Source organism: Phalacrocorax aristotelis, chromosome 15 (assembly GCF_949628215.1).
Source record: "Phalacrocorax aristotelis chromosome 15, bGulAri2.1, whole genome shotgun sequence".
NCBI classification, from domain to species: Eukaryota; Metazoa; Chordata; class Aves; order Suliformes; family Phalacrocoracidae; genus Phalacrocorax; species Phalacrocorax aristotelis.
This window is the reverse complement of record NC_134290.1, coordinates 16,690,630-16,834,808: the sequence shown is the minus strand read 5'-3', so window position 1 is coordinate 16,834,808 and position 144,179 is coordinate 16,690,630. Positions and strand designations below refer to the sequence as shown.

General features: G+C 44.9%; 1 protein-coding gene across 10 annotated transcripts; it reads right to left on the bottom strand.

Annotated features, from left to right (window-relative positions):
* Positions 1–28,335: 28,335 nt before the first annotated feature.
* HIC2 (HIC ZBTB transcriptional repressor 2) lies at positions 28,336–103,015 on the bottom strand. 10 transcript variants are annotated; one of them, XM_075110857.1, is made up of 7 exons: positions 102,638–103,015; positions 73,677–74,141; positions 73,072–73,193; positions 61,544–61,613; positions 37,055–37,198; positions 35,478–35,610; positions 28,336–30,854 (listed from the first exon to the last, which is right to left on the bottom strand). In XM_075110857.1, exon 7 carries the CDS (start codon positions 30,816–30,818, stop codon positions 29,106–29,108), a length of 1,713 nt encoding a protein of 570 aa, XP_074966958.1. In that variant the 5' UTR covers positions 30,819–30,854; positions 35,478–35,610; positions 37,055–37,198; positions 61,544–61,613; positions 73,072–73,193; positions 73,677–74,141; positions 102,638–103,015; the 3' UTR covers positions 28,336–29,105. The 10 variants fall into 10 exon arrangements, with proteins under 10 accessions (XP_074966958.1, XP_074966957.1, XP_074966956.1 ...); XM_075110856.1 differs by lacking the exons at positions 73,072–73,193; positions 73,677–74,141 and having other exon boundaries at positions 102,638–102,740; XM_075110855.1 differs by lacking the exons at positions 61,544–61,613; positions 73,072–73,193; positions 73,677–74,141 and having other exon boundaries at positions 102,638–102,807.
* Positions 103,016–144,179: the final 41,164 nt, after the last annotated feature.

Genomic DNA, 144,179 nt, shown 5'->3' with positions numbered 1-144,179 from the left:
GGGGGCAAAGACTCCCCCAGGTACACAGCACCTGCCGATGGGTGCCGGTATGGAGGGTGGTAGGGGAAGGGAACCCCAGTCATGGCTGCAAGCATGGAAGCAGGGAAGGGCTTGTGCCCCACTAGAGCGGGGCAGTGGGCCACCTCTCCGCCCACATGAGCAGAGCTATTGCATTGCTACAGCGAAGCTCCCGGGCACCCTCCAGGCTGGGGGAAGGAAGGGGGTTCACCTCATCCTTCCAGTGGCTGCGGGCTGCTGCATGCCGGAGCAGAGGTGGGTGACGGCCAGGAGCTGGGCTGGGGGGCAGGCCGCCTTAGGAGGCAGGGGTGGTGTGGTGGGGCTGCTGTGAGCTCTTCCAGCAAGGCAGTGCCCGTGTTGGTCTGGGGGGAGGCCTGTGGGCGAGGAGGAGAGGCGGGGGGTGCCTAAGGCAAGTGGCTGTCTGCTTGTCTTGTATGTCAGACGTGATTAGATTTGGCTGGGGCGAAGGCCTCCACGCTGCGAGGGGTGGGGTCTGGCTGGAGGGGCAGAGCCAGGCCCTCCTTCTTTTATGTGCTGCTGAAAAGTGGCCTTTGTTGTGGGGTTTGCAGGCTTTGTCCCCTCCTGGAAGCAGTGCCCCTTTCTCTGGGCTTCAGCCCCCCAGAGAGGTGAGCAACCGTGCCTTTCTGTGTCAGATCTGAGCTCTGGCTTGCGCCTGTGCTTTGGTCTTGCACTGACCCCCCAGGGGTCGAGAGAAACATTTTTCCTGCTAGTTTGGAGTTGTTAACTTGAAACTGCATCTGGCGAGGATCCAGCAAGGTGTTAAGCTACTTTCAGACAGGATTTCCCCCCCAAGTCGTCATCCCTCCCCCCATCCCATTTCTTCAACCCTTTATGAAAGCGTTAGAAGAACAACTGGAGATAGAAACTCTTCTGCAAACATGTCCCCTTCAGCCTGAGTGATCAGCAGTCAGCAACTTCCCATAGGGCTTTCCATCTTAAGGTTTTGTCTTGATAGTATTAATTTTCAGCAGCATAACTGACTGGGAGTAAGCAGCCCTTAGCTGACTTTATGGACCCCAGAGCTCAGGGATGGGTGACTGTTCAGGCCCTACAAACTGCATACCAAAATCCTCCTGTGTCAGAGAGCCCCAAGATGTATATCCCCCAAACCAGAGAGCTCGGTGGGTGGGAAGGCAAAAGGTGGGTGCTCTAGAGAGCGATTTTCAGACCTTGGGTCCCAGGGGTCTTGCCTCTCTACTGTGGGCTTGAGCTGGACTGATGTCCAAGGACGGCGCAGTGGTATTGCTGCACTGCTTCCTGGTGCTGAAGGCTTGGGCTGCCCAGCGGTCCTTGTACCACCATGGGCCCCTTGTTGTAAGTAATCTGAGCTACGTTAACTGCTTTTGGGGTATGTGCTGCTCAGAAGTGCCACAGTTTATCTGCTTATGCTCCAGTGTATGTGCTGCTGTATACACTAGGTGCTTTATTTTCAAAGTTGTGTAGAAGAGATGCCCCTTCAGGTCACTTTCTGAACATAACCTAACCAAACACTGGGTCTCAGGGCTGAAGCAGGGAACCCTTCCTAAGGCTCCCCATGCTGGCCATCCACTCTCACCAGGGCAATACCAGAAGAGCTACTCTGGAGAGGGGTGGGTAGGTTGCCATCTTCTTGCCCATTGCACCCGCAACACATTGGTCCCTATGCTGTGCTCTTCACAGGCTTTTCATTTTAGCTTGTCCAAGGCCAGGTAAGCACAAGGGCAAGGAAACCATTTTCAGATGACAATTAGTTTTATGGTATTTACTATGTGTTTTCATTTCTTTGGCTAAAATTAATTTCAGAATACAGTAGCTGGAGCTCTGGCTATCTGTCTGTAGGCAATGGATCTTTAATATGACCTGTCCCTCCTGTGGTGCCTTTGGGAATGATGATTGACCTAAAGATTTCTTCTATGCAGACTAATGCTCTCATTGCCCTGGGCATGCATAAAGGTTTGGCACTGCAGGGGTTAAATAGCTTGAGAAGGGTGGAGGATTCTTCAGCCAAACCCAAACTGATTGCACCTGGTTTGCTCAACCTGTGTGTAAATGACACCATGGTCTTCCCACCCCCACCCCAGCAAATGCCACAGGGGCTGCCAAGGTATACGTGCAGGCAGGGCTGTGCGAGCAGGTGTGGGGCCTGCAGCAGTAGGAGGCTCCTCGCCCTGGCCGGGGGAGCAGCCGTGCCAGTCACACACACGCAGGAGCCTTGTAAGCTGTAATCGCCATAAGCCACTGAAATGACAGGGAGACAAAGTAAAAAGTCTCCTTTGTTAAAATTTGCAGCCTCCTGCAAAACCTACTTGGTGGTTACCGGCAGGGCGTAGTAGGGTCTGCTCCTCTTGAGCGGAAAAAGTGCAAATTTTGGTAAGCATGGGTCGGGCAGCCTGCTCAGCCCGTGGGTGCTCTGACTGCTCTGCATGCAGTGCGCGTGGCTCTGAGCTCGCAGCCGGGCTGGTCTATGGCAAGCCCTGCTCCTGTCTTTGCTCAGCTGTCCCTCTGGGACAGTGCTAGCTGAACGTGTAGAAGAATTGGAAGTGAGGAGGTTGCTCACGCATGCAAGCATTGCTCTGCTGTCCTGGGGAGGTGATGAATGGTTTGGCACCATAGACTTGGGACTTGGAATTTAGTCTTTGGGAATTTAGAGTCTTAGGGAATTGCTAAGGAGGCAATGAATTCCTTACAGGAAACTAGTCTGCAAGTGTGTTCTGGGAACTGTGCTTCTTTTAGTGTGGGTGCCTTGTGCAGCTCTGAAAATGATCACTATCGTGTAGTAGAGAGGATGAAATTATTCACATTTATTCTCTCTTCCCCCACCCTGACTCCAGGCAGAGCCAGTCCTTCCTTTTCCAGTCCACAAAGGTAATTGTCACTGCATCATCCCGCTCTGCAGTATCCCATACTTTTTTACATATCAACCGAGATACTGTTAATTTCTTGCATCTGTGTCCACCATTAAGACATAGCATACATCTGTGGGAGTAAATGATGCTATTCTGCTGATTTCAGTAAAGTTTTACCCAGCTCCAGTGCAGGGAATTTGGCCCAGAGCTCCTGAAGGCTGACCTGCATATGGGTTTTCTTTGGCGTTGTATGAAGGCTCTGAGGTGAGTGGTAAGGGCTGGGGAGGTTCCATGTTGTGGCCCAGCTGGCGTGTGCAGCCACAAATAATAATTAATTGGCTCTTTAAGAAGTCTTGCAAACTCTTTTTTTTTTTTTGTCTGTCTGTCTTAAGCTCCTTTTAATTAACTTCAGTCATGTCCCAACACATCATCTTGGCTGAATCATAGACCTCACTGTGCCAGTTTTTTGCATTCCTGAAATACACAGGCCGCCAGTGTTGCGAATGCAGCTTGGAGGCAGCAGCTCAGAGGAAGTCAAGCAGCTCTCCTGGAACTCAGAAATTTTCAGGAACTGTTGTGAAATCGAGAGGCTAAGCAGACCAGCCTCTGCTTCACACTGCTGTGCTGACCAATTCCCAGCAGTGTTGCTGTCTTGCACTTTACCCGCTGACTCGAGGAGCAGCAATTGTAGCAGGCACCTGTGTACAAGCATCTTTGTTCCTTTAGAAAGCACCTTTATTCGGGTTACAGTGCTTGGGGCATACAGCCTTTTTTTTTCCGCATTCAAGAGCTTGTTTCTTTGTCACACTTCTTATTGCAAAGGGTCAGCTTTCAAGATGGCAGGGCATGTTAACAAGATACTCAGGCATACTTAGTCACCAAACAAAGTCTGTATGGCAACAGGACAAACTTTTGTGTCTCTTCACTAGAAAGCTTCAAGCCTGGTCTAAGGACCATTTCCTTTAGAGGAATTTGGGGTTCCAGGGTTCACTTTATTGCATTATAACCTGGCTACACTCTCACCAGCGCTGGTGGAAATAATCCCAATGTTTCCCTTGACTCAAAGCTGTATCAACACTTGTCCCTTGGTCTATGGGTTTTGAGCTGGAGACGTCTGCATTTGATAATTCAGAATCAATTTTAGCACCCCATTTAACAATATGTTTAATTTACTGAAAAAAAAGGGTCTTACTGTAATCTCTTGGTACCTGTTTAGAGAGTACAGCTTTGATAATGGAGTTGTCCAATTAGGGCAAAAAAAAAGGTGTTAGTATTCAGTGGTTAAAAGCTGAAACTCAGTAGATTTAGGTGAGAAAGAGGGTGTAGCATTACAGTTGTGATGATCTTCATCCATTTGAATAATGTACCGCTGTAATCTTAATTCCTAACCATTTTTTAAATCAAGTTTGGAAGTAGTCTCCAAAAGAAATGAGCATTTTTTTAAAAAAAAATAATTGATTCAGGATACTTCTGTGCTCCATGCTGAGGAATAAAGGATTGTAATTTACCTTCTGCCCTAAATAAGGTAGGAAACAGGGCATCATGATAGCAGCTTCAGGTGGTGTGCCCCCAGGCTGCAGGTGAGGAGCCATGAGTTGCCCAGAAAACTCCTTCAGCAATGCTCGTGTTTCCATAGCAGCTCCAGGAACGGCTGCTCTGAGGTTGTTGCTGTGACACACACAGCGGTGGCATGTTGGACTGTTATGGTTGTGAATTTTGAATAGGTGTGAGGAAAACACATATGGTAGCTGAGAAAAAGCAGAGAGGAAAAAGTGCTTCAGCCTTTTGGGAAAAGGATAGGAAAAACAGGAAAGGTAAATAAATACAGACAAGCACCAGGATGGAGCATGGGGCAATGCCTGGATTGCTGGGGTCTGTACAGAAGCTCTAAAGACATAAGCACATTGCAAATGGGTAAGAAGCCGGAGCAGTATTCGATAATGAGCGAGAAAGTAAAGCAAAACTGCCACTGATCAAGAATGCCTCATCATTCACGTGGAACGCAAGCCAATTCCTTCTGCATCTGGTATATGACACTTAGCTGTGTGTACAGACTCTGACCTAGCTGCACCAGGCACTAATATGATGTAGGAGTTGCTTATGTCGGGGAGAAAACTTCTTAGAAGTCAAATAGCAAAATATACTGACAGTGAAAAAGAGACAGAGAGAACTTCAGGAGCTGTTAGGGGAGACACTCAGCTCTGTTGCCGGATCAGGAATTAGGTGTCTGCTGAGACATGAAGGATTTGGGTCTTTCTGGTTCCAGCCTTAAGGAAAGACCAGGTAATCTACAGTGGGTCAGTTAAGGAGTATATTTCGTCTGACATACTTTAGTTCTAACTACTTGGCTTTAAGGAGCCTTAAACACTGCTTCCCAGTGCCCCAGGGAGAGCACTGCCTCGGATCTGGATGCTGCCAGACCTGAGGCAATGGTCACTCCAGGTGCACAGAAAATTGCAACCCAGAGTGGGTTGGACCCCAAAAGAGGCACATTTCAGAAGGCTGGCATGCTGTAAGTGCATGGCTGTAACAAGAGTGATAAAAAGCCCCATCATGGATGTTATGATGGTATTTTTCCTGAAATTCTTCCCCTTGTGAATAGTAAACACTGGTTTCTAAAGCACTTACTGGGCACCTGTCCCGGAAGAAGTGCTTGAACAGCAAAATGAAAGTATGCTGTCAGAGTGAGAGGGCCAGACTTGGCCTTGAGCCATTGACAGCCTGTTTAATTCATTGAGTGAGGTGTGGGAGGGAAAAAGGAAAACTGAGTCACTGGTTGTTAGAAATGATGAAAACAACTATCAGGACCTGTTCAAAAAGTTCCATTGGTAGTTAGCATGCCTTTTCTCTGAGTAGCGGCAAGGCTGCAGAGGATCGCTGAGGATCATAAGGTGATGTAATATTTTCAGCTATGAATTTCTTTCAACAGACCACCTTTGCCTAGGCAATCTATGAATCTTCAAGTGTTGATAGTAAGGCTCTGTCCTGAGGATCGGGTGTCGTACATATGTTTATAAGCAAAAATACATGCATCTTTGTAGCAGCTTTTACGCTATCCATCACTGCTGCTTCTAAGTGACACTGCTTTTTGTTAGTGAAGGAGTTCATATAGCTCTCTTTCACACCAGGTGAAGACCCCATGCCTCCCACTGATGCAGGAAGAGAAAAAGGTCCTTGTACAAAAGTCTGGGATTACATAATGTGAAAAGTAAGTAGCAGTGGGGAAAAAAGAAAACAGCTCAGATAGCAGCACTCAGAACTCTGCTCTGCTGACTAGCCACTGGTTGCCTTCAGAGAGCTGACAGGGCAGCTACAGGCTTGCTGACCTCTTCCAGCTACTCAAATAAATATATAAAATAGTTATTAGCTTTGCTTCCCTGTGTTCCCCATGGCTGTAGCTCCCACAGGGATTCCCCAGCACCATGTGTAGATGTTGTTGTGACTCACAGTACAGAAAAGGCTGGGAAGCTCTGCTTTGCAATGTTAGTCTGTCTGCCTCCATCTCGGAAGGGTGGTTCTCAGATGTTCTGCATGGTTGTGTACCAGGCATTTTCAGCCTACGTTTCCAGATCCAACGGACTTCAAAAGAGGAAGATACTCCCATTAATGTTTTGCATGATAACGAGTTAGACAAGCATTGGTTTTGGATGCAGTTGATGGAAGACTGGTTACTGCCAGTGCCAAGTGGGCGTCTTAGTTGAGACTATCAAATGATGTCTGTTGTATTAAACGCTTTGTTGGATTTCCTGCTTGGAAAGTGATGCATGTGCCAGACAGACAGAGTTTTCTATTTTGGCATTAAAGCAATCTTGGCACTCAGTGCAAACAGTTTACTTTAAAAGCTTAATTTTAAATATAGTTTTGGAACACACTTGGAAATGTCTGCAAATCAACAGCAACAGAGAGGAGACTAGAGCATCATTTCCTTAACTCCTGTGTCCTTCTGAAGTACCTTAATCTGCTCTGCTTTATGCGAGCTGCTTCTGGTTTGTGCATGGTTTATTCACGCATTGTCTCTTGCTGAATTGGACAGTAGAGAATGCGTAGCTGAAAGACAGGTAAAAATTGAAAGCACAAAAGAACATAATGGACAGCAACGTTTAAAGCCCTTTCAGTATTGTTTAACCCTTTCTTGTGATATACTACTGGTGGAATAATATATTCCGTCTTGCTGAGCAGTCAACAGAAATAGCCTGGGTTAGGATCTTGAAGGGCACTTTCCAGCCTGCTGCAAAGCCAGTGGACATGCTGACATGCAGTGCCATTAATTTCCACCTAGCAGAAAGGTTCTTTGGAGTGCCAACAGTGACGCCAGAATACAAAACACTTCATTCATCAAAGCCATAAGTAAGAAACTCTGTGTTTTTGGTTTTTAGAAGTAACTTTTGTACATTTATGACTTTTTCCACATTAAACATCATTTATGGTTTGGAAATTGTTCAGGCAAGAGGCATGTGGTTTCTGCTCCCGAATATCGGCAGCAGTTTTGCTAGGTTCCGTCTCTATTTTATGTTGACATTTTTTTGGCTTTTCATTTATCTTTTGAGTGGACCTCTTTGGAGCAAGCTGCCTCAGGGAGAACCCATAGCCTGCTTTCTAACTGAGGACCAAGTGATCTGCTTAAGGTGAAGAAGATGACATGGGTGTAGGGAATTTGGGTTTGGAAGCCAGACTTCTGCAAAGTACCTGGTGAAGAAATACCTTTTCTGGGATGTTCCCTCACCAGAGCAATTGCTGGAACAAACTGAGAACTAGGAATTTCACACCTGGACTTTGAGACATGAGTTGATAGTTTTTTCCATAGGCAATGTGAGAAGTTATGGAGTAGCTGTTGAATTTTCAGTTAATTCTGTTTGTGCTGAATGAGTGGTAAAGGGCTGATGCAGTATCTTGGTTTATAATCTAGGAAATAATCATGTTTCTAGCAATGTTTCTTTCCTCTCTCTAAATGCTCTGCAAGGGCCCAGTTCTGTTCCTTGCTGAGTCCACTGACTTACTCATGACAAATAAATGCTGTGGGGTGTCCGAATGCAGTGAGAGGTACTGCAGTGCACAAATTCTGAGAGCTGCTAAAAGCTCTCAGTCAATGCCTTTGTGATTCTGGGGTTTGTAAGAATGTAAAAATTGCCCTGCTGGACCACACCAGAGGGCTGGTTCCATCCACCCAGGGGTTTTGTCTCTGGCAGTGGGAGGAAGCGGTGCTGTTCAGAGGCAGCTTTCAAGCCTGGCCACTGTCAGGGCTACGTTCACCTTCAGCTTCCCAGATGCTGACTCATGTCTGTCCTGTGGAGCGCCTGTTGCCCTCTCCCCACAGTCCCTGCTCTGGAGCCCTGTGCTCCCCCTGCCTCCAAGGAAACCAGTGCCATCGCATGGGATTCATCCTGCAGAGCTAGCAGTGCAGAGGGAATCCCTGCTGTCTTTCCTTAGGTGTGCTACCAAGAAGAATAGCACTGAACAGAGGTCTTATTTTATTTCCCTGCTCCTGCCTGAGTAAGGAATGAATAAGACATGTCCTGTTATGTGTTAGGGGAGGTTCTTTCACTCTTTGGCCCTTTGCTTCATGGCCCAGCCACTTCTGGTGCTGGGTGCCTCTGTCTGTCTCTTCTCTGGTGCGATGATGTTTGAAACTGAAGTGTGCAGAAGTTCCCTCCAGCAATAGCCCATATAGACTTGTGTGGAGCACAGCAAAAGATGCCTAGTGCCTCTCTAATTTGGGATGGAAACCGCTTGGAGGGGAAGGGTGTTGCAGCTATATTTTTACATTTGTTTCCTTTTTAATGTTTGATTGTATTTGTCCATTACCTGACCATGTTTGTCCATCTGTCTCTGTTGAGCAAACAGCAGTGCTAAGTTTCAAGGAGAGAAAACTTTTTTTGCTTTGTTTCCCTCACTTGCCTAAACTTTTTGTGTGTGCTTGCTTTGTATCCCAGCTGCTTCTGCAAGTCTAATACGCCTCTATATCTAATCCCAGTTTCTCCTTCCTGGTGCCCTGGGCTAGGGGCTTGTAGCGTTTATCTCTGGCCTCCCATAGCAGAACAGCCTGTATCAGTGGGGTTTCATTCCTGTCCTCCCCGGTTTAGGACCACAAGCCTACGCTTGGTGGTGCAAGCTCTCCTAGCTCAACCTGCAGCTTGATTTGTGATGGTTTCCCAATAATGGGAAGAGATGAGGAAAGCAAAGAAAGACACACAGATGGGGAGAGATATATCAGGGCTGCCAGGGCAGCTGTTTGAGATCTCTGAATCAGATGGAGACAGAACTCCACCACCCTCAGCTTCCCCACCCCATGTGCAAAGCAAAACCAGCCCCGCCCCAGCTGTGCCATTTTAGCTAATGGCCTAGTTAATAAACGGCAAATTCCAAGGGTAATCCTGTCAAAGTATTCCTGACATCCCCATTGATAGTATTAACCACAAAGTGCTCCCCTGCTCATCTGATTAATACCAGAAGAATTCTACTTGATTAGATCATTACTGAGGGGAAATATCAGAAAGACAAATATTCCAGGGAAAAGTCAGGCTTTAGACAAGGGGGAAGGTTGCAAGTGCCCATGGTTTGGAAAGTTTTTCACCTGATGGAGAGGGAAGGGTTTGTGATCGTCTTCTGCTCTCCGTCGACCCTCGCAAGAGCATGAATGTCACAGCCTTTCTTCTTTGCCTGTAACTTATTCATATAACGTTGATATAAGCAGCTATAAGCCAAGCAAGCGCATGCATCTTTGAAGGGTGGGAGACTTTGAATGTAAAGTCCCAAGAGCAGAGACCCATGTAATTGTTTCCTTGGAAAGTCTGGCAAGGTCAAATTAGTGCAATTTGGGATCTTGGCACACCAGTGAGAGCAGAGGGAGGAGCACAGTTTCTTTCTCTATCTCCACCCTACCATACTCCTTCCATGGAAAAGCTGGGATAGTAGTTTGGAGGCTGGGTAAGAAATCTGGTATTTGGGAAAGATACTGGGCTGGTGTTCTCTTATCCTTTCCTACCCTTTCCAGAACTGTGGTTCTTAGTTATCTTATGTTGAGATAAGTAACAGCTACTTGTGCTTCTCAGGCCGCCTGCAGATTCAGGCAGGCATCGCAGGATTCCGTACACATTGGGTTTTAAGTATTTATCACCCTGCAGGCTTCTAGACATGAGGTGGTGGTGGTGGGCTTTTTTTAATGAATGTCAAGATTGTGATACAGATGATGAGTGGAGCAGTTCTTCATCCCTGCCTCTGATGCTGGTTTTGATACTGAAGGCACCTGCATCCTTGTTTCTTCGTCACTGTGAAGCATAACAAGGTTTGGTCATGTAGATGTGATCAGGACAGGAGCAAACAAACGCTTGGGCACACCTGAGCAGTTGTTGGCTGTGTGCATCACCCTGGCAGCTCCCTAAAACTAGAATCTGCTTTACTGACCAGAGCAAGTATTAATGGGAAAAAGATGTGTGGATGAGAGAAAATAGCAGGTTTTTGGAGTTGGATATGATCAGCTGATGCATGTAAATACTTGATGGGAGGGAATAAAGAGGATGGAACCAGGCTCTTCTTAGTGATTTCTACTGTAAGGGTGTTTGAACATAGGAACAGGTTGCCCAGAGAGGCTGTGGAGTCTCCATCCTCAGAGATAATACAAAACCCAACTGGACCTGTTCTGGGCAACTGGCTATAGCTGACTCTGCCTTGAGCAAGGGGGTTGGACTAGATGATCTCCAGAGGTGCCTCCAACCTCAGCGATTCTGTGATTCTGTAACTACACTTGCAAAATACCTGTTAGAGGGTAGTTGTGATAAACTGGCTTGGGAGGTGAAACTAGCTTCAGAAGTTCTCATAGATCCCTGGAAATATCCCAGTTAAAAACAGCTCTCCCTATTTTTCTTTTTTTGAAGTTGTTTTTTTTCCAGGCTGTGCTGGAACATAGCCTGCAGACTAATTGATAATCACAACTGGGGAAAAGGGTGAACTGTAGTATCACAGTGAAGCCAGTGGAAAGAAGACAGTTTTGAGCTGGCTCAATTATTAGAGACATTCTGGCATGTAGCTACACTTCAGTCCCTGCCCCCAAAGTGTGGGGGCTATGCCATTCTCTGCTAAGATAGCAAGCTTGGCGTTTGCCTTAAGGTACGAGAAGAGGATCTAGGAGGTCTAGAAGAGGAGAGCTGAGAGAGCCTGAGGCCCTTAAACAAGAAGAATGAAGGAGAAATGTGATAACATCACGAAGTAGTGAAGGGTCGGAGGGACAATACAAGTAATACAAGGAGAATGGGTATAATTTGTTCTCCATATCCAGGGCATATAGGACAAAATGTCAAGGTTTTTAACTACAGTGAGACATTAGGAAAAAATCTTTATAGCAGTGATGCTAATGAAGCCCTGGAATAAAGTGCAAAGGTAGCTGTGGGGTCTATGAAGGAAATATTTAAAACGCAGTATAAAAATTTCAGTCAAGGATGGCAGGCGGAGCTGACCTGCCTTGGAGCAAGCAGATGGATGGACCAGAAGGCCCCTTTCTGTCCTCAGTTCCTGTGGCTCCCTGGACAGTGGGAGTTAATATGCAGCTGAGGGCTTGCCTGTAGGAAGAGGCTCCTCTTAGTTTCCCTCACTTAGATTCTAACTCATAGGGGAAAGCAACCGAGATCCATTTTACCCTGTGGTTTTCTTACCCTTGGACCTTCTCAGAACGTGAGATGCACCATCTTGTGTGGCTTTTCACATCTGGTGATGTCACCAAGGTCAGACATAGTCCTGGGTCCAGCTCCCCTCTTTGCAGAGAAGCTCAATACCAGAATTGGCCTTTTTGTTGTGCGGAATGCTGGTTGTTCTCCTTCCCAGCCAGTAGCCTTTCTAGAAGACTTGTGTGCTGAGTAGTTTAAAGCTTAGCAACCATACAACTGGCTGCCAATGTCCGTGTGTAAAAATGTTGTTATACACTGTAGTGGCTCCTACCATGGGACAATTCCTTAGGAGAGGGAGTGTGGTGGAAAGGCAGGCAATCTGCTTGGAGTGAGGGAGGCGACCACTACCTGTTAACTGATCTTGTTGGAGGAGGGGAAATAAGTTGATAAAAATAATAAAAGGTTGTAACACAGAGCAATTTGGGCATCAGTTCCTTTGCAAGAAAATCTCTAATCCAGTGAAGGACTTTCAATCCTGATCTGTTGTATCCACAGGGAATTCCCCACTAAATATGGCTTATTCCCCTCCTATTTGCTCCCTCCCACACCCCGTCCCAGACCACAGATAGCCTTTTTAGGCATACTCTGAGTAAGCATGAGGGACTGGATGCTACTGGTAAAGCAGGCGGTTGGGGAGACGAAGTTGCTTGCTTTGAAACACCTTCTCCAGAACCTTTCTGGCTTCAGAATCAGCGTTGGGAATTCACTGGCAGCTGAGCAGGGATTTTCAGGCTTTCTTTGGGTTCTAAGTGGGGAAACTGAGATCCCTGAGGAAAAGAAGTGTCCAAGTCCCTCTGAGACTCCAGGTCACAGTACCTTTTCAGACTGTCTCCCATTTGTCCCTTCAGTGGAAGGCACTGGCCTCAGCTGTCTTCTGCTTTTTGCAGCCTGTGCTTTAGAGGGAGCTTCTCAAGTGTGGGTTAGCGTCACGCTGCCCTGAAGAGTCAAAACCCTGTCACGTGCTGAGAGAGCAGACTCTCCAGTCCTGGCATTTCTTTATATTCCAGCCCACAACCATTCCCTTTCTGAGAAACCTAACCACTTTGTCTCCTTTATTCTCTCCCTCTCAGCTCCCTGGACACGTCTACTGCCATAAGAGGTCTCAGCCAAGAATTTTGAGCCAAGATATGAGGGAAATGGTTTAACCAGATGTGTGCCTATGCCTGTGACACTGAACTTTTGAGATGCTGGTATTTAAAGATCTTGCCATCTCCCTGCCTCCCAGCAGCAAGGTGAGTAATGGGTGGGACAGCAGCATGTCCAGAAAAACACCTCTTTTTCAAGGGGAAGGAGAGGAGGTTATAATTCGACTGTAAAAATTTGCTCCAGGCTGAAAACTTGGCAAACAAAAGCTTAGTTTAGGAGTGATTTAAAAGGAAACAACAAAAAAGCATAAAGTAAATCAGGGCAGTCATTTTGGGTGGAGATGAGGGTCGAGAGCTTAAAGATCGTTCTTGAGTGGGGGAGGAGAGGGAATGGCTCAAGACAGAGTTGTATTTGGCTGTCAGCCGTACTATAACTAAGCCTTTCAAAGCCAGGAGAATAAACTGAATACATGCCCAGTCCCTGGTCCCTCCCTTCACCCATTTGTCAGAGGAAAGCAAGGCCCTATCTACTCTTCAAAGCAGAGTGGATGCAGGTAGGGTGGCATTAGCTCCTATTGCCACTTTCTAAATATAGACTTCCCTGTGCCTTAAATTGTAAAAGCATATAAAGTCAGAGGCTCAGCTTGCCTAAGAGACAGAGGGGCATCCGTTGCTTTCAGCATTATGGATCTTCTCAGGCCCTCTCTCGTTCTGTGCCGTACCACACCTGCTGCTCAGGATCTGTGCCCTGCTTCTGCCTCCAGCATTGCACAGTGCCACTCCTTAACAAGCTGAAGAGCTGAACAAGAGGATGGCTGCTCTTTGCAGCCCTTCGGTGGGCTGACTCCTCCACAGCCCCAGGCTCACAAAGCTATGGAAGAGGAAGGAGAGCTGGCTGGCCGCATAGCAGCAAAGACCACGAACACAGGACATGCCTCCAGAGGGAAGGCTTTTCCAGACCATTACCTAATGTGCACAGCACACATGGGTGGCAGCGCAGTAGGCACAGGCCTTGAGAAACAAAGACAAGGACCAGCCAGTTACCATGTCTTTTGTCATCTTCACATCCCTGGGCCCCTCCAGCCTGTGTGCCCATGCATAATCACATTGCAGGCTCCCTTTGTAGTGCTGTCACTGTGCAATTTTCCTGATGGCCTGGAGCCTCCACACATCAAGTTAGGGAGGAGGGTATAATGCCGGCATTTTCGGCAAACCCCTCAGTCTACTGAATTACCTATGCGAGTGGATATACAGAAAAAGATTTCACAGTGAGAGTGGCTTAAGTGCTGGAAAAGGTAGCCCAGCACGTGTATGAAAGCTCCATCTTTGGAGATTTTCAGAACTCAACTGGATAAGGCCTAGAGCAACCTGACACAGCTTTGCACTCTTCTAAAACAGCCATCCCCTTGGCTGTCTGATGGAGTGCTTCGGCTGTAGCAGGTACCAAGGAACAAAAGGCTAAATGAATGATCAAGGCTTCTAGATGTAAAGAATCCTTTCTGAAATATTCCCTCCCACTGCATGATTAATATATGTTCAATTCCATCAGCTTTAGTGACATGGGCAGTTGTGGTTTAGATGGGATGTTACCTAATTCTGCTCAGAACAGACCTCCTTTGAAGGGCAGCACAGCTTAAACCTCTCTGGCTTTTGTAACAGACTTCATAGTTTGCTCGCACATATTTTTGTGTGTGTTCAGAGATCCTCCCTTCAAGCACCTCAAGGCTGTCTGAAGAACTTAGCGCTCTCCAGCAGCAGACAGTGCCAGGCTTTGCTTCATATAAAAGAAATGCACTTGAATTCTATCCTTTCTGCAGGCTTAACGAGGCAGGTGGAAGCAGCCAATACAGAAACTTTTAGGACTGGGTCTGTTTGTTAAGAAGGCTTGGAGAAGCTTTGCTTTGTGGTTCTGGCACTGTTGTTCTTGCAGTATTGAAAGATCTGTTACCTATACTGGTATACTGCATAATTTGAAATCAGGTTTTCAAAGCATCACCTTTCTGAATATCTCAGTAGAGTCAACTCTTCCAGGATGTTGAGGAAGGCTGTTCAAGAGATCTTGTTAAAGGAAAAGCCTCATCTTTTAGTCTGCTCTTATGTTTCAGTGCTGATGCTTTTGTGTATTGTCATTTCTAGGGAAGACTGAAACCACTGAGCATGGAATCGAGCCCATCTTCTAGCTCCCCATGTGCAGCAAAACTTCTACAGATTGATCGTCTACAGCACTTCTCAAGCACTGGAATTTCCAGGTGCATATGTTTTCAGGGCACAAGCAACCCCAGGGAGCTGCTTTTCAAAAGGTATGCCATCTCTTGTTTAGACTAAAAAAAAACTGAAAAGAAAAGGGAAAAAAAAGAAATTTTAAAAAACTACCTTTGGCATCAAAACAAAGCAAGTCTTTCTCTGCCTTAAGGTTCTTTAACTGTGTCTCGTGCAAAAGAAAATGAAATGTAAAAATGGCAACAAACTGGGGATGAAGGTAAAGGGGAAGGTACTGGCATTGGAGATAAGGTTAAATCAGAGCCCATCAGAAAGAACATGGCAGTGGAAGAGGTTTAACAAGTTCACTTTATGTGCCACTGTGTCATGCTTCCCTTTGTTGCTCAAGAATGTTGCTTCACTGGTTCCTAGGGTGCGAAAGGGCCATGCTGCTGGGAGGATGTGCCCCACAGACCAGGCACAGACCAGGCTCAGCCACTGTTGGGCTACCTGACGCCGACAGAAAGGGTGATCCATCTGAAAATTGTTGTTTTACTTGTATTAGAGTTTTGCTATGGACGGGGAACTGGTCTGGACTTTGTGGTCAGAGGTCTTCTGTAGTATGATAGTTTGCAGAACAATACTGTGCAGGGCAAAACTGTAATGAGAGATGGCAGGCACTCCAACCAAACCAAGGGAAGTAATACGGCTCTGTAGAAAGTGTTCACAGTGGTCGGGGGGTTTGAAAGATACCCACCTTGTAAGGAGTTCAGGAGATTAAGCTAAATGCTGTTTAAAATAATGGAGATCCCTCTCACCTTTGCTGCCTTCAAAGGAAAGCAGCAGGACAAAGTGCTCATAGACTGCGTCGTGTGTACATATAGAAAGCAAAGCACAGGAGGAGCCTGACAGACCTTGTTGGGAAGGGTAGAGTGCACTTGCAGCGTGTGACAAGCCCTGGCATATATACACCTCACCACTGTGATCAGTGGCTTGAAGCCAGGCTAGGTCAGAGTTTACACCAAGGACTGACATCTCTCACTCCTGCCAGTGTTTGTACACATCCTGAACTGCTATTGCACAATCTGGTGTGAGTGGCATGCTCTGCTCAGGAGACCGACACTGGAAGAGCAGGCTACATCTGTCTGCTGGGCAGGACTGCAATGCTCTGCTGGAGACATCCGAGCCTGCTTACTTTCCTTCCCCTCCTCCAGTTCCCACCTGCACCCCAGTCCCGGAACAAAGACTCCCACTAAAAGCAAAGAAGTGGCTATAAGCAGAAGACTCCCTAGTTGCTGCCCTCATGTCAACTGCTGCTAGTGCAGGCTGTGGCTTGTATGATGACAGTAATGATTCAATTAAGCGATTTTTGAATCCTTCCTCTTATGGTAGTAAGTCCTTTGTGTGGACACCCTTAAACCAGTTAGAGTGGCCAGGAACTGATCAAGTGTGAATCTGTAAAAGAAAAGGCAGCAGAACTCTGCCTCTCTTCTGTTTTTCTATCTGTTGCTTCTACCTAGATGCCCAGCCAGGCAGTCTGATGATGGTGCCCAGATAGTTTTTAGCTTTGCCCCTTTGGGAAAAAAAAGAGAAGCAGTGATCAGGTTCCTCCACCATTTGTTCTGTCCTTGGTGATCTCAAAGCCTGCTTGGGAGCACATCTTTGTGAGCTCTTAGGCTGTCCATCGTAACTGCCCCTTCTACCTACCTTCTACCCTTCTACCTCCAGCCTAAAAGACACTTCATAGGCCTTTGCTCTAAAGGACCACACTTCACATGTAAAGGACTCGAAAAAGCCAAGGTATGACTCCTGTAACAGCTGTAACTCAGACTTTTTTTGCACACGTATTATTTTTAGTTAATATAGATGGTGTTAACATTAATGCCTTAACCCTTAAGGAAGCTAGCTAATTTCCAGGTCGATATGACCAGGGAGTTGGCTAATTTCCAGTGTTTTGGGGAGAGAGCCAAGAAGTGCAGTGCAAGGGTGTTTCTGGCTGCTGGTGTTCCCGAGTGGAGCACATCTGGATCTGCGCTTCATCCTGGGCTTCCGCTCGCTGTCTGCCACCCCACCATCCTCTGCTTGTGCCGTGGGCTGAGCGTCTTTAATGGCAGGGCTACAAGCTGCCAAGACACAGCTGTGGGTCGTGGTACCGTCAACCAAAATGTCTGGAAGGGGGCAAACTGGCAGCTTATTAACCTAGCTGTATAAGGCTGGTGGTTTACGAGAGCGCCACCTTGGTCTAGGGGTTTTGTATGAGTAAGATGTAGCAAAAAAGTGATACCATCACCCATGCACCCACCATTGTTACTGAAATGTGGATCTAACCAGGAAAAGGCTGTGGCAAGTGGGCAGGAGAGGAAAAGGGAGGGGGGATTTCAAACACCACGGCCCAGAGAAAGCAAGCCCTGCGTTCGTGCTTGCGTCAGTAGGCTGTCTGTGTGCTGACCCCAGGCTCACCTGAGCCTTGGCAAAGCTCCCCTTTGTTCTGTGCTGGCATTCAGAATCCAGAGTTATCCCACAGCCACTTTGTGACCCGTTCCACCCAGACAGCCTGCCCATGATTGCTTCATAAAGCAAGACCCAGGAATCAAAAACAGGGCATGTTTCCTGAGCAGAGATGGAAAACAGCTGTGCTGGAAAAAAGGAGGGGTTTTGCTGGCTGAGCAGTGGAAAATACAGATCAAGGCCTGGTTGTGCAATCTTCCCTGGCTGGCCTTTGGCTGCTATTGTGGCAAGGGGACCAGCTGGAGTGGGCGGGAGGCTACTGCCAGGCGACGGGGGTAGCAAGAGCCTCCAGTGACAAGGCTAGAAAGCCAGAGCTTAGCTCTCCACATTTAACAGATGCCTGGGAGGCTGATAAGTGACACCCGGTGATGCTGCCCTCTCCACTGTCCTGTGGTCCGATCTGTCTGGCCACTCCCAGGTGGTGTTTGGATGGCCAGGCCCATTACTGTAAAGGCACAGAGAGCCGTAGGGCTACAGAGAAGCAGCATCCGCCCAGGTGTGGAGCTCGATTCCTGCCTAGTGCTCATAAAGCGCTCGCTGTGCGGCCACAGCCAGGGGATGTGGTTATGTAGTCTGGCCAGGTTCCTGCATCTGAACCCTCAGCGCCCGTACTGGGGAGTAGGTGCACACCAAACAACTAGACAATGCACACACATGCTGTGCAGGGAGGCTGACCAAAAAACCTTAGAGCTAGTGTCTGCTCTGCCACTGCCGTCCTCTGAAATCGAAGGAAGGCTGTGTCATATGTTTTACGAGCCTTAAGTGCTGCTTGCTTCAAGTCAGGCTTCCGGAAGAGTTCTTGATTGTTATAAAATTAAAAATGTCTAACCAAAAGCAAATGAAACAGCTGAGTCTGAATCGAGAGGCAAGGGGTGCAGGTTTCTGTCTGTTTTTTTTAAACCTAATTATTGTGTACAAGAAGGAGAGATGGACAAGAACAGAGAGAATTAGGCCTTTGCTTCAGAGCCAAATTACAAAACAAGTTACCCTCTCCTGCTGAGAGACCCACAAGGCCTCTCCTCTCCCAGTGCTCTCTGTAAGCAAGAAACTAAGGTAAGGGGCAAAATGGTGAGAAGGCAGAAAGCAAAGGAAGTAGGTAGGACCATCAACCCCCTCCTAGGCTGATACGTACCCGCTACATTGGCCTCTCTTCTTAGCACCTGGAACAGCAGAACACAACATGAGGAACATTTTTCACTCTGTAGTATTGGAGCTATGGATGCACTGTAATTGCAGGGAGATGGCGCTTTCTTACAACTGGCTCAACCTGCTGAGCTGGAACACGGATTCAGGCCTTGCTCTGCAGCAGTTTCCAATAGTGTTCAACACTAAGACAGCACAACTGTAGAGGAAAAAACCCACCCAAAACCAATCGCTGCTACAGAGCTCATAAAGGGAAAGAAGGAAGATGTGGCGTGGTGACCTGTAGGAGGGAGGTAACCGCAGAACTGAGGCAAGAGCAGCGCCCAGAGGAGCTGTAGAGGGAAGTAATTTGGTCCAAATAGAAAACTTTGTATTATTTTTGGCTCTTTATGCCAGGTTTTGTAATCCAGGTACCTCAAGGTGTGGGATAGGATGGGTGTTGGCTTCAGATGCTGGAAGAATACAGTCTTACTGAAATAAACAGCAAGAAACAGTAGTGTCACCAGAAGCACGCTGTGACCTGAGGCAAACAGTAATGTGCAGGGATGGATGAAAGCGGCATTACCTTTGCAGTCTAGGGGCTAGGCTCCCAGCTGGATGCAAGCATTACATTGCTTGCATTTTAGGTAGTTTGCTTTCTGCCATAAAGAATCCCATAGTCCTGAGCTGGGAGCTGAAGACTGAGTATACACCTCATGGAAGGGGTGAGGGACTTAATGCTCTGCTGACAGCAACCAGCCTCTCCGGTGGGAACCCCTTTGCTTGGATTCTCAAGGTGCAGCTTATGGGGGGCTGCAGGAGGTGGTTCCCGCTGTGCAAGGAAAGAAGAAGAACAGAACAATGAGTTTTGCTAAGGCAAATGCACTAGCTTTAGCTATTACTGATGTAAGCCAGGTCACGCTCAGCTTGGTACACAGCAGGCTTTGCACAAGTGCACACAAAATAAATTTGTTTAAACTTGGGCAACTTTGTAGTGCACCCAGACAAAGAAAATACAGAGAGATACACAAAATTAATAGTTGGTAACAGCTTCAGCATTATTAGAGCTGTCGAAAATTTGGCATTACTTGCAGATAAAACTTCAGTGCTTTGAAGTTTATTTTCAATACAAAACAAGATGAAGGCGTATTTTAGAAATAATTTGCAAAGTGAATGGCTAGTCTTTTGGCTTTTACTGACCTGAAATTATTCTTTTTAAAAAAACTGTCCTTCCCTTTTTAAATTCTTCATGTGATATCGGTTGTCAGATTTCTCATGAAACAAACATTCTGCATCTGTACCTACACAGCAGGGTCCAAATGGGACCTCAACAGTGGCTGAAATGAAATTTCATTTAAAAAAAATAATAAGTTTTGTTCCCTAGAAAAGTTCCAATGTTGATGAAATTATATTTCCTGCAGAAAAGCAAAAACCAAACCTATCATTCAAAGGTTTGACCCGATGTCTGTTTGCTCTTCAAGAGGGAGAAGGGTAGTGGAGAGAAAGCAAGCGTGGGTTTGGGAGAAAAGAAGTCCTACCGATAAATGGGGGCAATGAAAGCAGAGGGAAGAAAGTACAAATTCCCAGGCATTCCAGGCATATCTGGTATCCTTTACATCCTGCGCTCTGCACTTCAGTTGCACATATTTCAGTGTTCCACCGCAGAGGCAGCTGCTTTTCAGTTGTGAGTTATTATATGAAGAGTTTTGTATAGTTGTCACAGGATCTTATGAGATGAAAAGGAACTGACCACGGCAAAGAAAGTAAAATAGAACATGCAATCTATTAACTATGCTGGAAACCACTCTGCCACAGAGAAATGGGAGCCAGGAAGCAAAAACTTCCAGAAGAAATTAGAAAAAAGGGGGAAAAAAAGGAAAAGTCAAGTCTCTGGTAGCCGGGAGAAGAGTACTGGCTCATTACCACATCTGAGCTGTTGAAAAACAGCTGCTGGTTTTCTGTAGCTCTTCATGTGTTTTTCTGTTCATTTTTGTCCTTCTCTTTAACCTTGCTGGGTAAAACACATCTCCAAGGACAAATAAAAATGATTTTCTTACCAGTGCTGCTGACTTTGCAACCTGTCAGAAAACTGACTAAACTTGAAACTCCTTCAGTCACTCACTTTAAAATATAGTCAGCATTGAGTTAAAAAAAAAAAAAAGGAAGAAATAAAATGAAATATATTAATTCAGTGCCAGAGTTACTCTGCTGCATATTAAGGCAATCCAACAGGCTCTGAGAGAAACAGCAAAACTGTGGTGATGAGTAGCGTGACAAAGTGGAACGTTGCAAAATACTAGGCTTGGCTCTTGTGCTATGGTAAAGATGCTTCATTTGCCTCCATTAAATAGGTATTTTATTGAAGGATCCTTAGATTCAAAGAGCTGGCCTGGGAACCAGAAAACACCGTTAAGAACCCAGGCCGAGAAAATGTTAATTAATTTTGTGAGGGTCACACTTAACCTGCCCAAGGAAAGATGTCTGCATCTTAACGTTTGAGGTTGAAATCTGCAGTGGGTGCTTTTGCCATCATAGCTATCTTCCCTGGAAGCATTTCCCCTTTTTACCTGCACCACAGGTGGATGGAGAACCGTAACTTATTTTAGGAAACTTCTGTCTCAGCTGCTTCTCTGCTCCTCAGAGATGGGCCCAGGGAGTTAAGACTTAAGCCCAAATAGACTGAGGGGATTTATGGATCGGCAGGTCCATCTACTGCCTCTGGCAAACACTGCTTTCAAACTGCGGTTAGGACAAAGCAAGGGCAACTTTTCAAAACTTGCTCAGGGTCACAACAAAAAAGGTGAAATTATGATTCCTCCGTTATCCATCGCCTGCACATTTACTGTATGCCAGCCTGGCCCGTGCGATTCATCCTTTCTTGTGTTCTAACCGACGTCAGATTTTGGCTTATGGGCAAAGTGCATCGGTGCATGAAATGCGGAGTTGGGTGCAGCTCTTCAGCTGTATTGGGGGGGTGGGGGGTGTCTGCTTTGTGAAGTAGTTGGTTCGGACCCCTCAGCAAGAACGAATGAGGGGGGAGAAAACATGGAGGGAGTCAGCTAGAGGAACAAGGTGAACTCTAGAGCAAAAGATGTAATTTTTCAATCAAGCTTTTAATGAAAAGATCATAAAATAACAGTTTCTCATCACTGTACATTAAGACTGCAAATTTCTGAATGCTGAGATCATATTATACTTTCTGTATCTTTTTATATGACACTTGAGTTGGAGCCACAACTATGTGTGGCTCTGACCTGAATTCAAGCTCTTGAAGGAAATGAACAGAACATTGCAGCAGGAATGTCGGCCTTTCCCTTGCCCTCCCCTCCTCTCCCCCTCCCCAGGAAACATCCAGGGCTCCTAGACTGACTGATAGTTAAGGCTTAAAATTAAAAAATAAAAAAAAGAGAGATGCAACATCCCTCGTTCAGCTGTATATAAAATATTAAAATAAAACGGAGAAAAATATCCAGCTAGCCAGAACAAGATCCTCTCCTCATAGAAACGTTATCCCCAGCCAGTCAAAACTCCTGTGGAAGTCAAAGCAAGAGTTATGTGAGGTGCTTCGATTGATAACTTGTGAATGAGCAAGTTTAAAAAATGTCCCACTCCTCAGGGAAAGCAAGTGCTGTGAAGTGTGTCCCCTAACTGCCAAGCAACGTTGCATGCAGCGTGCTGGTGTAGATCTTCCCCGCTGCATCCCACAGGGTCTGCTCTGTTCAAAAGACACTGACCCATTGATCCCTGTGTGTTCAACACTGGGCTTCAAAATACTTAGGAAAATTGGGGGAGGAGGGGAGGAGGAGAATGGTGGTAGGAGACAACTGAGCAAAAAAATGCATTTCTAGCTCTAAACTTATGTCTCGGTATTTTTGAGTCCAGTCAGTTAAAACAAGGAAAGTGGAATAAATAGCAATTCTCTTGTGGCACAGAGATGAACTAGGGCTGAAACAAAGAAGCCTTCCTGAGTAGGAGGTCCAGCTAGGAGCCTTAGAGCAGAGCTGGAACTGCCTCACAAGGATCCCAAATCTTTTCCTTTTACAAGGAAAGCTGCAAATTTAGTGAGTCTAATGAGAAATCATCAAAGGTGAAATGTCTTAGCCTACTCTGAAAAAATACTAGGAATGGAAAGGGGCTGAGAATCAGCTACTGCTTGCTCGCTTGTCTCCTGCACTAAAATAAGGACAATAAATACCACGGGACTTAAAACATTGCAACAAGCTACTTTCAGCTATGGAAAGGAATCCCCAAATTTTCTTTTTTAAGAATATGGCCAGTTCTGGAATGCAAGAGTAAGCTTATGAAAAGGAAGGGTTTTACAATAAATTGAGCGACCTTGCTGACATTGAGCAAATCATTAGGTTTAAACAAAAACTAAGAAAAAATGCTAGAAGTCTATTTAATTATTCCAGAATTACAGACCAGAGCTCATTTAAATGTTAAACTCTTGCTTAAGCAAATGTTTATTTAAACATTCCATCTCAATGATGAGCATTTCTGCTGTCTGGAGAGAGCTAGATGTTTACTATCTAGAGCCTCTCAAACCCATCTAAAATGCAGGGAGGTTTTGTCTCTGTTGTTTATTTGCTTTTCCCTTAACTCCAGAACAGCTGATTGGACAGGTTTCTGAATTTGGCAAATATCCAGAAATCAACACACATCCTTTCTTCATGCTATTTTTCAAGGCTGTAGCAGGTCCATTACTCCGCCAACACTGGAACAAGAGGCTTTGCAAAGTACACCTTTTCCCAGGGACTCTAACGCCTGACGCTACAGGGAAGCTGACGCTTCCGTATAGTTTGCAAGGCCCATCGCAGGATGGCACGGGGGCTGTTGGGTTTGGCACAAAGCTTCCTCTCGCTGTCTTAGGCATCGACTCCCCACTTTCGAGATCCTTACTGCTACCACAGTAGAGAGTAAGTGCGGGGTGAGGGGGACTTTAGTAAAAGAGCTGCATCCTGTCCTTCAGGCGGGACGGTAGACTTGTCTCAGGCACCAGCTGCAATCGGAAGCACACAACCATTCCTCTGATGACTTTCACCTTCTCTGGATTTTGCCAACAGTCACCTCACAATTCATTCTGTTTCACTGGGCGTGCTGGATGTTTCCCCGGTCAAGACCCATACTCCTGCTTTTCAGAACTGAAGCGACACGGTAAAATACTGCTAACCCAGACTTTGAACCTGCACTGCTTTTGAAAACAATGCTTTCCACACACACGAGAGAGAGGAAAAAAAAAAACAAAAACCAAAACAGGAATCTTAAAAGAGTGACACTGTAAATGGAAACATTTAAATACAGCAAAACATAAATTCCTCTTCTATGCAAAGCTACAAAAGTCCAGTCTTTGTATTGTCTTCACAGGTTATGGTTTATGGCTATGCTGAGAGTCTCTGAGATTCTTTTTTTTTTAATATATTTTTTTCATTTTTTTGAAATCCTGTAGAGAAGACCCTGCGGACACATCTTTGTGTTTGCAACTTTCTGAATTACATTGCAAAACTGTGCATACAGAATCTGAGAAATAAATACATTCATTACTGCACATACATATTGATACAAAAACAACACTGTCAAATAGTGTTTGCACCATCTTTGTTAGATATTAAGACCAGGCAAAATTAATATTTCATTTTCCATCAGCCCCCCCTCAAATGTTTGAGGTGGCTTTGGTGTAGAAGGTAAAAGCTACAAAGGGTCAAGACTAACAATGGGGAGCTTTTTTTAAAACCTTTTTTTTTTTGGCTTCAGCGGTATTTTAGCAAACCATCTTCATTGGTCATCCTTAGACTGTTCTAACATGCAAATCAAGCTTAGGTTTCCACCTAGAAAGCCTTAGGAGTTTTGGTTGGGCTCTTTGCGTGTGACTGTAAGGTCTGGAGTGAATCAGTCCAGCTGTTTAATTAGAAGGTGGCTCAGATGGTCCGAACAGTACGGCTCAGGCCCCGGCACAGCTCTGAACAGGAGGCAGCTTGGCACCCGTGCTCTCGCCCTCATGCCAGACCGTTAAAGCTACCCAAGTCACCGCAGGGAGATCAGCCGCCTCTGCCGCAGCCCCTGCCCGGCGCAGAGGGGCGGTTCAGAGTTGTGCGTACTCTTCCAAGTCAGCAGCCACAAAGCCTCACAGAAGCTGCGTGTCAATAGCTCTTTGGTGTCTTCTGTGGTCTTTGTGGCTCCTGCTAACTCCCCCAGATGCACGGAGCTGGGCTTTGGGGTTTTTTGCCAGGAATTTGTTTTTGGAGGTTTTGCAAGTAAAGGACTGGAAAACAGCTCAGCCCAGCTCCCCATGGCTAACATTAAGGAGATGTGCTGGGTACAGCAGCTCCCACCATCTTCTGCCAACATCCTTCTCTATCTCTAGAGCTTCTCACATTTCTCTTTACCCTCTCGGTACTCAGGCTCCTCTGAGGAAGAGGTAGTCTGGAATGCCTCCACAACAGTGCCTGGGTCTCACTCCCAGCAACATCTCTCATGGGTTGAAGACAAAAAAAAAAAAATCTACGTGCCATACTTGTAGTCGCCCTCCCTCTCCCCGCCCTTCCCGAGCAGTGCTGGAATGCAGGCTGGGCCACAGATCTCCCCTCCCAGGCTGGGGAACACTGCGCAGCCTTCAGAGACAAACCAATGGAAAAAGCAAAGATTAATTTTGACTGGCCGCTAGATCTGTTGAGGTCTGAAACTGTAAAAGTTTATGTAAACAATGAGATAAATATATTAGTACTTTTCTGAGCCAAGTGAGGTTCCATACTCATTCAAATGTGCTTTGGTTTAAAAAATAGTTTTGTGAATTTGGGTATGAGCTTCTTTATTCTTTTATACAACTTTTGCTATTTTATCTTTTTTTTTTTCCTGTTATTCCGAAAACATTCTGGAACTAAGTGACTAAAGCATATACTTAAGCTGCCTGGCCTCTTTTTTTTTTTTTTCTTTTTGTTTTTTTGTTTGTTTTTAAATTGTTTTATTCCTCTTGAGGCTCTTTGTGTATTTCAAAAAAAATTAAAATAAAATTAAAAAAAACCAAAACAAAACAAAAATGCAACTCCCTCCCCCCCACCCTAAAACTCTTAAAATCTTAAATATGAAACTAGTGTTTTGCTTTCTCATTAAAATACAGAAAAATGTTTGATACAATACTATGTCGTACAAATGCAGTTGAGTGTTTAGGCCCCAAGCAGGCCTGAAACAGTCCCTGAAGTTTTGAGTATTATTAGTTATTCATTATTACTGTCACAATTTGGAAAATTTTGTTTATACTCAATCTATGGAACACAACTTTACACAGCTACTTGAAAAAAGAACAAAATTTCCTTTTGTACAATACTCTTGCTGTACACAGACTTTATGTCATATTGTTTAAGTGCTGGGGAGGGGATAAAGTAAAAAAAAAAGACACTCTGAAAAAAATTTTTTAAAAACAGCATTGGGTCCTGAAATTTCAAGATGATTCTCAAGGCTTAAGAAGCAAGGGAAGAGGGGGCCTGGGGGCAGGGGGAGAGGCTACATCGCCCACGCACACGCTTGTAATAATGGAATTAAGTGAGGGGGAGCAGGTTATTTGCCCGCTGAGGAGCTCGCTGCTTCTTCTCACCTTGGGCTGCTCCGTGGCCCGGCTCCGTCGGTCACAGCTTGAGCTGCTGTCCCGAGGGTGCCCTCTGCGCAGCACCCGCCTGCTGCCCCCTCGCTGGCCGTGTGCCGCCGCGGTGGTGGACCCGTCCCGGCAAACCGCAGGGCCACAGCCAACGGGGCAAACCCGCGGCGGGGGACGGGGCTCATCCCAGCCATGCCCTTTTCACTAAGGGAGCTAAAAATTGTTTTGAAAATCTGGACTTGATGGGTCCTTAGCCAGCCGGCAGCATGGGGAGCCAGATCTGCTGCAGCCTAAGCCAGCGTGGGATCCAGCTCAGGTTTAGGGTGGTTGGCGGGAAGGTAAAGGCAGGGTGAAAGTGCCTAGGAACTAATCTTGCACGGCTGTCCCTGGGCCCTGCCGAGACTTGCTCTGAGAAAAAGGTAGACGGCAAGGCCTTCCCTGTCCTCCCCAAAGGCTATTTTGGGGACATTCTTGGGGTGGGGGGGGAGTTGGCAAGGAATCAAGGAGAAAAGAATTCAATATATATTCAAAATGTGGAAGTGCTAAAGACACTAAAAACCCAGTTAACCCCCGAAAAGAAAACAGCGCATCTCAGCACAATTAGAAAAAACAAAAGTCCATGCTCCCCTCTTGCGCTCCGCAGCTCGCAGGCGTCGGGGAGCAAGCAGACAATGGCACTGGGAGAAGCACCCTGGAGCGCAGCGGGCGAGAGGGGCGAGCGTGTTCCCTGTAACGTGACACCAGGCCAAGGCTCAGCGCCTCTGGGTTGTCTATTGCTTGGAGCCTGGATTCCAGTTTCCTCGGTTCATTCAATTGACCCAAAAACTTCTTATGGACTAGTCTACCTTAACAAAACAAACAAAAAAAAAAAAAAAAAAAAAAAAGGAAAAAAAAAGGCAAACAAAAACCAAACAAAAAAACCCAATAGAAAATGAAGCTTATATTTCTTTGTTTTAGTCAAACATGCTCACTTTTTTCTTTTTTTTTCCTTTTTCTTTTTTGGTCGAAACTTAAAAAATTGGTTCTGTTTTTTTAAAAAAGACAAAACGTGAGGTTTGGTAAACCTTACGCATAGAGACTATACTGGTTTGAGTGGAGAAAAAAAAAAAAACGAAACAAAAAAACAAATGAAAAAACACAAGTGTAAACCTTACTCAATTCAGAAGGGATGATTCTACTGGCTGCGAATTTTTACCACCACAGTCACGGGAGGCTTGAAATAAGCCATAGCTTTCCACAAGGTCACGCCAACAAAGTCAAGAGGGCCAAGAATCGGTGGGCTAAGTTCTCTGTCTTCTCTCCTAAACCAATAGCAGCTGTTGGCTGTGATGTCTTATGCAGATGTTGCAAGAACATTTTGTTTCTTTTTCGTTTCATTTTTCTTTCTTTTTTTTTTTTGTGTGCGTGTGTTAAATTGTCTAAAAGGGAGGATATGAAACACTTTGGTTTGCTTTTTCCTCCTCTCCCCCACCTTATTGCACTCTGGATTCTAGTAAATTATAGGCTGCTATGCCCTCACCCTCTGTCCTGCCAGGTGTTTACAGACTGACCCAGATGTGCTGGGGGAGTGGAAGATGAGGGGGACATTTTCCCCTCCCCATAGTATCCAGATTCAATAAACAAAGCTGGAAAGGGCCCAGAAAGCTCAGAGAAGTTTTCTTCTTTTATCTAAAAGTGACTACAAACAGCCAAGAGACTGCGAATGAGCCAGTCCAAGCAGCCAGCACAGCCTCTGGCTCAACGTATTTTTTGCTTTGTCTTTGGCCGAGCTTTACTTTAACATTTCTCTAGCTGACTTGTGATGGAAGGACGGGGTGGTAAAAATCCCTTAACTTTAATTTAGCTTCTACTTTTATACATTTAATTACTTACAATAAGAGAAAAAAAATGCCTAATCTTTCACTAACCATCTTATTGTTCTCATGAATTCAAGAGGTAGCAAAGGTAACAAGTCTGCCCACACAGACTCGCTCTTTAGTGAGGGAGGAAAGCTAAAAACATACACACACACAAAAAATAAAATAAAAAATAATAAAAAAGTACCTAAGGAACTTGTAGCAAGTCCAGCCTACATCAAACCCCCTCCCCGCCCACCCACCCTAGAATTAACCTCAGACCTTCCAGTTCAAACATTCACATAAACGTTACAATGGTTTTTCCTTTAATAAAACAAGTACCTCTAAGCAAAGAATATTCATACGAAACTACTAGAAAAGTAAAGACGACCCCCTGCTCACTGAAAGAAATTCCCAGGGCATCCAGTCCCTGTTCAGTCATGGGTAAGGCAGAAGAGGTTTGTGTATTTTGTGGGAAAAGGTGGCGTGTGGTTACGTGTGCCAAGGATAAAGATCAAAACCAAAAAAGGGAGGGATGTTGGGCAGGCATCGCCATTTCTTTAAGTGAAGCACTCTGGCTGGTGAACGCCTAGGTAGACTGCTCTCCCCACCATTGCCAGCCCAGGGGAAGGGTGGTGGGTTCCACTACAGCTGTGGCTTTCCCACAGCATCCGAAGGGGCTGCCAGCCCTCTGAGATGGTCCACAGACACAGCTTCCGCGCTTGTGAATGCAATGCTACGTTATTTCACAGCTACTTAGGCCACTGAAAAGGTGGACTTAATTTTCTTTTTAACAGCAAGAAATGCCCCGAGTTTGGTTTTAAAAGAGGAGGCGAGTAGGGTGACAGTAACACTAAGGAAAGAGAGAGGGAGGGGGCAGCCAGCAGGGGCAAAAGTTCCCCGTGGTCCCCCTACCTGCTCCAGATAATCAATATGGCAATGAAGTTGATGTGCGCAAAAGGAAGTGGCATTTCTTGCCAGATCACCAAGATTTGGAGGGAGAGTTCGACTAAAGGCATCAGCTTGGCTGTGGACCTTTCTTTTTTTAAAAAAAGGGAAAAAAGGAACTTTTTTTTTAAATGTTAAAGCTACATTTGTTTAGGCCTCCCATGACTGAACAGAGTATGGGGAGTTGCCCCCTTTGTTGTTTATTTTTTTTCTTTTTTCTTTTTTTTTTTTTAAGCAGCAAGTCTACAGAAAGGTAAATCACTGCGGATGGGCTCGAAGCTCATTCTGGAGTCTTTGGCTTATGTGGGAGAGGTATGCATTCGCAGGTGGCTGATCAGATTGCGCTGCTGGGTGAATTTCCCACCACACAGTTGACATTCGTAAGGTTTTTCTCCTGAGTGGACACGCATATGCTCTGTCAGTCGGTACTGCCGGGTAAAGCGCATCCCGCATTCCTCGCAAGCAAAGGGCTTGAGCCCTAAGTGGCTGCGCATGTGCCGTGTCATGGTGCCCCGCTGTGTGAACATCTTGCCGCAGATGTTGCAAGGGAAGGGCCGCGTCAGCCAGTGAGTCTTCTCATGCTGCCGCAGCGTGGCTGGATCCTTGTAGCTCTTCTCGCACACTGAACACTTGAAGGGACGGGACTCCGCGGCGTAGGACTGGTTGGGGTTGGACAAATCCTCAGCTTCGTCCTTGCCGCCGTATGTGCCTTCCTCCTTGATGTAAAGGTCTTCCTCGGTGTGTGTCTCCACATGGGCGTTGAGCTGCTCGGAGCTGGGGAAGCCTTTGCCACAGGGGATACAGACATACAGGTTGTCACCATAGGCCACTGGCTCAAACCCCTCCTGCCGGTAGACGTAGTTGGCACTAGTATGCCCGCCGCTCTCGCTCTCACTCTGGCCGCTGTCATCGCTGTTCTCCTTACCATTTTCCACCTCCTCCTTACACGGGTAGGGTAGGTCTGTGCCATAGGCCCCGGCCAGACTCCGCTCCACGGACTTGGACAAGGTCCCCAGCAGGATACCGTTGGGCAGCACTTCGCCCTCATCCCTGTCTTTGCCCCCCTCCTTTCGGTCAAAGGCGTTGTCTTTCTTGATCCACTCCTTCTTGCGGGACGAGTGCCGGAGGCCCTTGCGCTGGCTGCTCTCCGACAAAGAGTGGTGGCACTCTTCGCTCAGATCCATCTCCATGGGGTCACTGCTGTCCGCCATGCTGTGAGGGGCTCCGACTCCAGACTCGTCAAATGATGAGGCACTGTTGGCTGCGGGGGCTGAGGCAGATTGGGGAGAGCCATGCTGGCTTTCGCTGTGCTGCGTGTCATCGTGGGAAGCTGCAACAGGGAGCGACGGGCTTTTTTTGGACAGGTCAAGGCCTAGCTCCTGATCCCCAGTGCTCCCATTCGCGCTGCTGCCCCCACCGCCGTTCTTACTGGCTCCCCTGCTTAAGGAGTGACAGTTCTCTTGGTTGGAGCTGCTGATGAAGACCTCGTCATCGGAGAGCTTTCCCTTTGACAGCTCCTTTGAGTGCGAGCCCTTCAACCCCTCATTTGACCCTGAATAGCGAGCTTGGATGACCGAAGCAGTGGAAAGTCTCTGACTCCTGGCAGATCTCCCAACACCAAGGCCGCCGGCCTTGCCAGCAAAGGACTTGCCGTTCCGCTTCAGCTTCTTTCTGCAGAGAGCTGCCAGGTCGTGCAGTTGGAGGTAGCTTGCTGCGGTGAGGAGAGCATTAAAGTTCTGTTCACCGGGCTGGTCAGTCGTTAAGAGCTTACCAGTATAAATAAAGTCCAAGATCTGCCGGAACACGGTGGGGTTCACCATGTCCGTGTCTAAGTTAATCAGGTTGTCATGCAGGACGAGGGATTTGAAATACATGCTGCTGGCTGCCAGGATATTCTTATGGGCACGAAACAGGGCATTTTCTACCACAATGATCACATCACAGAGGAAACCTTTGGCTCGTTGCTGGTTCAGCTGCAGTAGCAGTTGTTTGGCATGATTTGGCAGTTCCATCTCCACCTTCTCTTCCTTTCACTTTCACTTTACCACCTGCAAAACAGGAGGATGAGAGGTGTGAACCTGCTGTTTCCACTCAAACAAGTCTACATTTAATAGACTGGCTTAACATGGTGCAGTCTATGTTAGGCTTGACACTGACTAAGGAGCTCTGGGTACGTTCAGCCCTGCAAGCTGTGATCCTGCTTGGAATACAGAGAGAAGTATTTTTCATACTTAGGTTTGATTCAAGTCTTTCAAAAATCAGATTCGTAAATATCTTTTTACAAAAGCAATCATCGTTGGCTGGAATCACTATTCAAAAGATACCAGCAGGAAAACAATAGCTAGGTACAGGGGAAAGCTGTTTCCCTCTCCTGACACAAACCTGAAGGGAAGATGAGGAGCAAGAAAAAAAGGAAGAAAAAGGAAGCATCTACTTCACTTCTACTTACATATCTGAGCATGTAAAAAAATTAGCATAAGCTGCAGCTTCCCTGCTTTAACATAGTTTGTTTCTTGGCTCTTATATGTTGAAATCTTACAACACCCAGCTGCTCTGGGGTTGAGAAAATGACATGTAGCAACTAAATCCAAATTAATTACACCGAGGTGTGAATGGGAAATCTCCTTAAGAGTATGAAAGGCTGCTTTAAAAAACACCCCCAGCAATGTCCATATCCCAATCCACTGACAGGAAGGGCTAGAATCAACCCTGAACTGGCTGAAATTCAGGATGCTGAGTTAGCTAAATGCCACGAAATGTCTTCAACAATCTGAAACTGGTTTTGTAAATTAATTCTGCCCTGCCTTTAGTTTTGAAGGAATTTTGTTTAAACTGATAGAGTCAAGTAATATATCTCAAGTCACAGTCTCTCTACCCTGAAGTACTGGGAAGAGAGGAAAATTGTGGCTACCTCTGTGTAGTTCATGTATTTCACAAATGGTATTCACTATGTTCTTTAGTTTAGATATTTCTGTTGGCTTTCCCAGCAGTAGGGACTGTATGGAGTATCTAGTTTGAGGTGTTTCAGAACTAATGCATTGCACGTTTGGTAGATACTACAATACATAAAACTAGACTTTCTACTGGGGGCTGCATGCCGGAATCCGAGATCAATTTTTAAACTTTTTTCCTTGACTTTTTATTGTTTGAAAGTGTCAACTACTACTTGTAATGGGCACTGATCCATTAAAATGGATTTAATTTCTGATTTAATTTAGTTTCTGACATTCAAATATAGGAATTAAATACCAAACATTCAACAGCCACCTTTAGCCTTTCACTTCCTTCCTTCCTTTCCCAGTTCGTATTATTATTGAAACATATTTCTCTTATTGGAGGAGGAGTAGGGTATAAGTCCATAAAAATTAAGAGCTTAAATTTTCTCTTAAAATCATCATCAGTTAATGTTTTTATTTCTTGTGAGTCTCATTACCACATTCTGTCCCATCAGATTTCAAATGATGAAGCACTAGACAGCATTATCTTCCCTCTGTGTTAGGTATGTACACTGGAGTGATACTGTCAGTATTAAAAACAACCCTACTCAAACCTGATTCTCACTAACTGGTCATAAATGGAAAGATTTAATTTGGCAGAAAGGTGGTAAATTTACATCATCCATTTCTGCACAATGAAAAGATTTTGCTTTATGAAAAAAGCTACCAAAAAGTAAACAAGTACAATTTTTCCTCCAACTTTGCTGCCTGACTAGCCTGGTACTTACACTTTTACCAACAGATCTGCCAAGCAGGTGCCTCCCTTCTTCCACAGGACACATTTCTTCACTTGGTTAGCTGGTCAGCCTGGTACTTGGTTACACATTCGGTAGAGTTTTGTGGCCCCTGTTCAGTGCACTAGCGCCTAACTCAGCATCCACACTGATCTCAGTGGCTCGTCACCTCGACCCACTGCTAAAATGGCTGCTCTGCTTTTCTTTTCTCTATTGTTTCAGCAATGCATGGCAACCCAAGAAGATGGTGGATTCACCACTGTGCCTCTGTGTATGTTAATGTTCCCAGAGGTAGCTGGCTTTAGAAAGGGTGGCAGCCAAAAGGAGGAAACACAGGCTGGCCATGGTGCTAGCCAGTTATTTCTTCTCCATCTATAGTGTTTCTGGCAGAGAAACTCACCCTGCAGCATCACAAAAACATGATAGACAGGGATTACCACCACTGAACAGTGTTGAGCACTTTAAAAACAAGTTTTGCTGTAATTAGTTACATCAGAGTTGCAGAACGCAGGCAATGTGTCTGGTTCTAGTGGCTTGCTTCCAGAATTGCTGATTAAGAGGAAGAAGCAACAACACAGAGGCACCAAATACCCACTTTTATCTAGCCAGACCAGTAAAAGCACTTACTTCTGGGTCACCGAGATACATTGATAGGGAAGGACAAAAACATGGCTTGCAACACAACACAGCATCTATATATATAAATGCATCCTGCCTAAGAATAGAAAGAGACAGCCTACTACTATGCTTTTTGCTGCGAGCATAACAGTGCTTCTCCATGCAAATAACACAAAATCCCTGGATATGATTTTTAAGTGTTCCATAAAGGACAAATACAGGAAAGGAAAGAGCAATATTTTTTGCCTAAGCAGACTGACTTAAAAAATGTATGTTACTGAAGTAAAAGTGAGCTTATTTCCCATTCATGTGGCGCTTGAAGCAGAGGTCTAGCAATCTCTGTATACGTGTTTGTCAAAGCCTTTGCAAAGAGCCAAGGCTTGCTGCAGCTACTAATTGGAATTATTTTTCGATTTTTACTTCTGGTTTTTTTTTCCCCTGCCTTAAATGATATTGAAACCAGGTAAAGACCCTTTAGGGAAAGCCCTGGAAATGGGTAGAACTATGGTTCTGCTTTTTACTGACCTTCATGAGGAAGGTAATGTTATTATTAAACCTCAATATGTTCTGCAGCATAAAAATTAGCATAGTACAAGTTGCTTAAATTACCTCTATTTATCACACATGTCAAATTTTACAGAAGTGTTCATGTTCAGTAGGACATAAGTATGAGGTGTGTTATTACCTTTAGTAGATTTTAAAAGCAGTGGTCAGGTTTAAGCACTATAACACTGCATATCAAATTTGAATTTGTTAGCTGAAGTCTAACATGGATTTATCCACCCCAACAAAATGAGTGTAACACTGCAAGGCAGCAAAACCTTCAGCCAGGTTTAGACCCCCATGTTTAAGATTTTGCCAGACTTGCCCACCGAGACCTTTTACCAGGACACCAACATGGGTCAGAGAACACACCTTTGACTGACGTACCTTTGTTGACAAAAGCTTTATAGCATCAACTTGGCTTCTGTGTATTGTGCAGTCCTGAACAAAAATAAATCTGTTCCAGATATTCTCCAGAGCTGACCAGTTACAAACCCTTCTTTAGCAATGATGCGTTTCAGAGGTGGGGGAAGAGGGGTGTGTTGGAAAACTTGTTAGCGAAAGAGAAGCAGGCATTATTCCTTAATCTGTGGCATTCCTAAAATCTCACTTCTAGCTGAAAGCATGGGACCAAAGACAACCACGAGGTTAAGTCCAGTATGAAAGTTAGCAGATCTTCCCAAACAAATGGCAGGTGCTGCCTTACAAAGGCCTTGCTGCCCATCAGTTTGCAGAGACTGGCACTTAACAAAACCTGAACGTTTGGATAACACCACCACCACCAATAACGACAACGAAAGCCCCAAAAAGCCCTGAAAAATCACAGTGGTATATTTCTTGTATCTCAGTATCATTTTTAAGAATGCTTCCTTTTCTGTTTTCTGCAAAAAGATAGAAAAAACGTACTTCCAGTTCGGAGGACCCCTGGCTCAGAAAAGGGTTAACTGTATCTCTAGTTTAAAAAACCAAACCCCAGACCTCAGGAATATGTAGATGTCTCACTGGGGCCACAGTCTTTTATCACTGAATTTGGTGTGCTGAATTTCAGTCCTTTGCACTTAAAACAGGATCACAGAAGGCTTTGGACAAACAGCATTAGAGATGGTCTTTTTTCAGATTCAGTTTGCTCCCTAGCCATCCAAGACACATAGTTTTCAGAGCAATGAACCTGCTCAATTATTCTTGTGCAAGTAGGGAATGAAGCGAGACTGAGGCTCTCCACTACCTCTACCATATCCATGACACTGAGACACAGCACATGCAAAGACATGAAAACACAGGGCACAAATCACAGAATACAGTAATGCTGCAAGCAGATGCCACACATCAAACAAAGCTTCGCAAGCTAAGAGCTGATAGGGTCTTCATAAAGCAATATTGCCCAAGGAGCTGGGTTACTGCGAGCTGCTGTGCCCAGCCTGGGGGCACACTGCGGTCCTGTGGGCATGACCACTGTGCAGAAGACACAGGCTGCTCCAGGAGCTGTGCTGGTCTCACTACAAAGCAGGAAAAACTTAATTTTCTCTCAATTTCCACGGGCTCTGGACATCACAGAAAATTAAATTGCCAAAGTACAGGAGAAGAGGAATCCCTTCACCCCTTTGAATAGTATAAAATATACATATTCACTACAGATTTGATTCTCTTTAATATTACTAAATCTCTTCCTAAAAGTAATTGCTGAACGAATGCTAGATGTGTTAGCTTAGCAACCTCTGGCAGGAGATGCTATTTGATTTCATCTCTGAGTTATAGATTGCAGCATATGAATATTGTTTACCTTTTAAGAAGCAACACCAGTGAAGCAAAGAATCAATCAAAAACAGATCTAAGGAATCACTCATTTCACGTAGAGGATTTGTGGATGGATGAGAAGGCTAGACACCGAGCACCTGAACAGTGAACTAACAGTACTGCAGATAAAAACCAACAAACAGATTAGATGTGATGTATCACATTAGATGCCATTAAAGCATTAGCCTACTGTGCATGTTATAGTATACCTAGGAAAAGATAGGGGCCTGCTTACTTATTTCTCCACCTTCCCAAGCAGTTGTGCTGCACTGAGCAGACACTGCGGCAGCGAGCATGGGGAAGAGCAAGACAAAATTAAATCAGTTTCCTACATTGCTCTTTCCCACCAGTTTACTTCTGGCATTAAAAATGCTGTGTCCAGCTGCTACTGGATCTGGGTGAAACCGAAACAGATGACTTCTGCACGCTTCAGTTTCAGATGAACTAACTTTTTCAAAACACTTGAAGCCCCCACTGGGAAGAGAGCTTTCCTGTTGCTCACTGGCTCATCTGATCTTCCTTTCCCCACATCCCAACCTATTTCCAGGACTCTCCCGAGGTATCCCTGAGAAGGTCTTTCGTGGCCACTAACCTTCCCGCCAGGAGCTTCAGTTGGCAGGTCATTAGCCCATGCCTTGTAAAGGTATTCACATTCCATTCCAGAGCAGCAGAGGCATAGGGAGGAATGCGGGAGCTGTGTGTTAGCCCAGATGGTTCCCTATCCTGGTCCCTGTGAGCAGGCAGGCAGCAGAACTCAGAAGGAGAGAAAAGAACATGCATTTTCATCATTGGCAGTGGAGCAGCAAAAGCTCTGTGAGGCTGGCTCAAGCAGAAAACAGGATGCGGCACCCTTGTTATTCCTCACAGGAATCTCTCACTTCAAAATAGGTAAGATCAACATGTCAAGTTACTCGGGGAGAGGTCTGCAAAGCTGGGAAGGGAGAGAAAGCAACATGCAGGACAGAGCAGGATGGGCAGCTGATGTTGCAGGTGTGGACATGGGAAGGAGAGGGAGAATGGAGGATCATTTAGCAGAGGATACCACATCAGCAAACTTAAAGTGGCCCTCACTTAGTTTGTTACATGCCAATTAGTGCCAGGCAGAACTGCCCTCCCGGCTCCCTGAAGCAGCTCTTTCACAACTCCCACAGAAACAGAATAGCTTTGCTTATGGACACAAGCACCTGTTTGGTACCTCTGTGCGGCAACGTTTGGATAATAGGTACGTGGGCAATACATGCTCAACTGCTACCAGCTCCTGGCCCAAAAAGGAGAGAAGAAAAAGAGTCAGATGATTTCCCCAGCCCCTTCTCTTTCCTGTTCTAGAATAACAAGGAGAGCCTGACTTAGCTAGGCCCTTCTCTACTGCATGGCAGACTGTCCAGGGAGGGGGAATCTCCGTGGGTGAAAAGGGTAGGGGCCCTGTGTGCATGAAAGCACTAACGTCAGGAGAGCAAAGTGATTTCCAGTCAGTGCAAGGCTGCAGCAAAGCAGGAACACCTTGCTATACAGGCTGAGACTACGAGCAGTAGAATGCAGATTAACCACTTGGTTGCCGCTTACCATGCCAGGTACATTGGGCTAAAGGCACCTCCATCCAGTGCTGCCCGACGTGCCAGGTACATCCCATGATGTTCCATTGAAATCACAACAGGCCATCAATAGAACGTGGCTGCACGGATGCAGAATGGAGAACCAGCAGGGACGCTGTTAAATGCAATTAAAAAACTGCAATCAAAATTGAAACGTACATTTTAAAATGGCCACCTGCCTTAAATATGTAACTACTAGAACAACCTCCCCTCCACCCCGTCTCCCCAGAAGTGCTGAACTGCGACGGAAAGAGCGGGAGGCCTCTGCAAGTTTCTTGGTGGCTCTCTCTGGCCACCTCCATTCAGGAGTCTCAACGGCACTGACCTTCAGGGGCACCAGTCCATATATATCCAAGAACAGCAGATCCCCGGATGCCTGTACCAACTTCCTTCTGCCCAGAAACTCAGGCAACTGAATATCACCATTTAGAAATGCCTCTACAATAAGAAAAGCCTGGCGCCAGAGCTTCATGGTCTCGTTCCCCGCACAGTACAGGCAATGGAAGAAACAAACGCTGATCCTCTGTGTTGTCCCCATTTCCCTGTCGCCCTTCCCAAGCCTTTGAAATCCTGCTCTTCCAGAGATGTTATGGCATTGGGCCAGGCTGGGTCCTTCGGCATTTGTTACATCTGTGGTGCCGGACGGGAGGAGAAAGTACTGTACACCCTCTCCTATTTACAATGATGCTCCGCTGATAATTTAATCTATGTTCATGGAGACTGGAGACCAAGTGGATCCACACTGAACTACAGCTGGTACAAGAGTCGCAAAATCGAAGATCTCTAATTCCATCCTTCCCTGCCCAAAGGAAAAGGCAACAATCTCTTTTCCATGTCAGGGAAAGGCACATTCCACAGATACACAGCTCCTCAAGCCTAGGGTATCCTCTGCAGCGCCCATCCTCCTTCCCCCAGAGGCCCTGTGTCAGCTCCGGCAGGGTTATCAAGGAGGATAGTCTCAGGGCAGATGCCAAGCACAGGTCCCTCTCTACAAGTGGCGATGCTGCCTCAGTGAAAACAAAACAAAACCAAACAAAAAACCGAACAAAAAAAAGAAAACAAACCGAAAAAACAGAACAGAAATAAGCCTGCAGCCTCACAGGGAATTAAAATAGGTTTTTAGACCCTCATGGCGAACTGAAATTTCTGCAGAGCTCTTGTCACATTGATGGCTGCATGTCTCCAGCTGTGCTGCTGGAGATAGAAATCTAATATTTAAAAAATTAGAAGAATATTGATTATCATTTCAACCTTCAAAGATAAAAGGCCAAATGAAAAAGACTTACAGTAATTAATGTAGTTGGATGAGAGAACGTAAAGAATGATCTGGCCTGGCAAACAGAAAGTGTCTTCATGAAAAGGACACTGAATGGAAGGAGATAGTTCTTAGTTCTTCCTGGACATCTGCTGGGCTCAAGCCCAGGACAGCGTTCCCATCATTCCCACCTGCATTCTTATCCCCACAATTCTGTAACTAAATCCCTTTCACACTGAACTAATAGGTCTTTTGTATTCAGTTCGCCTTGTTTTGACTGCTATGGACTGAATATTTTTAAATCTTGTCAATACAATGAAGAAGTGAAATGTAAGCGTTTGCTTACTGAACTGGGCTATGCTGAGCCAAGAGCATTTGCTGAACTAGTCTGAACGGACCACTGCCAGCATGAACAGGCCAGCCCACATTTAAGAAGCATGCAACTGTAAGCATAACGGGGCAGAGCCTTAGGGATCTGGAGCTCCCCTGTCTCCAAGAGATCACCCACTCTAGGCTGCATACGAGCAGCACATTACTGGCTGCATCTGCCAGCATCAGGACTCTGCAAAACACTCAGCAATACCAGCAATACTCAGCTTAAGAGAGGCTGAAGGCTGCGTAAAGGTATTTCTTGGACAGCTTTTGAGACAGGAGCTCAAATGCAGATTTACACCCAGATTACAGCAATTTGCATCTTGCTACTGTGAAACAAGCTCTTCTCCCCTCTAGGGCAGAGATTAGCAGAGGACTGCTTAAAACAAAGATGTTTCCTACTGTTAGAACATCACACTGCAGTCAGAAATGAAGCTTCCTGCCAATTCCTAAACAGAGCCCTCGCATATTATACGTTTATTTTCACTGCTGACATGAAGAAGCCTAAGACTACCCAAACCCCTTAGTGGGAGGAGAAGAGAAGAGGCATGGACATTGCAGATCTTGTCAAGCTGAGCCAGGCACTAAAAATTCCTGCATCTCTGCAGAGCAGAGCTGATCTCAGGAACACAGCAGTGGCACAAAACAAATAAAGCCTCAGCAGCTCGTGAGCAGCAATAGATGTTGGGCTCTTCCGCAGCCCTGCAACAACTGAGCAAGCTCAGCTCCAACTGTACCTGCACTGCAAGTGGTAAAGGCAGCTCTGATGTCCCGTGCTAACCTGAAGACTCCTTGTTGCACTGAAGTACCGACATATTCAGTGGAGTAACCCAGCTCACACAGAAGGAAGGATACCCTCCACCCATCCACCAGTTAAGACCCCTTTGGTATGCAAAATTCTTCTGTTTCCCAGCTACCTTTAAGCCTTGATGTATAGAATCCTCCATTTACAATGCAAGAATTTAGGACATGACTAAAGGGTTGTTGCTACCTCCCAGCTAATCCTAGAGAGTGTTAGGCAGGATCAACAGCCCTATGAATTACATGGAGTGAGAAGATGCTTGTGGTCCTAAAAGCTTGGGACGTGTCCTTCAGTGCGGTAGGCCAGAGTTGGCAGGGGGTGCACAGGGTGGCAGCTCCATGCTGGGCAGTGCTCTGGGGGCAAAAGCACACAGCACTGTGGAGAAGAAGGAACATCGTGACCCTTTTCCAACTTCTCCCAAGTGTCTTACAGCACCCTCCCAGCTGCAGCACAGATTTAGGGCTCTGAGTCACCACAAGTACAAGCTGATAGCTGGGTTATGAAATGCAGCAATACTGGAGCTGTCCCTGCAACTGGGGAGGGATTTCCAGGACAGGGATGAGGCAGGCAGCTGGGAGTGTTAAATGCACTAGCGATTGTGACTCAGAGCCCTTAGTTACAAGGTTTGTTAGAGCAAACAAGGCCTCAGAGTACTGGGAGAAATGGGAGAAGGTTTGATAAAGATCCTCCCAATTGGCCTGCTTATTTTTATTTCTTGTGTGGACTCAGCAAACTTTTCTGCAGAGAGAAGCAGACTGCACAGGAGTATCTACATACGGATACTGCTAATATCACGAACTTGTTGCAATAGTTAACACTGGGTTTCATGCTGAGGGTTGCAGGAAGGACATGGGTAGCAACAGCCTTGGACCAAAACGTCATCTCTCTCACCACATGATAGATACCAGTGAGCACAGAAACAAACTTTGCTGTCTCATTTTCTTCTACAAGACCAAATCTCGTTCCGGTATCTCATGTATACCTGCAAAAGCAGAAGCAGTTCTCCTTAACACAAATAAACAATGCCTTAAATGCAGCCCCTTTTGCACTTTATCTACCATATTTTCTTTTTTTGCCAAGAACTGACCACGTACTCAGCCCTGCACCTCCCAGAGAAATCTTTGTCTCTAAGCTCCACTCCTGTGAAGCCTTTCAAGCGAACCACTGTTTAAGAATCGGTCCTGGCAGTATCACGACTGCACTGCCTGCCAAACGTCCCTCCCAATCAGATGCTTAACTGATCATCCTGAACCCTCCCTCGTACGTTTGGTTCTCTGCAACCACCAAAAAATGTTTCTGCAACTCTGAGCCTGGCAAACGAGAGGATGCCAGCAAGCCACTATTGCTTGTAAAAGCAGAGGGACTAACAGACACAAAGTTTTGCAAACTCTGCATTGCATCCAAATCTGTCCAAGCTGAAGATAACCTAAGGGGAAAGCAGGGTTTACTCATCTTCCAAATTCTTAATTTCTTTGGCTGCCTCTCCTCAAACACTACTTCTCATTTTGACTGTTTTATTCCTCTGTCTTCTTCACTTGAGTCTTCAGACTTTCTTTAAACTCATCTCACAAGCTGCAAGGAGGTCACTGTACATATGCTTCCAAAATCTGCCTCTTCCCAGCAAGGCTCCCATCCTGCCACCCTTATCCTGCAGCACTGCACAGGGCCCAGGGCTGCATGTACCTCACGCGCGTTTGGCCAGCCTTCTCTGTCAGACAGTTTCTCAGCTTTGGGGATTACAGCCCCAGGAACGTTATGAAAGGCAGCCCAGCAAGGTCATGGGGTGTTGAAAACTTTGCTACAGTCCAAAGCAAAGGATCTTCCTCCTTTCCTTCCCTATACACTATTCCTGTCAAACTGAAGGGGTTTCTGGCAGTCCTTAAAACACACAAATTATAGGCTCTTGTCATGAATCAAGACTTAAAACATCCCTCCATTTAAAAAAAGTGGAAGGGGAGGAGCAAGGCAGAGGGGAAGGTACTTTTGCCCCAGATTTGGTTTTGAAAAGGGGATTGGCAGCCGATGCATGTGCTTTTACCCTGTAATCTGGAAGCTCCTCAGGACAGGACCCCAGAAGCATTTTACACTGAACTATATACACACCCCACAGCAAAAGAACCAGCAGCTCCCGCATCCGTTCCAGTCTGCTCAGCTTCTAAATCAACACTGCCAGAAGGCAAGACAGCACTATAACAAATTAGCACCACTCACAATTTGTTGAAGTTGCTGTTCCATTGTTTGTTTATTTAAAACACGAGCGCGCGCGCGCACACACACACACACACACACACACACGCGCACACACACAAACCTCCCAAGCTTGCTCTCTGCTGCCATCACCCAAACTCCACGTTTGTAGTCTCAGAGAGAGGCAAGCAAAGGCGGTGGATTAAACCCATGCAGAGCAACAGCCACTGCGCCGGGACTCTGCCTGGGTTTGCTCTTTCACTACAAGCAAAACAAAAGAGTGCCCACACTGTTCCAGCCTGGAAGATCAAGGTGTCAAAATCCTTATTTCGGCATTTGACAAGACAAGTGCTGTTAAGAAAAAAAGGGCCACAGGCTTGAAAGGACCCAGCACTAATAAAACTCTTAGGGCTAATGCTATTTATGAACATCCAAGGGATCATCTGAACCCCTTATCAACCCACAAGATTATAAGATCTTTAAAATAGGAAACGTCTTACTTCATAAAGCACCGTATAAGTTTACAAAGCACAATATTAGTGGTTATAAATAATTGTCAGAGTAGAGCAAAGAGGTGGCTGTAAAACCCGAAAAAGTACTTCTGTTCCTATTTCATTCCAAGCTCTGCGCAGTAATACTGTAGGTTGGCTGTTCTGACTTGGTTTTCTCACGCACCAGTCTGTTTTTAGAGATTATTTGGGAAACGTGCTATGCTTTGAATTACACTGGAGAGATTAACGTTTATCACGAGGTGATCATGACACAGGTGATTTAAAAAACCTGTCATAGATTTTTATTCTTCCCCCAAACACAGTCCAATTCGCCAGCATGTGTCCGTGTGCCAGCAGTGATTCCTTTACCCAGCATTTCTGCCTGTAGGCACTCGCTCCATGCAGAGCACCCTGCTATCTGAGCAATTGCTCACCAGTTGCGTCACGTAGCCTACAGAGGCAGCTTCTCTTTCATTTCTCTTGGTTTATACGACACTAAGCTCCGGGCTGCTGCAGGCATAGTTTAAAGGACAGTGAAGTCAGCGCCATCACCTCAAATCCTTACATGCTTTCATGTAGTTATTTTTTTCATTTTAGAGACATTTTTCTGGTTTATGAATGTTCTAAGTGTTTGCGTCTTCTGGCTGCTGTATCACGTGCTGACAGATAGCGGGATCACCCAAAGCATCTCTGCTAGCCTGGGTTGAGCACAGTTTTGGTTTCTGGACAGGGGTACACGAGATACCACAGTTACCTCTACCAGTCTAACAACAGTTAAGGAAATTACTAGATTTTATACTCAAATTGAGACCTTTGCATGGAATTCTGTGGGCACCAAAACAATTACAATTTTATTCTCCAGATAAGCCATGGTTTGTCAAATGTTTAAATACTCAAGCTTAAGTATTTCAAAAGCTACTCGCTTTATATTTGTCACGTAGGGAAATTGCTAAGCAATTTGTGCATTTATTTCCTGTCAGAAAAAAGCCTCAAAGAGCACAGCAGAATGGATCACCCTCCTTCTTTCAGCACTATTAAAACCATCTCATTGGTAATTATTCTCCTCAAGATGGGTGTGGGGGAATGAAAAGCTGGAGCAAATTCTATTTATAGAAGATAACCTTGGGAAAAACAGGAGGTACCAGAGAAACAGGCATGAGGGGTGAAGTTGTGACAGTACTGAAACTAGCAGGAGACACAGGTGTACCAGGTGTCTGTGCCAGAGAGCTCTGGGAACACAAATGTGGCCGCACCTCCTACAAGATTTAGGCTTGACTGGCATGTTTCATAGGCACTCAGATGAGAATTTACAGAGACAATTCACATATTTAAAAGCTTGAGCAAGAGTTAAAAAAAAAAACCTAAAACAAACCCACACTAAAAGGCTATTTTAAAAGTTTGCTGGATCACTTCCCATAGAGCTCTCCCCTCTCAGCAAGGAAAGCCGTTAAAGAAGAAACAAAAAACCAAGCAGAACCAAAACAGAAAAACCAAAACAGCCAGAGGGACTGAAACCGCTCTTACACAGATGAAACAACTCAGCAGTTTTATACCTACACAAATAGGATCAGGATCTGGCCCAAGGAGTGATACATGTACAAACTACTGCTACCAGCCACAACAAACATGGATACTACACCTTGGAATGGAAGAAAAAAAAATAAATGGTTGTATCCTTACCACTTCCAGCAGAGCCCACTAATATAACAGCGTCAGGAGACTCCCAGAGGACGCAAAACGTATGTTTAGCGAGGATATGTTTGGCCTAAAATCTCTCTCTTGGCATTGTGCATTCCCAAACACCTGTATCTAGTATGTAGCTGCTTTCAGTCCCTGGCCCTTGGCTGCACATGACTCAGCCACACATGGTTCTGTCACAGAGAAGGGCTGAATAAACTGTAGCACCATTATGGCACAGTGCCGGTGCTCCACAACACGTACGTCCTGAGGCTCGTGAACCTGAGAAGAGATAAGCCTCAGCAGCCATAGGGATGTTCCGATGCCATCCAGCTTTCTCTGACCCATCAAGTCAGCCCATCTAGGGTTAATGTATTCCCTTCCCCAGGCATTCTCTTGGCAGACACTTTAGTCAGAGAAAACATTTTAACAGGAGGAAAAACACCCTAAAATCCAAAACCAAACAACAGTCAACTAAGTGGCAGAGGTGGCATCCTCCTTATCAGAGAATATCCTCCATCGCAGATGCCAGCACAGCTTTCACAGACCTTCTTTCTCTGCTACCTCAGTGTAAGAAGCCTGACAATAATCCCAAATCCCCAGACCATTCCAGGACCAGTCTTTGCACACGCAGACCCATTCCAGACAATTAAAGTCTTATAACAGGGTATGTAATGTAAGAGCCCTTTTAATCTTGTGCAGGCAAGAAATAGCAGGGACCTGCCTGTAGAAAGATTTAAAAGTATATAGTAATTCATCAAATTGATTTAATACAGCCAGCTGCATGTGAGAATGCTGGCCCAAGCAGACATAGTCCCAGTAGAATGCCTTTGCTTACAAATAGGCAAGGTGCTTTGGCGCAGCTACTGCATCCTTTGAAAAAGTTGGTTGTGACATGTTGGGAAAAGACTTGGATTTTCCGGCTGCTCTCTAAGCAGGAGGCAATTCAGTGAGCGCACCCAAGACCTGCAGCAGACACCACGCCAAGATTTGTCTTCATTATGTTCCGATTTTCACACAACTTTCTATTATTTGCAATAGCCAGAAAAAAGTGCTGATTAAATTTTTCATGTTTCTAAAAACAGAGGAAAGGTCAGGAAAGCACTGTTACGCATAATTTTTTCTTTCTCTAGCAGCAGCCACTGAGTGTGCTGGGCTGGGTTTTACTGCTCGCATTTTCCCTGTTATTGAATCAACAAATTAAATATGAGTGTCAGGTTCAGTGGGTTTCAAAAAAAAAAAGTGCATTGGAAGATAAATTTTTGTGGGTTTTTTAAAAGACAATTATTTTTAACAAATAGTGAAATTGCTGAGAAAATAATATTTGCAAGATGGCAAAGCAGAATTTACTTCACCCCTAGAAGAGACTGGGTCACTGGGAGATACGCAGAGCCTCAGCCAGGACTAACAACTGTGCTGAAATTTACTGAGGTGCCCAAAAATGACCGATGGGTGGCATGGTAGAAAATCTTAGTCATGCTAGCTTTTATTCGTATGTATTTATTATTTTTCATATAAAGCTTTCATTATAAGAGAAAAACATATCATTATTAGAAGACATGTAAAGCACACCAGAACTTCAGAAAGAAGCCCCAACCCTGACCATCCCTCACATGAAAGAAAGGACGATTATTACAATCCACTTTTTTCTTTCACTTGATTTTTATTTTCCTGGGAGGTGTGAAAAAACTTTTTTTGTTCACTTCGGTTTTTAATTGATCATATTATTTAAAGGACTTGGTGAGGAATCTAAAAATCTGCAGAAGGGTTTTGTTGGGGGGGATTAGAAAGAGAAAAGCCTCATAAGAACAACCCCACCCCCTCTAAACACAGAGTTTGTTCCTCTGCTGCACACACACACTAGTGCCCTTTTGCCTCCCCATGAGAGAAACAAATCCAGCAGATCTGGCATAAAAGGCCTGGAAGACACTGCGCTCAGTTGGACACATGGTGGGGTGGTGCTGGGAAGCAAAGGAACAGCTGAAATTATATGGGAATAACAACAACATTCACAGAAGTTCCCCTTGGATACATATCAGCATGTGGGAATGATGGATTAAGATTGAGTATTTGCATTTCCCAGTCAGATGCCAAGATATCAAAGCTGGCATGCTAAGGTGTTCTGGCGTTCCTTGAAGGGAGTCTCCAGCTGTCAACACTGCATGTGTACAGAGCTCTTCTGCTTGCAAGTATCTCTGTCTAACAGCGCATGCGTTCTTAACTTTTTAAAATATGTGATCTAGGTTAGTGCTCATAAAAGTGAAGGATTAACATCTACAGCGTAACACAGGCAGCTGGGCAAGCTCTGCTGACAGATCCCTGCCAACACAATCAAGCCCAAATTAATCCCGCACTGTGCTCCCACCCACGCACAGCAATCAGGTAGTGCCACGGTGCCAACTTCTTCAGTCAACATGTGGGAGCAAAGAAGTGCCATGTTATTACCTCTTCTTCTGACGGCCACATAGAGCATTTTGGTCTTCGCATACAATAGGCCCGTAGACATCTGACTGACTGAGAGTGCAGGACAGAGTCCTCTGTCACACTTGGTTTTTAAAATAAGATGTAGCACTTGTGCATCGTTGCCCTCTACAGCAGACCTCAGTGCTTTGTTTTTGAAGCCAGCATTAACATTGCCAGTGGTACATTATTTCCCATTATTTTCCCAGCTGGGAAAAAAAAGAAACCCACCAACCAACCAACCAACCGAACCACAGAGAAATAGATCCATCATCAGAGAGGACGAGGCATGGTGATCTGTTTTAGCCCGTCCAAGTCAGGGCCGCCACTGGGAAGGTTAGGTCTTGCCATCTTCCTGCACCAGTCCTGGTCCGGCTCAGCCTTGCAGCCTTGCGGTATTCAGGGTAGTGCAACAGAGCAGGCAGGAGAGCACAGCGAGGAGCAGGAACACCCCACAGCAAAGCTGGCTGTAAAGCCAAATCCCACATGTCAGAGGCCACAGCAGTAACTGAGGATTGTGCTGCAAACTCCAAAACATCCTCCACTACCCAGGAAGGCTGCCGGCAATAGGTGGAAGATGGTGGTGAGAGAGAGGAGCAATGAAGAGAATAAAGTTCGTGCGAATTAGTGCTGGCGCTGCATGGTGCACGTGCAATGAGAAGATGGAGCAGAGCAGCGCTCAGACCAGGCTGGGCTTCTGTCCCACAGACATCGGGGCAGAGGGCAATGCTCCGCCTGCCTTTGGGCCTGAAATTCTCCGACACCCCTGTTTGCACAGTCAGAACTGAGATCAATGCCTAACTACGTGAGATGCTTCTGTTTTGTTATGATCTTCATTTCTAGATCTAGATGCTTAATAATTGTTGACTTCCTCCCCTGGAATTTTGTAACAGCCTAGCAAGAATGAAAGTTTAAAGGTTTTCCCAAAAGTCCCCAAGATGCATCAGAAACTGGAGCCTGCTGCAGGGCTGCAGTACGTTGTCTCAGCAGATTCAGTGGGTAACGAGGTCTTCTGAAACAAGGTGTAATAAGTGTTTCTGCCTGGACTTGCCAAAAGACCTTAATGCAAATACAACTCCAGGAAAATTAGGGTGGACTCTAGTGGCTGCCTCCCCCTCAGGGTGGTGGTTTTTTTTTTTTCCTTCAATCCTGATGAAATTCATTACAGTTGCATTTAAACCAAGGTTGTGATTTAAATTTTCCAAAGCAGGCAAGGCAGGTTTGAAAGCCTGATATATCAGAGCTTATGCACTTCCTGAAGAGCTAGGGTAGCTGCAGAGCCTTCCCCAAGGGCTGCCTGGTTGGTCCTCTCACCCCCTTGACAAGTTTGCTGTCACACAGGCCACTGGATTCCTGGCAAGTCGAGCAGGCTTGCTCCTTGCAACCAAGCAGCCGTACATTCAAGCATGCCAGTACTTTCCTTGAAGGTATTTACAGTTTACTTTTTAGTGCTACTTTAAGTTCAAAGGGGCTAGTAAAGCCCCATTAAGCCATTTACATCAAACTGGTTAGTTAATTATCCTGTTGCAGGCTTTAAATTAGCAATTTATAACCCCTTCCCTAGAGATGCCAGTATTTGGAAACAACTCAGCCAGGTCATTTTGCAGGGTGCAGTTAAGGAACAAAAAAATCCCACTAAACCCAGCCACCCCCCCCAAAAAAAAACCCCAGAATAAATCTCTTCAGTTTTTCATCAGAAATAATTAACTCTGGGAGAATCCAGCAGGGACAGGGGCAGGAGAGAGCCCACCATTACCAGCTAGCAAGGACAGTGAGGCCGTGTCTACCTTAGGCTGTGTCTGAGCAGCAAAATGTGGCGATGTGCAGGGGTACAAAGCTAGCCTGGGAGGCACCACAGCTAGGTGAGGGCGATGCTTCCCTTACAATGAGACATCCTGCTCCTTAGTGTCATAATCAAAGGTGGTGTTCACATTTGTACGTACAAAAATGTGTCTGCCCACACAAGGAAGGAAGACAATTTGAGGCTTTGGGGCCGGTCAAACTGTGAATGCCAGCATACAGGGACTAAAGAGGACTGTGGTTCTTGGTCAGCACCCCTGCTTACCCGTGCAGGCGAGGAAGCTCTTGCCACGCTGCAGCCATCTTTCAGGTTAGGATTAACAAGATTCAGGCTTATATCCCTTTGCCATAAGGGTCAGTGACCTGCTCGCAGGGAGCGTACCCCATGGGCCAGGTGAGGCTGGAGCCGAGGAGGCTCCATTCCCAGGATCTTCTCCCTGCCAACAACATTTCATTTCTGAGAAGGAAAATCTGTGGTCCCATAGGGTCTGGTTATTCCAGTCCACCCCACTCAGAATTCAGAGCTGTTACAGAAGGGAATAATAACCACCTTCCCCCCTAAATACCTAACTGCCCAAGCTAACCAGGTCCTAGAGTAAAACATCTCTCACCTTCTCTTCCTTATTTCCACCAGCCATTATTACTTCTACAAACAATTGGCAAACTGAATGTTTATTGGCAAATTCTATTTAAAATAAGGATGGGAGGGAAAGACTGTCCACTTGCTACTGTTTTCACAGAACAATCTATCAGGCACGGAGAAATCCTGGCCCCAATCCTGGTAGCGGTCCCAAACCAACAAGCACTTAAAACCTCACCAAGAACAGGAATCCATGGAAAGAAGACGCTTGTGGAGTGAGACCAAGGCAAACTAGGAGATTCCACATTAACATTAAAAAAAGGCACATAAAGAAGTTTGAGAGAAAATTTCCATTCCACTCGAAAGACAAGACAGACAGATGGAGTCGAGCCATATGACAGACCCTGTGATTTTTTTCCTCCATCTTAATACAACCCCTTTTCATTGGCAAAAAAATTTATATTATCTTCTGTCAAACAAGCATCAGATTACCTTAAAAAAGAGAGATAAAAATCTAAGCAACCCTTAGATTTCTTTATACCATGCAACCCTGAGATATATTTTGCATTTGCCTGTTTTTTCTTCTGTATGGAAAGTAGCCCTTTCACACAATTTTGGGGATGGGGGAGCAGACAGGAAGAAGAGAAGGAAAGATATGCAGAGATTTCAAACCAAAGGGACAAAATATTTTTGTACAAAATTTGGTAAGATGATATCACTTTTATGTGATTTACTGCTCCAAATTGCAAGACAGAGGCCTTATAATAAAAATACAGGTAAACATAACAAAACCTAAATTATCTAAAGGACTGAAAAACCCAACCCCGCACATAGATGACATTCTCCGAATTCTCTGCCCTTTCTTGGGAGCAGTTACACCCAAACCATCACTCAGCCCAGAAGCTGTTCTCTCCTGCTAATCACTCTGGAATCACACACTAAGGTAAAAAAAGTTCAAATGCAAACACTAGCCTGGCCTTTGAAACAGCCTGGTGCTAACAGGCCACAGGATTGCATAATATTAGGGAATGATAAAATAATGTGAAACTGGGGAGAAAGAAGAAAGCAAAGCCCTCCTGTGGATGAAATGGGAGTCTTTCCTGCTCCGCCAAAACCTTCCATTTCCAAGGCATGCAATACCCGGGCCTGTGCCTAAAACAGGTGTGTCTCCTTAAATACCTCGCATGTCACACTTGTGTCTCATGGATACAGTCCTGCGGGATTATATTAGTACCAGTGCAGACCAGCTGTAGCTACCCCCAGCGGTATCCTGTAACTCCTTGGAGGGGGGAGCTGCTCTCCAGAGCAGGCAGAGCCCCTTGCCACATGACTTTCTGGAGACAGACAGTGACCCTGTGACTGCAGCTTCCGAGCATTTGTGCTCTGGTGGCTGAATCAATTCAGGGACAAGCAAAAGACCTCCTCCAAGAGCAGGAATGAGGCACTGCCAAGAGAAAGTGAACAGAAGGCTCCAAGTATTCTTTTCTTTCCCTCCTCTGCGCTTATTACCAGCAAATTCTCAACTGATTCATGCCAAATAGAGACTCTGAAGACCTCCTGTAAATAAAAAAAGATGCACAGCTAACAGAGCAAAGTCCACTCAGCTGTCCCCAAGCAGAAAATGGGCACAAGGCAGATTCAGCTTGTGCAGGATGAGGAAAGGACAAAGGGGAGTGAGCCTCATACATCCCTAAGTCAGTGCTGGAAGAGACACCCCTTGGCAATTTCAACATAATTCTTCACTAAGCCTTGGAGGATCCTAGCTGCTGGCCTAAGCAGCTGAAAGAGCCAGTAAGAAAATTTTTAAGGCAGCAAACACACTGATGGCGTCTTCCGTGTCACATCTTCATGAGTGGCACAGATAAGAAGAGAAGAGCTACTTTGTAGGGCTGTAGCTTTGCGTCACAATACAAGGGTATTCTTCAGCATGAATAAGAACTGCCCCCATGCCACCTATCTCATGAAAAGCATCTTGCAGTACTTAACAGGGAGCCAGAGTACCCACGGATGCGAGAAGCTGCTGACCAGCACACATGGACCACAGGGCCCTGTAGGGTCCTCCTTTCTTACTCCTCCCTAACAGCACAAGTGCCTTCATTTTCCAGCGGGCGATTCTTGCATTCAGGCAACAGCTTTTAGGAGAGAGAGTGCACGAGCAAGAATGCACGCACCAATCCTGCTGAAAAGTCTAATTTACGAGGAATCTACCACATCCATAAGTTATTCCACTGGTTAATTAATTCAGATTTCCAGGTTTGAGCACACAGCAGGTTTGTCTGCTCATCCCTACGATAAATGACCCCAGGCATCGTGAGCAGCCGTCAGGGATGAAGGCAGTGCCAAGCTAAATGTTCTTCTCAAGTGGCATAGGTACAACTTTTTCAGTCCACCTCTGCTTTATAATCCCTCGAGGGCCGGGTGATGGAGTGGGTTCAATGAACCCAAGTCATCAGTCCAACACAGGTCAGAAGCAAAGGGAAATGCTTACATACTCTGCATCCCAGTCATCTGTTCATCTCACTAGCCGTCTCTGTTGAAATGAATCCAGAACAAGGCCATTCCATGGTACCTCATTCTCAAACAAATGAGCAGGACCCCAAAAATCCACCCCCCCTTAGAAACACGTACACTTCTTACTACTGGCATTTCTCATTTTCAGGAGGTCTTAAGTCCATAGCCATAAAAATCAGCATTAACTGCCAGGTAAACTCTTACTCTTTAACCAACTATTTATTACACGGGTCTTTGATTACCGGCAAAACATCTGTTGCAAATGCCACCCCATGCTCTCAGACACCAGGAGTTCAAATGTTGAGCCATTTCCCATAACCAAGATTTACCATCTTTACATTTTCTTTATTCTTTGCCAGCCGCAGTGTTAGTGACTTCCTGGCCAGTTAACAGTCAGCCTAGTAAGAGCACTTAACTTCACACATTTGTCATGAGATCTTAGAATATACACTGTCACGTCTTTCTCGAGCAACTTGAAACCAAATCACAAGAGCAGGTCTGTGTCCCCAACAGACAAATGGAGGCCCAGCTGTATTTTCCGACTGTGAACATGCACTTCCAGAAACCTTCATACTTAGTGACGCATCTAATACGGAAACAATTATTTAAGAAGCTATTAAAGCAAATCCCCACATTTAGTATAGAAGCACAAGTATTCACTTCATTTTTCCCCCTCAAAAACATTTCAGACTCTGGGAAAACCAGGTCTTCTTATGAGCAACCTCTGCGTACGCCCAGATGGAGCTGTGTGTTCCCACGGAGAGACAGCAGCATGCGCATTTTCTTTGAAGACTCAAAGTCTAATTTTTTTGGTGACAGCAAAACAAACTCATTTCAAGTAGGAGTAGCTGAGAACAGAGCTGTCCATGAGCCTCTGTACAGGCCTCCATCCAAATGCTCAACTCCCACTCTTGTCAGTACTTGCAAGCATTTAATCCGACAGAGGTTCTTCACCAACCTACAGCTATTTTGTGAAATGCCTGTTTCAGGGCATAAAATCCTAGAGAGCATCCCCTTAAACCAAATGCATTCATTATATAATTGAAGAGGTTTTATGGGGGAAAATGGCAAAAATCCTACCGTCATTAAGGAGAAAATTAGTGATCTAGTGCATAGCAACGATTAACCAGAGAGCTATCCTTTTTTACTGTGGAACCAGATTCATTATTAAGGTATTTTTTTCTTAAAATAATATATAAACAAATTATTGGAAAGTTTTACACAATTTTAACCAGTGGGATTTCAGAGTTGAAATAAATTACAAGCTATTTCACTGTCGGGCTATCTGCCTCTAAGGTCATAATTAATTTTAATTTTTGGAAGTTACAGTACCAAACATGTGACCAGGAGTAAAATAAGAAAAACCTCTTTAGGGGTCTCTTTCAGTTTGTATAAACAGAGAGAAGACAGGAAAATAGGAGGCCAGGTGCACTTATCTTCAGGGGCAGCTGACACACCTTGAGAAGTATGTAAAACATGGCAAATTCAAAATTCACTGGCCCATTTAAATTTTGGGGGAGGGTAACAGAGGCAGAGGAAGGGGAGGGGAAAAAAGGGACCAAGTGTTGCATTAGTGACTTAATATTTGAACGTACAGAGGGAGTTTCCTTTATCCCCTATCACATCATAGCGAATACAGGAAAAGTCATGGCAATGCCATGCCAGCAGCTAAATGTGGTTTTACTTACTTATTTTTTCAGATAGCATCCTATGGTAGAGGAAGGGTAGATTTAAATCAGAGTGATTTAAAGCTACCAATTTTAATCTTGTTTTACGTTTACACTCTAGTTATTTTCATAGAGGATGATCAGCAGCTGGTAGCTGCTAAGCCATATTGATTTGCAACTAAATATAGTCTGCTCTCAATTTGGTATTATTTTTTGCTAACCAGAGAGCTGCACCATCTCCAGTTGAAACATCTATTCTATTTTACAGGTATATACCCAGCTGACACTTTTCTCCTTTTATTATTTTAATAAACAGCCAATGACTTTTATTAGACATTTTATTTTTCTCATTTGAATCCTACCGCCTGAAAATTTAAAAAGTAACCGTCCATTGAGAATTTTGTGACTTGATTTTCTTATCAAGCATACTAAACATTTAAGTCCAAACATGTTTAACATTTAAAACAAACTCTTTATTAAAGATAAGTGAACTGTAGCTGATGATTTAAAATTGAATTCTCATTGCCTTGCCCTTCAAGATCTAGAGCTACCAGATATTTGCCTCCCATTATATCTAGTTCTTATTGGACCAGCTTAGAACACGAAAACAAGCATCCTAAGTTTCTTAAACTTGCATTGTTTTCTCAACTGAAATCCTTTACTGCATTAAATGAACCCAAATAAAAAAAAATATTCAGCAAAACCAGCTTCAAAGTTTCCCTGCAAAAGCAGCTACATCTGTCAAAAGCCCAGTAGTTTCTTACAAATGTTCGTACCTTGTGCTTAGGAACCGACTTTCTGCAGTTGAGCATTCTCTCTTTCCTTAAACCTTTGGCAGAAGACAAGCAGTGCCTGAATTAAGACAGACCTGAACTCACTAAGATCTATGAAAATTGTTTAAGGCAGCTATGTAATTCAAGCAAGTATTTTTTCCTAGGTATTAAAAAGATTGTTCAATTCAGCAGCTTTTAGCCATGACACCGATGATGCACTTGACTTTTGCTCAATATCCCACAAACTCCTAGCATAATGACTGCTAAAACACAAATTGAAAAACAGTGGGGAAAGAGAAACGCTCGCACACCATGAAAGCAAGAGGTGTGTATCAATTTCCTACGATATGCATTCTGCTTCCCTTCCTGTGGCACACGTACGGAGAGGCTGCGATTGCATCTGTCCACATTGTGTTTAGCAATTTGCATTAGAGATAAACCTTTTATCCCCCAAAAATCCTAATACACATGCCAAATGTAAAAAGATAAAGCTTAATTTGCTACCAGGAAGATGGCAGAGGAACGAAGACGGGCCTTCACCTGGTCAGACATAACATTATGTGAACGGTGCAGAAGCAACAGGTGCTCATGCAACCCGTCCACGCGACTTCCAAATTCATGTTTGTCTTCACAATCCATGACAGTTCTCAAACCATTTCTGCACTAAATTCCTTATTTGTTTACTCCTCCCCAAGGTAGCAGTTCCATTTATAAAATTCAGCCTTAATTGCTAGCACAGACCTGGCTGCCTGTCAAGCTTAGGAAACCTGAAATGAAGTCTTTCCTTTTGCCTGCTGGGGCTCTGACCTGGGCAGCCTCGCTACTGCTTCTACAGCCTCCACAGAAGGTCTCTGTCATTGCTTTAAAGCAAGCACTTCAGTAAGCGATGCGGCACAGCTATGAGCTCACATGCTGCTTTCTTGCAATAATGCGTGTACACATACATGAAAGAGTAGAAAGGAATAAAAAGTCAAAACACTTGCTGCGGCTCTGTGGCTGCTTGAATGTCCAAGCAAAACGAACCACTTGTTCTTAAAGTCAGGGGACACTCATCCTGTGAGGAGGTCTGCCTAATAGTTTTTCGTATGTAAAATAAATGCAAATTTCACCTGGCTATCCGATGGTTGCCAGTAGGCTAAGGGGGACTCACACAGCCGCTGACAGAACACACCTCAGTTACGTTTTGAGCGAGACCTGTTGCGCTTCAGCCAATCTAACAACAGCCTTAACCCAGTGAGGTATATCATGCGCATAGCTACTGGTTTCTGAATGGTGGGGGATCCTGTTCAAGCTCATCCATGACCACAGGTTAACCATCCGGTAATCTGACCGATGTGATTACAACAGGAAAAGTAGTAGTGCATTAGACACAGGGCCTTGGTCCTGCAGCATGCTGGCAACCCTTGTGTCTGTAGCTTGGACACTGAGAGAATCTCCCTGTATAATTTACCACTACTGCTGGATTTCAAGTTGTGGCCGGATAGCATACATGCAGAATGAATCGTTGTATTCCTACAGGTTTTTCGAAGAGAAAGTCTGGATGTGTTGAAGGGATAAATCCAATCAAACCTCTTTGCTCCTTGCTACAAACATCAGTTGTTTTTCTGGTGTAGTGGGAGAAGCAAACAGGAGCAGCACAACTGCACATCCCACTTTAAAAGGAAGGTGACTTGGTACCTCAGAAATAGCCTAGTAAGAACACTATTTCCCTTACCTAATAAGGCTCCTTGTCCAATATTAAAGGAAAGTAATCTTTCAGTAGCATTTCAGCCACCTCAAAGGGCAATTTAAAAAATAATGTAGGGTTTTGATGTTTAAACAAGCTTTTCCAGCAATTACTTGTTAATAGCATCCAGAGGCTCCAAGTAAGAAGCAGGACCCATCATCCTAAGCCATTTATAGTAGCAATACATAGAGTGAGGCAGAGGATTTGAAGAGAAGGAAAATGCTGGGGGCAGGGGGAGGGGGAGGGTTAAAAACCACAAGTAAGATTGCTAAGTACATCCAACATCTGAAAACTGGAATAAAAGCCAATGCCATGCACCAAAGCCCTCTGGAAATACACACTGTTAAAAAAACCCAGTCATTCCTTCCTTGCTTGTTTGCCCAATCAGATCAGCCCCAGCAGCCTTCCCGCAGCCTGCACTTCGGAGAGCTCCGGCTACCCTTCTGGCAGCCTTGTGCCCTTGAGGACTCAGGTGTGCCAGGCAATGACAGCTGACAGCCACAAACTCATTTGCCCCAGGGCTGCCTGGCATGTGAACTCAGAAGGGCTCTGTGGGCTGGAAGAGAAATCTTCCAAGAGAAGAAGGAAACTCTCACTAATTTGCCTAGAAAAGCCTCTTGTAGCCCTCCTCCAGAGAGCTGAGCTGCATTGTTTGTAAGGTGCATTATTCACGCTTGTGCTGCAGTCCGTACTCCTCCTCGGGGCAGGGGAATGCCACACTGCAGCGAGCTCGCTTGCTCCCAGGTTCACGTGGAAGCATTCCAAGCTACTCAGCTTCTGACAGCTCTTCAACTGCTCTTCCACGCTGTATTGCTTTACATTACATTGCTTTCCCTGCCAGGAGGCAGTGCTGTATTACAGTACAACCGTCTAGCAAAATGTAAAGCTGATTTTTTCACCTCCCAAATACCAACTGACTGTTGCCACTGCAGTCACAACTATAAACCCTGCTCTGTATTAGACTTCCCTGCTTTTATGCACGTACAAGAGATTTTAGTGTCTCGTCTCATCTTCAGCCTCCTTCCCGACTTGCTCCTTCTTCCCCTTGTGTTGTGCTCCCCAGTCCTTTCTGCGGAGGGCAGCCACCCTCGGCTTCCAGCCCAAGGTGTCACTACTACTCAAGTTAAAATGCCTAAGCCGGCTCATTAGGTGCATTATCAGGCAACCCAACTGACTGTACCACCAAACGCAGGAAGTGAGAAAAATAACTAGAAACACTGTAGTGACTCACAGCTTCATTAACAAGCTCAGCTTTTTGTTAAGTCAGAATTTTAACAAAGTAAGCAGGCTACAGAGGCATTTTGTAACACAAACATTTTTAAGGTATTAGGAGGCATTTGCCTCCTAATTCTCTTCTTTCAGTGTGCTTTACCTTACTTGTGGGCCACAAGGCAAAACTAGTTTTGTGCACTGCAGTGTTGCTAGTTTCCTTTCTAGTTTTGAACTATAAAAATCGCCATATTATAAGAACAAAGGTCTAGCATGCTCTCTGTTCTTCAGAAGTAGCCAAAATAGGGGCAAAATAAAAAGGGGGGGGGGGGCTGGGGGGGGCGGCAAGCAGTGAAATAGAGTACAGGCAGTCTTTTCCCTTCTTATACCCTGTGCAGTTGTTAAAGATCTGATTCAGAGGTTGCATCCAGGCCATCACTTTTAATAAGAACTTATCTGTCCTTCATCGATTTTTCAATCTGTTTAGACTTCTGCTATCCATAACACCCTTTGGCAACGAGTTTCACATGGTAGCTGCTGCTTGACAGAGTGCTCCCTCTTTGCCTGCTTTGAATCAGTTTAGTTAACAGAAGAACCATGAAGAATGGTTCTCCCTACTCCCCTTCCCCACCCCATTCATAACAGTGTAAAACATCTGCAATTTCTGTAATAAGTCATCTCTTCTCTGTGGCAAAGAGAGAAATCACGTTGACTGACTTGAGACCCATCTTTGATGGTCTTCTCTGGCCCTTCCCTAGTTCTCCGCTGCCTCAGAGAGGTGGCGATCAGACCTGCATAGTGTTTAAGATACTGGCACAGCATGAATTTACATAGCAGCGTACTGGTGGTTTCTGTTTGGCTCACCAGCTTGGGTAAACATCCAGAGAGCTTGCTCATTCTTCAGGAGGTGTAGCATTTTCTCCCCCTTGGTCTCTCTGCAAGAACTTTTTGGGGACTCACTTCAGATAGTGCTCTTAAGTAGTCTGCTGAGGTGACAGGTGAATTTTTTCATCTCCCAACAACTGCTGCCACACATCTCTCTTTTTTACCCCATTCAAGCCAGTGAGACACAGCTTTCAAATCCCTGCCATTTCCCCCTGCTCAGAGTCTTCCCAAAAGCATGGCAGTTCGCAGCCGCTCACAGCTCACAGGTACTTACTTTGACCTGCACACCCAGTGAGAAGTTCCACAAGCCAGAGAAGCAGAAAGTATGTGGTTCTCCCCAACAAGCTGGCAGAAGCATTGTTGCATTAAAATCTATATGGACCAACCAGCAAAACTTTCTTAAGCTTATCCCAGTGAATATCCCAGTCTTAAGAAATATCCCTGGCATCCCCATGTAATAATTGACTGTCCTGAAGGATCAGTCAGAATTGGCACTGTGATGCACAATTCACTACCCTGCCTCATGAGCCCCTGCTAATCCCAAGAGATGTGCTTCACCAAATATAGCTGCTCTGTATAATTGCTTGGCTTATCTCCCCTCTCTGAGCTGAACTACCATGGTTCCAAAAGCCCTTAAAATTAATGATAGATATGCTTGCAGATTAAAATCCACCTACCTGTGTAATGCTATGTGCATCACTTGTTCATAACAGCACTGTCAGTCACAATGATCAGCTGCAGTTTCTCTATGCTTCTTAGCAGCAGCTCAAATGCTGCCAAATGAGTGAGTGCTGGGAGAAACATCAGAGCAGTTTGTTTGACCCCAATTTCAGAATTTCTGGGAAGCAGTTGTAACGGACCATGAGAAAGATAACACAAAACGAAGTTATGAGCTGAAACACTGCATCTCAGCATACCTGACCAGAAAACTGAGCAGGTAATTTGAGCAAGCGCAGACTCCTGTGAACATGCGCTTAACAAAAGTAGCTCAAGACAGCTTAACAAAATAACAGCCCAGACACATTTTACTTCGATAGTTACAAACCTCTGAATCTGAATGACTAAACTATAGGAATAACAACCTTTGTAAATCAACAAAGCTCTACTACTACCCACAAGCGTAAAATAGCATGCGAAAGGTAGGCAAATAATGTAGGTCAGTTCAGCATATCGAAATCTAAACCTTCCTTCTGGATATCTCATTTTCTGAACATTTTGCATATTGTGCCTGCAAAAATAACGTAACATGTTAAGTACTGGGGAGAAGAGTCCCTTTCCTTCTGTTTCCTAAGGAAACTAATGTGGGATAGAACATCACTTTTACTCAATAGGATGAGAAAGTCCATCAAATCCCTTGCTGGAGCTCTGATGTAAAGGCAAGTCAGAAAGTCAGCCGGAGACCTGCCCACACCCGTCACCATTACTTTCCAAGACTGGAATTAGAAAAAGTTGCATTAAGTTTTGCACTCAGCCTCAAATGTTAGTCACCTCAATTTTCTTTTGAAATATATACAAATACATACACACACCCCCGCATATTTATACACACACATATGTAAATCACTTCTGGTATTTCTTCTGAAATCCCTAGTCTGACTGTTCTTGAAGTGCTGAATCTAACAGATGGCTTCCCCAGTTAATTTACCACCTGTATTATAAAATGCTGCCATCCAACAAGGAATCAGAACCAGCCAGGAGCTTGAATACAGAAAACACAACGGTCTGCTCACAATGAGCACAAAAATCATAATTGTAAAGCAGTTTACAAAAAGTATCTTAAACACTATTGCAAGAAAGTGACAGTCTGTTCAGAGCTGCACCAGGCAGGAAAAAATGTTTGAGTCCTGGGGCTAGTTACTTGCTGCTGTCCGTGAAGGTGTGCACAGGCGGGTGAGGAAACAGAACCTGCTGCCTCACACTGGACTCCTATCCAGGCCCTGAGCTGCAAAAAGTCAGCACGTACTGTTTGCTCACATCCCCTTTCTCTGGTAACCAACTGAGAACATGTTACTTATCTTTAGCGTGAGCCAAGAAAAATGCATTTCTTCGTAGTCTGAAAACATCTAGTTCCAGCTCAGCTGGTTTCAGAGAAGCTTTAGCTGAGAAGAATGAGGATGCCCTCCTTGAGATGGATGTTTTGGCCTCTTGCGGGCATAACTCTCCCAGCAGAGCTTGACAATTGACAATATTATTGCAGAAAATGCATTTAACCTCAGTTCTGTTAATACGGTCCTCTCCCAGGTGAGACTAGAGGATCTCTGTTCACCTGGTATCTTCTGCATTTATCCTGCCATTGTTCCAGCAGTGGAACTGTTATTGGTGAGGAAAAGTTATCCCTAGTAAGGGAATGGGCTCTTCTTCTAACGCACAGAAAGAGGACAATGGGTGAATTTACTCTGCAATTTGAGATGAGACTTCTTATCATCTAGGACGTTTGCATAACACAGCTTCCTCAGCTCTTGGTTTAATCAATAAAGAATCAGATTTTTCAACGTGTATTGCAAATAACCACAAAGATTTGCCATCTGAAACAGCTATACATGGCTCCCTCTCCATACCCACTGTCTACAAGTAAACATTTCCAAAATGATCATCTGGGAGAGCTGAAAGTGGGCAGAGCTCAGTGCCTAGCCAAGCTGATTCTTCAAGGAAGAATTTGGACAACAATGCTGAAAGGCTCGGAGGTACTTTGCAGAGGCTTTGCTATGTTCAGTTTTTCCTCAACCAAACGTTCTTAAGGTTTTCTAGCAAACTGGTAATTTTCCTGCTGTATTAAATTTCTTGATACCTACTGGGAGAAAATTTAGCTGACACATTCACATTTGCATGGCATATTTCTTCATGCTGTGAAAAAAGTCAAGTGAAGGAAGAGGTAAAGAAACTTGCCCCAAAGTCACAATGGCAGCTGCAGAGCTGAGGGGGGAACCCCCATCCTCACTCCCTTAACTCCTTGTCATTTTGCAACTAAAGAAAAGCATAGCCAACAGGCACTTGGATGAACGACAAACCTGCTCAGTGATCTGGCTTCAACCACTTGAGCTACAGCTGCTTCCTACAGTCAGTAGCAGAATCACATCCATCTCTCAGGGGAAAGGCCTGAGAGCCGCCTAGCAGGCGTGCGCTGGTGATACACTGCACCCAATGACCTATCCATGGGGTTAGGCAGAAAGTAGTATCCAAGGTACCTATCACGGCAACATCTAAATGCAAGTATCAGAGCAGTTTACAGACAAAAAGGTCTTTCCCCAGGCTGTTTAAAATTTGCATGTTCCTGTGTAGCACTGAAGATAGCAGCAATGGTGATTCATTAAGATAATGATTTAAGTAGGAGGCTTAAGAAAGTCAGGGTGGATTAACATCCACAGGGCTGCAGTTGGAGCTTGTCCACCCCAGGCTGCCACCTTCCCTTTTAAGGGAAGGGACGAATTCCAAAAGTCAGGAGAACTATGAATTAACAGCAGATGTATCACAACTACAATGCGTTAAAGCACAAGAGCACCATCTCTACTCCAGCCCATCCTCCTTGGCAAGGTCCAGCACAAAATGTTACGCTGCAGGAAAGTTTTCATGGCATTATAAATTATTGGCTTTTCCTTCATTTGGTTAGTTTGTTAGTGTAGGTTCTCCTCAAAAAAAGATTGTGCAAATTTCTTTTAAACTAATTTTCTGTCCACCTTAGAAACAATACAGGTTTTCCTCCAACCAGTTGTCTTTCCCCACTATTGAATAATCGGGTATTTTTGATAAATTGATTGCTCCCCACATAATAATGTAAATATATACATTGAAAAAAGCACACAAGTCCTTTCACACCCCAACATTTTATCAAATCGTAATCAGTTACGAGTTGAAACACGCATTCTGTCCATAACAGGGGGTTAATGCTCAGACAGTAACAGGCAGCTCATACCTCATCCCTGCTAAGAGAGAGGCCTTTGTACAGTGCTTTTGATATAATACTTTCTGTTGCCTTCTAGAGTGATGCACAGGCAACCAATTCCGCTATTCTTCTGCTCACTCACAATAGTTGCAATAGGGCATCCCAGTGTATATTGCCCCACTCACCGCTAGCTGCGCTTGGTCTGAACGTCGTCTAGGCACTCTATCCCATGCTGATTCAGTACAGAATAGCTTCCTAGAATGCAATTACAGAAAGAGTAAGGCTTTGTCTTGAAAAGAGATTATTCCAGAACAGCTATTCCTTATTAACTATTCCCAATCACCTCTTCATTATGCCAATGAAGTTAATTGGGCATGTATCTTCGGCTCAGATTTGTAACTTACCTTGGTCTGAATCAATGACCCTGTTTAGACGAGCCCTTAGTACAGCGTCATGCAATCATAGCAATGGCTTCATCAATAAAAATAGCCTCATAGTTGCAATGGAAGTAGAGCTGCTGTGTGGACACATCTCAGCTGAGTTTGTTGTAAGTTGGGCAGAGAAAGGCATCGGGAAATATGTAAAAAAAATAGTTGTTCCTGTAATGTTAGATCTCAGCAGTACTGCATGTGACATTTTGTACTTCACAAGTCTCTGGATCTGCTTTGTTCAAATGGGGATTGTTCCTTAGATATATGGAGACCTTAACAGCAGGGAAATTTTGAGTTCTGTAGCTTCTTTGTTTATTAAGTTCTTAGCTTGCAAGATTTCTAATCCAAAAAAGGCTGAGAAAGTACCTGGCACATCTTGGATGCTTATTGAATACATTAAATAAATCAAACGTTTTATGATAAAATTCCACTCCCCCACACCAAACAGATGTAGGTGCAAGTCAAAGAGGCTTGAAAAATTGCACTAAAATTGATTTTGCTCCAATTTTCCCCAAAGGAAAAAATTTGTGTGTGGGTTGAGACAAAAACATGGAAAATTTCAGCTATCATGAACAACGGAAAAGAGAAACGGAGGAAAGACAGAAGCCAAAACTGAACTTCACATTCGGAGTGCATAATTTATATTCTCTACAGTGTTCTGTATTACAGGCATTCCTGGACTTAAACGTAAAGTGAAAGTCTTTTCCTTGGGCTTATCAAACTTATAGAGAAAAATGCCAGATAGCTTAATGCTGGAGCCTTGCAGCTACTCAGGGGAAATCACAGGCTATAGAGAAGGTTCTTTGGTTGATTTCAGATTCTGAGAGGCCAGAAAAGGTAGGACCTGACATAGCTGAGGGTGTCTCTCACAAAACAGGGGGAGAGTTACCTACAAATATTTGTCAAGTCCTGCAGCACAATAACCTGAGAAAAATTTTGAACACCTACAGCTTAAAATATATACAAAGCCATCTCATGTTGCATGTGTTATAGGGAGGGAACGGAATCAAAACATACTCTGTTAAGGTTGCTTCTAGGCTGTTAGAGTCTGACTTGATTTGGATACCTGACTGTTAAACATCACTGCATGATTTTCCATGCCTGAGCTCTGTGCCCAGGCAGTGGGGTTCTGGTGGGGGCATAGGGCAGAAAGCTTCCATCGACATAGTCCAGGCATTTCCAAGGACGATACTGGGATCTCAGAGGAGCTCTCTGACAAAGACAGACACAGAACTCGATATTTCAGGGCAACGTCCAACTGCCAGACCTGCAAGACCATTTCTCGTGTCCCTGCAACTCCTCGTTCATACCACACCTCCCACGTTCACACTGACAAAGCTGGTCCATCCCGTACACGGAGTGAGTCCGGGATCCTGTGTCAAAAAATAGCAGGTGATCCAGCCTGCCATTACTTGGTCGCAGTATCTGTGTATCTATCAGTCTGCCTTTGCATATAGGCCATCTTAGTCCGTGTATGTAATATGTTATAAGTGACTTTTGTGGGTTCTTTTCCCCATCGGAAAGAAGGTTGAGAGAGACATGATAGAAAGGGGAAAGGGCAATTATAAATATATGCAAGTCAAATCAGGGAGGGGGGGTGGGAAGAAACTGAAACCACTTCCAGTCTCATGGTCTCTGGCACCACTTCACAGTAACCCCAAAAGATGTTCACCTGCTCCCACAGCACTGAAAACAAACAGTGAAACAGGAACAGAGAAGCTCCCACCTAGGATGACCAACGTAATCCCCCGGCCGCGCATCACAGAGGGAAAACCGTATCATTAAAGCAGAAGAAAAACAAACACACACACACGCACAGAGCTCTACTGCTGTGTGCTATTAGCATCCTCCCCGTTTTCTATACGCATCTAATGTCAGGAGATTTATATTCAGGCCAAAAGCTCACGCTGGCAGGAGAGGAAAGTACTTTGGAGAAGAGAGGGGAAGGAAAAAAAAAAGCCTACAGTTTCTTGGCTTGCGATCAGCAGGCTGGATGCATTCTGTGGAACTAGGCCAAAGCGTTAGTTATTATATTCAAGAGAACATCTGAATCCCAGCTCAAGGGAGCCGAGTTTGCGGCTCTCATTTATGCTGTATATCAATTGAATATCAAACCACATTTTCCGCCTTCTGAATAATAAAGCTTAATAGTTTGGGACTCCCATATGGTCTATTGTTAAAATATTTCCAAACACTGGCTGCTGTTTTATTTCTGAAGGAAAGATTTCTCTTTCCTCTTCAAGCATTACTTGTTTAAAAGATGCTCGTAGCAAAAGCTAAGTATATTCATCTTCTAAATATTTCCAGAGTTTTAAGAAGGGCTGAAAAATGAGGGGATAAGGAAAAGCAAATACATTTTTAAATTGGCTTTTTTTTTTTATTATGTCACATGCAAATGTTTGTTCCAGGCAGAAGCAGCTGGTGCCACCAGGCTCTGCTGTTCAGAACAGGGGGTGCAGAAGCTTTCAGAAGCCATGAGCTGCTCTAACAAAGGAGGACCACACAGACTCAAACCATTCACAAAAGGACCCAGGCCGATTATTTGACTATTACTTACAAGGAAGCTTGGCCAGTAACTTAGGCAATAAATACTGGAGAAACCTGTTCTGTGCATAACCCGGGTTTGTCTTTTCACAAGTCCTGCTCTCTAATTAGCTACTCATTCCTGGAGGGCATCGCTGATGGATGGAGTGTATCAATTTGGTACATTTAAAAAAAAAAAAAGTTAAGAAACTTGTTAAATAAGAATAGCAACAGCATAATAACCACTCTGCAGTGTGTTAGGAACAGTCACTAGTGCTCCTTCCCAGTCACACCAGAAAAGAGTTCCTGTTCTTTCTACTTTGCAGAAAAAGGCTTAAGGGCTGCAGCACCCCGCTCAGAGCCTGGATGGGAACTGACAAACGCTCATCTTTGGCCCTGCATTCACCCCCATCTGATTAGCACGGAAGGACTCAACTGCTCAGTGAGCAGAAGTGAAACCACGCAGCACTGCCTGGCTGTGCACTGGTGTGAACCTCCAGCTCCACCTCAGCCAGCTCTTGCCCTCTGTGAAGCTCTTCAGGCTCCCTCTGACAGGAGCTCTTGGTGCGGCACCAGCTTGCCAGTCACTCAGCAAAACAGAAGGTGCTGAGCTAGGCACGGCCAGCAGCATAACACAGCACAAAAATGTACCAGTTCCTACAGCCCAGGGAGCCAAGCAGGAACTTCTGCTCTCCTCTCCTTACTCTTCTGTTCTAGCCCTCATTGCTGCCTCTCATTCCTGTCTCCCACTTCCCTGCTTCTGCCTGTCTGTTCCCCTCCCCTCCATCCCCTATCTGCCCCACCATCACCTGCTCTGCTCCAGTGTACAGGTCTTCAGAGTCAGCTGTCCTAACCCTGAAACTGGTTGCTCATACTCACCAGCTGCCTCCTCCCCAGAAAGGAAGAAATTCCAGTATTTCAGCATTCACACTCATCCCAAATCGGAGAGAAAAACTGAAATTAGAGACTCTTTGTAGAATGGAAGTTCACAAGTTTAAAAACAAAAAACAAAAATCCAAAAAACCACAAACCTATTTGTGAACACCAGTGCATTTTGTGTCATTTGAAATGGAATATTTTTACATTACTGAAACCAAAGTTGGTTCATTTTGGTTTGGTGACCTGACCCGAGAAATTTTGTTCTGAGTCAGTACACTATTGAACCGCTTTTATTCCCACAACGTTGCATTGCCTCAGATGCTGCAGTTTGGCAGCCTGATAACCCTGGTCCCACTTCTGGGTCAGACTCCCTGGCTGCAAGGCAGTTCCCATAGCACACACCGAAGTGTCCGGCGGCACAGCATGGTCTCCAGGAGAGCTGTAATGCCATAGGGGAAGGCCAAGGCCCTTGGCATCCGGCAGAAGAGGACGGGTACATCAGACAACAGCTCTCTGAGCAGCCGAGGACTGCCCAGAATCCAACACGGTGTTTTGAACCAATTCTGAGTGACACCTTTCAGGCCAGTAAAAGAAAAGAAAAGCAAAGAGTTATTCCCATTCAGGTAGTCTAGACAGTCTGATGTAGTATTTCTGGTAAAAAGCTAGTTTATTAATTTACAGGTGATCCGAAATCTAGAACTGGGCTTTTCTAGGAGGAAATTTAAAAAGTTCTCTTTTAAAGAAACTCTGCTTTTCCCTGAAAAAATCCATTCCAAAGAAAACCTCAAATCAGACTCCTACTGACCACAGCAACACTCTTACAAGCTGTCTTAAAAATAATCCAGTGAACGAAGCTCACTCTTACAGAAATTTCCCGAGCAGGGATCTTAAATTATAGCAATATCAGCACCCCTCTGCCTCCTACACAGCTCCTGTTGTGACCCAAGGCCTGTAGGATTGAGTTAATCAACCGAGTATAATGACTAGTTTAGAGAGAGTCTGACAAGTGTTGAACTAGAGGTTTGCAACAGATGTCTGAATGGTCAATCCCTTGCTGCTCCTAGCCGAGGCACGGACACGGCTTTTACAGTAGTTGGGTAGAAACAAGTGCTGGTGGAGCTGCTGAAGGCTCGAGTTCTGCCCCAGACGCTAGAGATGCCACCAACTCCTGCTCAACAAACAGCTCTTAAAACAAGTGGAGAGGACTCAGGACTCAGTGGGAGGATTAGTATGTATTCACAGAGGCTATTTGAGTAGTTTTCCTGTAGACTCATTGTATAATGCTTCTCTTGTAATGTGTGTTCTTACCCCTAGCTCTGTATATCTGAGGGGGTAGAGTGCATGTGCATGCATGGTTTTGATTTACTTTAGAAAAAAAGAAAAAGGAGAGACACTTAGCCTGTAGTTTCAGTGTTGGAAACTGCAATAAACCTCTCCTTTTAAACCCCATAACCTTGTGACTGTTTTATAGTTATAAGGAATCATAACCAGAGAAAGATTTAGCCTAACAGTGATCTGCCCTCAAAGACATTAATCTGTCACATCTAATCAAAGGGGAATAAGGAGACAAACCTTTCCTCTGAGTAACTCAAACAGATGGTGCATGGCTTTGGTGGGAACTTACTGTAAGTTGCCCCTGTAACAAGGGTAAATTTGGCAATACTGCTCACCCAAAGGCGCTGTTTACAAGTCGGTGTGAAAAATAACTCTGCATGATTTCCTTGTGTTTTAAAACCTGAATTCTCTATGATCATATCTCACCGATTTTGTGGTTGACACATCCAACCAGCTTTCCACCCACTTTTTCACTCCCTTTATGCCAGTACGATTGAATCTTTTGTTTGCAATTTTTTCTTCTTCTCAGAGTAATTCTTTACTTTGTGAGGGATCGGCAGAAGATAATCAAGTGCATCATGCCAACATGTTAAAGCACGGTTTCTATAAATGTTTCAAATATAACTTTGTTTGTCTGGGCTTCTAGTAGCTTCTTTCTTACTCTTAAAGCACACGAAAGTCTTCAGGTTAGTTTCTCTTTTCTTTCCTTCTCCATACCTTATATGGGAAATAAAGGGCTTATTTTCACTCCTTCTCTATTCTTCCCCCAAACCTCAATCCCCAACTTCTGTTTTCTAGTTTTATCGTATGAGTTCTCTCCCTCCTTTTCTTAGCCACGGTGTTTCTCCAGACTCAGAGGGAAAAAGCATTTCTGGATCACCTTGCTCTGAGTTCCTTCCTCTCCTCCAGAGAAGCAACAAATGCCTCCTGGGACACTTTGCTCCGTTTCCTCTCTTGGATGACAGCCAAAGCTTACCCAACTCTTTTCCTCAGGTCTGCCGCTCAGCCCACTAACCTATCCCCATTTTCCACCCACACTGAACAAGCCGTAAGGTTTCCAAACTTGTCTGTAGGGCTTAATCCTAAATTCAGCTCGTTGTCCTATAAGAGATCAGACATGAAACCAATACTGATGCTTAAGGGTTCGCGTGATATCTCAAAGCAGGTGAAGACCATTATTGTCAGATTCCTAGCATGCAACAAGGCTGATAGGGAGCACTGAAAGATACGGGGCAGCAAGAGACCGCATTCACATGTGGGGGCAGGCCAGGAGAGTATACTGAATTCAGAGGGGCAGTAAACTTAGATGCTGGTTTTCCAGTCCGGTCAGGGGAGGATTGGTGTTGCAGGACCCGAGGGTAATCCCCAGATTACCCTTCAACATGCTCACAGGGAGCAAATGTCACTTTGCATGGTGAAGCATGCCAGCCCGGGAGCATGCTTCATGTGTCATGTTAATGAGCATTAGCATGGAACCCAACTTCCTTCCCCTCCCTATTTTTGATATAATTAAGGACCAGAACGAGCATTTTGTTTCAGGCTGCAACAGCAACAGACCACAGTACTGCAGAATAACAGGAAAGGCAGAGAAAGAAGAAAAAAAAGTCCAGGTGGGAGACACTTACTGCTCTGGCCACTGTGCAAAATGAAGGCTTGAGTGCACATTTTTGCCTGATTGCATAGCTGTCTCTGCTACCCATCTAATCTGCTTAGAAAACTGGTTTTGAAGGATATGGTTCAGACATACCACTCGCATCGGGGCGGGGTGGGGGGGGGCGGGTTGATGAGGGAAAAAAAAGTGCTGCAGCTGCAAAAGATAAAATAGGGACAACTAATTTTCTCAGAGGTTGCAACACAGCCTCTCCCCCTCCTCCACATGCAGTCACTGCACTGGCAGGATAAGCTGGAGATTCTCCAGCGTAAGCAAGAAGGCACAATAAGGTGTGCAGGCCCTTCTCCACCCCGATACCCACAGCCCTTGGGGGTACCGCAGAAAGCAAAGGCTGACAGCCCAGCCGCTCTAAGGGAGGTGGTGGCATTCCTCCGCCTGCTCATTTCAATTGTGTTACCATTTTTCAGAGGAGGACGTCAGAAATGCACATTGCTAGATGTTATGCCGAGACAATAATGAGCGTAAGGGAGCTGCAGACTCCTGTTGTACCAATTGGTGCCTGGGTTCTGAACTCTCATTGTGTGATCCGATTTCTCCTGTCATCCAAGCCACTTTGCAAACTCCAAGCAAACGTTCATTTAAGCCATGTGTCCTGAAACCTAAACAGCTGAAGGGGATGGGAGGGGTAGGGAGAGAGGAGAACCACTGGATTGCTGGTGACAGTGTCTAAAATACACATTTGCACGAGGAAGTCTCACTTTAGATAGTCACGTAGCAAAACAAGCTAACACACAGCTGCTGACAGGCAAGAGGTACAGTTTCAAGTGACCATCAGACATAAAATAGACCAAATAAATTACTGCAGTCTAAAGGGAGTGGGGGCGTGTGCTCCCACAACTGTAACAGATAACAAACGGATTACCAATGGGTGACCCAGCGTCAAGATTAGCAGACCCGGTTCTCATTTCAGTTACACCGTAGCAGTGACATTACCTAAGATGTAGCAGAAGCGAAACTGAAATCAGAGTCCGACCCAGGATGTCAGGGAGGCAGCTGCCTTAGTATTTTAATGCCTAGAATTTCAACCCAGTTTGCTTTGTTTTAGGAGTCTAAGCTGCCTTTGGCAGAAGGGCTAGCAGCCTTTGCCAGCTGCCACGTGATCTGCAAGGATGTTTTCTAAATGGAATTGGGTTTTTTTTGAGGTGGGGATGGGGGAGGGGAGGTGGGGTTTTTTGTGATGAAGGCAGACAGCATGAGTATATTGGCATTTTCTGTCCCTTTCCTTAAAGGTATTTTTTCCTTGATTTCTGTTCCCTGTCCATATACACAATCACCCTCTCCTCTGTGGTCTCCTACACATAGGCCCATCTGTTCTTTGAAAGTATCAAGAATGCCAGTTCTGGTCTTTGTGGGGTCTTTGAAGAGACACTGTGAGTGTTTACTCCCTGACTGAAGTAAAATACAAGGGATTTTTGCATGTATATAAATAATTTTTAAGCTTTCCAAATATTAATTGCTTAGGGAAATTAAACATCTGCTAACAATGAACTCCCCATACAAATGAGAAGATAGTTTCAGTCTGACTGAAATGTTTTCCCTTGCTAATTGCTAAGAATACCATTTTCTTGTCTTTTACAATAGCAATTTCATTAGTTCTCCAATTATCAAAATATTTCAGTCCTTTCTCTTTCATGACAGAAAGGAAAAGGTCCAATTCCCATCTCCAACTCAACTTTCAGGGTCCTGCAAAACCAAGCGAGAAACTGGCAATTATGACTAGCCATGAAAAGTCCTCAGGGCAGAGACTGGCTACGTGGGTTGCCGAGTCCACCCGCGCACCTTCTCTCCGCACATCGCCCACAGTCCCCCAGGAGTCTGCCAAATTTTCACAAGTATTATACTATTGACTACATCTGACTGTGCAACTAGGTACTGCAGGCACAAAGAGGAGCTGAAATGTTGATAACGCGAGAATGCTCAGAATAGCTGATGCCAGGGGAGAGAAGGGGGCCACCAGCTAAATTTGCATCGCACAAGGAAATAAGTCAGTTGGGTAAAAGCCCCCATATGGCTGCTTGGGAACATAGAGCTAAAAGGGCTTTCACTGCTTGGAGAACTGCAGATCTTCTCCAGCTTCTCATCTCACTCTGTGCAACCTGGTGCAAAAACATAAAGAAAAAATTCCAGACCCCCACAGTATTTTATTATACAGGAAAAGCAACTAGTCCTTTGCATGAGTATGTTTCCTGCATTCAAGAATCTCAAAGCACTCAGCTATGCTACTTGCCCTCTATCCACTTCAGGCATGAAAGGCCAGGCCTAGCTCGCTCAAGGTCAGACAGCAAGTTCAGCAGCAAAAGATTACTAGGACTCAGTTACATCCAAATCCCATTCAGCCGTTCTACCCATTAGATTAAAGAGACGTTAAACACCCTCATGGCGTCAAGAATGACTAATGCCCTCCCAGGTCAGCCTGCGATAGAGAACTGGGAACTCACACGTCCCTCCTCTGCCTCCCACTCCTCTGTTCCCACCCCAATATTGTTCCAAAGCTCATGTGATGAGATTTTCCTACTCAGCAGTTAAATAGTTAATGCTTACATTACAGCAGATGGAACAGAAGTTGCTGCAGGGAAGGTATGCAGAGGGAAGGAGGAGAAAAGAGACAGCAAGAAGGAAAAAGCAGGCCGAGAAACAATCCTGAAGGAAAGCAGTTTTCCCACTAAAAGGAGTGATTAGTTGACTAGACAACGTAACCCTTAAGACTTTGTCTAGACTAGGATAAAATGCTATATTGTTGAAGGTGTTTGAGAGGCATAGTGTAGGTAAGGCTCACGGCCTTTGAGCATGTGGTAGCCAAGGTAGAGACTAATTAGGACATGTTCGCTAACACGTCTTAATGTTCCACTTTCAAATCCTTGCCCAAGAACTCAAGGCTATGCAAAGCAAAGGTCTCTTATGTCCTAATGACTATAAGAGCAAAGCTACAACACAGTGCAAAGAAATCAGAAGGTCGAGGAATCACCGAGGTCTCACATCCAGCATCTTTCATACGCTCGTTGAGTGCCTATGAACATTTGCATCTTAAAATATTCACCAGCATTTTACTGGACAACCTGCTGTGACATTTTTCCTCTAAAAATCTAATCAAAGCTCCAAATGCCAATAGGAAGAGAGACCACAGGCTAACAGCCTACAGCCTTGTGAAACCTGAGCAATTCTCTGGTTCTCCTTTTGCTCCAGTGTTTGCTCGGGCAGATTTGGGAAGGAAGGGGTGAGGGGAAGAAAGGACTAAGAAAAGTGTGCCCAGGGCCTTAGCAACAGCATCATTTTGATAATCCATTACCAGATTTGTAATTAAAATCAAGTCCCACCTCACTAGGGCAGCCAGATGCATCTACAGAGAACTTGTTCAGAGAGTTGCTACAATAAATACCAGGAGAATTACGAATGTTGTAGCTTCTTCTTAACCCTTCCAGCAGTATTTCAGGAACCACCTGTCAGTTTGAAAGACTGATCGTTTTTCTCTCAGCTTGTTGCAGGCTCTAGGTGTGCCCCTAACCAAATAGGCTTACCACTTAAAAGCTTAATTGCACCTGTGGCTTAAACCTTATCCCAGACAGCACTCGGGAGCATTTGGATTTGGGCGTTTCAGGTGTGGGACTGGGGCCTGCACTCACAAACAGAGCTAGGCAAGTCAGAAGAGGAGCCCCTGGTAAAAGCAGATTCTCTACGCCAGGGAGCAAGGGATGGGGAAGAAAGAAGTGCTTTTTCCATTTTCATCGCATTTATCTGTATTTACATTTCCACAGTTGGGTTTGAGTAATGTCCACCTCCTTGTTTGTGACTGAGGGCAGGTTTCACAGTCTCAGATTTCTTTTCCACAACAAAAAGATCAAAGTTTGAGCCACTTGTGCAACTTAGGTGTTTACAGTGAACTGGTCTAATCGCATGGCAAGCCCTCCCTCCCGTTATCAGTCTCACGCCGAGAGCCAAGCTCCTTCATTCCATATGCACCAGGAAGGACTGAGAGGAGAGAGCCCACGTCTGGCATGGGGTATAACCCACCATCCCTTCTCTCTGCTCTTAGTTGGGAACTAAAATACAGCATGCTAGGGAAGGGTTCAACATGTTCAAGTAGAGATTCGTTCAGGGTCGTTTCTACAGAGCTGCCAAGCTGTTTCCAGGTTGTATTTTTAAAGAAGCTTTCTATAAAGCAAGCAAACGCTGCATGAAGAGCCACAATGAAAGAGCAGGTTCCCGTCACCTTCTCGGTATTGCCCAGGTAGAACAGGCTCATAGTGCATCTTACTGACAAAGGAAGCCTGTGCTGCCTTTTCAAGAGTTACTGGTGAAGGAAAGATAAAGAAATAGAGCATAATAGGAGTCCATGCAGGCAAGCTTCCTCATTCCTAATCTCATTCTGTCTCCTGCAAGGACACATGAACATTCTGGGTCTCAGTTTTGTAAGCCAAATGGAGCTAAATTTTAGGGTTTTGTGAAATTGTTTTAATTAATAATTGCAAAGCGCACATCTTAAGATGGAAGGTACCATATAAATATTAATGAGCTCTGGCTACTGGCAGTATGCATGTCTCTTAGGAATCGCAAGCACCATGGATGGATCAAAGAGGACATGTAGCTCTAAGAGACAGGGTGGTGGGAGTTGGCTCTGTGTTTAACTATATTTTAAAGTAGATCCTCAAGACTGTTATGGATATTCCCTATCAAGTTACAGCAGCTTTCAATTAAAATTACATTTTATCCTTAGGCAAAATTCCACAGTGTACCTTTTAATATTAGCAGGGCACATTTTCACTCATGTAGGTATTTCTTCTACATATATGCATTACTAGATCTTTGTAAATAGGGGTCAAACCAAATGGGAAATAGGGATTTTACCTTGATTTTCATCTAAATAAATACACCTTACCTAGTTACTGCCGGAAAACTTCCTGCTCTGCTGGCAATGCCGTGACAAGAAGGAGAATCAGGACATGGCAGCTGTTTGCTTCACAGTGTTCATAGATGCAACACCTCAGTCGTGGAGCCTTCCTTTGAGTAAATATGGCAGAAAAAGCCGGATGGTAAAGGTGCTGCTCCTGTTCTCCCGAGCAGCCGTCTCCCGAGCATGAGCAGCACAAACCATAGCTGCAATAGGCTTGAGAGAGGGCCAAGCCCCTAATCAGGCTCGGGGTAGGTTTGTTGGTGCAGTGAGAGGGGCAGCATTGCAGCGTGGCCTCCAGAGCCCTGGAGCCAGCTGCCCTGCTGGGCAGGCACGCCGGGGAGGAGGCTTGCAGCCTCCTCAGGAATGCGGGATGGCCGCAGGCCTCAGGAGTGTTTTCCAAAGAGGTGCTTACATTTGTTTCTCTTAGGGTCCAGCAAACCTGTGCTTTTTTGTTGTAGGGGGTGGTGGTGGGGAATGAGGAGGAGTTGCTTTGTTGGGGTTTTTTAAAAAACATTAGAAGACAACAGGGAGCAGGAACCAAAGATCTTTCTTTCCCTGAAAAAATTCAGTCTCATCAGCTGCCTTCTTACCTCTCTCAAGCTGTAAGACCCCACGGCCAGCTTTCTGCCCACTTCTCAGCAGCCAGGGCTTCCTAGATGCTCTGTGAGCCCGACATGTGGCCAGCCAGAGGGGATCTTCAGCCCATTGTCTCCTTCGTGGGGGCCATGTTTCATTTCCTTGGCAGAGTCAGACGGATGGCCCTCTGTCCTGCTCACCTTAGGCGTGCCTCCATAAGCTCTGCTTTCTGCACTTGCTAAGGCAGCGCTGTAGCTGCTTCCGCTCTTGTCTGCACTGGGGCAACTGGGAGTGATTGCTTAGCGCTGGTAGCAAGAGCAAAAATCAAATGGCGTAGGCACACTCAGGGTGGTTGTAATTGTGTCCCTGAGCTGCTCGGAGGGAGTACGGCAAAGAGGTGGCGTTAAGAATCCTTACCGCTTCTTTGGCAGAAGAGGGAGAAATTTGGAAGATGCTCAGGACAGACAACATCTTGATAGCTAGGGAAAAAAAAAATGCCCCAGAAATTAATTTCCTTCTGGGGCACCAATAAAAGATGGGATGTTCACAACATACGGTGAATGGTGGCCAAAACAATGGTCTAATAACTTGGATCTACTTGCTGTGTTCAGTGCTAAAAGATAAGACAGAAAACATAACTGTGTTTTGATACTAAATAACATACATCTGGCCACAGTGCCAACGATTTTAGGCAAGGAAGCATGAACCCAAACCAGAGGGATGGGAGGTTAACTTCTTCCCCCAGCCACACCAGGGAATTTTACACCTCTCTATGAATAATGTTTTTATAGCAAACCCAAGCATCAGTCCTAGCAAATACCTCTCTGTAAACTCTAGCCCAAAAGAATCACTTTGGAAAAGGTCATACCACCTCCTGTTCCCAGAATTAAGTTAATTAGCACTTGTCCCTCTCTGTATAAGGTCAGGGATCCTCCCACAAAGGAGGTACACAAGCGGATTGTTAAAAGATGTACATATGCCCTCTTAAGCAAACAGGCTCCTTTGTAGTATCACTAAGATTCCCTCTGGTCATCCCTGTAGAACTCCTCTCAATTGGAGGGGAAGCAGACTGGGACACCAGTGTAACTGGTGCTTTGCCAGTACAAGGAGCACAGTACAGGTCAATAGGCACGCTGGTATTTTAGTGCCAGGTAGCAATCACCCTCCATCTGGGTGACTTTTACCAGGTTCAGCATCAGCCTTTCATGCAGAATGAAATATTTGAGCTATGGAAATGTTTTCTTATTGAATTTAAAAGATCTGCAGTGCATTTTTCCCTCTGACACATTTTGTTTCTTCTTATTCCATCCAGGCATTTGTGCTATACATATTGTCAAAGTATTTCACTTCCCCTCCACGTGACCAGCTACGTGCATTGAGAGAAAGTGAATCCAGGTAAGAACTGCTCTCAGTTATGTCTGGCTGCAACTGAAGTTTGGTCAGCAATGAAGGCCATCACACTGATCTGTATTTTCTGTCCACAAAAACATTACACAGTTCACTTACTGGAAGAAGGAAGAAAGAGCCTATCCCATGCAGTTCTTTGGCACAATAGCACTGTCGCAGGTTGCCTGCCACAGTACTGACTGCTGGTTTGCAGCAGGAGTTTAAAAACAGAAACCCAAACCCAAGCGTTTAATTACAGACATGTCCATCCTAATCTAACTCTAACATTGCGTGAACTATGTAGGATGCTAGACCCTGCTTCTTAAGCTGGGAGCCTTTCTGACAGACAGCCATGACTGCTTGCTCTGAGCACAGCCTCGAACCTGCTCAGCAAGAAAGCATGACACCAAGGAGGACAGGCTCTGCTTCCCTGGGCAGAGAACTGCTTCGCAGGCCCATAAAAAAGGGTCCCGAGACTATTTGTGTCAACTCCCTAAACCACAAACCACAGCTAGCCCTCCCTCTGAAGCATTTGCATGCTGCTCCTTGCAAAGCTGGAGCAAGATATTTTGGCACCCAGATCGCCGCCTTTGGGGGCCCACCCATCCCTTTTGGTGCCTTATCACAGACTTGCAGACCCTCTCCCTTGGCAACAGCAGAAACTGGGGCATATTTGCCTCCACGTTTGGCACCCTTCTGTTTCACCGTCACCCTGTTCTTCTGACCCAGGGTGAAGCTTACCCACCCTGATGGATTTTATGATACCAAGAGTGGGGTAATAGGTAGAGAATCACATGTAAGAAATGTGAAACTGGCAACTCTGGCATCTGAAACAGAATGGGAATTCAGGATGCACTTGGCATTTCAGCTTTAAAGTGAACAAGGGAAAACTGAACTGTCACAAAGGAATGGCTTATGGGCAGCTCAGACTTGTCCTAGGCTTTCAAGCCAGTCATTTCCCATAAATACTCATAATTTTAAACATAAGAAAGGGGGAGAGGAGACAAAACAAACTGAGTCAACTGCTTACTGCCTTTCTGATTCAGAGTCCTCAGCAGATGTAAGACAGAAGATTATTCTATGAAAAAGTTCCTTTTTATGTATCTGGGACAGCCCCCAAAATTTTTACCAGAGGGGAAGAAGAGGACAAGAACTAAACTGCGAACTTGTCCGCACCCTAGCAGGAATTCACCCATTTTTCACCTCCCACAGGTATCATTAGCATGCTACTGAGAGCAAAAAAAAAAAAAAAAAAGAGCTAAGATCAAACACGAACTGGTAACAAAGCTCTTCCTCTTGTTGTCCTGCGATGGGCCAGAATTTCTGGCTGCAGCTAGTCTTTTCCTGAAAGGCTGGGTTAGTTCAGAGTCCCTTTTAAAAGAAGTGCCACTCTCTGAACGTGCTACAGCTGCGACACAGAAAGTGCAGAAGGCAGGAAGTCTGACGTTCACACCAACCTCAGCCCCTTCACTCACACCTCTTTTCAAATAGCTTTAGCACATGGAGCCCACATTTTCACATTCTCAGAACTGGCTTTATCTATCGCATTGCAAGGTTAAGAGAATTTTTTGAAATTGTCCCTGTTTCCACATTCAAAGACTCAGTCCACTGAGAGGAACTTCTGAATTGTTTTTGTAAACTGTTCTCCTCTCTGATTTTTGCAATAAGTTGCCACACTCCCTTTTAAAATAATCTATATAATTTTAAAAAACTAAAATACGGATTGAAACACCATACCAACTGTTGTCACAGTCCAAAAATGTCCGGATTTTCAAACTTAAGTCCACCCCTGTGTAAAAGGGCCACACACATGTAGGTGTCAATCAGACTCGGTGGCAAAATAGAGGGACCCAGGCTGAGATTTCAGAATGGCACAGACTTCCATGGACAGAAAGAAAGTGCCAGTCCTCACCCATCTGGAATAATTTCTGCATTTTTCAATGCAGACTTTTGGAATTCGACCTCAGGAAGCCAGGTGCTTGATTTCTGCATCTCCTGCTTTGCAGTGTTTGGTGATAGAAGCAAGAGGAGAGGAAAATAAAGGAAAATATATTGTTTACCAGGCTACACCATAATTATACCTAGTATTACCATTGTGATTCTTTTTGCAGGCAACTCGAGAGGTCTGCTCTGTGCCCAGAAATTCTGTGGCTGATCCTGTGCATTTTTATTCCATTCTTTTAAAGAAATATTATCTCTATTCCCCGCCTCTCAGCACCAGGATTAAAATAAAATAACATGCAAAGTATTTGTGGGAAATGGCAAACAAATGGGTAGTAAAGTCTGGAGATTGCTTGGCAGCAGAAAGCCACATGCAGAAATCAGCTGTGGCAAGTAACTGAGTGAGGACAACAAAACCCAGCATTGTCCAGCGCGTGGACACTCAGCAAAAGACTGATGATTGAGTGAAAAGAGCCAACGTCGCATGATACTGCAAGGTTTCAAGTACTATTTTGAATCAGGTAAACTAATATCTCCTGTACCTGTTCCAAACCACATAGTAATGCATGGTCTCTGGTTCTACAAAGTCTGCTGGCTGCCCTCTTCGAAGGAGCATCTATCTTGAAGAAGATCTCATATTTTCTGTTGGTCTCTGAAAAAGGATCCCAAACAAGTGGCAGGGACACATGGTCTTGGAAGCCCTTGCATGTTTATCTTTACTGATAAGCCTGCAATCTTTGCTGCAAGCACATCAGCGTGTGTCTGCAGCAAAACCTTATTCCAGTCATTACCTCCCTTGGAACCGGCTTCCTCGGAACTGGGCAATGCGTTTAACCCCTTAGCGGCCAGTCTAAAGAGGCCTTGGTGTAGAAGGCTTCTTTTTCCTGCTCAAAGATGCCTCATGTTTTCATACATCTTTAAACAACAAGCAAGTGAGCCATCCCTGCTTTGAGATAGCAGCAGTGCAGATCATATACCTGCACAGACACTATTGGGAATTTCCCCTAAGAGAGTTCCATCTCCCCAAACGGCCTCTGGTTCTGTATTGTCCATTTAAAATAAAGGGATGCAGCTATCCAAATTGCAGGTTGAACACATGAAAATTCATCCAGAGGACTTGTTGAAATTGTGCTGTCTAATTGATTGGAGACTGTCAGCGGGAGCTGTTTGGATTCCTAGATTTAGAGAATCAACCACAATTCCAAGACAATCTGATCCTTTTCTCGTAGGTTGACTAAACCTGTTCATGCTGCTTTGTTAATACTTGAATCCTCAGTTCACGCACACACATGCGTACCAAGGGCAAATATCCAGAAAGTCACTAGGTATCTCCCAAAGCTGACATGCCAAGAGCTCGGACAGCCTGAAAATTACAAACAAGTGACTTTTCTCTGACAGCAGGTTCCATTTATTTCCTCCCACTTGCTCTTTCCCCATCTCCTTCCTACACCCCTGAGTCAACCTTCACCAGGCAAGTTTCAGTTAAGCATGTGCTTTGCCAGAGGTGTTTTTAAATTATGTTTTTAAAAGTTTATTTATAGTACACATGCACAGTGCATGATGTTTTCAGGGCTTCTGGAGACTTCCACGTGGCAGGCGTGACTTTGCCAGGTGGAAGTAATACGAATTCATCAACTGACCCATAGAAAACCACCTTCCCTGTACTGCAACTCAAAAGTGAAGGAAAAGAAAATATTTTTTGCTCTGTTATCTCCTGCCCATTATTCATAACATCCATGATCAATGTACTGGACATTCCAAATGAAAAATTTTAGAGGAAGCCAGCTGATGTTTTGGCAAAAACAGCAGCCCATGAGACAATGCAACGATTCTATGAACAACTTCCCATTAAGGCAAGAGTCAGAAAAGAGTCCAATCAACAGAACTGGGTGAAACCTCAGTCAAAGTTCACATGGTTCAGCACTCCTTGCATCTGGCAAGCAGCAAGTTTCACTAAGCTGTGTTTGTCCTGAATGGTTGTACTTGACCATGTGACCACTTCTTCCTTTCATAAGAAAAGGGTAACGTGACCACAAGATCATTTCCAAGCAGAAAAGCACGTATTTCCAGAAGCTAACTTCTGAGCTCAAGTTCCGACCCTAAAAAGATAGTTGTGCTGATGGTTTGGCTTTCCATCTAAATGCAGCACAGGTGGGCTTTTACTGCACAAACCTTTGCTATTGTAGAGAGATTTCACATCCTGCTCCCCGCTCCCTATCTGGCCTGGGCAGTGATCATCCACTGACAGGCGTTTCAAATCAAAGGCTGTGTTCATGGCTGGTTTTAGGATGAATTTAACTTTCCCTGTTCTAAAATGACGCAAGTTGCTGAAATATTGTTTCCTCAGCTGCACAGCAAATAAAAATGGAGCAAGTTACTGAGACTAATGGCTCAGAAACCTCAGTATTAGGAGGTGGCACAGAGGCGTTCTGAAAGGAGAAGAAAAGGATGTGGTAGACAATTTGCTAATGCCCAGAAACTCTCTCTCTCTGAAAAAGCTAGCTGCACGCCAGAATGCCTCAGGACAGGGCTGAGTCCATTGCTCTTCCCACAAGAGCAGCTTTTTCTAAGTAAAGAGATCTTTACACGCAGGACTTGGGAAACTTAATTCAGATTAACTAAAGTTGTGAATTTAAAGTGAATTAGATAAACCACATTATATCTCCGTACAGACACACTCATTCATCAGTATGAAACAGAACTTTAATTTGGTTTATCTCATTTTACTGAATTAAGAGCATTTTAATTCTAAGAATGCCCATGCAGGGATTAGTGGGTTGAACCGAGGATGAAGTTACATGCTATGCTGGAGTCGAATGTGGCATAGGAAGTCTCCCCATTTCCATGCTAACGAACGTTCATTTTCCTCCACTTAAAAATAAACTAACTGAAGTTATAAATTCAATTCTTCTAATTATTCATGCCTACAATTCTCAAGGTGCATTAAAAAAAAAACCCTACCTCTGGCTCTGCAGTTGCCTTTTGTTTCAATCCACCAGAACAAATGTGTTGTTTAAAAATTAAAATATAAGAAGGAAAAAGGACATGGATATAATAAAAAATAGGAAAAGACAACACCATGTGAGAAACATTCACGGCATGACTTCACACACAGAAACGACAGACCCCAGATCCCAGCCACATCTGTGCGAGCCTGCCTATGGACCTGGGTCTAGATTTGGCCTCCACCATCTCCATGAGCTACTGATCTGACCACCTGACAGAGAGGATAGCTCTCACCTTTTAGAAGCGAGATTGTTGTGCTGTTTGTAAGGAGCTGGGTATGTTTCCAGCTTACCTAAGCAATACAGACCTCTTACGGCTTCGTCAAGGGCCATATGACACCACAACTCAGCTAGCTGCACCAACACAACATTTTTTCATCAAAGGGGCTCAGCAAAAATCATTTCACAGAGGAGAAATTGCAATAATGGTAAATTTCTAGCTGTTTTTTAGGAAAAGAAACTTAACGTCTCCACTTCAGTTTACCTAGGGTTGCTGGGAATGGTTGCGGCAAATCAGAACCGTAGACTATAGAAGCCCACCTAGCACAAGGGAGGCTGCCCAGCTGCTTGAAGTGAGGGCAGTCTGGTAGCTGCAGTTACTAAATAGGCTGAACCCCAAAGATCTTCCCCCACAGAATACGTGCTACTTCCCATGCCACCCCTTTCTGAGTAGGAGAGGAAGGAAAAAAAGGGTAAAGACTTTTTATTATAGATATTAAGTAAACAACACTCTGGCTCCAATGCAACCTTCCACAAGAAGGAAAACCAACTTCTCAAGCAAGTCAAGGTTGTTAAACAGGAGACAGATGAAAGTGTTGCCTCAGAATGCAAGGAAATCCCAGGCTGGCTGGTTGGGAAAGAATTAGCAATACATAATTAAAAAAAGCACTCTCCCCTTCCTCGTCCCTGAGGTGAGCACAGGCCCTGCGTAGTATTGACTTCTACATCAGCACCAGAGGATGAAGCTATCGCTTGAGGTCTTTCTCATTTCTAGCCAGGCCTCTCTCTGTCTTGCTTTCAGTTGCTGGAGGCTAGCTCACACCAGTTACCAGCGATGTTCCTATGTGGCAGGACACGCTGTTCAGATGTGCAGCTTGCGATGGAAGATTCAGCCACGAGGAGGGAGAGAACTAAATAGTAGTTCTTATCTGGACTCAGATTAGAGGTTTAGTGGTCCCTTACTGGTGGCTGTCACCGAGCATCAATGGAGCGAACCCTCCTGCTCTTGTGTCTAGAAGGGAGGAGTAGGGAAGAGCTCAGATCACAGTTTACTGAACAGAGTAAATCCTGTCATTTGGTAATACTGCCATGAACACAGTCTCTCAGGATCCTCTCCAGGAAGAGCTACTGAAAGACCGGGAACATTGAGTACATTCATCGGGCCTGACGCTCAGGGAAGACACGAGACACAGCACGAAGCTGTGTACAGCACAGACTTGTGTACAGGTAGAGGGAGAAGGGACTGAGAGCAGAGGCTAGAGGCATGCAAAATGGAGCACTGCAGAAAAAGCACATGGGCCAGCACAGTTTATGCCTTTAGCACAAGAGACAGGCTGCTGACAACAGGCAATCATGGAAAGCCAGCAGACAGTCAAAATAGCAACCAAAATAAACTGGAGATGTGAATATCAGGTGCCCACAGTAATTGCTGATCTACAGGCAACGATACCAGCTATCCCCGTCCCTCCAAATGTTCGAGACTGGGGACCACTCAAACACAGTGCGCAGCAGTGCAGCTGACCTGTGGAGTTCCTTGGTCCCCGAAGCAAGAGGCAGGGAGTCAGCAAGAATGGCTTAAGTGCAAGTATGTTGTATATGATAGAGAACACCCAGCTACATAGAATGCTCATGTAAAGGCTAGAAACTCTCTCCCCTTAAGGCATAAGCCAACCACTAACTTCCGCTATGGGCAATTTATTCCATAGTTGTTTGTTTTAGGAGTTCTTATACCTTTCCTTTAAGCATCTGGCGTTTGCCTCTCTTGCAGAAAGGAGGCCAGACTAGACAGACAGATCATGGCTTCTTTCTGGTATGGCAATTACTGCATTCCACCCTGGAAGGGGGAGAACACACTGGGGAAAGCGAGGAATGCTAGATGGCAAGTTCCAATAACACACAGCCCCGTTAAATCGCCTTCCGTCTCCATCTGGCCCTGCACAGTCATGCCAGCAGCATGCCAGGAGCATACGGCAGAGCACCTTGGCCCTTGGCATTCTCAGAGTCCTGTGTTCTACTGCAGAATTTGGGAACAAAGCTGAGCAGGGCTTGGCTCTCACCCTGGAAGTCCCAACGCATGCAAGAAGCACGATGTTCCCATGCAACTAAATGTGTTACAAAACCAGGGGAGAGAGCAGAATTGTGGTCTGCAGCCCAAGTTAATACAAAATGCAGTATTTTAAAAAAAAACAGCAGATCTCACTAGACACGACCGTCCCTCAGCATCAGGCTACATCAGTCATTGCCCTATAGGATCTGTGCCTCTAGAGCTGAAAAAAATCAAAACACATCAAAGTTTACCTGCAAAGCCAATTCCCTACAACCTCTGAGTAAGTCAACTCACTTCCAGCAGAATAGTAAATACCTGTATCAGACTAAGAACTAGGGGATTGGGGTAGCGTTTATGCTTGAAATGGGCATTTGGCAAGGCCTCTTTCTTCCTCCTGTGGAGCCAGAAGGCTCCCAAGCTCCCCAAGACAACTGTAGTCTGGGGAAACTTAGACCTGCCTTTCTACCCAAAAATGATTCTCTCTGTTGACTTTGGCTCTGTGCCAGTTTAGCCTTCAATTCCAGGTCTCCCAGTCTGTGTGGCAGCAGAAATTGTTAGCAGATATCTGTCCAGATTAGATGCCCAGACACTATCTCACTTGTGACCTGCTTCATGGATACTCTTCTTGAAAGCAGCTGCTGCTGCTGCTGCTGCATTTACCCACTGGAGCCCTCATTTCCTTACTGCCCATCTGCTGCAGGGGAGGCAGAGCCACACGGGCAAGACACAAATAGCTGACAGGCAAGACCTTGCCACACCAAGCAACGAAAGCCAGGAAATCCAGAGCCTACACCTACCTAGTGAATTTGTGCTGGTTTTTAAGAGCAGAAGAATGTGGATAAGCAAACACTGATACAGTTGAATTACTTATCTAAGTTTAGACAAGCAGTATATAAATAATGCTATTTTAACTTATTACTGTAAAAAATACGAGAATTGATTTAATAACCTAATGTTCTTTTTGGACAGTAGAGGTCCTCGTCTATGGACCAAGACACTAATTATATTAGCTTATCAAAACGGTGTATAATAATAGAACTTCTCTATGCATTGATGAAACTAGGGTTAGCTCTGCATGAGAAGATAGCCCCTGAAAGACAGAGAACGAGGTAGTATTTAGCAGGAACTCCTTGTGACTGGGTGCATAGCCACTATTTTCTTTCCTTTTCATAATATGACTAAGCATTATCTATAAGTTATCGCATGACAAGAAATTTCCTCTGATAATCTTTTATTGCTTGTGATTTAACCGCCCTCTATCTTTCTGAGAGGTAGTCACTATAACTCTCAAAAAAAACTTGAGTGAAAGGGAAGGAACTACTGGTGCATATGCAGATCCATTCATTGTAAGCCTACAATAAAGCTTTTTCCATCAAGGTACAAGCAAAATGACTTGCTGACATTAACTGGCAAGTACTTTGCATTCATATGGTATCTTTCATCTACAGACTTCAAAGCATCTGACAGGAGGCAGGCAGGCGTTGTTTCTTCATCTGTCCAAGGAAGAAGCTGAAGCTCAAAGTGGCAAGGTCTCCCAGAAAAGGTAAAACCATTAGCAGAAATCTAAATTAACTAATTCCCAGTCCTTAAAAATGAACTGCTTTGCTCCCAGTACAAATAACACGTGCACCAGAGAGCCGAACCACCACTCACCCACACCCCTCCGAGAATTGCTAGGGATTCTATAAGAATTTAAATTTCATTCATGAGAAACTGAACAAACACGGAACACAAGAATACTCTTCTACATGCAGGGAAATGACGGGGACCTGAAACCAATCCAAATCTTAAGTTCTGTAGCACTCTGAGGAGGAGCGCTCCTTGAGTGAACCTGCAAAAGCACAGGTCTTCATTCATGAGGAGAGGAAGGGAAATCCTGCTACATAATCTAGCAAGTGTTTAAATAAACCTGTTCAGATGAAGATCTCTCCTCTCTGGAGAAAAACTAGGGCTGTAAGAAAGGTTATGGAAATAATTTTTTAAATGCCATCTTAAAGAGAGTAAGCCTTGTTTCAGCTGTTCACCTTATTCTTACAGCTGAAGAAATGCTGACTGCCTAGGGCATTCAAATGGTCAGCAGAAACTCCTTTTAAACAGAAATTGGGGAAAAAAATCCCTGCACAGTGCTGTTTTAAAAGAAGCATATGGATTCCTGTAAGTTTGAAAACAACAGACAAAAATGATGCTGAGGGAGTCTCCGGAGCAAGCACTCCTTTAGCATTGGTCAAAGAGACTGCAATAGAAATATTTAAAAATGCACTCTCTAGTTATGAGATCTCTCATGGCCTGTGGAGGCGGATAATATTAGAGGCCACTAAATCCTAAAGTTTATTTTTCTTAAAGCTTCCACTTCAAATAAAGCTTTGTTTTAAAATGTATGGGGCCAACTGTTAGAGCATTGAGGTCCTGGTTATTAGCCAGCCAGAGCCCATGAATTATGTTTAGTGAGAAGTTTATTGGCTCAGTAAACACCATTCCAGTTCCCCTCGCCCCTGAACTGTGGAAGCCAAACCAAGAGATATTCAATGCCATGTTACTGCTAGCACCAGAGCAACCATTATCTGATTACAGGCATTTTATTTTTTGTAAGGAATTTGCTATTGCATCATTTAATACACGGAAGTCTTTAAATTTACCAAGGCAACACACAAAGAGTAAGTAACTGTTTGGTCCCATTTACCATTTTCTGGAGCAAGAATATTTGTTTCCATCTCATAGCTTTCCGAGTCTGAGCACTAGAGAAATGCAATCCCTCAAACTCTTGGTAAGGCAGGAATCTGGCAAGGAATTTAAAACACTAGCAAGATTAGAGTGGGCAACCACAGGAGCTTTCCGATAAAACCATCCCATGGAGCCAGGGCAGAGTACAGGGCAGTAAGAAGTTGCATTGGTTTCTGCTTACTGCCACTTTGTCTCAAGGAGACTCATAAAAACAGGGTCCATTCTGTGTTCTGACGGTAGGTAGTCAGAGGTCAGACTGAGCCTGGTTGGACTTTGAGGTTGCTTTTTTTAAGTTACACAGTCCAGAACAACTTAACACCATTGTGACTTGATGGGAGAGCTGGCTACAGCTCAGACACAGGCCAGGTAAGGAGCACGAGCACGTGCCATCACCACTGCCTAGCCTTACACCCGAGTGTGCACAGCACCGCGAGCCCAGAGACCAAAAGAGAAGGTAGGCTTCTCCAGAACTAGCAAGGCTAATGTGTAGCTGTGCAAATCCAGAAGCAACTTGTGCTTGTGTGGCTGCTTCGTCCTGGGCACAAAACTGTTTGATCTGGTTACCTTTCACTGCCATGAGCTAAAGCCTCACAGAGAGTAAGCAATGATCAGTCCATGTGCAGTAACTTGTTTGTGTGCTTGTTGTTTCAGTTCTCTGCAGTAGCTAAAACACACCATAAGACTGTACAGGGACTGTGTCAGTCCTTGAGGCAAGGAAAGTTAATTTAGTTGGGAGAGTAAGGATGCAAAAAAGAGTGCTGTAATAACAGTAGTCCGTTCTGGCAGCAAAGTAAACTGGAACTGAAGGAATTTAGCTTCTCCTCCTAGTTCTGTCCATCTGTCACATCACCTTGGCTGAATAATGCATCTCTTCGTGCCTGTGCTTCCTTTCTCACCTTTTGCCTATGCTGTCCATTTAGACTGTGACATTCTTCAGGGAAGAGGTGGTCCTTGTAGAGCACCCAGTGACAGCCTTAGGGCTCTGCGGTCCCTAAGGCAAACAATGCTTTTATACAAAGACTTTGCTATAGACCAGTTTACATAACACCAACTATGAAATCCGTATTCTCACATAAATGCTTTTTCTGATGTCCTGAGAATCACAATGCCAGAATCTGTCCATATGACAAGGAAGAACTTTGGCAGTACAGATCCTTAATGTCCAACCTACCCCACAAGGACATGCCAAGGCCACATCATCACACCCATAACGAAGCACCTCTAGGGAGCAGGCACAGTGAAAATCTTTCCACCCCAGTAGTGGTGAAAGACAAGATACCCTTCTCTTTAAACTTAACCCTCTCCCTTCCAAAGAATGCCTGGAATTTCTACTATTTCCCAGCAGAGACTGGAAGGCAAAGACTTGGCATGGGGCAAGACAGATAAGAGCAGTTGCCTTCTCTAGGTTTTGTTAACTCTGCATAATTGCTTAGGGCATGTGATGGTTAGAAAGAGACACACACACATCTGTCAGAGACAGACTACAAATCACTAGTATAATTCCAAGCAAACAAAATCTAGTTTACAACGTGGCTGTGGTATATAAAACACCTCTGTAAAACTACTGTATAATTCAACTGCTGCAGGTTTAATTTACAAAGTAATGATATAGTTTTCCCTTTCAAAGGCTGCCATTTAAGATCACTAAGATGTTGAGTAAAGTCTTCGCTGTCTTCTGGGACACACGGTGAAGGTTGTCTGTTGTTGGAAGCTTCTCTAAGCAAGCAACATCTAAATACCATGTTTTGCAAAAGGGCCCATATTGTCTTGCATATGAATTCAAGTTCTTTTACCAGTTTAAAATCTGGGTCAGAGCAATTTGCTTACATTTGGCGTCCTTTTCTGAAATTAATGGCATGTGGGGTTTAGAGTTGTAGATATAAGACAACTGGATAAACTGCTATTATCTGCTCTGCATCATGCACGTACCATCTACGGTTTTCCTGCTAAGTTCTGTTCACATGTACAACCCACTTCTTCAGCAGCTGCACATTCAGCATACTAATGATATTATTCTTGGCCATCCTGTTAAACTCACAATATAAATTAAATGCACAGTAGAGGGCCCTGCTGGATTCTCAACAGTTTTGGGATGGCTACAGATTATGGCTGGCCAAGGGTGGAAGTTCTGATAAGCAGTCATGAAGTTGAGAGCTTTCCTATTCAAATAGGATGTTGACTAGTGCAGACTCTCTCTCTGTCACTTCTCTGGTGACAACCAGATTACCCAAATGTACTATGCTTAGGGCTACATCAGACCACCACTTGGAAGCTCTAGTTAGTACCACATACAGCTGCCAAATTGCTTAGCTGAATTTCACACCGGGATCACACCGAACAACTGTGTTGGTTGATGTCCTGTTTGTTTCACATGGCCATTCAAGGGGGTACTTTTGGATTACTAATACCTTGTATGACTTGGGTGCTGGCTACTTGAGAGATGTATTTCATTGTATCCTGGCAGGCAGTTGTTAGCTGGGTCCTAAGCCCTCAGCACACATGTTTAAGCCTCTCTGATCTGGAAATTTGGGTGGCATAATATCTGCTCAGGAGTCCCACCCAGAGCTAGGATCCTGCCCAAATTTATTTTGGTGCTTCTTGAAAGAAGAAAGACAGAAAGGAAGGAAAAAGAAAGAAGCCCAAAACCACAACACAGATTTGCGAGTTAAACTTACTGACAGAATTGACCTGCGAAGTGCAAAATAACAGCAGAGAATTATGATATTCAGTCTTTCATAATACTCCTCCAGGTACAGAATATCATATTTTTTTAATGCAAGCCACTTTGGAGTGACAATCAATGAAAGACATTAAGTACAATAAAAATACTGGGTTTAGGATAAAAATGTGGTTCCTACCTATGGGCTTGTAAAGGAAAACTCAGCAGAGTCTTACACTTCTAGTAGGTAAATTCTGAATTTTCATCCCCTTGTTCACAAGCCAGGCAGAATAAAAATATCCACCTACACTAAACCAAAGGGAGCCACTCATAACCCAGACACAACCACAACAGACATTCTCGACAGTCCTTGGCTTAATAGAACACTGCTTTGTGGTTATACCCACCACTAGGATTTCACCTTGCAAGTTCTAGCACGTTTAATTTATTCCAGGTCATACATCAAATAGAATGTTAAAATTTAAGATGGCATTTGAGATTGAGACTTTCTTTTGCAGTGCAAGTAGAAGGAACACAGTTGGGACTGCGGGTGCATGAGCATATTAATACATAAACACAAACTTGTAGCCATCACTCAAGAAAAACAATTGGTCTTTAAGAGGGGGAAAAAGTTGTAAAAAGAATCAATTCCATTAAATAGCTCTATAAATCAATTCCACCAAAAATCAATGGGAAACTACATCCACAAGGTGCCAAGTAACTCCCACACATCAGGTGCGACTGTCCATGGCAGTGGCCATGCAGCAGCTCTGCCTGCCGGGGATTCAGACAGCCAAGGCTGGAGCAAGAACCCCTGCACCGCTCACGCAGCTCCCTCCTGCAGCGCTTTCTGCCCCAGGGTGAGCAGCATGCTGAGGCCTCCAGAGGAAAGCAACAACATCACTCACTTCCAAGGCCTGCACGTCTGTATGATGGAGCCAAACATGCGAACAGACTCATGCTGCTCCTCACACGGGCCCCGTGGATCCTTGCCTCCCGACATGGCGCTGGGCAGTCCCTCTTGAAAGGCAGCAGAGGAAAACTCATGTTACTTGTTAGAGCCAGGCATCCCACGTGCCCAGGTCTGAAATTAGGCATGACTTTGGCATTTTCCAGCAGGCTTTGTGCCACATCAAGTGTCCCTCCCCTCCCAAAGGGGAGCTGACTTATGCACAGACACAGGGAAGGTGGTAAAGGAACATTCGGGATGTGGGGCCCAGCAGCCACCGGCATGCAGTAAGTCACATACCGGTTAAGCAAATGACTTGTTTCGGCACAAGTTCATGAGTTCCACATTGTGTCAGTCTTGACTGTTCAGTGACTCCCCAGTGACTGTGCCAGGCCACCGTCCTCTCACTTTCAAAGTGCAGCTCAGTTGCATTTTCACGTTTATAGGCTGTGGATGCCCCTTCCATGACTGGAGAAACCCTTAGGGCTTTCATTTTGTGCTGGCAGCTCTCAGATGACTTCAGAAACAAACCCCCCTGGGGCTTTTGTTCTGTGTGGCAGAGCAGAGAGGGCACAGAAGATTCTGGCTTTGTTAAAACCTGCAGAAAAATTCATGTCCTGTGTCTTCCCCTTCATGTGCTCCACATGTGCTGTCATGTCTCTGGGCCTATTATGGACGCACACTATTTAAGAAATTCAGACATAGCATTTTTGCAGCGTCAAAACTTGATGAGTTGGCCTCTGCTATTCAGCACTAAGTACCAAAACCCATTTTTTCTTGTTGTAACTGAACGCCAAGCGTAACTGAGTTCAGTTATTCCACACAGAAACACTCATGCCTGGTATTATTAAGATATATTTAAATTAGAGAGAGAGTGATACCTGTGTCTGTATAACAAATAATGATCAATTTGCTGAGAAGGCTCAAGACTGTCTATGGCAGGGAATAAGAGTATCTACTGTTTCTCTCCAAGGCTCTGTGACACAACCGCAGGAGGGATCTGATCTGCAAATTGCATCTTAGCAGTTGGGCCCGATCTTAGCAATGAGCACCCTCAACGTACTCATTTCAGTAGGATTTGAGAGCATTTGATATCAAACCTTCCATCGGTCACAAGTTTCCTCTGCGCATAAGGGCATGCAGTTCTAGAAGGCAACACTTTGACACAGGCTGGAGGTTGAGGTCAAGAACAAGTGAGAATTGTACAACCAGAGGCTTTAATCTAACCACTGGTATCTAGCAAGACAAAGCAGCAACGCATTCAATTTTGTCTCTTTTGGAATATTCCTTGGAACTTTATCATATGACTCTTCCGCTCCAGAAGAATTAATCGAACATTAAAAAGTATACTAAGGGAAGCGGGGGGACGTTGACAGTAGAACAGCCAGAAGATATTCCTGCAAGTCACAGTAGAAGTTCCTCATTTTCCCTGTCCCTAAAAGTATCTGCAATGATACTTTGTTATTTACTGGGATATCAGTTTCATGGAAGTCAGGAAGAAAAAGATTTGTGCCAAGTGGCCTTCAAGTATTATAATAGGAAGGATGTTTGCAGAGAGTTTTGAAACCCAGATCTTATTCTAAAGGGAGTCTTCATGCACAAACAGATGCTACATCAACACTTGCATGGATGTAATCCTAGACTATTTGGTGACTCTGTGAAGTTCTGGAGTAGCTTACAGTGAAGAAATTACTGTTACGTTTATGAAGCATGGCCCAAAATATGGTGCAAAGTTTGTGTGGAAAGAGACAGAGAAAACATAGGAATAGGCACAGCCTAGAAAATGAAGAGATTACAGTGATACGGCAAATACATAGAAATGGCTGGAAGAAGCAAGTGTGTGCCCAACTGAGGGTTCTGGAGGAAGCAAAGACTCCAACAGGTTAGACAACCAAAGCATAAATTGGAAGAAGCAGACACTGGACTAAGAGTTGAAGCCTGCACAGGGGTCTGAAGTGTCTGGTTACATTTAAAGACTATCGTGGTTAAGATCATACACCAAATTGCACAATAGACCAATTAGATTAATCAAAAGATTAGCCTGTGGAAATAAGACTCAGAGAGACGATTGTAAGGAACTTTTCTTTTTTAAATCCTGCTCCTAAACTCTTCTATACTCAAGGAAAAAAAAATCTTAAATCCCATTTCCTGCCAGCATAGGGCTAGAAAGTTAGCACCATATTTCATAGCGGTTAACATGAAACAGGATTACTGTGCTGACTTGTTCTTGAAGAGCAAATACATTCTGGAAACTAGATTGGGAAGAAGGTAGATTTCCATCTGCCAAATCCTCTGACAAGAAGCAGGAGGGAGAAAACACATTTTTCTGTAGGACTTCTGGGGATGAACAGAATTAAAAAGTCTGTTGCCCTCAGTAGAATTGATGTACTCTTCCAGTCGGAGTTTTGTTCAGTCGTTCACTGTAGAGGCTGACTTCATATGAATAATTGTGCTTTCTTTTCCTACTCAGATGAAGCGCTTACACTCTTCCAATGAAAGCATAAAAAATGCTTTGTTTATCCCTTAAACATTAAGTTTTTGAAATAAGCCAGAAAGGTCTAATGAAGAAGATCCAGTGACCCACCAGAAGGAGTAACTTTTTAATGCCAGCCAACAAACTGCCTCCTAAGAAAAAGGTCCAAGCAGATTTCCAACCCAGAGCCTCCTCTGACACGGCAGTACCGCAGTCTATCTGGGACTTCACTTTGCCAAAGCGTTTTACACGGAGAGCACCTCGGCGGTGAGCGTGTGACACATCCAGCGAGACTCATAATGTCTTGCCTGTTGCCTCTTGAGCCTCTGAACTGTGACCTCAAAGCAAATGAATCTGAGAAGAAAATACATTAATCAGGCATTCAGTCAGCCAGGCTCAGGATTTTTAAACCAGGGATCTGAATCAGCTCTATCGCCTCCCACTTCTTTGCTGATACAATTAGTCAGCATCTGCCCCAGCAGCCAACCCGCTGCCTCTCAGAGGGGGGGACAAGCAGCTGCAACTCCCTACTTCCTAACAGGCTGCAGAAAAGAGGAGTAGCTTACTAACTCTGCCTGGCGAAGGTTAGCATCCCTTCCCTATGCTCAGGGGAACGCGAGGAGCTGAGAACAGCTACCACTTGCAGCCTCTTTGATTCCCTGCTCCAGCCCAAGTGCAGGTTCAGACGTGTCCCAGCCACACCTCTCCCCACCTTGGGCCACGGCCATGCCAGCTCCACACACCTGTTGGAGGCTTCCCCACATTTGAAGGGAATCCCCAGAAGGGGATTTGCAGGTGCTCCGCTCCCTTCAGAGAGTTCAGGCAACAAATCAGCCTGGGAAATTGGACCCATAGCATGCGATGTGGCCCTCTGACCTTTTCCGAAATGTTCTCGGCCCACCAGGCTGGCAGGACTGAACTTTATAGCTAGGCGTTTTGAAAGAAGCATGTGCTTTTCTAATCCAGTTGAATTTTTGCTAGGGGTACTTTACAAAGGCATCGCTGGTGTATCCACAGGAGTTTTGCAATTCTAGGTTACAGGCGATTGCAGCAAATAAACAGGCATGCAAGTCAGGGTCGGAAGCGGGCTTTTACTTAAAGCCCGCCTCACCGGGCACTTGAAAAATAAATAAAACCCCCAAGCAGTTCTGTTTTACCCAACAGCTATAAGGCTCCAGCCCCACTTCTCAGGCTGGATTGTGCAAGCTCTTACTCCAGCAGTCACAATGAGTTCGAGCAAAGTGCCTGAGTAAGCATTTGCAGAATCTGACCCCCCCCATCAGTTATCTATACTGCACCTATTTGTGCCTTGCATTGCAAGCTCTTTAGCCAGGGACATGGTCTGGAAGTATATTGTCAGCTGCAATGTGCTTTATCTCCATTTATAGCATTAAATCTAATTTTTGGTGCCAAGTGCAGCATTACCCTTACACTGACATCTATTAGAGACAGCTTCCCCTGAAGACTGTGATCTGACCAACAACCAGTTTGCACTGTTCATTTTTTTATTTCACTGCAAAACCACCATGTTCATACTACCTCTCTGTGTCTTTAATTTCAAGCATTTTGTTAAAAAACAGTAAGACAGGCACTGAATTATGGAAATCCCACACCCTGGCATTACATTGACTTCACTCGAGATGCTGCCATCCTTTCTTCCCTGAAGATTTAAAAAACTGGGAACTGAAAATAAGATTAAAGCAGCAAACTTGACTGATTAGTCTCCACTAATGTGTAGGTTTAGCAGAGGCAGACTTGCTTTCCCCATGCCAGTGCGAGCATTCCTGATGGGCACCCAGCCGCTCCCCCCTTCCCGAGGCACAGAAGACGGGGGGGCGGGACAGCAGCATGGCACAGCATGGAGCAGTTCTTATGGAAAAAAAATCTGCAAGTTCCCCTGAAATGCTGCGTCCTGCATGCCACAAAGGACAGCTGCTACCTTCTCACTTACAAAAACGTGACCCCAGCCCGTCAATCTAGAGAGCTAGCGCTGTCAGATACCCTCCCACTCCCCACTTTTGATGGTCAAAGCCATTGTAACGAAGCAGCTTCCCCTCCACCTCAAAAGGGGATGTGCTTTGGTTTTGCGCCAAGAAGGTTTAGAGGGAGTTTGGGGTTGTTTGGGGTATTTTTCTTGCTTTTTGGTGGGGGTACAACCCAAGCTGTTTTAGAGAAACACAGAGGTAGCATGGGTCCATGTGTAACCACGGAGGAAGTGAGCACCAATAGGCAAATATTCTGAATAATGGCAGAGTAGGCGCACATGTAAACTTGCTTGGACTCACATGGACTCCTTTTCCCCTTTCTTGTCCAACCAGTTCATGGATGGGGAACATCCCAAGCCTCTGGCATACGGTATTAGATGCTCTAGGTATTAGGCAGGAAACTACTGATAAGTCTTTTGAAATGGTGCAGCTGGTGTCATGTAGCCCAGGTCCCATTGCATATGAACTCTCAAAATTTGGAAGGGAGAGGGAGATTTTTCATTTGTTACCAATGAAAGAGGGCAACTGGGGTGCTTAATCAGTCATTTTTGTCTACTGGGAGAGGAAGCTAGTTTGTCTGGCTACGGCCATGGCTTCTGTTCTGTTAGGGAAGAGCCCTTGTGCAGCTTTCAGAAAGTCATATAAATGTCTCAGAAAAAGTTGTATGAAGATGCCAGAGACACAGCTGTAAGTCACATATTACTAATTATGAAAGCATTTTGAGATCCTTGGGTGGAAAGGCTCTCTTTGCTGGATAGGCAAATATTTTAATTCCATACTCCAATGATCGCTGTTCCGGCAGGCCCCTTAAAATATATTTTCCTTCCATGACTGTCCTCTGTTATTAGTTACACCTCCGTGCAGCTTTTCAATAACAGCATGATTTCCAGTACTACAGTGCTATTGAATGTACCAGTTTTCACCGCATTTGATTCCACTTACAAGACACTGAATTATTAGTACGGCATTCAGCTTGAAATCCTCTTGCACTATTAACAGGGTGAAATATTAGACAATAGCGGCTACTACTGTTATTTACTGTTCATTAAATGCTAATGGAAATTCAGCCCATCTTCAAAATATCATGCCCTTACACAGGTAGAAATAGAGCGGTACCGACAGATTAAATTATTTTTCCACAATCAAACAACAAATCAGTGGCAAACAAATTCTCATATTCAACTCGCTGTTTTAGCCACCAAAACAGATTGTCAGAATGAAGACAATGGCATATAGTCCTCTCTCCTCACTCAGGTCACCTTTTCCCTCACTTGGGAGCTAAGGAGTATCACTATGGCAATTAAACCCATCGTTTACAAGAAGCAACCAGAAGCTGGGAGACCCAGCACAACTGGGGTAAGCCAGCTGACTACAGCTACTAAAAAGAGGTCCACACTTGGGGAAATACTCAAGGCATTCCTTCTCTGGAGGCACCACCCATAATAACAGGCCAACAGTCTCAAACACCTCTGCATCTTGGATGGGTATGCAGAACCGCATATATTAAACTACTTTTCTTGGAGTTCACTTAAGAATGCTGCCAGCTTGTAAACAGCAGTCAACTTTGCTGCCAACACAATTTTTACCTAGAGCAAGCGGAAGTGCTTTTCCAAGAATTTCCAAGACTGTTGCGTCATGCGGTACACTGGCACCACACCATGCAACCCAGGGAGGAAAGACAAAAAAATGCAAGCTGCTGCTCTGCACATCCTGAAAGGGATTATTTAGAGGCATTTATTTATTCCCAGGAAGAGACCGGCAGTTCAAAACAGACCCTCCAAAAAACCCCAGTGTTCACTGCAGGGAAGTCTAGTCTCATTAATATTTTCAATGCTGTAGCAAAAAGTGAATAATTTCTATGGCTGGCATGTTTCAATTTTCATTGCAATTTTGAAAGCCTTGTTTGATAAAGTACAGTGGAGACTAAGAAATGTAGCATTTCTGGAGGACTGGAGAGCAATCTTCTCTATTCTTCCTCCCCCACCGCGGGTTTTGCACAATACTAAAGTGTTAGTCCTCTGGCAACCTTACCATTTTGAAGTTTTATTGGAATTATGTGTATGATGACAGCATTTACAGGCCCTTGCTAAGGTCAGGGTCCCATTATGCAAACTTTTAAATATTACAAGCACTTATAAGATAAATATACAAGACAAACCAAGGACATTGTATTCTCCATACTTTAAAGATGAAGAAAATTTAGGTTGCTTAACTTCCTTCATGACCATAGCATGGAAAATTTAAATCAGTGGCAGAAACTGAACCCAGAGTTCCCTAGACCACAAGCTCACCCAGAAGAATTAAATGCGTGCGTACATTCAACCACTGCACCAATTCGTAACAGTGAGTACTTACAACCAAGGTTTCTGGGTAAAACTTTTCGAGTTGTAAGTTATGTTACTTTTAAACCACTCAGCCAAACATCAGCCTGCTGACATCTGAAGAATTACAAGATCACTCTCACTCTCATGCCAAAATTCCTGTTATTGAACATTTTGGTACTACAGTTCTGGCTATGCAGATTTCATAGATGCGCATGCACATTTATCGTTTTTAGTGGATTCCCTGCCATCTACAACTTTGGTAGATATTTTTCCTGCCTAGAAGGATGTCCACACTCTTCTTTGAAGACTGGGCATAATCATGTCACTAATATCACATTATCAAAGAGCGTCTGAACTGCCTAGAAAATGAACAAAGAGCCTTTTTCAAGGACTCGAGAAGTTTGATGCCAGAAGTTCCACATGAGGACCATTCGGAACACTTTATAAGGGTAAACGGAAACCAGGAATAACAAAGCACCTCACCCTTCCAGGGGCAGGGGAAACAACATGAAATAATAACAGCACAAGTCCAAGTCTCGCTATACACTGGCATAATTTCAAACCTTCTTTGAAATAGGTCTTGTTTAAAAAAAAGTCCGTCTTCAATTGTATGTGTTTGCTAGTGAAGTTTTGAGGAAAGTCAATACCTAAACAGAGAAAGGCACTACTCCATTGTTTCATCCAGTCCTGGGCAGTTAGCTAACCTTTTGCATTGGGAGCCTCTTGTAAAGGGACAGAGAGGATGTTTTTTTCAGTTTTAGGTCAATAACTAGTTCTTTCAGACTGGAGAAAGCAATTGAGATTTGAGGAGGGGCAGAAGGGCAGGAAAGCTTTCTTCCCTCCAAATTAAAATGACATGTTAGGGACTAATATCTGCTCGTTCTAAACTCATAAAAGAGCAGCGTAACTAGAAAATAAATTCCCTTTTGCTCAAAGTACATTTCCTTTGCTTTGCATTTAAAATGGAGCTGAATAACAGAATAGGTCACATAGGAAGGGATCTCAGGATGCCATCAGAAAGTATTTTGTTGAGAAAATATTTTCCAAATAATTTTATTTAACACTTCAGAATACTCAGGTTTGGCATTCCATTGAATTTAATGCTATATAAGAAGTTGCCTGATACATTTCTCAGAAACAATAACAGTAAATTAATTTTGTTTCTGATTTGGATGTTAAGTCATAGCTTGAATGTGTTAAACCCTGTCCTCCTGCTTAACAAAAAATAATATCAAATTTACTTTATTTTTAGTTGCACATCATCATGTTTTAATAGGTACAAACTAGTGAGATCCAGTCTTTCCACTGGAGAGTAACTACCACATAGGCAAACAGGCAAGCTTTAAAATAAGGTTTCTCGTCGGCTGATTTCAATTCTCAGTTAAAATTGGCAATGCAAATTACCCTATTCTGCTCTTTATGGGACAAGAGAAAAGATTGCCAAACTGTCAAACTGGCTGGTGGCATCTTGACAGCAGATGGAAATGCAGTAAGTGGAGTCCTACATGGCAGTGTCTTTATGTGACTCCTGGAAAACTGAATCCACACACTGAACGGTTCTTTATACAACCGGAAACGAGCCCACATTTAGGGGAAGGAATCTGCTGTACACCCCTGTCATCTTAAACCAGTCCAGGAATGAATGGGACTAGCCCAGCATGAAGGGCAGAGTAGGGTTGTTTACCATATGAGGCCTCTTCCCCAGCCAGTCCATCATGTCTGCCTTTTAAAACTCACAGCCAAAGGCTGATCTGAAGACAATTTTATCTTGCATAGTGTTTGGTTCAGCGGGGGAAGGGAGCGGACAGGGCAAACTGATATATTATTGAAAGCTACCCCCTCTTCCAAGAGACTGAAGGACAATGAGTGCCTCAGGCCAGCATACTGCCATGAAATGCATCTACCTCCCGTCCAGAACCTGGGCGAGGACATTGGCCAGTTTTTCCATCCAGTATCTAAAGCTGGAAGAACAAGAGGGAGTTGTTCCTAGTTCCTGCATAGATCCCTCAGAACATTTAGCAACAGAAGCAAGAAGTACACCCTGTTTTCAGGGCCATTTTTACTGGGAAAGCAGCCCCTGATGACAGTTTTGAGCAGGAAACTCCCTGCACTTCTCTAAACTTTTCTTACTGCCAGCTGAAGACCAGGACGGTGCCTCTCCCAGCTTAGCTGTCAGTGCGTGTGTCTTCTGACAATTTTTGCAGAAGAGCTGAGCAATTTTGTCTTTTCTCCACTAGTAAGAAAGCCAGTGCTGAAGGAAGGCCATTGCTGAGAACCGTTTCCCACAACAGGTCCATTTCCAAACGGCTGCTTGACTTCAAAAGATCACTCTTTAGCCCCTTCAAATCCGCAGCGTGCACATCAGAAAATGCGATACAGTACATATGTAATCCTGGATAAATGAGATTCCCCACCCCTTTCTATTAAGTAAAATCAGGAACTAGAATCCCTGTTTAGGATTTGTGATTACAAGGATCACCCTCCACCCTGCGCTGGTCAAACAATGCAGGCTCTAGGAAAGCTAAGATCCATCATTTCAATGATGCAAAACCCTGTTGCTTCCACTCCAGAACAGCTGACTTGAAGTGCACGCTAGGCTGTGCTTATTAACAAAATGAGAAATCTGATATATAGAAAGAAAACACTATGTGAGGATTAATCCTGGATTGCAGTTTGTGGCCAGCACTGGGCCATCATCCAAACACAGATGAAAAAGAGCAGAATTTCTCCCACCTGTCACTTGCAGCAGGTACGGCTATTGCAGTGTTGCAGTCTCCTCCTTACAGCTATTGTAACAACCCCTTTTATATCAGCTTAAAGTTCAGCACTGACCTCACTGTTTCATTTCTTCCTTGTTTTGTGGGAGCCAGCACCGGAGGGTGAATTTTCTTTCCAGGAATTGCAAACAAGAAGCGTGAGTAACTTACAAGTTTGGACAGCTAGCTTGTAATACACGTACACTTCAAGGAAAGAAACCCAGCTTAAAATTGGCATCCTGTTGGAACCTGGAGATGCTCACTGAACAAGAAAATACAACTCTCAGGAACACTTTTTTTCCACATTGTTTCTGCTGCTTTTGAGAGAAGTGACCACACTGTCACTGCCGATTAAAAAAGGACCCAAACAAACGAGTGCAGTTGCTTTGCCAATGAGCTACAGCACAGCAGAGTGAATCTCTATTGCAATGCATTGTCCTTGCTCCCGATACTACAGCAAGATAAAAACCCATTTAAGCAGCCCTAGTGGTTTAATCACTTGTGTTCAATCCACATCAAACCAAAGGAGAAGTCACCTTTATTTTTTAAAAGATATTCTCCTGCTTATGGCTGGGTCGGCACTCTGTTGTTGCAGTCCCGCAGCTGAGCCCTGTTAATTTTTCTCCAAGCCCAGCAGGGTAGGCATGTCCGCTGATGCTGAAACGGTCCCCCTTCCCATTGAGCTTTGCCTGTCACAATACAGCGATAAAATGGCTATGTCACAAATGCAGTTCTGCTTTCTCCCCATCCAAGACCACATTTGCTGCTGCGCTGAAATGCCACTTTGTGGCAAGGATGTTCTCCCCAGATGTTGTCGTGAAATGCAGTTTTGTTTGTACGCTTTGTCAGTCAGATTTGGTTAGGGGACGGGGAACTTGGGTTGTGTAGAGAAAACGTGACAACCTCGTCATAGCGACACCTTCTACCTATCAGGCTGCGATACGTTCGTCAGGCTGGACGAGAGGGTTAAATGCTGCAGTCGGCACGAACAGGAGTTCTGGTGCGGAGGCGAACGCACCTCAGTTCTCACACATTATCCTATTTCCCTACATCTGTCAGCAAAGAAGCTAGCAGGAGCTCAGAGGATACCCACGTCCTATTTTCTATACAAGGTCAAACGAGTGTGCAACATACAGTTCTTGTCTGACAGCTCTTAATTACGATGAGCTGTAAAGATGCTAGAAAACGAGAACTCTCATAGCAAGATCTGCTGTTCGCAACTTCAGACTTCATGCCGTGACCGCCAGTCTGGGGCTGTGGTGGCTGTTGGAGGGAGTTTCAATCCATTACATAGCCAAACTGACTGGCGTTAGGTTGCGTTCTAGTTGTTTTAAACAACTAGGCAAAATAAATTGAACATAAATTGAACCCTCCTGGAATAAGGCCTCTAACCTTCTCGTTCTCTCCTTCCCTCTCTCCCCACCCCTTGTCACACATTGGCTTCTGCCAAACAATTCAGCACTGACACCGCAGCGGGCCACGTGATGCCAAGTGCTTCGAGCATCTTGCGATACTTATTGCTATCTACACATCCATAAGTCATTCCGCCCAGCAACATATGTGAATACTAACGTGAGCGATTTCTTTATGCATTAAAGATTCAGAGCTCTCCCGGATCCTTGGAAGAAGCTTTTCCCCCAAACACTGAAAAATCATCCCTTCTGTGACGTGCACCTCGTCTGCATTTCGCGTGGATTAGGGATCATGACATAAGAAAAACCTGCCATACCCTCGGATTCTCCCGTTCCCCCTGCTTACAGCCCTGTGGCCGCGCACGTGTGCCGTGATTAAGCAATGGATTTGAGAGGCAAAAGAACGAGGCACTTATGCGGGGTTTCCTTACCCGGGTGAGAATGGAAAGTAACAAATGTAAGAGGCTGCTTATTCTGAATGCGGATCTCCTCCAGAGCTCAAATGATATGTCAGTAGCAGGTGGCAAGTTCGAAGAGCCCCCTCCCCTCCTTTTTTTTTTTTTAATAAATATAACAAAGGGCACACAGATTTGACCTAATGGGTCAACCATCAAAAGTTAAACTGATTTAAATAATTAGACCTAGAATGTCAGGCACCACTGCAAATAATTGCTCGTAATGCTTTTAGGATTAGATTGCTAATGAAAAGGCGCAAAAAGGAGGCCACTTGCAGTTGTGGAAATAAGTCAATTTTCTTTCCATATGTCATTTTCCCCGTGTAGATTTGCTGTGAAATCCTAAGGAGCCATTTACAGCTTTCCCTCCAGAGGTGCCGTGGTGTATACTATAGTTCTGAGTCAGGAAAAATAGTAATAAGTCATCCTGAAATGCTCGTTGTTTAGACACTGTATTTATCAAGCACAGCAAACATCTGCTCATAGTTCTGACATTTTCCAATGAAAGTGACTATTGCATATTGTTTTAACCTTTAATTTGTGGAAAAACATGGGAGCCATTCAGATATAAACAGCATTCCGCAAGAAATTTAAACCAGTTTTGGTCAAAGGACAGCGTATGATCAGGACGCAATTTTGATGCTCCTCTTAACCGGTTTCTGGCTCCTCTCTCAGATTTATTCCAACAGCTAAGCGGCGTCCAGGGCGGGTCGGCAGCCGCCTGCTCCCACCCTCGGCTTCGCGCAGAGCTCACTAACGCGGTGCGCGGGGCCGCGCCGCCCCGCTCGCAGGTACTGACCGCCCGCACCGCCCGCGCCTCCCGCACCGCCGCACGGCCCCGGCCTGCCCCGGCCGCCCGCACGGCCCGCACCTCCCGCACGGCCCCGGCTCCCGGCGGCCGCGGCTGTCGCGGCGCGGAGCTGGGGGCACGGCGTCCCCGCGGGCGGCCGGGGCAGGCCCGGGCGGCGGCGGCGGGGCCGGGCGCGGTGTCCGGCGGCCGCGGGGCGCCCCGGGGAGCGCGGCTGGCGGCCGCGATAACGGGGAGCGCGGGGGGCGCGCCGAGAGCCGCCCTCCTGCCGCCGTGCCCGCTCCCACCTGGGGCCGGTCCAAGCACAAGTCAATAATTGACTTCTCCCGCCGGGCCTCGGCCCGTACAAAGGGGCCGGGGGCGGGCCGGGAGCGGGGCTGGGCGCTGCGGGCACCGCGGCCACCCTGCGCGCCCGCGGGGCTCCCGGGCCGCCACGCAGCCTCACGCATCCCCCCCCCACGCCCCCGCCTCGCTTTTAAATGCGACCAGAAAACCAAAAAAAGGGCCGGCTGGCCCCGCCGCCGAGCTGGCCCGGCCCCGGCCGCCGGGGATGCGGAGCCAGCGGCACCGGGCGCCCGCGGGCAGCCCCCGGCCCTTCGGCTCCCCGAATTACACTGTTACGCGCCTCGGCAACAATATTGCTGGCCTGGACGTACAATTTACATTTATTTTAATTTTTTTTTAAGCCGGGTGGCAGCTCCGCGCCTGGCCGGCGCGGCCGGGGAAGCGCGCATTTCCTCCGGGGCACAAAGCCGGGCGGGCAGGGTCCTGCGAGCCCCCGGCCGCGGGAGGGTGCGCGCTCCTGCGCTCCGGCCATTGCATCCGAGACCGTGCCATAACAAAAGCCGGAGACCCGCAGCGCCGGGCAGACCGAGCGGGGCCGGCGGGTCCTTCTCTCGCGATCGCGAAGGGCGAGGGGGGCGGCAGGGAAGGGGGGAGCCGGGGCAAAAGTTCACCGCGGTCCGGGTAGGGCAGGGGGTGCCCGGTGGGGCAGGGGCCGGCGCTGGGGCGGGGGGATGCCGGCCTGGCTCGTCGCCTTGCAGCCCCGCGGATGGGCTGCTGGGGGAAGGAGGCGATGCAAGTCCCGGGAGCCCCGTCCCTGCCCTCTCCTCCACAATGCGGCCGGATCCCCGGCGCAAACACGCCCCCCCGGCACCCCGAGGCTCCGCTCCCTCCTCTCGGGGGGGGGAAGAAAAAATAAATAAAATGCGGCTTACTTGCAGGGGGGCGAGCGGGGATGGGCAGAAGCTGCCGCTCGGGGGCTGCCTGCCCGCCCCGCCGGTCACCCCCAGGCCGGCCGGCCGCGGCGGGCAGCAGCTGCGCCCCCCGCCCCGACCCCACCGCCGCCGGGGAAGGGGCAGCGCGCACCCCTGCGCGCACACGCACTCACACACACAAATGGCACGGGAGGAGGGGGAAAGTTTCCAGCCGCTTCAGCCAAATAGCCAACGTTTGCAAGCCCCGGGCAGGCGCGGTGGCGGTCACACCGTAGGCACACCCGGCCCCCAAAGCGACGGGGCAGCGCGCCGGGCGAGCGAGGGGAGGGGGCCCGGGGCACGGAGAGAGGGGCGCAGGAGCGGAAAGAAAACGATCGCTGGCTTTTTGAATGGAGCTACCGCTGGCGCCGGGCACGGCTGCTGCAGGGCAGGGAACCAGGGACACCCCCGCCGCCCCGGCCACCCCCCCGAGCGGACCCGTGCGGATGGGCAAATACCCGGGGCTGCGAATAAAGAGCGGGGGAGCGGGGCTGGGCTGCACCGCGGAGCCCGCAGCGCCCGGCCGCCCCGGCGGGACGCGCGGCCCCGCGCCCCCGCCCGCGCCCCGCTCCGCGTTACCTTCTTATTGCATCTGGAGCAGCAGCTTTTCTTCCCCTTCCCCTCTCCTCCTCCTCCTCCTCTCCCTCTCCTGTCCTCTCGGTTTATACCAGCCTGTTCCTCATCTCACAGCCTTCCTCCCAGCGCCATCTTGCAAGCTTGTGACGTTGGGAGCCGCTCACCCCTGACCCACATTTGAATAGAAGCCAAAATGAAAAAAAGAAGAGGAGAGAGAGAGGGAGAGAGGAGAGAAAGAGGGGGAAGAAGAAGAAGAAAGAGCGGAACAAGGAGAGGCAGGGAAAGCTGCAGCTAAGCAAGTGCTGCGCCAGTGTGGAACAGCATCGGCTCCCGCTCCCTTGCCAGCTAGTTTAGTAATAAGCAATTTCCTGCTTTTGCAATAAATGTTGCCGCGGCGGGGCTGGGAGAGGGACGGGGAGCCGGGTAATTCCCACCGAGGGACCAGGGCTTCCCCCACCCCGAGCCGCCCCCCCTTCCCTGCCACCCACACCCCGAAACCCAGCGCGGAGCCCCACCACTGCCTCCCGGCAGCCCGAATACTGCTGCTCCCTCCCGGGTTTGGAGCAATGAAAAAGGCGCTTGCTAAGATTATTTCTCCCATCACTGAGGAGGTCTCAAGTGTGCGTTAAGGGAAATGATATAGATTAAGCTTGTACCTCTGTTGGAATCTGAAATGAGCTTTATACGCAAATGAAGAAAACCTCCTCGTGTAGAATGCAATTTGCATATTAGCTTTTTATCACTCCTGTCCAGTTTTTAGGGGCTGACAGTGCATTTTGCACCACCCAAGACGCAGATGAAGACATGGCCTTTGCACCCATACATAGAACCTGTAGAAATCTGAAGTTTTGTTCTGTGCATTTTTTTTTTTAGTTATTTACCTATTGGAAGCATATCAAAGGGAAAAGTTATTTGTGTTTTGCATCCCTGGTCCTGCAAAGACTTTCATGCATGCTTAACTTTAAGCACATCAGCAATCACACTGAGCAAGCAGGCAGGGGCTATTCAGATGCTTACACTAAGCATGTGCGCAGCCTGCAAGCTCAAGCTATTATTTTGTAAAATGTTAAGTGAACTGATACCATCTCAATTTTGCTGACCATTGCCACAAAGTACAACTGCACAGAAATCTGAATTATACCTTTGTAGCACTTTCTCCCTTCCGTAGCTAATTGATCTGTAATAACAGGAGAAATGCGTGTAAACATTTTTCTTGTAATCGTGCACAGGAGTTCTTCCACTATCCTGTGTGGGAATCACTGTATTAGCTGCAAGTGTGAGATGATGTTCTCTTTTCTTCTGTGCCCGCAGAACCACCCATAACCAAAATTCTCTGTAGCCTGAGCAAGGTGATTCATTAGTGAAGCTGAGCCTACCATTTAACACATCCCTAAGAATTCCCTAATAGCCTCAACGCCAGCGACCCTCTCAGCCACTTCCTGTGCAGATCCCTGCAGTCTGCATGCACTTCAGCTGGATCCCAGCTGCAGCCTAAGCTCTCCTTCCCTGATAATAAAGATATTTTCTAGTTGCTCATCCAGAGTTCAAAGTTTTTGCAGGAGATGGTTTCTTCAGCTCTACCAAAGTGGCTTGAGGAGCAAATAAAGATAAGGCAAATCACAACAGCCATATCAGAAAGGTCTGGACTGGTGGTTTGTTCACAGTACACCCAATAAAGAGCAGAACACTTTAACAGTGGTGAGAACAGCAAACCTGACTGTCAGCAGAAGACCCAATGATGTAGATAAGGATCGATTCAAGACTCTTCCCCCACCAGGAAAGTTAATTTAAGATTGGTGGTGCTGCTTTTAGCTGTATTTTAAAGCTAAGTGGCCTTGCAAATAGCCAGGGAGGTGTAGGTAGCCATTTGCTTCACGCTGTGCCAGAGGAATTGGTAGGCAAATACACAGAAGTCTTTGTGCTTTGTTATCTAAACAGGGAGAAAATGCATCCTAGAGTTATTTCAGGCAAGTTTAGACATTTGGGTTTAGAAAGACACACTTTTGTGAATCTCTGCATGGCATCTCAAGACCTCAAGAATGCCATCCTCTGCCCTGAATCTTCCTTCCTTCTGCTGAAACTGCCCCAGAAACAGTCAGCAGCATGGTCCATGTGCCCCTGCCAGTTCACAGACCAACACCTCAGTTCAAACCCACTTCCATCAGACATTTGTTAAAAGTGCCAGGCTTTGCACAGGAACAGCTTGAAGCACAAGCGTTTCAGTCTGTCTGCCAACATTGCTAGGCAGGTGATTAACTTTTGAGAGTGAAGAAGGTTGAGAAGAAGGGGAGAAACATCCTAAAACACCACCACAAGATTTAGTCTGCAAAAAGCTTTACTTGTATTTGAATCTTCTCTAGGTTTGGGGACAATCAGTTCTGAGCATCCCTAAGGAAATGGAGAGAGAGGCACATTCTCAGTGGAGAGGAGACAAAAAAAAGATAGAAATTAGGTGTCTGGCACCTAGAAATGATACGGTAGGATGCAACACGGCATTCAACTTCATATATACATGATAATTATAAGGTTGAAAAAGAATTAATGAGAAAGCTAGACCTGGCGCTGTCACTAGAAACATGGACATCTGTGGAGAATCTGATGAGCCAAGTAGAAGTATGACCACACCTACCTGGAAAACATCTACAGGCACGCAAGGTAGATACCGTGATACCTATAATGTCTCCAAGCAACCACAGCCAGGGAACTTGCCATCCAAACAGAGGGTACACCCTCCAGTTCCAAGAAATCACACCCACTGTGGGCACGTCTGGCACTGGTGAAACATGTGCCCATGTGCGAGCAAAGCAAGCGCGTTCCTGAGGTGCAGAGAACAGCGTTCTCAGGTGAAGGACGCGACTAGAAGGGTAATGGTGGCACTCTGGTTACAGGCGCTGCGGTGCAGTGAGCGTGTGCTGAAGGATGGTCTGGGCGAGCGGATACTTTGAAGAAAGAGACACTTCCATTACCAGCCAGATACTTGGGATTAACTTTGATTCCTGGTTTTGTTTGACTGGGGGTTTTAACATTTATTTTGAAAAGAGCACAGTCCGGATGGCAGCAGTGGGTTGTGCCGGGTGCTCTGCAGACACAAACGAAAGCTTCAACTTCCTCCTCGGTGTATTGATGACTGTGCTGAATACAGCGCATCCAAGGTAGCTATGATGAACAGACTTTTGTCCTAGCAGCGTACAAAGAATTCAGCATAGAATCCAAAGAAAAACAGGTTTCACACCACCCTTGTATATTAGCCCTCAGTATCTATGCACAAATAGCTCTATAATGCTGCTTCCAGGCAGAAAAGATTAATTAATACTAACTCCTCAAAATAAGTTATTATTTGCAAAATACTTAGACTCAAATCAAGTCAGTTACTGAAACCCAGAGGAATTTCAGGGCTTCGGTTTGGTCGTAGCCATTTTCAACCAACTGACGGCTTCAGAAGCAGCTCCAGTCCTTCGTAGCTGTGCTAATAACAGGTTTAAACTCATCCTAAAAGAGGAAGAGGGCATGGGTAGAATTGTTATAGTGGCAAACCAGTGCTGTGGGTGAGGAATGAAGTAATCTGAGCAAAGAAAATGCCATTGCAGAAAGTAAATAGAATAACGACCAAAGGGTGGCCATGTGCCCTTACGGCTCTTCAGTGCCACCTGCCTTCAGTCCCAACGCTAGTGGATGTCCAGTGCCATCTAGCAGGCAAAACAGTTGTTTACAGTAGCAAACTGATGGGTGAAGCTGGGCGGAAAAGTTGAAGCAAAAAGGAAAAAAAACCTATAATTCAAGGAACTAAGCAAAACATACTGGGCAGAGAATGCCAGCGTAGGGTGTATGTCTGAAAGCAAAGTGAAAGCGGGGCTGACGAGCCTGCTCCTCGAGAATAAAAAAGGTTTTAGCCCTAAAAATTTAGAAAGAAAAAAAACTTTCTTAGCAGAGGTTTGTGGTCATTGCCTCTCCAGTGGGGTAGTCCTGACAGTGCCACTAAAAATGCTGAGGACCAGAAGATCAGATTGCAGCTGAAACAGGCATCCTCTGAAGCATTGCAGTGACCCAGGAAAATTGTGCTTGAATGGTAACACACAGAACAGCTGGCGACGGCTCATGACACTTAAACTTTATTTTACTGTCCCTTCAATAGGAATATCCCTCTACAGTCAGACATATGTGTCTGGAAGGTCTCTCCAAGAGACTCCGACTTGTCCACGGAGGAGACTCCAACCTTATGTTAAGATGGGTTTTGAAAATTTTTTGTCTCTTAGCTGCAAATGCTTTACATGTGAATATACTGTCCTCAGGATAGCCCCTTTATACTTAGCTGGATTAGTTGGTTCCCCCACTGCTATCTAGGGTCTTTCAAGTGCAGTTGGCGGAGGGACGCAAACATTACATTTTGACCTTTGTGTAATGATACCTTGATTTCTCATATCTGTTCCTATTTTTACTAATTTAAAATTGATAGTGCACAAGTTCTACACATCATTTTTCCTCAGCTGAAAATCAAAATACAATCTTTTAGGAAAATCATATGTAATCAAGAAAAACGAGAAACTGTAAATGTAAACTGAACCCTTCGTATCAAGGATAGCCACAAAGGTCCCCAAGTCAGAGCTAGTTTTCTGCTGCAGTGGCACACAGGTTTGCTCAGCTCTGCATTGGTTTGTGTTGTAAGGATTCTGTTCAAAATCATGGGCTTAGAAACCCAATTAAAAAAAAATAAACAGAAGGTAACAGTTTGAGAAATTAGGCTAGTCATATAGTGGTTGTACAAGGCACTATTTTGTACACTTCTGCTTCTGTTGTATTCTTAGTGATAGAAAGTTTTAATTTCCTCAGAAGAGAAGGAACATACAATATTTTTATTGCTACGAGCTGAAGCTTTTTGCTGGGCATTCTGGCATACGCAGGGCTGATGCAAGGGGTTTTGCGACTCTAATCAAATAAAAAACATTGCTTCCATTATAACAAGATCTTTGATTTCTCTTGGCCTGTGAATTTCATCGCTAATATGTTCACTCTGTACCTATCTACTAAACATCTGTATTTAACTATGTCTACTGTGATAGTTAATATAGTCTGTGCAATGGCATAATTTCACTAGACTATGGGAGGGCAATAAAAAGTAAGGAAAACAACTGATTAACAAAACGACTACCACTGCGTGTTAAGAATAAAGTGAGATTGGCCAAAAATGACTCTGAAATAGATGTCAGAAGGAAATTAAAACAAAAAGGAAACATGTCTTCAGCCATGCAAATAAACAGAACAGAAAAGAACTGGTGCTACTACAAAGTCTTTGGACACGGAAAAGATTAAAAATACTTTTGTGCCCAAAATCTAAAAGAAAGCTTTGCTGTAGCTTTAAGAGGAAAAATGCTGTTGAAGAAGGGAGCAAAACCAGCGTGACTAGTGGGAATGAGGGGGTGAAAGTGGAAACTGTCCCAATAAAGGGGAAAGCAAATCTAAAAGAGCTCAACATCTTCAGGCAAGGGAGACCAGGTAAATTCCAGACCAGAATTCCCATGGAACAAGTACCACAAATTTGAAATAAATATTTGAGCTGGAGGTTGTTCTTGCATGGTTTGAAAATAGTAGATATAATACTTTTATTTTTAAATTTATTAGAAAGTTATCTAAGTAGCCACTGAGCCCATTGATTCTGAGACCATTTCAGGCATTCAGAAGAGTTTTGAAGGAAAATATAATTAACTAGGAAAAAAAGGCGGAGAAAGCGAAAGAAGATAAGTAGGATAAAATGCAACCAGAATGCTGGTTTTGCCGAGTATCCTGAACTATTTCTTTGCTGAGATAACTGACTCTCTAAGCAAGGGGAAATTTGTAGATCTAATCTATATGGGTTTTAGTCAAGCATTTGATATGATGCCACATGGGAAGTTATTAATTAAGATGGAGAAGATGGGGATTAGTACAGGAACAGTAAAATGCATAAGGAATTGTCTGAAGGAGAGGTGCCAATAGATTACTGTTGGGATAGGGAGATTACCAGTGATTCAAGACTGAACTTGTTTAATATTCACTATAACGATCTACTGCCATTTAAGCTGGAGTACGCTAAAGACATTTTCTGATGAAACAGTCAAGAGGCACTGTTATTAACAGGATCAGAGTATCATGGCTGGTGAGGTGGAAGACAGTGAAAGCAATGAGCAATGGAAATGGGATGCAATTCCATATAAAAACAACATCCATTTGGCTTGCACTTCACCATTAGCCATCCAAAATCAGGTGTCTTCTTCAAGCTGGTCATCAGGCCTTTTTCTGCAGCCAGCAAAACCAGGAAGGTACCTTAAGAATGGAGGTCCGTCCTGCCTCTTCTGGTTGCTTAGTTCAGGAGAAGAGGAGCTGTTCTGTGGATGTGTCTGTCTCTCTATCAACTATACAGAACCCTACGCAGAAGGATGAAGACAAATAGATTCTCCTGAAGGAAGAAAACAGACTACAACAACAACAAAAAAGTTTAAAAAAGGATGCATTAGTTTGTCAGTGGATGACTGTGGACCATCAGTTCATGAGGCAGCACTAGAAATGACAAATGTGACCCTAGACAAGGTCCTTCCAGTAGCAATAGGAAGGCACTGCTGGCATTACACAGGGCGCTGCTGGACCACTGTGTCTGTTGTTGTGTAGGGCCTCCCCACAGGAATTAGGAGTTATTAGTCCATCAGGATGCCCAGGGTAATCATGAGACACACTTTATAACAAGAGCAGAGCGCTGAAATCTGCCACTACTTTACAGACGAATGCTGATCCACGGGCAGGAGAGATGTGCAGTACGTTGCTGGCAGTGGCTGGGAATTCTTGAGGTGCCAGGATCTCTTCCTGTCTTCTGTTGCTAATGTTACAGATAGGAAAGTGTTAATCATCAAAAGCACGTGTACACTTTGACCTGCTTTTTTGGTCCTGGTTTTTGTTTTGTTTGGGGTTTTTTTTGTGTGTGTGTTTGCATGTAAGTACATATATGTATGTCTACACACACACACATCCATCCATAAATACATATTTACATATTTAAGTGAAGCTTTGCTTCTGTTGCTTATTGGGTAGCACAGAGATACTGAGCTATATGTTGTATTGTCTGTAATAATGCACAGAGACAGCCAGCATCAGGTAATATGCTACATTTCTGAGTATTTGGGGTGCTGACTGTCAAGGTACAGGTAACCTAAGAATATCCTCTTGTCCTCACGTTAGATAAAAATAGTAGGGAAAAAGCCCACCAAATCCAGCCACACAGAAAATCTGTTTGCTTTCATCATGTACATGTAGTTTGAATGGTGGTGTGTACAGTCTGCATAAGTAATTAATGTTGTGAGCTGGAAGAATGAATTATTGTCAGATGGAGGTAAAGCATACAATATGGTCAAGTAAGCAGTTCCAATAATAGCTGTGCTTACAGAAGCAAAATGTAATAGAGGGCGAACTCTACAGGTTGCCAGATCGGTGTCGACGTGGAGCTTTGTTGCCAGTTGGTGACCAGGGGACAGCAGAAGGATTGGTTTTAGCTGAATGCTTTTAAGCTCGCATGTTTACCACACGTAATGAGATTGCTTCTCAAGCAGTGGCACTTAAGCAAAGGGCATCGGTAATTTTAGCTTGATTTAGTTGGTGGAGGTCTAACTAAAAGCCACCTTTTGCTCCTCCCCAGCTTGGCATTTTCCCAGCAAGTGGCATCGAGGTGAACATGAGCCATGCGCCGCCATTGCTGGGACAGCTAGCTGAGGGCAACATAGGCCTCTCTGGCTGGGAACTCCGCTGAAAAAATGGAGCCGTCGTAGAGCACCTGGGCGATGCAGAGTCCCCAACACCCAGGGTGAAGGACAAGCCCTGGGAGCACTGCGGGTTTGGTCAGGTCACAGCAGTGTTTTTAATTAATGGCGTAGAGAAGATAACCACAAGATACAAGGACAATAAAAAGGCTCATCACCGCACTAAGTGGACACCAGAATATTAGGGTATGCTGTAGCGCAGCTGGAGACTGCTCTTCAAAGCCAATGGCCATGCAAATACCACTTTTTATACTGTATAAGAGAAGGAACCTGCAGTTCCCTTGCTTACATGCACACATACATAGGTGAGTATCAGTGGCCTCAGAATCAGTGTCACACTCACATGTGCGTGCATAACATGCACGCGTGCGCTCACAGACTCGGGCACAGTCCCTATAGGGTTCACTACCTGTCCCACCTACCTCTCCACAAACAGGCAGAGTCCATTTTCAAACTGCCCGGTATACAAAGCAGATAAAGACTGGCATGGAAGAGCCCATGGGCAGCTTGGCAGCCCTCTGTAGTTACTGGTATCAAAGGTCACTGAATGCTAAAAAATAAATATGTTCCAGTGCCAGCAGGGCACTGGTGATCAAAGATAAAAGTTTCTCTACCACCAGAGAGACGTTTTCTTGTTTGGTAGCAACATGGACTGTATTTACTGTGATTTTTCAAGTGCTAGTGGAAATACGTGGGTGTGAAACACATTTTGCTTTATGCTGCCAGGGGATCTGCTGCAAAGGCCAGCCCCTCTTACTCTAGCACATGCTATGCTGTTTTCATGGAAAGTGGTTTCTCTGTGCACCTGAGCTGCAAAGCATAGAAACTCACTGGGTACTGATACTTTTCATTCTTTTTGTTTTTTTGAAAGTGTTGTTGGATTTTTTCTGCCCTAGAAGTGCCTCTCTGTTTGAGTCGGATTTCGCTGGTGCTGGTGTACGCCAGAAGTAACTACACTGGAGGCACTGGAATGGTATGGGCGAAAGGGAGACTCCAGCCCAGTGCCTGATGTTGTTAAACAAGGTTATAAAGACCATTGGTCAGCTCATATTCATCTTCTGCGATTAGCGCCAATGACAATAGGAAGCCTGGCTAGTCATTTCGTACCGTGTAATGCAAGGTGACTATAGTTCAGAGGACAAAGAACGAGAGATTGGGGGTTTTTTCAGGAGCAGACAGAAGACTGGTTATGAATGTTCGGCGTGATTTAGCTTCACTGTTTTCTGTACAGGCACCGAGGGCTGAGTGGCGCTTTCTTGCAGATTTCTAGATGTAGTACCGGCTTAGGGGTTATCCATGGGAATGCAGGCCCTCTTTTTAATACTTGTGTGGTTTTTTTCCTTTTGTTTCTCTGGAGGCACAACATCTCTGGCAATGTTCTCACACTGTTTTGGCTTAAGGACAATGCATGTAAAAAGCAACATACTAGAAACCCTGGTGCTCTTCTAGGGCCCCTGGGCCAGAGTGTCATTTACAGCAGCTTTTAGCCTGCTCTAATCAATGGTGGGTGACAGGATGGTGCGGGGACAGGGAAGTGCGAATACCACTGAACACCAAAGCATCACAGTGGCCACGCAGTACCACACGTGTACTGTTCACAGGCTAAAGAGGGCCATAGCAGGACCTGGCCTGGATCAGAGCAAGATATTTTCAACCTTTGCCTGACTTCTGGTGATGATTTGATGTTCCAACTTGTGATGCTAGCCCCATTCCTTGGTGTAACATTTGCAAACTGTCACACGTTGCTGGGTAATAGTGTACTTATCCTAAATGTCCGCTAAAGATCAACCTTGATGTAGAGAGCAAAACTGTATATATGATCAACAATCTTTGCTGAAAAATATCTTTAGTTTGTCAGCAAAAATGCAGCATTTAGGATATTACATTTTTCGTTGGCTTTGCAAACACTAGAGAAGGATACAGAGCAGTAAATTTTATACCCATAATTGTACAAACAGAGAAACAAAGAGGCAAATCTTTCTTCAAAGTGCTCAAGTAAGCAAGGGCCAAAAGGAAATTCTGGAGTAGTGAAGGACCAAAAGTACGAGGTTGTGAAACAGCTGAACATCATCACTGCTCTCTTCATCCAGCACGGTAGATATGCTGCATTTGCCCTTCCAGAGGTGGGAGGCAAAGGGTGGCTGCTGAAGAAAATCACTGCACCTTCCTGCATACCAAGGAACCCAGCAGTACTCACTCCTGGGTGCTGAATGAGGGGACAGCTGGATACACAGAAGGAAGGGACCTGCAGTGGAAGAGCTGGGCACTTCTGCAAGCTCTCCCCATTCTCCTGGAACCCCTAACTGCACATCTGAAAACGCTCGGGATTTACTTTAGGAGTTGAGAACTTGCCCAGAGGCTGACAAACAACATGACGTGCCTTGGGCTCAGGAGTCCGTGTCAGAAACTGGTTAGAGCACAAGCACTTCTGCATCCCACTCCCCTGCTTAGATGAGCAACCCACGCCTCTATAAATCATACAGGAGGCACTTATGTTACTCAGGCTTTATGCGCATGCAGTAATCACAGAGCTGTAGCGAGGGAAGACCTGTCTGCCCACCGGCTGCCGGGGGCATTGAGGCAGTGCTGACTATTGTGGTGGCGACTGAGTTGCCTCCATGCCCTTACTTTATTTTTAAATAGGGCATGGAGTCTTCTGGTGCAAAAAAGGGTTGCTTCTTCCATGTCTATTCTTAAATTGCATTCTAGATATCATTCAATCTGTTATGAAACACTTGTCTTAGGATAAGATCGCCGAGGAAGCTGTGGCAAGACAACCCTGACAGTTCCTGGATGCTGCAGATCTTCTTGGCATTTATCTCTTTGATTACAGTCCTGAATATGCAATAGAAACTACGTTTTCCCACTCCTCTACAGTTACTGCAGTTTCCTTGGTGAGCGTTCCCAGCCCCTGAAACTCTCGTCTCCTTCATTATCAAACTTACTCCGAAGCGCTGCTGACTGCTCTGTTCTTTATCCTCTTTGTCCCAGCCTCTTTGCAGGGCCGCAGTAGTCTGTATCAAGAAACAGCTTATTGCTGCTATATAAGACACTGCAAAACTTTTTGATCCCCTTGGTTCTCTACAGGGCAGTCAGGCAAGACTAGGCTGCGGTGGCTTCAGGAAGGGGTAAGACCCCGTTTCTGACAGTAATGCTGTTTGCGCGAGTCATGTCAATCTATTTCTTGAGTGAAGCATCTCACAAGAAATTGATCCCACTAAGTGTCTTCCACTTGCATTGGAACAGAGAATATTGGGTTTGTTCTCTGGAACCACAAATGCTTTGAGACTTGCCTAATTGAGACGCTGTATTTCCCCTTCTGCAGGGATTTCATCAACAGAAATCAACTGAGGCAATCTTGACTTAAAGCAGGCATATTGTTTTCTCTCCACTTTGGAAATTGCTTTGTCCAAAAGGGCTGAGATTTGTTGGCTCTCAGAACGTGAAACTGTGAGCAGTGAGAGAGGTCTCGGTGACAGAGGGGGGAATTTGCTTGTTTTGTTACTGTGATTGCGTGGCTGGGTTTTTATTAGTCGCAATGGCTTTCCTGGATCTACATAGAACAAAGTGTGAGTAGTGTGGGACAAGAATGCTTCCAGGGGCAATGGACAGCCACTTTTATGGCCATCTTAAAATTATAATAAACATAAATCGCTAATCTATTACTTTTATTTTTCTGCTAAAAAAGCAAGAAAGGGATAAAATACTAAAGCAGAAAAAGTTTGGGATTTTTTAAGATGGGCTGATAACCTGTTAAAAATGCATGTATGTGTATCGTTGTTGCTGCTTTTGCTACTCTAAACAAATGGCTATATTTTGTTCTTAATTAAGAATTAAAGGATTTGTATGCACATGTCTACAGTGGAGACCCCCAAGTGATTCCGAGATGAGGGTAAACTGTGGGGTTTTTTCAGCTAGTTAGATTGAAATTACTTACCACTTGAATAGCATCTGCAACAGCGTAAGGCACGGAAGCAATTTTTCTTTTGTAAGAAGATGAAAAAGAAATAAAAAAGGAGTCAAAGAGTAAGCAGGCTGAATGGGCCATTAGCACCAAACTCTAAAGATGTAGAAGTCAAATAGGATAGAAAGGCCCCATAAATTTTTACAACTCCTCGGAGAAAAACACTGTGATTATTAAAACATGAAACCTTGCTTTTCTAAAATGCTTAAAAGATTAATATAGAAATGTCATACTGTGGCTGCTGGAGGGATTATCCTTAATGGGAATGTTAGAAGTTATTTTAATGTAAAGCAAACATAGCCACCGAAGAAAGATCAAAAGTGGAACAAATTCAAGGCTCTTAGTTTCAGGAAAATGAAGTTTGTCAAGAAACTATTTCTACTCTGTTAATTAGAATGAGCAAATTCTCCATAAATACTGTACCTATATGACATAGAAAGTGATGACCTCATCTAATTAGTCATTACCTAAGCCAATCACTAGCACAAGAGCATGGCTTCGGTCTCTTTTATGAAAAATTTTGTTCCCTTTTTGGCTTGAGAAAAAGTATATTTGTGCTAGTGCACATTTTTGTGTGGTCATGTGCATGTGTCCAAATAGTTCTGACGATAATCCACCGTCCACGGGCAGGGGAAGGTCGGTCACATGGCTCAGTGGCAAATGCTCCCAGAGACTGTGGTTGTTTCCATGCAAGAGCAAATTCTGTGACTTTTTGTTTTCTTTTCAATCTAGCATTGTTACTTTTTTTAATGTAACCTGACCACAAAGCAGCATACTGCTTTGGTCTCTGTGTAAGACTTTGAAGTCTAAATAAAAACTTCAGTGTTGCTAATTCAGAGCAAGAAATGTAATATTTTCTTTGCTGTTCAGGATAGCACTTAATTTGCTGTCTGTCCTCGTTTGGCCAGTGCTGCAGTCAAACACCTGATGCCGTTAGATCCCCAGTTAGACTATCAATTCCAGGAGCAGTAATTGGTTTACAAATTGTGCTGCTGTCAACTTGTTTTTTCCGCCAGCGTGAGGCACAAAACCACACTACACCACATAGCAGTCCTCACACATTGCTGTCCTTGTTTCCCTGTGAAAGGGTTGGACTTACGGAACACAAGTTCTTTTAACATTTATTTCTGAAAAGATCCATCATGCCAGTATTCAGCCTGAGTCTGCTGGTTTTGCTAGAAAACTGTCCCAGAAAGTAAGAAAGTGCTAAATCATTCTACCCAGTGCAAAAATTCACTCGTCAAATGTTTAGTGTCATATATGACAGCAAGATGTTACTGGGTAATCAGAATATTTTTCCTAAAAATAATTGCAAATACCTAAGGGAAGTTTCGTTCAGCTGCCCAAATCTGCTGCCTCTCTCCTTTGTCTTATCCTGGGCATAGAAATAAACTTAAATCAAATGAATGTCATTTTTTACCTGCTTGCAGCCCTGCAAGTAGTCAGCCCTCATTTTCAGTTCAGGCAAGGTACCAACACCATGCAGTTACTAGTCACCAGAAGTTTTGCTTCAAGGTGGAATCCAGTTTTTAAGAGCTGTGCAAGCAAAAGATGGTCCTGACGACAAAGTACTGCAGTGCCTGAGATGTGCCATGCAGTGTGCTGAGGGCTTGGCTCAGTGGAAGGGAGGTCTTAGTTGAAATACAGGAATTTAGTTATTTGTCAGGATTATTAAGACTTAAACTTTCTTCCTTGACTCTCTAAAAAACTGTAAATTTACCGAACTCCAAGCAGTGTTTGTTGGAAGAAGCTAAAATGTATCCCAGAATATAAACTGCAGAGCTGGGGAACTGGGGGGGTGTCAGTATTTACAATCAAATACTTCATTTATAACAGAAAATAAGAATTGTACCTAGCAACTCTCGTTAGCATTATTTTTACTTTCTTACAACTCTTTTTATAAGACAAGAGAATGTCAGTTGGTATCTAGACGGTTTTCTCCCTGTAGTTCTGGGAAATGTGCTGTTAAGATAAAATGAAAGCGCCATAATTCCCTGATGTGCGCTCACTCTAAAAGGCCAGATACGTATTTTCCTTGCCAGTCTGGTGTCCCAATGACAAAACCAAAGCCATCCGTTTCGTTGTTGCGAGCCGTGGGCCACTCAGCAAATCGTACACACGAAGCGGCTGTGACCAAACAGTCAAGCTGTACATTAACGTGTGCACCATCCCTAAAAGAGACAGAGGGCTGTAGTTCTTGCTTCCCTGGTGTTCCTTTAATTCGCAGCAGTATTGAATTACACAAGAAGAGAATCTGCATGCTCTGTTCCCTCATTACAATAGGATGATTTGATTATATCAAATGCAGGGTAAGAGCCATTGCACAGGAGCTCAGAATTTGCAGCCTTGTCTTGCAGAGCTTGTACTTCTCACACATCGGTGCTCAACCCAGAATTCACAGTAACAGTGGCAAGTTGAACAGATGACTTGATTTACAGGGTTGTAGGCTCACACCTGTACACATCCTCCTCCCCCGCTTGCACTCAGCGCTCAGCGCTCACTGATTTCCTGCCTTCCCTCATCCCCGCGCGGTATGGCCAGAAGAGCTCGTTCCATCGCTGACGGGCTAGCTGGTCGCTGGGTTGACAGAGCTGAAAGAAGGCATTTTCTAATTACAGGTGCCAAAGGCAGAGCGACAATGCGAGCATCCCAGGCTGCTCCGCTAATGAGCCTCAGGCCTGACGGAGAGCGTGGGCGTTTGGGGACCAGGCGGGACGGTTTCTTGTTCAGAAAGAATCACAATTCTGTCAAAATCAGTTCTAGCAGGGGAGCTCTAAGAGTGGCAGCCATGGAGCCTATGTTTCACCCTTCTTACCTGCTTAATCCTTGTTCAACCTGCTGACGCTGCCAGAAAGACAAGGTACCATCTGTGCTTGTATTTTTTTTTTTTCATGTGAACATAAACTCGGTGGTTTTCATGTCATTTCACAGACTGACTCAAAATCTGTGGAACAAAAATTTCCGGTCACTACCAAACTCAATGTTTCAATATTCAATGTGTAAAAATACCCTGTATACCAGTACTCGTGCTTTGAATTCGAGGTATCGAGGCATCCATTTCTGCATACCACCTCAACAGCTATGGCAATGACTCTTCTTGAAACGGGAGCAAGACACACTGGGATGTGTGTTGAATTTCTTGACGTTGCTCTGGCAAATGAGCTATCACCCTAATAACGTTAATACTCTTCACTTTTCCCTAGTGTCTTCTGATTTCCTTAGATCTTAGCAAGACACTCAAAACCTGGGTGTGCAGATGTTGCTTAATGTCAAAAGAGAGGCTTCATTGCATCAATTTGGTATCCAGGAGCTCTTGAACTTGGATACAGAAGCAAGATAAGATTGTGAACAGCATGGGGTACCTGCTGGACCAGAGCTGATCTTAGTGGCTGGGACACTCAGACAGCTGTCTTTCACATTTTAATAACAGTAGCAGACAATTGTAGTGTTTTCTAACCTTGAAAAAGTAACCCAAAAAGGAGTTGTTTTATGACACAGGTGATGCAGTGCTGAAGGACCGGTACATCTCTTGCTGCACAGACTCCTGGGCAGAACACCGGGTTTCTTGAAGGATGGCAATACACAGTGCGTTTGGCTTCACAGCAGTTTCCAGGCGCTCAGTGGCCCTGATTCATCCTTTCACGGCTCCAACAGTGCTGTCATGTAACATAGGTTAGCAGGTCTCACCAAAGTCACTGGAGATACACTGGCATGAAGTGGTGTAACCGCTTGGGAAATCAGACATAGTGTATACTAGGAAGTATCTTAAGATGGAAGTTGTCTAAAGCAACTGAGCTTTCGCAGCACTTTCCATACAGGGAGAGGCAGTTTCTAGTGTGGAAAAGCAAGGGACCGACTCTTCCCTGCAGGTAAGAGCCTTGTGTTTCTGTTCACACCTGCTCGCAGAGAGGGGTCAGAGTTACTGATTCAGACAAGCGATAGCTTACAGCCGAAGCAAGGGTAGGAAAATAACAGTAAAGTAGAGAACTGGGCCCTGAAATTCCCAGTTTGTGCAGCGTGCAGATCTTGGCCGCACATCTCCGCTGCTTACGCCAGCTTTGCACTTGGAAAAAATTACTTCTCCATAAAAGAGTTTCATTCTGCAAGTAGAGGCAAGTAAATGGCAGTGTGTCGGTGTGAGAAGGAAAGGGATGCAGCAGGTTTCCTTAGGACACCATTTTGGGTTTGATCTGACAGCAGCAACAAAATGGGAGTCACTTGGACAGTGCTCCGTCAATCCACCAGACAGACGTTGGCTACGGACCAGCCTGGATCTGAAGGAATATTTTAAAGAATTGCAATTAGGTGCAATTTCCCAGCAATCGTGTACGCCCCAAATACCACCTGCTGGAACTGAACCACGTGGAACGGCCATTGCCGCTTTAGAAACATGCACAGCTGTGCTCTGGCTGCTTGACATGCAAAAACTAGCACAGGGGTGTACTTTAAGTGTGGGAAGAGGATTTATTCCACCAGCAGGTTCCTGCAGGACTTGGGCATAGCACACAGTTAGTGTCTGGCGATTAGAGCTCTCGCTAGCAGAGTGCGCGCAGCAAGAACGAAACGCGTCGTACGAATACCCCTTCATATTAAAGATATAACACAACGTGTTTGGATGCAAGCCCGGGCGCAGTTCTGTGCGAGAGCTTGTTTACCCTTTCAGCGCGACCATTCTTGCAAACTGCTGTTCTCTCACATATGACCAGTTTTCAGTTTGACAGGGGGGGACTATACGGCGGGTGTCTGAAAACACGGGAGAATCGGTGACCTCGCAGCGTGCTGTAACTGCCAGGCACCCTGTGGAGAATACGAACACGATTAACCATTTAAAGTGAGTTATATTAGAGGAAGCTACATGTAGATATATGGCAAGGGAGTCAGCAAGCTGTAAAATAGGGACTTGGGAAAAGCCATCAGAAAGCAGAGCATTTTCATTTTCTTGCTCACACCTTTTCATCAAGAAACGGAGTGACACGGGAGGGAGGCAGGGTGGCACAGGGGAGAAGCGAGCTGGCCCGAAAGGCGATGGCGGGAGCTTCCAGGCGCCACCCAGGCCCCAGTGCCGAGTGCCCCGCCAGCGCAGCGGCGCAGCAGCAGCGCAGCAGCAGCGCAGCAGCAGCGCAGAAGTCTCCTGACATCTTGTGGCTTCGCTGCAGAGTACAGCGATCCCTTCCCCCACAGCCTCAGGCACGGGTGTCAGCTGGAGCTGACCTTGGCATTAACCGCAGGCACTGGGGATCCTTATATATAGCCGCATTCCTCTCACAAATGCAGGGCCGCTTCTTTTTCCCTCCTGTGCAGGAATGAATGTGTTTGGGTGAGCCTGTGTTTTCCCAAGCGCTTGTGTATGAGGTTTAACCTGATTTACACCAGAGAGGCACATAAATTTACATGGAATATGGACGGACTCTACATAAACTGGATCCCAGATTCTGCATCTCTCATCCTCCCTTTCACAGGTGGAACCAAGCCCAGACCCAAACATGCCGAGTTTGCTATGATCTCCCCCAGCCCCACCAGCTCCCTGATGCTCCGATCGAGGTCTGCTGATCAGAATCAGTCATTTCTTTTGGTTGCGATGGCCCAGCTTCAGCGCTAGTCATGCATGATCTCTAGGGGAAAGGACAGGAATTTTAAGTATTTAATAAGGTGTATTTGTTTTTAAACACTGGTTTTATTTTTTAAAGAACATGGCTATTAAGACTTAAATTTACACACATACAGAAATCCATGCAATGCAGTCCTGACCTCTATCATCTAAAAGTATTGCCTGGTTCTTGAAACATTCATGGAAAAGTCTTTTATCTCCTCTAAGTAGCTGAGACTGACTTTGGTATTTACCTCAGTTACTTAGTTTCAGAACTGGGAAAATTACGAACTGCACTGAATTTTGTAAGCAGAGAAATCAAGTCATTTCCTGATGTTGGGTCCCATTGAATCTCCCCTGGGTTCCTCATTACAGCGGGCTCTTGCTCTGGGCTGGATTTGCCTTGGGAGGGCAGAGGACAGTCAGAGCTGGAGATGGAGCTTTTGAACACTGTGGCTGGGACTGGGGAGAGCTCAGGGTGGAGTTTTAAAGGTGCCGAGTGATGAGGAAGGAGTAGGAAATGAGCTGCTTCTCGGTTATTTTTTGCAAGTGTATTTCACGCATTATGTTCCACAGATTGGCAAAATATGGTGCCAAGGAAAAGATGCACAGCCAGTAGTGACCATTCATTCTCTGGCAGGCCTGTATGGAGGAGTAACTTCCACACCCCACTCCCTTCCCTCCGTCGGGAAGCGTGGTTCAAAGGGGGAAGGAAATTAGATGGAAAAGGGGGAGAGAGGGCTCGCTGACTGATGTGGAGCAGTTCCCTGAGGGGAAAGCTGTGGCCAGCATTGGGGCTAGAGACAGATTATCACTGTTTACCAAGAAGCTTAGCAGGAAATACATGGAGAAAGTCATATGGTCAGTTTGTAAGCATTCATCCACGTTCCCATTGTCCTCCCATTCTTTCACAGTCTGGAAGCTACCCTCTGAGGAGACCATGCTGCGGGGATGGCAGCGGGAGGAGACAGAGCAGAGTGTCTGGGAAGCCCTTCGGCAAGCTGAAATTTCATTTTTCTTCATGTCTGTGGGAATCCCAGCAGATCTGCATCGTAGGGAGGTAGGATACTGCTTCGGTTACTGCTGCGCCCCTCCGCTTTACCATTCGCATACGCGCATCTCCAGCAAGGGCTGTTACAGGAAATTCAAGGTATTAAAAAAATCCAGCTGAACATTTTCAGTTTGAAAAAGTATGGAATGGATGAAGTGGCACTAACACACGAGAGGTTTCTCCCAGTCCTCACTATTTTTTGATGCACTTAAATTTAAGAAACATGCAAAAGAGCAAACTTTCAAACACTTCATACAATGTCTTTGAATTTGCCTCGGTCTTGGCTGAAAATGGAAATGGATCTAATGGACAGATGCTATATGCTGTGATGAAACTTGCACTAAGGTTTTATAAGATAAATTGCCCCGTACTTCGTGTTACCAAAATTACGGTTGTGGTTACTGTAGCAGCGACTGCAGTATAGACATACCATTTCCAGTTCAGCTCTATCAGTCCCTTTGTTAAAGTCTGCTGCAAGGAGACAATTGACTATTTGTGGCTTGTGGCTACTCTCTCAAGAGAAGTTATAAACTGAAAGTGATACCAAGTGTTATACAAGGGGGAAACAAGGCACAAAATGGAAGGCATTAAAAACCTAAAAAATCCCCTTTTAAAGATATGTAATTATATGTAAATGTGTGTGTATACACACACCCACGTGCAGAACCACACATTTGTGCAAAACCGTTTCATTTAACAAAAGAAATTACATTTTTGAAAATACATATGCAATATTTTGTTGCTGCAAACCAAAGTCATCTGTTTATCCTGAATGCTAAAGAGGGCAAAGGCAGCTGCAATTTGAGCTTCTCTGCACTGGCCAGCTGGTAGCTTAAAGCCAGCAAACAGGGAGGGGGAGGTGAATTATCCCCACTCGTTGGTCTTAGAAGTGGTCACTGTACAGGGTAGCTTTGAAATTACAGGCGTTATGATTCACATAGGAACTGCTGGCCTAATACCACTACATATTTTTTTAAGACCGAACGGTGGCTGGAAGCTCGAGATCAGGTAACCTCCAGCACCATACACTGATTCAGGGCCACCTGCACAGAAACAAATGCATCACTTACTTTTTCCATACTTCCCACTTGTTTCTCTCAGTTGTCTTTGAATCACTGTAACTGTGAAGAGGCTGTAAGCGGTATTCAGCTACAAACCCCAGGCGTATGGGTTCATCGTTAGAAGCTGGAAGCATCAAGCAGGTCAGGTCCAACTCCGAATAGCTCCAGTGTCTTTCGAGGATGCCCTACACCTGATGTGTGTATGGGAGAGAGACGTTACATTGCTTCAGCAGCTGCATGCGGAGAACTGGCACAATGGCATGTATAGGGGGCTCATTTGAATGGGTAACAAGAAGAAAGAGAAGGGGGGGTGATTTATAGCCATTTCATTATTTTCAGTGACAAAATGCTGCATATAAGCCGGCTACAGCTAGATTTCTTGAGTGAACCCAAATCCCGGTGTGCATGTAGCTCCGCGACTAACACGTGCGATACCTGTGTGTGTGAGCCCTTGCCTACCAGTGCACTTCAGTAGCGACATGCATCCTGCTTGTCACCACTCTGAACTGGCTGTAGCGATTTCTGTAGTTGTCCTTTTTCTGCACCCCGATTTTATGATCTCCAAACCACAACGTCAAAGCTGTACAGCTCTTAACCAGCCATGTGGAAAAGCAATGCTGAATATACATGCATGCAGCGTGTCTGGAAGCACGGCCATATTTTTCTCTGAAGGATTTGTTTAGGTTACATAAAAGAAACAGGCAGGAACCCGTGGGTTTTCATTTGGTGGTTCTCCCTCTGTTCTGCTTGGCTTCTCAGCTTTCAATAGATCCCAAGGTCAGGCTGTTATTTGTTGCTAGGCCAAAGTGGCAACCTCCCACCCTAACAATGCTACTATCTTCATATCATCTGAGCTACAGGGGCCACATTGTGATGCTTTGGCAGTGTTGCTAGGGAGGTTGCTAGGTTAGATTGATGTCACTATGTGGGTTATAAATTGCCTTTACCCTGCTGGCCCTAACTTGGCCCCATACACAATGATCTAGTAGATGGCATCGAAGTGTTCAAATGATAGCAACATCTTCGGACCCTGAACTTGGCAGCAAATGCATGTTGTAGCTATTCAGCAAGGGAACCCACTTGTAATCTGGAGAAGGAAATAAACAATTGCATAAAATGCATTCTTTCATGTCCGGAAATTAACAAAACTGATGAAAAATACCCAGTTTCTGACCCACACGTGTGCACTAAAAGCAAGGCTTTCCCCTAACACAGACTGAATGCCCTCTATGTGCCCTGCTGTTGAGAAAAGGAAGTTTTATAAAGACGAAAGTGAGAGCTGAGAAAACGAGGTAGATGAACTGAGAATTTCCCAGCTTTGAGTACTGTATCTCAACTCTACTAAAATATACCACCAACGCCTTTATTATCACACCTGTTTATTCTAGCATAGAAGTGCCATGCCATATAGTCAAATTATTTGCATGTTTCTGGTTTGCAACCTCAAGGGACATTTTAATCTTGTCTGTTGCAAAAAATAATAATAACCGAAGAATCATTTTAACTGATATTTCCATATATCAATTTATCAAAATTTAGAAATTCTGTGTTCTACGGAGTGTAGATGTGTGTGTGTGCGTGCGTGCGTGCATGTGTGCATTTCATTTCTTTTGAAAATGAATAAATAAAAATAGATAAACATGCACGCCCTTCAGAGCTGTTCTGGTTTAATAAGTAAATACATCATTAGACAGGCTTTTCTTTATGCATGATGTCTTGATATGCAGGGCTTTAGCTGCACACCTCTCATTAGCACTAATGAAATTTATGTGGCTGAATCCCCATGCATTGTGTTGGACGTACACCTTAGTATATTTTTAATTATTTTTTAAAGACTGCCTTCATTCCAAGGCAGACCAGAACACAGCTCCTACAGTGCCATGTGAATCCATAGGGTGTATACATATTTATAAATGTTTTAAAAATGCATATTATATTTTGCCCACAGAGCATAAGATCTCTGCTGGCTGGAAACATGCATTAAAGAAGGTAACAAAAATCCAGAGGAAATGTCTTTGAAAAAATAGTTAATACACATGGGCTACAGCTGCCTTTAAAAGATTAATTTCTTGGCCATTTACAATGTGGTTTTTATTATCAAAAGCCAATGGACCATAGTACAGAAAATCTTGCTTTGTAAATTCCTTTTGCGCTTCTTGGGCCTGATGCTGTTACACAGAATTCGGTGCTTTTCCTTCCAGACTTACGCTATCGTTTGCTCAAAACTGGACCTGGCTTGTCTCAGGGTTACTACCTGTCCTCCTTAGCTGTCACGAGTGTTCCTTGTGCATGTGCCAGTACAGCTAAAGGAAGGTAAAAGATAGAGATCCGAGTCTTTGTTTAAAATGTGGCTTGCAATGCTGCAAACATGAGCATAACTTTGCAAAGGTAAGTCATACGCATGGGTGTAGATATTTGCATGCATTAAGTATGTGGAAGAGTTTACAGAGCTGGAATCATACTTTTAAAAATGTGGTCTTATTGAAGCTGCACTAGTTCTGACTGGATTATTTATAATTTCTTTCAGTTGTTGATTTCCTGTAGCATTTGAAAATGAACTAAAGGCTATCTTGACAATGCTTAAGCCTGTTCTGTATCTTATTTTTCCTTCTCCTGGCCTTCTCCTTTTTTTCCCTCAAAACATACAGGGCTGAGCCTAGTGCCATGTACTCCTCAGTTTCAATATGGGGCTGGACAAAATACCAAAGCACACACCTCTGCCTACACAGCAAATCCTGGCCTGTCACTGTTTCAGTCGGTAAGCAGCAAAATATCAGATACTCAGAGGATTTGGGGAGCCCCTACATGGGCTCTCTAGACTTCCCCAGGGCCAAATCCAGACCTTTTCAGGCTCCTCTTAAACCTGTAAAAAACAAGGGTGGAGGTGGGGGAGGCTGAAACTAGCAACTGTTAAATCCTGCCATGTAGTAGCCCAGGGAAGACAGAAGAAATTGCAGTCTCAGAGCTGTATTAAGGACGATAAATTGCTGTTACTCCTTAGCAAGCCATGAGAGGATGGAGAATCTGCTGGGTGGATCCCAGGCAGGGGCATGAGTGCCTCTCTCAGAGCAGAGGCTTGTCCTCCACGACCTTGGGCAAATCATTTAACCTCTCTCCGTATCACTGTTCTGTTTCTGAAATGAAAATAAACTACAATAATGCACCAGAAAAGCTAAATGTGCTGGTGATTATGAGGGGCTCAGGTGAGACTGAAGGTGAGATAAATATTTTAGACAGATAAAAATAATCCTTCCTCAACTCCTGTGAAACCTTCATACATTAAATTCAGCTTCTTGGTATGAGAAACAGGATGTAACCCTCAATAAACAGGATGGCGTGCATTTTAATTATTGCAGTATAAGTAGATGAGACTTTTTCAGGGGACTTTTGTTCTCATTCCTGCGGTAGCACTCAGAGTGACGTTTCCATATTTGCAACACTGGAGCGCAGGGTGCTCCAAGGTGACTTATTTCAGTAGAGGATTCACACGCTGACCGGAGCCATTGGTTTAGGTCTTTGTCTGATGATACAGTGTCTGCATTAACACTGAAATTTTAATTTCTTGGAAAGTGTTAAAATCTAATACATAAATGTTGATTTTTTTTTTTAATGTGCTCCTGGGGCTTTTTCATCTATGCCAGAATTAAGTGCAAAGGGAATTTTTACAGCCGACTTGTAAATTCCTGACAAGAGGAGTTTATAATAGAAGTGTTGACATAACCTTAACTACAGTGACAACTGAAGCTGGTTTGTTAGGAAAGCAGCAAATAATTTTCTTGCAGGAAGGCAGGAGTTGGGCATAGAAGGTGAGGCAGCTAAATTTTTTTCCCTGAGAATCCCCGGAGGCTATTGTGTGAGACAGCACATGAAATGAAGCTGAAGCAAATCGCTTCGCAGGCAGAAGAAGAAACACTCTGGAATTTGCTCATTTTCATGAAGGAGAAGGTGCAGTTATCCTCTTATATTTTTTTTTTTACAAGCTGCATTTCTCCCCTCAGAGGTAATCACAAGGGTCTGTTAGCAAGTCAGTGCTCGCTTTTGGCCTTACAGCTGGCTCTTACTTCATTCTTTGTCCCTGAAAACCTAAAGCAGTCGGGAATGAACTCTGGTGCCTCAACTCCGTGCCTTCAACAGGAGCAGGAACCAGCCCTTTGTTTGCAATCCGTCTGTGTCTCTTACAAGCAATAATTTTTTTAGAAGTCACTAAATCAGATTTATTTCCTTGAGTCACCTGCAAGAATGCAAAACCTGAAACCTAGGCAGCCAGCAATAGGTGGACGAGCCTTTGTGCAGCAAGGCTGAGCCACAGCCTGAGCGACGGGCCCAATAGACACCGCTGTCGCTTAAACGAGAACCAAACCTGTCAATAGAAAGAGGTGATTTTAACTGAAATCTGAAGCCAAAAGAGCATATGGAGAGCTGATTTTTAATGCTTTTATTTCCCCAAAGTCATCTGAGGTTTGTTTCGCACCTGTCACTTCTCTCCTGTGGGCAAGGGGAAGGGAAGTTTTTCAGTTCTTCTTGCAGGCATAAGCCAAGGCGGAATGGAGATCGCACGTGCATCCCCACCCCACAGCACAGTCCTGCTCGTGGGGCCAGGCCCCCGTGTTACTCAGGCAGGGTTCAGGCATAAATGTGTGTCTGCCACCCACCTTCCCACACCCTTCTGCCAGCTCCAACCCTCCCCGCATCTTTGGGATTAGCTTCTAAACGGCAGCCTGTACCCCAAAATATTTAACAAAGCCTTTCTTACAGCTTTGTTGTGATGTTTGCGTGTGGGGAGGCAGTTAGCTCATTGGCAAGCAGCAGGAAGATTTATTGTGAGCTGGCACACTTCGGAGCCACCGGTACTGGGAAGAAGGTGGGATGCCCGGCTTCCTCGTGGCCCAGCCTCTGCCCTACCCCAGCATGTTTGGCAAAATCCTGAAGTAACTTTTCCAGGAAAGTAGAAGGTCCAGGGACAGAGCATTCAGCATAGAGTAAATAAAACATAATGTTGAAAACAGAGAAAAGGACAGCTCTGAAAGGGGAAAGCCAGAACTAAATCCCCTCAGTGCTTCTTAATCAGGGACAGCTATGGCCCGTGGAGCTTGCGATCACAGCGCGTGCGCGCTATTGATGAGGGACGGTGCCGCCCAAGCACAGAGTGACTGAGCAGCACTGCCGAATGCTTTCTATGAGTGCTGATGGGTTTTTTAAACGTCCTTTGCTCTCTTGTAGCATGAGTGAAAGAAGAGTATGAGCTGGTCTGGCAGGATGGCAGGGAGAGGGGAAGGTCAACCAGTCAGGGACCAGTTTGCACAGAAACGTAAAGGAAGGCAAATACTGCAAATTCCTCATTTGCCTTCTCCCTTCTCATTAAAGCAAGATTCTCTACTCTTCCCTGTATTCTTTCTTTTTAATAAATACTGAAATACAATCCCTAGCTCTCAGGCATTGCCAGCAAACCTGGCAGAAGTAATTCAGTCGGAGCCGGGGCCATGAGCTGGAGGACATGGAAAGCTATCACTTTTTCCCCTGGCAAACCAAGCACACATCAGGGGGAGCAACGTGCCAGTGAATGTCTCCGTTTTTTTCCCAGAAAGCTCATTTTCTGTCAGGATTTCCTCTCTCGATGAATGCCTCTGCGAGAGTGGAAAGCAAGCAGGCCAGCCCTTGACGCGCGCAAACCGCCAAAGCGGGATCCCAAGGCCAAAGCGGGATCCCAAGGCCAAAGCGGGATCCCAAGGCGGCTTTGCCCTGGCCGCCAGGACATCTTCTCCTGGCGCCTGATACGGAGTGCCCTCTGCTGGGTCCCGAACGGAGCCCGGGGCTGGCCTGGGGCCGGGAGCCGTGGTACAGGTCAGCAACACGCTGAGCTGCTGCGGGGCTCTGGTCCTGGGCGCTGCAGGGGCGCCAGAGGCTGCTGCGTTGCAGGCTCGGGTGCCTTTGTGCGCTGTGCACCGTTACGCCTTTCGCAGGGCTGTTAGTGCAGGTGGCACTTGGCTGTGTGGTCCTATCTCACGGCGCTTCAAAATGCGGTAATGCTTCCTCGCTCAGATTCAAGGCTAAGGGATGCGTCTTGGTGATATTTCTGTACATTTAGCCCCAGGTCCCTGCCTCTCACTAAAGAATATGGCACATAGAGTAGATTTATACCAAAAATGAAATGACACAAGGAGCAGAGGCTACTGGAGATAAGCAGGTATTAGGACTGTGTTTTCCATCTCGTGTTCCTAAATGAGGGTAGTGACACAAAGCATTGTCAGCAACAAATTGGCAACATCCAGCACTGCTGCGTTTTGATCTGTGCTTATGGGACTATTGGGACTGGTTTCTCAAAATAGTCTTTTAAATTTTGAAAAAGCCTGCCTCTCTAGACAGCTGCTGTGTTTTGAAGCAGTTTTCTTAGGATACGGAGCTGGTACCTGGCATTGTTACTCAGAAGTATTGTCCTTTTTCTGTTGCCTTTTAGGCTTCTTTATTTATGTTTCTCTAAAACTGGCTTCCATACTGAGATGATGTGGCAGCAGCCTGTGGAGGAAGGCAAAGCCTTAGGTGGCAGCTCTGCGTTTGCCAGGGGGTGCTGAGGCATCCCCTCGCTAGAGGTTTTCAAGAACAGATTCAGAGTCAAAAATAATTCACTGGGGAAAATGTAGATACATTTGAGCCTAACTCAGAGCAGGATGGACAACCACACATCCTCCTCCAGATCTGTGTTGTGAGGCCTAGGGACTTTTTATGGCAAAAGCTTTCATGTTCTGTCCAGACACTCACTTTCATGAAACATGTGGGAACTTAATAGCTTTGAAACAGTTTTCCTTGAAACTGGACGTCCAGTTCAAACGTTACTGGGACAAGGAACAGGCGGACAGCATGACTGCATAACCCTCATCTTCTTTGGAAGCCAAATACTGAGGGGTCATTGCAAGTTTGATTAAAATAAGGAAGGGAACTCTGCAGTCTCGTGGCTGAGAGTGTGTCATATGCCCAGGCATGTTGTACCTGCTGATGGCAGGGAGGAGGGAGCCTGAAATGTTCTTGGCATTTCCTGGTAATTCTGCGTTAAATTCTCCCATGAGGGTTTTCACAAACTTCAGTTTATGCTCCAGTTTATAGTAAGGCCAGCACAGCCTGGGTCCCCTTCTTTGGTCCGTTCTCTCTTCTCACAAGTCTAACCTGTCTCCGGTTCTTCTCCCCACCTCAGCACATGTGTTCACTCCTTCTGTGACCCCGAAAGCCGTTGGGAAGGCAGTGATGGGAAGGCTGACCTGGAGAGCAGAGCAGCGATGGGGGCCTGGGGAGGCGTGCAGGCAATGTCGTGGCTATGTGAAGAGATGGAAGTAAGAAAGAGACGGGAAGGAGGAAGGAGGGTGAAGGAACGTTAGAGAAATCCATGAAAACGATTGTGGATTTGACATTTGACTGGAAGGATCAGGCACCAAGGTCAGTAGAGAATGTAGGTCTGCAGGGTAGATCTGACAGCTGAGCAGTTCTGTCCGAGGTGTTTGGTTAGACAGTGGAAAACAAGAAGTCTGATTTCTGCACAGACTTGATCACTGATCCCTTTTTTTGATTCTTGGCAAGCTACTTCAGCTTCTCGACAGCACCCCTCTGTAAAATGAAGACAGTGCAGCTACATGGGTAGGAACGAGAGCAGAGACTTTTCCAGGCCGACAACAAATCATAGACCCATAAGGCTGGCAGAGACCTTCAGAGATTGTCTAGTCTGGCAGTCATCTTTTTTTTTTTTTAAATCAAAGGACTGCCCTGGAATTTAAAAAAAAGCCTGTTCCATTGCGCAGTGCCAGCACAATGGTTTGAATCTAAAAGTAACAAAAAATAGTATTTCATTCTTTAAATTGGAGAAAGGCCCATGTTGAGCAAAAGTGTTCAAAAAAATTAAAGGCAGATCTACTTACACTTTAAAATAGCCGTAAGTCACTTTGTTCTAATTAGTTTTATCCTGACATCAGTTATTTTCATAGATGCTTATGAACATTTTCCTTGCTAGTTAGTCCAACTCTGTTGAAATGTAGTGGAATCAATGCATGAACTGGAAGCATCACACGCAGCGTCGCTCTCGGGCTGCAGGAACCGTGCTTCAGCAGGGTTACTTAGAGATCTCCTGGCAACACTACCAACTCCATCCTGATTCCAAACATTGCTTCCTTTATTAATCACCCAAAATATCGTGATGTTAGCATCAATTTTTCTCCATTTATTTGGAAGGTCATACAAAGTTCCTGCCTCTGACCAAACCTGCAGTGCAAGTAACAATAGCGATTATCACTCTGTGTTTAAAAGCATACTGTTATCGGGAGGAACAGTCGGAAAGAAGCCCTTGTAAGGAAGGGGTATAATTACAGAAGAAAATACCAATCAAAGATCACACCTTTTCATAATTAGCTCCTATGTGCCTGAGCAGGGGATTGCATTCCTCTACCTCTCTTTGGCTCAGTCTGTTGAAATGTGCGGAGTAACACACGACCACAGCTGCTCCGCAGGCAGCAGAATGCTAATACGGCTTTGTAATGATGATGCTATGTGGTCATCTTCTTCACATTAACTGATTCATATCCTGTACATCCAGGAAGCACCGAGCATTTTATTAGAGCTGATGAATGTACATTGACCACTCAAACACAGTATATTCACAAATGCCTGCATTACCGTGGCTTCACTCTGCTTAAGAGAACTGAGGAAGGTAAAGGGGTAAATAGACAATATCTGTTGCACACAGGCAGTTCGTGCCATCCTAGATTCTGGTAAAAGACCTGTCTTTAAAGCAAGAAGTACCTACAGCTTTCTTTTCCTGTGGGAAAAGGAGTTCTATGAATATCAGTTTGTCAAGTAAGCAAGCAGTTAATCAAGTTACCAGGATTCTAATCTATATTTTAGTCCCACCACAACTTTAATTTGGTGGTCTGGGAATGACCAAGAGAAGAGTGAAAAAGTGTCAGATAGTTTCTGAGTTATAGAGCATAAAAACAAACCTGAGTTGTCATTTTATTTTTAACCTGAGCTTCCCTGCTGTACCCCTCTCTTTGTCATAGCTGAAAGAGCCATACTTCCTCCAAAATGTGACTCCTCGGTGTGTTCCAATCATGAAGCAAAGGGAGAGGATTCTCTATAGCTGTTTATATTCCAAACATGATAAGATACTCCATCTCTGGGAACAAATGGAAAGAAGTCCTTGTGCTTTCAGCTTTGCAGGATTGAGTCTTATTGACGAGCAGGATACTGCAATATCCAGAATAAATCCAGTGATTTAAGTCTGTTACAGCAAAAGCAGAGGACAAGTTTTAAGTGGCAGGTGAAGTTCCTATAATTCAGAAAATGACATTTTATCAAGTCCTAATAGAAGCTGAGAGAAGCTACTGAAATAATGTCACACATGAGTGTATATGCTCTGTTTGCACATTTCCCGTGTTCCCCCGTAAGAGTGGTGGAAGGTACATCGTCGTCGAGCAAACCACTCAATAAGTTACCTGGGCTCGTCCCCATGTAAAGTACAAGGTCCAAAGCCCTGCAGAAGGTAATGAGTTGTGAATTGTCTCCCATTTCTATGCTGTACATGGAAGTTGGGGTGAGTTTTCTTCTCCAGCAGGGGACGGAGAAATCCTGAGTTAGTGGGAAGGTGAGTGATCCCTATATCCCACAAGCCAGAACCCTGAGCTTCATCAGGTTACACAGAAAATTCAGTTTCTGACTATACTTTTATAATGACTATTTTTTTCTCCTTGAAATGTACATTTGAGCCCTCCACCCTCCCCTCTAATTGTATATTGTGAAGAGGGGAAAGCAATAATGTTTTGTCTGTACAGACCAGCAACCAATTCCTTCTTGAAAGCTCTAATTAAGGATGAAGTAGCCTGAGTGCTTCTTAAATCCACTGCCCTAGCTCAAAAAAGATTTACACAAAAATTCATTGATATATCTGGGAAAAAATATTAAAAACTTAAACACATCAAACGTGCATGTAAGCAAAGCCTCCCTTTGTGTGCTCTCAGAGGGTTTATCCCCCACAACACGTGCACACATGCACATGCACGCACACACCCCCTGCCGTAAGAGATCCATTTTATAGATTCAAGGACAGCTCTCTCCAAGAGAAGAGACGTTGCCAAGATACCAGATGCAGTTCCATTCAAGACCACTCATAGGAGCAATTCAAGATGAAATCAAATTAGATGTGTTGGTTATACATAGCGCAGCCTGCTCGGGATACTAAATGACAGAGTTTGCCAATAATTAAGTGAAATCTCAGAGATGATGAGTCCCCAGAGCTCTCTAGGTTATGTCGGTCTAATTCTAAGTGTCATCATTATAGCAGCAGAGCACAATACTCTGCATAGGCCACAGAGCTGGAATTTTTGCTGTGGATATTAGCTTTTCATAGCCAGTGCTACAGGGCAGTACTGAGCTTCATTACATGCCTTCTGCTATTACACTTGCTTAACCTTTCCCTGTTATAAGGCTCCTGAAACCTGACTCCCACTTAATAATTGATAGTTAGCACATACTATCCATAGCAGTATTTGTATTCAAAGCACTTTACAAAGATCTCATTAATCTCCCTGACACCCCCCCCCCACCATGAGGTGTCCGGCACAATTACCCTAATCCTGCAGAAAGGGAAACTGAGGCAGGAAGGTTGTGACTGAGCCTGGGGCTGGAGGACAGTGTCACAGGTGGGCAGTGTTCGGGCACTAGTGTGCAGGTGCTGCTTTATGGGAGAGCTGGCTGAACTTCTGGTGTTAGGAAGCAGATTGTTCTCAAGATCAATGTGGGGTTGGAGGTGCAAGGAGCCTTCCTCCAGCCCTGGAGAACCTCCACAGGGAGCTGCTGAGCACTGGATATAGGTTGGATAGTAGGGAAAGGGGCTTCACCCCGAGGGTGGTGGAGCCCTGGAACAGGCTCCCCAGGGAGGCATCACAGCACCAGCCTGGCGATATTCCAGAAGCACTTGGACAAGGCCCTCAGAGACAGGTGAAAAACTGCCACCTCCTACTATAATCTCCTGCAGCTTGAGTTTCCCTGGCAGCCCTACTTGAGACCATCTGGATGGACCCACATAACACCGCTTGTGTCTTTGCCTAACTGCATCCTGACAGTGGTGAGCAGCGCTGCTCAGGGAGCACAGCAGACCCACTTTGCACAAGGATTCAGAGCATGAGACAGGCCAGGATCAGACCCAAATGTTTCCAAAATGTGCTCCCAAGGAGGCCGCCCTCCACAGCCCTCTCACAGCAGGACTGAGCCCTGGTGGAATCAGGCTACCAGGAGTTTGAGTGTTTTAATGGTGCCCATTTTATTATTGCCACTCGCTCTGCTCCCGGAAAACTGAACGCCACAGCCATATTCAGAAGGATAACGGCTTTCCAGCTTTGCAGGCATTCACTTCAGATCGCTTGGAGTTTAAAATGTTGCACTGAATTTGTGATTCTGGGAGATCAGTGGCTGAACAGAAACCCTCCTGAAAAACAGGAGCTGATTTGAAAAGAAATAACATAAAGAAGAAAAAGAAAGAAGTTAATGGAGGGCAGATATAAAAAAAAAGGTCAGTCTGAAGCTAAGAATTCCAGGGCTTGATCAAAATTTAGCTCTCGTTATGTACAAAGAGAGGGAAAAGTCTTGGGGACTGTGGCGTCGACACTGCTATAACCACTAACAGCGCACAGAAAGGCAAAATCTGCGCTCTGTTAGTCCCGGGCTACAGTGTTAAAGGTGGCAGGGGTAGGACCAAATCCTGATTCACTGGTGCTGCAGTACCTCTGTTGGCCCCGCCTGGCCCTGGTTGCAGACACTTCTTCGATCTCCCTGCCGAATGACGTCCGCAGCCCTGGCCGCCCTCCTGCTGGCACTGCTCTGTTGCTCGAGAAGGTCTGCAGAGCTCAGCTTGCCATCAGCTCTGCGCCGTGCTCCTGACAGACTGACAACGCAAAGGGAGCTGGGTTTATTCACAGTGGAAAACAGCATCTTCAAGATGACTAGGAGGAAGTTATAAAATTTATAGAAGGTTCTGATAAAGATCTTGGGTAGATATGTTCATATCGCTAAAAGATTCAAACCGAAGAGGCTTTTAATCAAAGACTGGGGCACTCAGAGCTATCTTACCAAAGAGGTAATAAAATTATTGACTAAATCACTAACAAAGGCAACTGAAGCAAGGAGTTTAAATGATTTCCAGAGACTGTTCTCCAAGTGGAGGTTATAGTGAGAGAGCCAGCAGTGCAATTAAACCAAATGAGGTCAAGCATGTTGGGCCTTAAGGCCTCTGCCTGCTCCTCAGATTTCTTTTGTTCTTATAATTCAATTATAAAGACCCCCCCTCAAGAACCATTTAACTGTCTCATAAACCAGTTTGTAAACTTTTTATTTTTTCTGTAAATTGTCTCCTGAAAGTGGCTTTCTGCATTTCAGGCAGTGTGGAGCGTATACGGGCTTCATAGTGCCTTTTGTTGTCATTTGTGCGTCGCATGCGCATGGGTGTTCACAGGGCCCAGCGCTCTCCCGTAGCATCCTCCCCCCGTGCAAGCCATCCGCGGCTGGAGGTGGCAGCTGGTAAAATGTGTGTGGTGGAGAGCTGGAACAACTGTGATCGTTCTGTCTCTCATTCTCTCTTGCTCCATCCCCTTCCCCCCCAGGTTTTCTTTATCCCATTTCTATGTGAGGCAGAAAGAGAAACTTGCGTGTGTGCGCCTAATTTCCTGCCCACTGGGTCATGTATCCCAACCCTTAACATCATAAATGAGCAGGAAAGTCTGCTGGCCAGCAGATGCCGATGTAGATCCATTCACATATAATTAAACATTTTTAAGGTATATGGATTTTTTTTCTTTTTACACACACCCCACTTTTTTTTGTAGAAATATATTTGTAAAACAGGGTTAGGTGGAAGTTAGGTAGCTTCCAAACACAAAACTTCTGCTGACTGCAGTCCTGCTTTTCAGCGTCCACTTACCATAAGGTAACCTCCCAGAATTTGGAGGGCTTGTAGGACCAGGTTTCATGGTGCAATTTTTCCTGTGTAAAAAGGCAAAAAGCGGTTATTTACTCCTTTCAAGAAAGAGAACATTGGAAGAATTAAACTGTTGCTGGCTCACAATGGCATTTAAATACCTATAGGAAGAGAATAGAAGTCCAAAAGTAATTCAATTTTTTTTTCTAAGCAGTTTAAGCACAGAACTCCTGTTCAGATCATGGCGTTAGAGGCTAACGTGACTCAAGGGGCTTGGATTCCCATCTGCGTCACGAGGGGCCTTGATACCTTTGTAAATCAGGCCCAGGGTGGCTGTCTTCAAATAAGGCAGAAGTGAGAGTCTGAACCTCACAGCTAGAAATGTTCCCTTTTAAAAACACAGACCCATAAGTGGCAGCATCCTTTCTGTCCCGTGAGGTTCCAAGTGACAGGTCTCTGCTTGGAGATTAATCGAGTGCTACAAGTGACTGTTGTAGCAGGAAGAGAAATATGTATTCTTCCTCTCTATTTAATTACAGCCATGACAATTTGGTTGAGACATTGGAAGTAGGACTGACAGCTTTACTTTCTCAGGAAGAAAAGAGAAAGCGAATGTCTCCGAGGTCCTGCAGAGACAGTGTGATCTGTTCCCTCGCTGCGTCTCAACAGGAGCTGGGCAGCTCAGCGGTATGAAATCTGTCCGCCTCTGCTCTGCAGGTCCTCGCGGGTCTGCCAGCCCCTGTTCCCCTAACTGTACGAGAGCGGGGCTTAATGGGGTGACTCATCGTCTCCTGGAGAGAGGGGCACTTACCCTGTTAGCAGCAACACTGAAATGACCGCGGGTGTTAGAGGTGAACTCAGAACTCACTCTGCGACTGATCCCTCCTGCAAGGTTAACATCTTCTTTCTCAGTTCGTTAAAGTCTTGTGCCTCCTTCCCCAAAGGAAAGAAATGCCGATACATGAAAGAGGAAGATAAGTCAATGCAACATTTGGGTTGCAGGGCTACAGATTTTGGAAATGCTGAGGTAAGGTGGCTGTATCAGGGCCACTCGGCCACGTTGCACGCAGGCCGCATAGCAGCCTTGTTTTACCGGTCATGTGCATAGATTAATGTCATTACCTTTATTAAAATATATCTCAAAGTCTTGCTTGTCGCTAATCTGTCAGATTCTAGATGTGGTTGATGATTGTACCGTGGTGGCATCTATAAGCAGTCATGTAGCACGATGCCCAGGACTACTGCTGTCTCCAGTCATGGGACTTATCGATTCACCTCTATGTGTCTAAACTAGCTGTGAGCCCAGTGGCACCTGCTGGATGGCAAAGGAGATTTTAGCTGAGAAAGTGCTTTTATTACTGTGAAAAATTAATGCAAAATGTCAAATATTTCACACCCAGGCCGATACTGGCAAAAAGCCAGAAATATTCTGGTTTCGCTTGGGGTGTGAATATATTTGATCATCTGTAATTCAAAAGCTTTTATTTCAAAGGAAAGAGACAGCGTGTCGCAATAGACTTTGTAGTGATAAATATCAACTGTGCTACTTCTCTCCCAAAAGGGGTTTCCCACAGTTCTATAGTAATATACAGTTCAAAAGGCCATACTGAGATTTATAGAGCTATATATTCAAAAAATGGCATATGAGTCGCTTTGCTCAGCTAAAGTGGATTTGACTTGCAACCTTCACAGTTCTGCACCCCTGAAAACACAGCCACAGGTCCAGGGTGCCAGCAGGCCTGAGTGATGAGTGAACGTGTGGCAGTTGGGTCACTCAAATTTGTACAAGCCATTAATCTAGCAAGTCCTCAGTTTTGTGACTAGGTATTCTGGAAGCTTTCAGAAGTATTTGGCCAGGAGAGGAGGTCTGGCCAGGTTGGACTAAAAGGGCAGAAATTCATTCAAATCAAGAGTCAGAGTAGCTGACGACAGCAGTGAATTCAGCCCTCTCTGTGCATTTCTTATTGCTATGAACTGCTCTTACATTGTCCAAAGAACATCCCTGTTTCTTCTTACTCCATTTAAAGCCTCACCCAAGTTCTAACCCACCTGTATAGCAATAGCTTTTGCTTGTGAATGTCCACCGAGAGTTCAGGTCACTGATATCTTGAGGATCCATCCAGCCCTACGTTTTTAGACATCTTTGAAAAATGCCCAGACGGAAGTACTTGTGATTCACAGGATGGGATATGTGGCAGAATCAACAGAGCTCTGCAGAAAATTTGCTGATTGTTTAGTATTAAATTAGTTATTTAAATTGTACTGTTGGGAAGACTGATGTTTCGTGAACAAATCTAGCCCCCCAAAATTAAAGGAAAAACTTGGTGAGACTAAGATTTGAATACATACAGCTGCCATTGCATTTCATCTCAAGAAAGAAGAGAAAAAGCAGCAACAAACAAACCCAAACTGCCACCTTGAGTCTGAATTTAGGCAGGTCCTTTCTATGATTTGCACATGATAAACACGACCTCCTATTTCTGTATGTACGTTTGCCTCCGGAAACTGGTGAGGTCTTGGTGGCTTATTGATGGGCTGCCTGAAAGTGGCCTCAGCCTGCATGGAGTACCCCAAAATAACTAGAAATAAGTTAATCAGTTATCCCCAAGTGATCTAGAATGAGAACAAATGGCATCAGACAAAAAAAGAATATAAATGTTATTCATAGTTTCCATTTTAAAATACTGTGGTAATTTAAAGGTTCTGAAAGTAGGCATCACCCCCCACAAATCTTTATTTAAGAATTTTATGTTGAGAAATAACCAATTAATTGGGGGGGGGGGGGTGTGAGGTGTTAAAGCTGTTTCACATCCACTGCAGAATTCCTGTAAAGAGATGTGGGGGAGAAGAGGCCAGTCAGCACAGCAAAAAACAATTCCAAAGTGCCCAAATTCCAGTGGGAAATGTTTCAGGTTAGTTTATTTTTGGTAAACAAATAGTAATACTCTGAATTGGCCATGAATAATGCAGTTAAAGTAATTTTTACTTTTTGGCTGTCAGGTTTATTAATTAGGTTTTCTGGGTTATTTTTAGTTTACATGTGTAGGGCTTGATATCGAGGAAAGCTGAGCGTCGCCAGCAGAGAGTGGGACGTGAAGCACTTCACAGTTTTCGTCTTTGTTTATTTTGGGATGTCACTGTCTTTCCATTTCACTTAAATGGCATCCAGCAGAATTCCTATTCTTTTAGGGGTTTGAAAAGCTTGCTGATGCTCCAGCGTCCTGTTTTCTAATGTTATAAATGAAGCCTGTCATGAAAACTCCAAAGCAATGAGACAGTTGATGCTCGAAATTGTGCTTAGAAAAAGACATTTTAGAGACACGTGTCACCCTCAAAACCACCGTGCGCAATGCTCTGTCTGCAGTTGGCAGAAAAATGAGATTATTTTATATGAGTGCCAGTGTAACGTCTTTCCACCTCCAGATGCAGTCACCTATCTATTGGCTTGGCTGATCTATGCTGATTGTGCCCTATCAGAGTCATAAAGATACCATATTTACAACAAATGCATTCCACCACCTGAAAGCATACACAGTGATGTCAGGAATAATGTATAAAATGGTTATTGCCATAATATTGAGCTTATTCCCACTCCTCGATTGCAAATGTTGTAGAAAGTACTTTTAAAAAGTAGTCTATCAATCAGCTCTACTTTCACAGTGACTCTGAACGTTCAAAGTCAGTAACTGAGGTAAAAATGAAATGTCTTACAAAATCTACTTTACAAATGAAGTTTGGCATTTTTATTCAGAGTACCTATGATTGCCAGAGCTATCTGTATGAAAAGCTATTCAGACAAATACCAAAAACCTGACATTGCAGGATAAATCATATTGGGCACAGATGAGTAATGCAAGAGGATTAAAACAAATTTGCCACTGTTCCAAGCACCGAGGATGAATCCTGGTCTGACTGAACTCGCAAGTAACAGGCCCCTGGATTTCAATGAGATAATAATTTGATCCATGCGATTGCTTCTGTCTCTCTCTTTGATATTTCTGTAATTGCCTCTTCTGCTTTAATCCAAAACAACTGAGATAGAAAGGAAAAGCCACATATGTTTTTATAAGAAAAGGGCAATACATAATGTAAAAAAAATGTTTCATCAAAGGTGCAACCATTTAAAATGCAAAACAGATACTAGAGAGGTGACAAATTCAAGTTCTTAGTGTTTTTATTTAAGATCTTTCAAGTTTTCATTTGCCAGGAATACTTGTTTAAATTTTTTAATGTATTCAGTTAGTCATATTCAGTTCTCTTTTATGTCCACTTCTCATGAATCACTTGGCAGATGGACTTCTACAAGCACATCCCTTTGGAGAAAGTAAATTTTAAGTCATAATAAGAACATAAGACCTGCCATACTGGATCAGAGCAAAGGTCTAGCTAGTCCATACCCTGATTCTGGCAGTAGCCAAGAGCAGTATATTAGATTTTAACGGTAATGGCTTTGATCTTTCAGTGAGTATTAAGTTGGTGACTAAGCAGAAAATTAAAAGAAATCCCAAGAGCAGAGTAATCCAAAATTCAGAAGAAACAGCAAGTGAAACCATTTCTCCCCACGTCTCAAACCAGCTCGAGGTCTCTGCCTCACAAGAAATAGGTATCAGGCTGATGAGCCGCCGCGGAGGTGTAACCCTGGCAGGGAGCACTGGCGTTGCTGAAGCTCAAACATAGTGCTGCCTACCAGCGGCTTCTATTTGTTTTGTTCTCTTGCCCCACTAGGTACTGCTGCTTTGGGGTGCTAGGGCCGGTTTTTCTGTTGCCAAATGGAAGTATGTAAGTAAACTCTAGCAACATGAATGAAACGTGGAGGGAAGAGAAACGCTGGAGGAGGGACGGATGCAGAGAGGACCCCGGGAGGTCAGTGCGGGTGCAGTGTGAATCCTAGCTGTGGTGAGTAATTCTACCCAAAGGGATGGCTTGGGTTTAGCAATTTGGGCTTGCACAGAGTACACTGGCAATCTCCAAATCCTGTCCTGCTCTCATTTCCAGAGTAAGAGCTCCATTTGTTCCAGTGAGCGTGTAGTTAAAAGTTCTCAGGATTTAGCTCATCTTTTTAATTGCTGCTGTCTAAACTGAATTGCATCTGTGACAACAACAGGCGTCCTGGAGACCCAACAGGAACTTGAACACATTGTGAGTAAATTAAATAATTGTGTAAATTATAAAGTTTACATCTACTGGTTATTGCATGAAAAACTACCTATAAAGCACATACTTCTTGTAACCTTCCTGCTTTAGGAAATATTAGAAAAAAGGTGTTTAGCCTGCCAAAAATGTACAAGGACCACTGATAATTTGTTGATCAGCATTAGGTTCATTAAATCTATGCACTTCGTTATCTGATTAATTCAGAGGCAGGTTTGTAATCAGTGATGAAATGTTTAAGATTCTTCTGCTGTGGCCTCCACAACCTCCTGCAGCTCATTAGAAAAGCTAATCAGATTGAATTTTCCACCATGCTGTTTACTGTAGCCCTAATGGAAGACAATCACTTTAAAATTACACACTTGACAGGTAATTTCTAAAAGCCATAAGCCGTGGAAGTTCTGTTCTCCCTGGGCCTTTTGTAAGGTAAGTAATAGTGATTTCTGTGAGATTTTGGAGGGCTATTTTTCAATATAGAATGCAATGTAAATGCTGCTGAAAAGATATCTTTGTCGTTATCATGTTTCTTGTCACCTGGGAGCCCTTTCTGGGATCATCAGTAATGTGTGGTGAGCTTGTCTTAAAACTCAGATAGGTTTCCTACTCTGTGATTTGGTTATTCAAAGCATTAAGAACTTTCTCCGTGTGCTCTTATCTTGGGATGAACAGCATTAGTGGAAAACAAGGACAGCCTTTCGGTCCTCATGTTTCACAGCTCAGTTATAAACCCAGTTGTGCTGGAACTTTATGAACTAAGTTACTTGTATGAGCTGAAGGAAAGTTATGATAACACTTAGCAAAGAAGAACCAGAAATGAAGGTGACCTAAAATATAGCGTATTCTTAAATTTTTAATAATTTAATTTCTGTGAATTATGAGAATAAGTGACAACAGAAGTTGATAGTCATATATTGCACTAGCAATACTCCTGCCACTTCTCTATTTTTCTGAAGGGTAGCTGAATTGGGGAATGCAGCAGGGATAGTCAGTGCCTGAGTGAGAAACACTGTTATTCCACCTATTTTAGAAAAGATCCTTTCAGTCAAGCGAGCGTGAAGAACCACAGACTGGGAGCCAGATCCAAGGTGGCAGAACAATTCCTCCGGCCCACTCAACTGCTTTTTCCATTGTGTGGACAAAAGCCCACTTGTGATTCAGCTGGCATATCTGTTAATCTCTTCCCTTAATACATGAAAGGATGGGCTCTGCTGTGACTGGCCAGGCACCCATGGGCTGAAGGCATTTGTCCCTTAGCATGTAACCAGAAGTGAACCCATCGTGTAATGGAGGATGCCAGCGTTTTGGCTGGGGACATGGTTTTGGTCATGTGGTGGGGGAATAAGTGACTTAAGGAATTATTTTCTTTAGTGATTTATTGTAAGAAGATCCCGATCTAAACCTTCCCTGCCAAACGATGTTCATCACATCTTTACCTACAGGCAACAAGGGGTGAGCACATATCCATAGTACGCCATGAAGAAGGTTCATACCTAACACAGATCAATCTTTTTGTCAACCAGCATGCTCTAAATGTGCCAGCCTCAAGGCGGGGTCCTGCTTGTGGGATCTGTCGCCTTGTCACAGGCCTGACTCTATGAATGAGCAGCAAGTTGCTAATGCCAGCCCTGCTTCCTCCTTCTACATGGATGTAACAGCTTGAATAGCAAGCACCAGTTGTGCTTGGGTCATAAGAATGAAATGTTCTGTGCAGGAAAGGTCAGGGGTAAAATTCAGAGCAAAATACATCTCCTTCCAGTGGCTGACGCTTCTGCTTTTCATTGGTTAAAATAATATTAGGGTTGTTGAAATACTGAAATCTAATAAAACTAGACTTGGCTTAATGTGATGTTATTTCAGAGCCTGCTCTACCAAATGTGTACAGAGGTACCTGAGCTAAGAAGGGAGGAGTATTGTACGCCTTGCTTGGGAAGGGCACCTATCAGCACATCTTCAGACTGTGTCAGCTTTGCTCTAAAAGGAGTATTTCTTGGAGTGAGACAAGCATGAGTGTTCTGGCTCTGTTTTACGGGGTTACCTTGTGGATATCTGTGTGTCTGGCAGAGCCGCTGCTCTATCAGTCATGCTGCATACCTGCATGCTCAGAAGGCTGAATTTCCCCCATGCCTGAGGCCGTGCTCAGAAGCTCATAGCCTGTACAGTAAGGGAATCTAATTTTGAGGGCACAGGTACAGGCAAAGTCGCAGGAGTCTGGACCACGTTCTCTGATTTCGTGCAGGAAGTGTGGTTCCTGAGAGATGATGCCTTTCTTCAAAGTTAATTTATTAAAACCTACATTCAGCATTCTGGTTCATTCTATTACCCCTCAATAGTTCTTCAGGTTAAAACCTGGGTGTGAATGAAATACACCTTTAATATAAAATTAGGGGTTTATGGACCTTTTTAAACATAGAAATTAGACATGAAAATAATAATCAGTCATCTAATGCCATCTCCCTGTGAATACACAGATGCTTTTGTAGTATTTTGAGTCTTCTTGACTGATCTTGAGGAAACTGATCTTGAGGAAATGTCAGTTGTTTTAATCAAAAGCAACACCTCCTGGGATGTAAGACCTGCCAGTTATCCTTTCAAAACCCTTGAAGTCCATTGCCAAACGGTATCATCTTTGTCCTTCATCTGCCTAATCTTTCAGCGGGTTTGCAGGTCACACGTGGATGGTGATATCCAAGACAACTTTACTTAGCAGTATTTTTGATGCCACAGGAAAATCCAGCGTTACCTCTATTACTATATTACCTTCTGTTTTGGCCTGGCTCAGCACCACTCTGTGATCTCCATCTAATGAGCCAGGATGTGCCCGCCACAATGGCAGGCAGCCCAGTTCATAGCTAATACTTGACAGAATAGAGCCCAGCCCACATTCCTACCAGTTGCTGCAGTATCTAACCTGATTTGTGCCTGATGATCCATAAGGTTATGGCTTATCCAGGCTGTCAGCAACTGTACAATGCCCTCCCTCCTTCCCAGTGGGTGCTGCTCAACACATCAGCTTCTTCCATCCCTGTGGCTTCCCCACAAATGACACAGAAGCTGCCTCCAAGCTGTTCCTGATACTGTCACCCCTTTTCTTCACCGCTGACTTCACCAAACCCATCTTTAGGACCCTTGCTAGCTTGAGACCACTAAATTATTCCTATATCTGTTGTTTCTCAAACTTCTAGCTATACAGCTAAAGTAATAGCCTTTTGATAATTCCCTCAACCCTTTCTATATTGCTTGGGCTCATACTATCTTTAGTAAAGTTGACTGTGGTAAAATAAGATGTCTCTACACCTTGTTTTCAATTAGGGCACTGAGATTAAAACCTTTTTCAGTCACAGTGAGACATACTTGGGGGCCGGGGTTCAAACTCGCAATGCTAATGCCATCACATCCAGCGGGGGAATAAGCCAGGCCAACCAGAGCAGCGACAAAGGTTCCTTAGCTGCCTGACGAGATGACAATCAGAAGACCAACCCCCTCAAGGGTGTGCATGGCTATAGCGGGTCCTCATGCACCCCTCCGGCGAAACCTGCATGCTCAAGCACCTTTCTGAAATGCCTGTACACCAACGCACGCAGCGTGGGGAATAAACAGGAGGAACTAGAGGTCTGTGTGCAGTCGCAGGGCCACGATCTTGTTGCAGTCACAGAAACATGGTGGGACAGCTCGCATGACTGGAATGTGGTCATCGATGGCTGCATACTTTTCAGGAAAGGCAGGCCAGCAAGGCGAGGTGGGGGAGTTGCTTTTTGTGTGAGGGAACAACTGGAATGCATCGAGCTCTGCACTGGGGTGGAGGAAGAAAGAGAGGAGAGCTTACAGGTAAAAATCAAGGGGCAGGCCAATATGGGTGACACTGCTGTGGGTGTTTGCTACAGGCCACCTGATGACGAAGTCGACAGGGCTTATACAGACAGTTGGAAGTAGCCTCACAATCGCAGGCCATGGTGCTCATGGGGGACTTCAACCGCACTGATATTTGCTGGAAAATATGGGGGGCATGGAAA

Coding starts and splice junctions, on each gene's coding strand:
- HIC2 (XM_075110857.1), bottom strand. CDS start 30,818: ATGGAACTGCCAAATCATGCCAAACAACTGCTACTGCAGCTGAACCAG.